Source organism: Sphaeramia orbicularis, chromosome 14 (assembly GCF_902148855.1).
Source record: "Sphaeramia orbicularis chromosome 14, fSphaOr1.1, whole genome shotgun sequence".
Lineage (NCBI taxonomy): Eukaryota > Metazoa > Chordata > Actinopteri > Kurtiformes > Apogonidae > Sphaeramia > Sphaeramia orbicularis.
The window spans coordinates 32,157,450-32,268,411 of NC_043970.1; the positions used below are offsets into that span (position 1 = coordinate 32,157,450).

The 110,962-nt window shown below is 37.1% G+C and overlaps 5 protein-coding genes across 8 annotated transcripts; 2 read left to right on the forward strand and 3 right to left on the reverse strand.

The window, feature by feature from the left end:
- The first annotated feature begins 2,715 nt into the window (after positions 1-2,715).
- Positions 2,716-44,397, forward strand: trpc4a (transient receptor potential cation channel, subfamily C, member 4a). Its single transcript, XM_030154554.1, has 15 exons — positions 2,716-3,371; positions 8,414-8,644; positions 10,866-11,084; positions 18,618-18,758; positions 20,421-20,597; positions 21,572-21,772; positions 37,976-38,321; positions 39,862-40,001; positions 40,091-40,291; positions 40,388-40,509; positions 41,140-41,335; positions 41,459-41,653; positions 41,876-41,917; positions 42,385-42,474; positions 42,838-44,397. Exons 2-15 carry the CDS (start codon positions 8,486-8,488, stop codon positions 43,477-43,479), a joined length of 2,871 nt encoding a protein of 956 aa, XP_030010414.1. The 5' UTR covers positions 2,716-3,371; positions 8,414-8,485; the 3' UTR covers positions 43,480-44,397.
- Positions 44,398-48,281: 3,884 nt separating this feature from the next.
- LOC115433248 (periostin) lies at positions 48,282-70,722 on the forward strand. Of its 2 annotated transcripts, XM_030154555.1 has the most exons (23): positions 48,282-48,567; positions 49,759-49,857; positions 55,466-55,530; positions 55,665-55,822; positions 55,924-56,088; positions 56,176-56,322; positions 56,876-57,017; positions 58,542-58,754; positions 58,854-58,988; positions 59,810-59,958; positions 60,396-60,532; positions 61,915-62,045; positions 62,199-62,329; positions 63,721-63,823; positions 63,914-63,981; positions 64,084-64,129; positions 64,218-64,253; positions 66,610-66,873; positions 66,976-67,011; positions 68,721-68,768; positions 69,941-70,027; positions 70,194-70,229; positions 70,512-70,722. In XM_030154555.1, the coding sequence occupies exons 1-23, from the start codon at positions 48,449-48,451 to the stop codon at positions 70,565-70,567; spliced, it is 2,571 nt and encodes an 856-aa protein (XP_030010415.1). In that variant the 5' UTR covers positions 48,282-48,448; the 3' UTR covers positions 70,568-70,722. The 2 variants fall into 2 exon arrangements, with proteins under 2 accessions (XP_030010415.1, XP_030010416.1); XM_030154556.1 differs by lacking the exon at positions 68,721-68,768 and having other exon boundaries at positions 48,284-48,567.
- Positions 70,723-82,778: 12,056 nt separating this feature from the next.
- On the reverse strand, positions 82,779-85,031 carry LOC115433418 (UDP-glucuronosyltransferase 2C1-like). Its single transcript, XM_030154810.1, has 2 exons — positions 84,410-85,031; positions 82,779-83,378 (listed from the first exon to the last, which is right to left on the reverse strand). The coding sequence occupies exons 1-2, from the start codon at positions 85,016-85,018 to the stop codon at positions 82,794-82,796; spliced, it is 1,194 nt and encodes a 397-aa protein (XP_030010670.1). The 5' UTR covers positions 85,019-85,031; the 3' UTR covers positions 82,779-82,793.
- A 164-nt stretch (positions 85,032-85,195) lies between these two features.
- On the reverse strand, positions 85,196-85,780 carry LOC115432578 (UDP-glucuronosyltransferase 2A1-like). Its single transcript, XM_030153490.1, has 2 exons — positions 85,775-85,780; positions 85,196-85,515 (listed from the first exon to the last, which is right to left on the reverse strand). Exons 1-2 carry the CDS (start codon positions 85,776-85,778, stop codon positions 85,196-85,198), a joined length of 324 nt encoding a protein of 107 aa, XP_030009350.1. The 5' UTR covers positions 85,779-85,780.
- Positions 85,781-88,424: 2,644 nt separating this feature from the next.
- On the reverse strand, positions 88,425-97,879 carry LOC115433417 (UDP-glucuronosyltransferase 2C1-like). 3 transcript variants are annotated; one of them, XM_030154809.1, is made up of 5 exons: positions 97,860-97,879; positions 91,449-91,612; positions 90,961-91,259; positions 90,152-90,865; positions 88,425-89,534 (listed from the first exon to the last, which is right to left on the reverse strand). In XM_030154809.1, the coding sequence occupies exons 2-5, from the start codon at positions 91,450-91,452 to the stop codon at positions 88,950-88,952; spliced, it is 1,602 nt and encodes a 533-aa protein (XP_030010669.1). In that variant the 5' UTR covers positions 91,453-91,612; positions 97,860-97,879; the 3' UTR covers positions 88,425-88,949. The 3 variants fall into 3 exon arrangements, with proteins under 3 accessions (XP_030010669.1, XP_030010667.1, XP_030010668.1); XM_030154807.1 differs by lacking the exon at positions 97,860-97,879 and adding an exon at positions 97,013-97,241; XM_030154808.1 differs by lacking the exon at positions 97,860-97,879 and adding an exon at positions 97,200-97,227.
- Positions 97,880-110,962: the final 13,083 nt, after the last annotated feature.

Consider the following 110,962-nt stretch of genomic DNA (forward strand, 5'->3'; position numbering starts at 1 on the left):
TATGGGCAAGGAACCAAATATTGTAATTTCATTGACCTTGATTTCTTTACATGATTAAAAAAAAAAAAACAAAAGTAATAAAGTCTTGTATGCCCTCCAATAACACACTAAGGTTGAAATTTTGAATATCAGAGTATTTCTATGAGTGCCCTATAAAGGTAAATGAAAGTGACTGATCTACACAATGACATATACAGAGATACATAATTCAGAAAAGTGGTCTTTAGCATAATCATACAGTATATGGTAATTGTTCTGAATGAACTACACAAAAAGAGAGGGGCACAGAGAGTTTCTGTGAAGTAACCCCACCTCCTCATCTGAGGGAGTTTCACTGAGCTTTGTAATCCCTTGAGTGTAGCTACACTAGATTTAATTTGCCTTTCCATACTCTATACAGTACATCAAAGACATGAGGAATAGTATGGATGTAAAGTCTTAAATTATTTGTGCCTCAAGAGATAGTCAAAAGTGCACAGACAGAACAGAGGTACTTTAATTTCTTTAATATGGTGACTAAATTAGCAGGGTATGAGTCCCATACAGTACGTACCAGTCATAGAATAATAAATGGATCACAGTTGATTAAGTGCATAACAGTGAAATTGTGTATGAAACAGCAAGTTCAGCCTCCAAATATTACGTCTGTGTCATTAATGTGAATTAAAAAAGGAAAACCAAAAGGTGAAGATGAAGAATAGGAGCCAATAAACCAGTTCCTCTTCAGTCCAAACCTCACAAACAAACCCTGTACCTACATCCTGAAAGCTTCAAGCAAAGAGTAATCACAGGTCCTCTGCACTCCAGAATCTGTCCCTGGTGACATTTCACTGTGACTGGGCCTGCAGTATGAGTTCTTCCAGCATAAACACACACACACTCACACACACACTGGCAGACACAAGGAATGAGTCTGGTCTGGAGACTCTATAAACATGTCAGAGGATATTCAACAACATTACACACTATTAGGAAGAATTTACAGCATCAACAGGCCTGTAAGTATGCCAAGCAGGAAGCAGAGATAAAGTGAAGCTGGTATTTGTACTTGAAGTATGATGTGTGCACTGATGAGATGAAATATTTAACTTAATGAGTGTGTGGTGCCCCTATAATTATATCTCAAGTGTAGATGAGCAGAAAAATCCTTAAAATATAACTATGTCTTTAAGAAAGGTTTCAAACAAAGTGTGTTTTTCAAGAGATTTATTACACTGTAACAAATTACTGTAGAAAAAAACAGTAAATTTTGTACAGTATCATGCTGTTATTTGTAAATACTGTATAATGCTGTACATAATGAGGTCTTTAAGGAGCAAATTTAAAACCGTAAGCTACTGCAAAATTTTACAGTATTCTACAGTATTTTCTTCAGTTCCTCCACTGCTGTCTGCCCAGAACTGGTCTGAACAAAGTCATCTGGCATCAAGTCCCACCAGCTCATTTGGAAAAGACTCAATCCAACGAATGTGAGCTATAGACTTGCTGCATCAAAGATTAGTGGTTCTTTTTCGAAACAGAAGGAAACAAGAAAAGCACTCAGAGAGCGCCGACCTCCGCCAAGACAGTTTGTTTCCTCACTGTATATCGCACTTTGCAGAAAACAGGGTATAAAAGTATTCAAGCTGTAACCAAATAATTCATTTTGAGAGACTGATTGATTTGAATGTTATTGCAAGAATTTAAGAAAATGTGTCAACCACTGAAAGTATTTGATGTGGTAGTTTCAATTAACGTAATGTAATGTAATGTATGATCTCTTGTTAAAGTTCAAGAAAAAAAGGAGACTGAATTCATGGCACATGCACTAAGCTATGCACTTTGAGCCAATGTTGAGCCAAATTACAGAATGTGATTGACAGTGAATTTAACAAAAGCTCACTGTTATAAGGTCATCTCTTGTTGGAGCTTTTTCTAGCAGTGTTCATGATTTTGTATTTTAAAATGTAATTTGAAATGTTAAAATCTAGCTATTCACTGTGTTATACTGTAAATATTACATTAAATACATTTTACAGTAATATATTGTTTCTTGGAATATAGTAGTTACTGTAAAATGCAGCAACTGTGGCTAACAGTATTTTACTGTAAAAGGCACATTCTATACAGCCCAGTACCGTATTACTTTTTACAGTAAGAAACTGTAGTTGTAGATTACAGTAGAAATACTGTAGAATAACAGTAGCATGCTGGCAACTCTAGCTGCCAGTATTTTACTGTTTTTTAACGGTAAAATTTGTTACAGTGTATGCTGAGTTACTGGACCATGCATGTCAAAATTATTCAAAAGGCATTGAAAAGAAAGTTAAAATATATAAGTCTTTAACAAATGTAAATGTTGAAGAGTTGTTTGTGTTATAAGTGTCCTATTTTTTTTTTTTTTTTTTTGTCATTGACCAATTGATATACAATGACTCCAACATGGGCAGGGTGATCCTTTTGATATAATTCCACCATTTCCAATGCAAATCAATGGGGTTTTAGTAGTGGAATAATCTACATTGGTCATGTCTCATTTCATGAACCAATGCTTGACTATGACAAAAAAAAAACCACAAAAACAAGACAAGTTCCTCTGAATGGGAAACTAGGGATATGGTATTTAGGTGATTAGGAGTTAGTGTGAGATAAAACGCGCCTCTGAGGGTGAATGTCTGGCTGGACTGCTTGTTTAGATATTTTTTCTTCTTGCAGTGCCACTGTGTTCAATGCGTCTCCAAGTGCGCACGACCAATCTGCAGCAGCGCTCCGCAGACCGCCTGCCAGGCATCTGGCAGCTCTGCGTTTATTTCTGGAGGCGCTGCTTTTCGCTCAATCACCCCCAACAGGTGGATAAGTCGAGTGGGCAAGAAAACCAGCAAAAAAAAATAAAAAAAAATACATCCTACGTGCTGAACGAAAATTTGGAGGCTTTGCGGAACCAGGTGTGATCCACCAGCGAAACTTCACTGTCGCTCGTTTTCGTTTCCAGGATTTCTTCTTGCGCCGTGAGCTGAATGCGGTGTGCGCAATTTTGTCGGGTTTTTTTTTCCACCTAAATTAGGACCGGATGGAAGTCGTGATCAAAACTAACCGAACCTGGATGTAGGAGTATTGTCAAGTCTGCAAAAATGAGAGGCGAGAATGCAGACTAGACTAAAAAAACAGAGGAGAAACGGACTGGCATCATAAGGCGCCGACACATTAGGGGTATTCCTGCAGATCCACGCTGCAGCCGACACCATTGGGAGATGCAAAACTCAAGAAGTTGTGGTGAATGATTTTTTTTTTTCTTTAATCACTAAGCATCTGTTTTGTTAGTGCTTGGGAAATTTTCCAGAGGAGGAACATTGATCTCCATGAGCGAAGTTTCAATGCCCAGTGTTCCAAAGGTTGGTTGTTTGCTCAGATATGCTTGAAAATTCACGTTTTTTTTTTTGTTTGTTTTTTTTTTTCCATCAGGGTTTTCCAGACACAGACGCACATTTGATTCACTACACTGCTTTTACTGCTCACACCATTGCTCTTTCACAAACAGAAATAAAAATGACAAAACCTCATCTGAGGACACCCAGGCTCCACGCACCACAAATACCACAGTCTGCCAGTTTACGCAGACCTCTGCTCATTAATAAGGGAACATTTTTACGCTTGTTTTGCTCTAACTCTAAACACACCTAAGGCTTCTCCAAATGTGCGGTAGAATCTGCTGAAAAGCTCATCTTTGGAGTGTGGGGTGTCTAATCAATACAACTTTCAAAGTAAAAGACGTTTTGTTCAACAGATTCTTTGCCACTGCGCTTGTGTGGTGCTGCGCTTTTGGTGTAACTACACAGTTCAGATTTTCTATTTCTAAAGCATGTATTGATTCCAGGAAGCTGTGATTACTAGGACTCTGTGCACAGAACCTGAGTGTGTGTGGATACAATTGAAGGATACAGATATCTACAGACCATTCACACATCATCATCATCATCATCATCATCATCTTGCACTGCTCGGTTAAAGCTGCCATGTTTTGTGCTAATTTCTCCGCAATTGTGCAGTGTTTATGTGACTTATATGCAAGTCATCAGTTTGTGATTCAACCCAGTGTGTCTTCATTGGAAAAGGCCACATGAGCAACATTAATACAGACTGTACCAAAACAATACAGGCTACTCATAGAAGAAGTGGCATCACACAAAACATCCATGGTATCACTTGGCAGTAAAATTTATTACACACATTTCTTACACAAGCAACAATGATGCTTAATTTTTTTCTAGTGTAAAATATTCAGTCCATTACTATTTATGGTAAAGTTAATTTTAGACAACATGCTTCTTAACCCTTAAAGACCCAGTGCTACTTTTGTTGCAGTTCCCAATTGATTTTTTCTTTTCTATGTAACCTTTCTTAAGCGATTTATCATCATTTATTATAAAATTATCCTTTGTATTTTATGTTTTTTCAGTGAAAATCATGTATTTTTCTATATTGAATTCACCAATCATGTAGATTTTAATTAAAAAAAAAAAAAAAAAAACTCAGATCAAAGTTATTATTATTTTATCAGAAACAGAGAAAACTGAAGAAAAAGTGATTTTTACACCAAAGATATCAAAAATTGAATGTAAAAATGAGTGCGTCCCTCCACTGTCATTGATCTAACTCCATGGGTTTTACTGGTGAATCAATGTTGTAGAGGATGATAGTGTTTCCATGGTAACTACGGAGCCCCTGAACGTCCAAATGGGTCATATCTGATGACCATGAAAAGATGATAAACTGTATTTTACACCAGTTATTTACATGTATTGATAGGATTAGTGGTTCAGAAGTTAATAAACGTTTTAGATCAGTAGATGCTTTTGGTCAACAGTGGATGTTTGGGTCTTCATGGGTTAAATAGAACATTTTCTTTAAACTGGATTTATATTGTAATTTTATTATTGCGCGTAACTTAAGTTTTTGCAGGAAAACATACTTTAACCCATAAAGACCCAAACATCCACTGGTGACCACAATCATTCACTGATATAAACTGTTTCATACCTGTTGATCCACTAATCCTATCAACACATGTAAATAATTGGTGTAAAATGCAGTTTGTCATCTTTTCATGGTCATCAGATATGACCCATTTATACGTTCAGAGGCTCCATAGTGAACATGAAAACACCATCATCTTCTACAACATTGATTCACCAGTAAAACCCATGGAGTTGGATCAATGACACTTATTTTATGTTCAGTTAACAATATATTTTGCAGAAAAAAATGATCATTTTCTATAATTTCCTTTGTTTTGGATGCAATAACCCTCAACTTTAATCTGAGCTTTAATGAACGTCAACATGATCAGTACAGGAAATATAGGAAAATACCTGATTTTCACTTAAATATGCAAAATGCTGAGCATAATATTAGAGTAAATGGTGATAAATCACTTAAGAAAGGTTAAAAATAGAGAACAATTCATTTGGCAACTGCCATAAAAGCAGCACTGGGTCTTTAAGGGTTGAAACTGTATTTTTTGGTATTAGTTCCAAAATCTACTTATGTTTTGGCACCAACTTCTACTTTTACTGACTCTCATTCTATTTCATGCCCCTTCTCTGCATATTGCATGATTTTTTCTTTACCCTTGCAAGATTAGTTACCCAGTTGCAGCGAATGAAGGATTCCCAATGTGGCCATTTCAGAGGTTTTTGTGATTCAATGGAAAATTGTTCCACCAAGGGGCAATATCAGACTAATACTTGGAAACCATATGGCCTGCGGGAAAGCTGACACCAAAAAGGCTCTCGAGTAGGAGAAAGTTCTCACTGGAGCAAATCCTTCATTTTATGATAATTTTCAAAGTTATTTTCTCTCGGAGGGAGAATGAAAGGGCACAGGGAACATTTTTATAGCAGTGGAGTGGCACCTTTGACTGCAGAGGCAATGATGGGTGACATAATTTGGATAAAATGTTGCTTAGGAACAGAAGCCAGAGGTAAATTGAATTTTAGTTTCTTTAATCTTCACTGCTGTGACATTATAAGTCTGCATTTCTGACATCTTAACATCCTTCTGCAGCCCATGTGGATATAGGTTACAGGTTGAAAGTCTTAGCTGTAATTTTAAGTCTTTGATGTTATCTGCACTATTCTACATAAAAATAGATCACTTTAACTCATTTAAATGTACAAGTTATGTTAAATAAGATGTTAAACAACTGGAGAGCCACTTCATAGAGCGACAAGCCAACAGACAGGCGTGATTGTATTACCTCCTTGGCAGAAATAATCAGGAGTTGTCCAGAGAGGAAAAGGAAAGCATTAAATCATATAATTTGGCTTGTGTTGTTTTATATTTAGCAGCATCCATCCTTTCCCCCGTCACCTTCACTTCTTGTTTTGTTTGTCACATTTTCACCTCCTGCACCCTCAGTTCTCCTATTATCCCCCCATGGCTTTAAATCCTCTAAAGGGCAATGGAAAAAAAATGTGAAAACTGCTAATCCCCAATGTTTATAATCACTGATTTGCACATGTGTTCTGTGGTGATAGTCGACCTGCTAGCAAGTGACAGATAGCCCAAAACCAATTAAGAATTGATATTTAAATCAATTCATTTTATCTGTGGAATCATCAAATAGGAATATGAACAATATGGACATATATGCTTAGTAATCATATATGTCCATACTGTTCATATTCCTATTTGAAACTTGAAGTAACTTGAAGTAGAGTTCTTATTTTGTACAGACAATGTTAATTTGTGGATTGCATCTAGTGGGACGTCACAATAAAAGTAGGTAATGTGTTAATTTCATAACAGGAGATGTTTATGTTTATGCATTTGGCAGATGCTTTTTTCCAAAGCGACTATGAGATATGTGATGTCACCTAAAATTAGTTTTGGGTAAAACCATCTGTATATATCAGTATTGGTTGATATCGGAATAGGAAATTAAGTGTTTGGACAATATCGACATACCAGATATTGGCAAAAAGTCAGTACCGAACATCCCTATTGATTACATAATTATTCGGTATTTTATGAAAAAGTGTTTAAAGAATAGTTTAGCAAGTTTACACAGTATCCACAAAAAAAGTCAGCTGATATCAATCTATAAGCAAACATCAGCAGGGAAATGAACTGAAGCTTTGAGTAAGTTAAGAAATAACAATCCCCCCACATAATTTAACAGCATCAGTACTAGTTTCACTAAGTTTATCAATAAATTATGGCAATTTTGAAGTCAAGGGTACTGCAAAAAAAAAGGCCTGTACAAAAATAAGAAAATTAAAATCATTATTGTGTTAAAATGTCTTATTTCAGGTGAAGTTAACTGCCTGTGCAGTAAGATAAAATAAGAGCATTATCTGAGGATTATGAATGCTAAAATTCTTATTTTAACCCTTGCATGCATGAATTATAGAAAAAAAGTATCTAGATTTGTTTTAGATTGATGTTAGTACTCAAAATTAGGCTAAAGTTGAAATGCATTTTGAATTTTTTATAATATGGTTTTATGAAGAAGGTATTTAACCTCCTGAGACCCAGGAAAGTACACATTTTGGCTTTTTTAAATTAAATAATTGCTATATTGGAAACATCATGATGCAACTGTTTTATCAAATGCATTTTTTCATACAATGTCCTTTGCAGTGGACAGTTATTTTGTTTGTTTTTTTGTGTGTTTTTTTGTATAAAGCTTTGAAACTCTGGACAGAAAACCCATAGCTGAGTCTGAGGAGGTTAACTTTATGAGATCACATAGCAGTCCACATTCTAAAAATAAGATGATACTTTTTTCATTGTAGTGCTGAGGGTCTATAGAGACTGCCCTCCTGTGGTTTAGAGAATATTGCCTTTATAAACCTTTACAAAGTGAGCTTAAATTATGTGTCCATAAATGTGGAAGGGTTAAGCAGAATATACTTGTTTCAAGTCTTTATAGTAAGATTTTTTTTTATAAATGGTCTTATGGAGATGTAATGATTCAATAGATATATATGTATAGGCAAAACTGCATAAAACAAGTAAAAATTTCTTGAGGTCAGTTAGTGTGTCCGCCATCATCATCCCCCAGCAATGTAACTTTTTTTGTTATAAATATTGCTTAAAATTAGTTGTAATATCTAAGTTGGGTAGCTCAAGATCAAAATTCTTGTAACAAGTCAAACAATCTTAACAAGATTAAGTCTCAATAAGTAAATACATTTAAAAAAAAATATCTTTCAAGATAAATATTCCAAATTCATGTCAATTAGATTTTCCTTTTTGGCAGTGTGGCTGCTTGTGTGCTTGTTTTTGCTCAAAATTCAAGTCATGGAGAGCCACCGTGTGTAGAAGCTTCATCTCTGTCAGCCTCCCTATGAACTCACCTGCGTCCCCTTTATTTCATCGTCTCCTACTAATCTTCTGTCGCCAACAGTCGTTTTGTCTCTGTCTTGTGCAGCGTGAACGCCCCCCAGCCTGGGAGCAGCTGTAGCAGTGTTAGCAGGTTGCTGGTGAGCTGAAGCCCAGGGAGATGTCACAGCTGTACTACCGGCGAACTGACAGCTCCTCGTACCGGGACCGCATCCCACTGAGAATCGTGCGGGCCGAGTCGGAGCTGTCGCCCCTGGAGAAGGCCTACCTCGGAGCTGTGGAGAAGGGGGACTACGCCAGTGTCAAACAGGCTCTGGAGGTGTGTGTGTATAGTGTGCACACACAAATACCTGCATGGTTAGATTGGTTGATTGGAAAATGGAAAAATAAGTCAGAATGATTGATGGATAAATAATGCATATGGAAGGTAAAAGTAATTGAACTGGTGAAAAAAAATTAGAAGATGTATGAGCTAATGTGTGTAACTATGATGATCTTCTACTTATTTTCAACAACATCTGGGGCCCTTATTTACCTTGACAAGTGTCAGAACTTTAAGTAGCTACAAAATATTGAGACTGACTGTGTTGCCTTTCATTACCTATTCATTACCTCAGACTCATTAAAAAAACAACAGCCTATGGTAATGCTGTTTGGATGTTTGGGTCTCAACAGGTCACATTAAATCAGAGAGCATTGTAAAAGCTCTTTGAATCCTTCTCAAATGGTTGGCTGTTGCTTAAATTATCACTTGCACGCTGCAAAAATACACGGACAAATTGTAGCCTCAAGTTTACACATATGAGCAGGTTTTTGGTCCCAGTGCAGCACATGAAGTTTAAATGATAAGATATCCTAGAATGAGTTAAACTGATAGGCTGTTATTATAGTTAATAATATCTTGACATAACATTAAAAAAGTAATTTTAAGCCCAATTAATGCAAAAGAAGAAGTGTTTTTTTTAGCATCAGAATAACACAAATTCTATTACATGCAAAGGATTTGGGCATTTTGGAGAAATACATTGCACATAAAATTATGTGTTTTTGTCCTTTTTGCTTAAAATATGGTGCAAAAGCCTCAGTTCATACTGATGCCTTGATGCCTTTTCACCATTTATTTCTCTCTCTCTTTGAATACTGACATAGAGACTGTTGAAAGACATGGTGAAAACCTGAACAGAAATGCAAAATACAAAATAAGGAATGTATCTTTCAGTCTTTTAAAGTCAACATGCTAGCATAGCACCAGATGGATTCAACAAATGACAGATTAAGTGTCCAAGTAAGCACATAAAGAAATATTAAACACAGTACAAACAATAAACCTCATTTACTGCCTCTTGACCCATGTACAGAATAAATATTTCCTTGGATCTGTTGTGTTTCTGACTGTATCCATTTAACCCATAATGCCTTAGTGGTGCCCAGTATGAGACTGGGTTGTTTATACACATTGTTTAACAGATGTTTTTAACCCATAGAGACCCAAACACCCACTGGCGACACATACAGTCTACAGATATAAACTGTTTAATAGCTGTTGATCCACTAATTTGGATGTTCAAAGGCTCCATAATGAACATGGAAACACCGTCATCTTCTACAACATTGATTCACCAGTAAAACCCATAGAGTCTGATCAATGACAGTGGGTGGACATACTTGTTTTTACATTCAGTTAGCAATTTCTTTGTTGAAAAAGTAACTTTTCCCATAATTTTCCTCTGTTTTGATATAACTAACTTTGAATTTACTTTTCATGTACTCTTCAGTTTTCATGAACATCTACATGATCTGCAAATTAAATATAAGAGAATACATGATTTACACCAAAATATGCAAATACAGAGGATAATATAAAAAAATAATATTGGTGATAAATCAGTTAAGAAAGGTAGAAATACAGAAAAACTCATTTGGGAATAGCCACAAAAGAAGTACTGGGTCTTTATGGGTTAACTCAACCATTACCAATTTTCTTATTTTCATTTTGTTATTTGTGACATTTTTATCCATGTTAAATAACTTTATGGACCCATAAAATAAATTATGAGAAAGACTTGTTCACTAAAAGATTGTTTCTGTGATATTTATATAAGGGTTATGGTAGATAAAAATAATTTATCAACAAGTGAATAATAAAAAAAAAATAAAAATTGCCTTAATGTTATTATCTTAAGCTGGTGGAGTTTCACCCTGAGGATAAAGAATGTTGATCTGTATCTGTATTTGAAACACTAGATAATCTATTTGCACTAAAAACAAGACTAGATTTTCACTCAAATATAACGTTATTCCACTTGGTCAAATGTGCAGTTTTGCAGTGTATATAGCTACTAAATTTCCTGCTATATCAAATGAAAGTAACACTGGCAATGTGCCATGACTTTGTTGGATTTAAATGCTGTTGATATATTAAGTTACTTTTATGAATCAATATGCGTTATTTTTTTGTGTAATCAGTGATATTGTTTGAATGCGATACCCAGGAGAAGCCTCTAAAATCAACACTGACTTTAGCATTCTTGCTTTGTTAGGAAGCAGAGATCTACTTCAAGATCAACATCAACTGCATCGACCCTCTGGGCCGCACAGCACTGCTAATCGCCATAGAGAATGAGAACCTGGAAATAATTGAGCTCTTGCTGAGCTTTAATGTCTACGTTGGTGATGCCCTGCTCCATGCAATACGCAAGGAGGTGGTGGGAGCTGTGGAGCTGCTGCTAAATCATAAAAAGCCAAGCGGTGGCATGCAGGTAAGGAGAGGGGGATTGGAGAGGAGAATGGATAAAAATAAGGTTTATTCAGGCAGCGGTGTCAGTGCATTCTGCAAAGCACTGGGGAAGACACATACAGGGAACTACAAAATAATATGTTAACCCTTTATAGGGCACTCATAGAAATACTCTGGAATTCAAGCCTTAGTGTGTTATTGGAGGACATAACAAGGCTTTATTACTTTTGTGAATTTTTTTATTGTTATGTAGAAAATCAAAGTTAATGAAATTACCATATTTGGTTCTTTACCCATAAGTGGCAAAAAAAAAATCTAACAAGTATACATAAAAAATCCAAGAAAAACACATGTAAGGTGAAAAGAACATCACTTTTAGAACATTAGACCAACATAAGTGCTGATCCAGACCCCTGTCCACATCCACATGATCCCTTTGAACGTCATTCCTTACATTAGTACCATTACTTCATGGTACCTAACAAAGCAGGTAAACTCACTGTTCATGCAGAGGTGGACCTTACAGACCCTGTAGACCACATTGGACCTGAGATTACTGACTCACTGTCCTCACTGTAACTGTTGCATAGGGATGGGAATCGGGGACCAGTTCTTTTTGAGAACTGGTTCCCAGTGGTTCAGTTCCTTGGAATCGTTTGCCTGCCTGCTTAATGATTCTGCTTATCGATTCCCCCTTTGTTTCGCATGTGTGATGACATCGCATGTATGCTGCATTGTTTTGGTTTAGAACGTAGCCAACATGGTGTCTAGGCAGAAACTCTCCAAAGTATGGCTATACAGATGACACCACTTGTAACACTTGCAGAGCTTCCATTTCTTCAAAGGGGGGAAATCCCTTCAATATGCTCAAACATTTGTCCACACAGCATGTGATTGATTTGCAGGAATGTCACATGTTTGATACGCTACTTAGCGACGCTTGTGAATCTAGTGGCAGAACAAACACCACGGCATCATATGGGCCCGGATCGGGGGTGAGGGAGGGGGGCAACAAATGTCCTGCCCCCTCAAATAAAAGTTTTGGAAGGTAGGGGAAAGAAAAATGAGGTGCACAACAGCGGGAGACATTGGGGAACTAGAAGCACTCGGAGAGCGCAGACCTCCGCCAAGGAAGATCAATGGGCCCCCGTGGCCCCCCACCCTTGATTACCACCAAAATGTTATCATTCTTTCCTTGTGCCAGTATCAACATTTCCTGAAATTTCCATCCAAATCTGTCCATAATTTTTTGAGTTATCTTGCACACGGACAGACAAACAGACAGTCAGACAAACCAACACCGGCAAAAACGTAACCTCCTTGGCGGAGGTAATTAGTAAAGTATTGTAAGATTTAGTTTCACTTTCATTTTGTACAGTCGTATGGTGTGGCACCCCTCCCCGAAATGGGCCCGGCATCCTTTGCTATTATTATTTGTACATACTGTATATGTTATATTTTCTGTGCATAGATGGAAATATAAAAGACAGTTAATGCAAACAAACCTGTTTGTACTCTTTTATTCCCTCACCCAATGAGAATCAGTTAGAGAATCAAAAAGGAATCAGATTGATAAGCAAAATCGATAATGGAATTGGAATCGTTAAATTCTCATCAATTCCCATCCCTACTGTTACTGTTGCTGTTTTGTAATGTATCTGGAAATTATCAAAAATAGTCACTTGCCTAATAAAGGGTTAATAAGAGCATATAATTAATATGGAGTTTCAGTGCCAACAATGATGCATGAACCCAATGATAAGATCACACTAACATATGCTGCAACCCTCGGCAGATTGACAGGAGTTGTGGGTCTAACTGAATGACAGAGTGCTGTGTCAGACTGTAAAATACTGGGAGTCACTGTGGAGCTTGTGAGCTTCATGTTGCCTGAAGCTTTTTGTATCATCCAAAATAATGACCCAGTATTACTGGCAACAACAAAAGCTGAGACTTCAAAAAGCTGCCTGCATAAGCTTTTCTACTTTCTTTTGGAAAAGTCTTGCGGGAAAAATTTAATGACCGTATTAACAGTGAGAAAATGCAATGTATATTTTCTCCGAAGTTCCAGAGTATGTTCAGGATTTTTGCTTTTTTTTTTTTTTTTTTCAATTGCGAGGATGCTGATTCATTCAAGAACACCACACTGCCACTCATGAATAAACCCTTTCCTCTAGTGAGAGCTGCCTGTTTAGAAGTTTAATTACTGTAATCAAAAACAAATACAGTCTAATCAGTTTCAGTTTGGTGTCCTTTTGCACTGATTGTTCTCCACTCGAGGAGCATTTGTTCACCAGTTACTTGTGCCTGCTGCATATTACATACAAGACGGGACACAAACAGCCACATGGATGTTTCATTCTGTCAAAACCATCAGCGTTAATGCACTGTAAAACACACAGGACCAGATGTTTTGTCTGTATAGATCAGCTGAATGGTAGATACTGTTGTTCATGTTCATGGCTCTGAAAAACTCATAGTGGAAAACCAAGCAGAGAGCAAAATATAGTTGGGAATACAAAATGGAACAAGAGGAATGTGGAAGTTAAGAATACAACAGAGAGACTGATAAATCTTGTTTACGTGAGGAGAACTAAGATACAGAGGCCTGAAATTTGTCAGTCCAGTCCCCTCAGCTGAGACATTCATCAGCTGCTACGTTTCCTCTTTACGTTACTGTGCCTGTATGATAATGCCTCTGCCCATCACATGAATATACAGTGACAATAGATCACTCTGACTCTTGCAAATATCAAGAGAAGTTCATTTATTATATTAAAAGGCCATCTGAGAAAATTGCATCCTTGTCATTGATATTTATTAACAAGGAGGAGATGGATTTTTTGATTTTTTTATGCTCTTGTATGTATTTTTCTCTGTATTCCGCAGGCTGCCTGAATGATGTATTTATAATAATCTTGCAACTGTTGGGTTGCATTTGTTTTCCACTGTGGAGCACAGCGCTTTAAACGGCTCAATGTATTATCCACTGAGTACAGATAGGCATCTATTGGAGGCACAGACACTTTGGCTGGCAGTGTTGCTCAATTAAAAGTGCTTTTTGGGTTACTGTGCAACCTACATACATAAAGATGGTTATGTAAGGGATTCCCTCTCCTTCAGACCTAAATATAACACGGATCATGAGGTAAACATAATTTATGCTCACACACAATGCTTGCAAATCTCAGCTTATTTTCTGCAATGTCATTCAAAGACAAAACAAACTGCTTAGTGTCTTGTTTTATTTATATGGGTGGAAAACCAACAGGGAAGCTTGAAACGGCAAAGTAAAAGCCCATTTAGAAGTCTGACACTCAGCAGATGTTGATGTTGCATTTATAATTAATATGCTGATGGGAGACAAATTGAAGGAAAAGATGTATTTACACACTATTATTATTACCTGTGGAACTCGCATTTTTAATAATTGTAGATGTCTGTGTTCTTCCTCCAAAGTGAGTCTGTGATGTCCATGTAAAAGATACTCTATTCTTTATCAGCAGTCATAGAGACGCTGTGATAATATAAGCCCTCTGCAAACGAACATCTCTGTAATTTTGGGTGATTTGTAATGTCTTTTGCCACCTCTGTGCATTTATTTTACCTATTTTCTGGACAAGAATTGCAGAAGCTGTGCCAGCACTTGTAAATGAAAGCATTTTTTGGTGTAAATTCAGGAGACTTATGTCGCCAACAGCATGGAGGCACATTCACAGAGACTTAAATCCTTCAGAAGATGAGATGGATGACCCACAAGGCAGTACGAAGAAAGGAATATTCAACAGGTTTCTTTGAGTGACAGCCTTTTAATAAGGAGTCCAGACATCATATAAAACACAGACTTTTCCTATCCAAATGTGCTACAAAGAACATAGACATGGAGGGTTGAATTTTTAAGTCTCTTGAGGGCCCTGGTTATAGGAGTCCTGTCAGACCTAATTTTGTTAATTATACAAGTCTGTGAACTCGACTGGAGGGATGAACGCCATTCTTTTGTGTCGATATTGGTATAGAGGAGCTTAAATCTGTCTAAATGTAACGTGATAAAGTTCATATCTCATGACTGTGAAGACGTGCTATAATTTTTTTTCTTATCAGCCCCTACAGTGAGCACTCATGCCCCGTCATCTCAAAAGGAGACAGACTCATCACATTTTTTTTCCTTTAATTTGTCACTTGTCCTTACATTACTCAGAGTGAGAGGGCTGTAAGGTTTTTTTTCTTTTCCTTGCTATTATCATAACTCTGCATCTAACTGCCTGTGCTCCTCCTGCTCGATGCCTCAGCGAAAGCTAGGGCTGTTTGATGTACATCATTTGATGTCCCTCCTCCTCCCACATAAAGCTTATTAGATCACCCTCCTCTGAAAAAAAATATCAACTCTCAGATGTGGCTCTGTGCCATTCTTTGGTGCTCTTAGGCTAAACTACACAAGGAATTAATGTCCGAAAGATAAAACGACTGTAGGGTGCAATAAGAATGATGAAAATCTTTGAGAAAATGAACCAATCCTATTCTTCATATTTTGTTTTTCAGAGAATAATGGTGACACACTTTCACTGATGCTATTTCTGTAATTCTTCATAACAGACTCCTTCAAACATTTATAACATCCTCATGCAATATACAGATCTGATCACAATAATAGAGTGCATTTTCTGCATCTGTGTGTTGAAACAGAAATGCAAATATACTGAAGCAGGTGTGAGATTTAATTGAATTTAATTCAATTTTATGTAAAGTGTCAGTCATAATACAGGATTTTCTCAGGGTTCATCACAAATTGAGACCAAGGCCTTAAAGGTGGAGTAGGAGATGTTTTCCTGGAGCATTTTTTACTATATTGCTTAAAATCCCCTTCACACCCCAATTGTAACCAATTAATTAAATGCTCTAACACAAAAATAAAAAAAATTTAGCCACTTGTGGAACGGACAGGACTGAAAAAACACCATCCCATCATTTTAACCGACCCATCGAAATGATTGAATGGTGATATGTCTATCAAACTCAACTGCCATTTGTCCCTCCCCCCTCTGCGCGAACCCCTCTTCGTGTGCGAACTGCAGAGGCTTGGAGCACTTGTAGAGCAAAATAAGCCAGAGCCAGAGCTTAGCTAGCTATATTAGCTAGCATACTACATAAATAAAATAACCTTATTACCTCCACCGGAAGGTATCGTGATCACTTTGCTTTGTGTGTTTGTTTGTTTGTTTGTTTGTTTGTTTGTTTGTTAGCAAGATAACTCAAAAAGGTATGGACGGATTTTCATGAAATTTTCAGGAAATGTTGATACTGGCACAAGGAACAAATGATTAAATTTTGGTGGTGATCGGGGGGGGGCAGATCTGTCTTGGCAGAGGTCTGCGCTCTCCCAGTGCTTCTCTAGTTTTAATTTTTAGACACTTGTACATTAGGAGCATTATGACAGAAAAGTTGCCAACAATGGGTCGAAAACGAAAAACTGTATTTGAGAATGCTACTGCCAAGAAAAAGGCTGCTATGTTAATAATGCTGTAGCAATTTTTTACCAGGCTAATGCTGCGTTTTGTAGGGACGCGGATATTTCCTGAAACGACTCCGTGTTTACAGAGCACTTTTTTTGAAAACGACAAAGAAAAAGATCAGATAGGAAAAGCTGCGGTGTCATGTAGACATGGCCTACCTGAGAACAAGGAATTGTGGTAGCTAGATATAAACAAACCAGCACCCTTTAGTGGGCTGCTAACCTGACATCAGTCTTACAGCAATCAGCTGTTCTTACTAGCCCAAGATTACTTAGAGCATGTATCAAAATAACAAGTGAAAAGTCCAACTTCTAATCTAATATGCTGCTAAATAATACTTGAAACAATAATCATATTCGTTGTTTAGGTTCATTATGATGTTGTCAGGTGTTTTCTTAACTGTGAAATAGCCATGAGAAAAAGTCAGCGAAGGTTAACCAATTGATTCTGTGTAGCACTCGAGAACCCTCTCGTGAAGTATTGTGCGTTCTGGCACTCTGGAGGTGTGGCTTTGGGAGGAAGTCTGAAGAAAGGGGTTTGGACTTTTGAATTGTGTATTTTCAAAATGTAGCTTGCTTGAACCATTTTTCCAGGATCTCCTACTGTATCTTTAAAAGAGACTAAATGGAGGAGAAACCCAACAAATCTTCAAGGAACAAGCCCAAGGCAACAGTGAGGTAGAAAATGTCTTTTATAGAAGGAAAAACCTCCGACAGAAGTGGACTCAGAGTAGGCAGCCATCTGCCATCTGCCTGGGTCAGCTGGGGTTAGTGAACAGAGGACAGAGAAAAGAACAGCGTAGAGAGAGAACTAAGCCTAACAAACAACACAGCCTTTACATCAGTAGTTAGAATTTAGCTTTTACATTTTAGTTTTAAGAACAACAAAACTCAGTTGAAAGTGCTAGAAAAAGACAAATACATAAAAAGTGATTTTTATTTTTGATGTATTAAAATATTTATTTTTATAAAGAGTGCTGATAATAGCATTTAAATGTGGCATAAAAGCATAATCTTGAGTTGATGCACATAAAACATGCAAGCCCGAGCATAAAGTTAGGTATTTTTCCACTCACTTCATGGTCTGTCATCTCTTTTCTTCATGGTCTGTCATCATGTTTTATCTTGTCTTGTGTAATGAGCTGTCACTAGAGACTACCCCTGCTGCTTACAGATTGTCTTTTATCAGATAACAACACACAGTTAATTCTGAGAGATCAATGTCAGTATATTGTCCATTTCATCAATGCTTTGCTGTTCCCCTGTGGCCTTTTGGCATGTTAATGTGCACATTAAAAGTAATAGAACCCACTTATTTATTTTCCTCTGTCGTTTGTCTACATCAGGGTGTTAAACAGCTCCTTCCTTACCTATTGTGTGTTTATCCTCTTATTCTCTCTCGGGCTTTTCTCCCTTCTCTCATGCTCCCTCACTGCAGAATCAGATAGTAGACCTTCAATTAAAAGAAGTGAAAAGGGCCAGCTTATTCCTGCATTTCCTGCAGTGCTGTATTCCAGCTGACTGACATGGGAATAGCAAAAGGGCTTAGCTAAAGAGGATGATAAGAGGGATAGGTGGAATGAGTTTCATTCGGCGCATAATGATTCCGTCTGGTTCCTGTGACATGTTGATGCTTTTCACTACACACTGACTCGTTATGAAAGGCATTATGTCTGCAGAATTCACTAAGGAAGCATAATACTGTTTGGTGTTTTTCAGTGCAGCCACCAAAAGCCCCGACGTCTGTTTGCCCGATTCTGTTCGTTCTATTAACTTCATTGTTAAGACCTTTGCTCTGAACTCTGAGGTGAACCGAAGGTCTCTCAGGCTCTGTACTTCAAGCCAATTACTTCCTCTGTACTCTGAACCTGTCTGTTAAACCTGACAGTAGGAAAAAAAAAGACTTTAGAAATTGGCTTTATATTACATAAACCACTCAGGCTTGATAATGACACTAAGGCCATTTAATTGCAGGAAATGTACTGTTCCCAGGGCTTCAGTCATTGGATGTTATCACAGTATTTATTCTCCTCTTTCCCCTCCAAGGTTCCTCCTATCTTATTGGATAAGCAGTTCTCTGACTTCACCCCTGACATCACTCCCATCATCCTCGCTGCACACACCAACAACTATGAAATTATTAAGCTGCTGGTGCAGAAAGGCGTGTCTATGCCACAGCCGCATGAGGTGGGTAAATCCTACTTTCCCTAACATGTGGTGTCAGTAGTATGTCGATTTTTTTCACTGGTACTGAGTGGAGTAAAAATGTCAAGGAACAGAACGAACAAAAACCATGTGTATTCATCTTGTAAAAATGAATCTAAAATTCTTGACCCCAAACAAAAATGTTCTTGTTATGTTTTCATCTTGTACTTTGAGACAGATAGTGATTTTATTAGACATATTATACAGAACAAACAAACCACCCTAACAGTTCTATTGTCGGGGTTGCTAACAAAGTCACCCGTGCTGCCATGTGTTTAACATATCTACTCAAAGTTTTTGCACTTACTTATTTTATATTACTCTCCATACTCTACATTCATTCCTTTCTATATAAACGTGTTATATTGTTTTTATACTGAAAACCAAATCTCATTGCACTGTACTACTTGAGCTTTACAAGGACAATAAACCCTGATTCTGTTCTATTTTATTATACAGAATACACTGTGGCCCATAAAGTTCGAATAATTTTGTTTTCAGACACATTCCTCTTTTTATTTCTATTTACACACATCAGTAATCACCTTTGACAAGGCACATTGATTACTGAGTCCTAGTTACACATTATGTGTCAAGAATAAATCATATTGTCAAAGGCATTTCATGAACAGAGGCAAAAAAAAAAGTATTCCAACTTTATGGACAACAGTGTATTATGGTGTTACCATATTCAGTAGAAGAACATTATTAAAACTGATTAACTCTCAAAGGTTAACTGATCTAAAATGTTTCATAACGTCTGCATCACTCATCATATCAATACAGTGAAATAATCCAAATAAAATCCAGCTTTTCAGCTTTTCAGCAGCATCAGATTTGCAGATTTGATTTCAGCATCACCCTTTTGGACATTCAGAGGCTCCGTTGTGAACATGGAAACACTGTCATCTTCTGCAACATTGATTCACCAATAAATCCCATATATTTTAATATATGACAGTGGTTCTTGACAATTATTGTTATGTTCAGTTGATGATAAACTTGGTTGAAAACATCGCTTCGCTCCAGTTTTTGCTTTGAATTCACTCCAAGTTTTTATGAACATCTACAGTACATGGTCAGTCAATTAAATATAGGAAAGCACTTGCTTTTCACTGAGCAGAAGATAAAGTAATGAATAGTGATCAATCACTCAGGAAAGGTTAGATAAGAAATTCATTTGGAAGACTCCACAAAAAATTGCGCTCCTTTAAGGGTTAAGAAACACACTAAATGTTCATTTTGCTTCTTTTAACACTTTTCAGTTAAAAAGTCATTCACAAATTGATGAAGTAACTCAACAACAAAACAGCAATAAAAAAATCACAACAAAACAGGTATATTATACTCCACACTGAGATAAAAGTGTTAAGAGGGGATTAAAAGCAGTATTAGATATGCACAAATATACGCAGCAGTGTTGATGTTTTTTTAATTTAGCATGTCAAAAATGTAAGAATTTGTGAACTGTTTATTATTATCTAGTCCCAAACCCACTGATTGTATCTGTAACACCTAAAATAACATACCGCAGGTCCGCACTCTTCACATAATCAATTCAGCGCATCGCTAGACTGGAACCTAATCTATTACAAACACAGAAAAGCCTCATTAAAATGTGTCTGATTTTGTTTGATGTTGCAGGTGCGCTGTAACTGTGTTGAGTGTGTGTCTAGTTCAGACGTGGACAGCCTGCGGCATTCGCGCTCACGCCTCAATATCTACAAAGCGCTCTCAAGTCCCTCACTAATTGCGCTTTCCAGTGAGGATCCTTTCCTCACTGCCTTCCGGCTCAGCTGGGAGTTGCAGGAGCTCAGCAAGGTACGGATGACACAGTCAGGAACATTTGGTCACATTTCACTTTAAAGTTGGTGAAGATACCCCCTGCATGATCTTCCATGACTCATTATTTGACATTTAGCATCCTGACAACACAGACATTCATTTAATTTTTTTTTAGTAAATTAAAAACAGTTTTGGAGGAAGTACTGAAGGTTAGCACTCAAGTAAAAGTACAAATATCCTGCAAAATATATACTCAAGTAAAAGTAGAACTACATCATGAATCTTACTTAAGTAAAAGTATTAAGTATTTACTTTTAAATTTACTTCAAAGTATGTTCTGATATCATTGGAGCTAATAGAGCCACCTGATTGGTTGGCAACAGCAAACAACACCACAACTTAATCAGTAGGCTAATGCAAGAAGCAAGATTATGAGATATTTGTGTTCATAAAGTATAACGAGTTATAGCGCAAATTGTAGAAATGTATTGGAGTAGAAAGTACCAATAATTGCTGCAAATGTAATCGAGTAAAATAAAAAAGTATGCATTATTACTTTTACTTAAGTAAAGTACAGATACATAAAATTGCACTTAAGTACAGTAACAAAGTACAAATACTTTGTTACATTCCACCACTGATGAAATAGCATAAAAAAATCACAAAAATGCTTATAAAAGAGTTACCATCTGCTGCCTGTCATGTGTTCAGTTAAGTTTTCTCTTTTGATCTTGTTGCAGTTCAGGAGTTAAACTTTACGAACGCATTTATCATCAAAAACAAACCCTCACATCCTGAATACTGAACTGAGAGAGAACCATTTATTCAATGTCTGTAACAAATTTCAAGCTGATTCTTCACATTGCATATACCCAGAGGCAACTTTGATTTTGAAGCACCATCTTCTACTTGGATACTTGCTTCCTGTAATGTTTGCTTCATTTCAACTGAAGTTTCTTCCCCAACATATCATATTTATCTTTACATGCTGCTCTGTCTGCCTCATCTAGGTGGAAAATGAGTTCAAGTCAGAGTACGAGGAGCTTTCACACCAGTGTAAACAGTTTGCCAAGGACCTCCTGGACCAGACGAGGAGCTCTAGAGAGCTGGAGATGATTCTCAATTACAGGGATGACATCAACCTGTTGGATGAGGAGGGAAACAATGACCTGGCAAGACTAAAACTTGCAATTAAGTACCACCAGAAAGAGGTAAGCAGAATACATAGTGAGTTATTTAAAGTCATTCTGAAAAAAGGCCTCATTTTTACCCGAAGCATGAAATATTCTCCTAAATTAACCCTCAAAGACCTAAACAGTCATTGCCAACTACAAGAATCTACTGATCTAAAAAGTCTAGTAACTTCAGTATCATTAATTCTATCAATACATGGAACCAGTTGCCTTTAGAAGTTACACAGGCTCAGTCTCTGCCTGTATTTAAATCACGCCTAAAAATGCACTTTTTTTCATTTGCTTTTAATCAGTGAGTGAGGTTTTTTTTTTCTAGATTTCCTGTGTTTTTACCAGATTTGAATTTGTCTTAGTTTTTATGATGGGTACATTTTGTTGTACTTAGCCCTCTTTGCAGCTTGTGTTCTCACTGTTTTACTTATTTTTTTTACCCTTGTTTTATGATTTGACGGCACTTTGGCCAACTGAAGTGTTTTCTAAATAGAGTTGGTATGGTATGGTAAGACATGTAAATAATTCAGGTAAAGTGCAGTTTTTTTTTAGCTTTTCATCATCATTAGATATGACCCATTTGGATGTTCAGAGGCTCCATAGTGAACGTAGAAACACTGTCATGTTCTCCGATATTGATTCACCTATTAAACCCATGTTTGACACGTGACAGTGGTTGCAGACACTTGGGTTTATGTTCAGTTAATGACATGCTTTGCTGAAAGGCGAAAGGTCTTTTTACAGTTTTTTTTATTTTGATATAATAACCTTTGAATTTCCTCTGAGCTTTTAAGAACATTTACATAATCAGTGAATTAAATCCATTATTTTCAATGAATAATACAAAATACAGAGGATAGAATTGTATTAAAAGGTGATAATTTAGTCAGGAAAGGGTAAATGTAGAGAAAACCACAATAAGGGTTAGGTTAAACTACACCACTGTAAATATATTAATTATAAACAGAATATAGCATTGGATCGACAGCACAGAAAGTGATGTTGAAGAGGCTGCAGTCACTTCTTACGTAACTTGATGCAGTAATGGGAGGAAGCAGGGGACCTCAATCTCTACATAATAATCAGTCTCATACTGCTCACCATCAGCCAGCCTCCTCCTGCACCTTAGCAGTTCTACAAGAGTCAGATATGACCATTACCACACAGCTAAAATGTGCAAAATTTAGGAAATAACATCCTTTTTTTACTTTCACACATCCCTACATTCTTATCATCTGTACACACTTAGCTCACAGTTTCTTTTTACAGTTTTTTTCTTCTGTCCGACAGTATTTACTATATAATCTTCAGCTTATTGTTAGGTTGTAGTGTGAATGTGCAGTATCCACCATAAGCTGCCTGGGAATGAATGCCAAACCTCAAGTTTTTACCGCTCTGAGCCAGGGCTTTATCTTCTCAGGTGTCGATAGGAGCCGGTGTAATGATGTTAGATTAACATCGGGTTCTTTTTAAACGATGCTGAACTGCAGATTTAGGTTGTATTTGGGCTTTTTCTCACTTTGGCAATTCTCAGAGATGATAGATAGGAGGGGAAAAGCTTGAATTCAATTATCGCAGAAGTAGAGCTGTGAGGCAAATACCTGATTCTATATCGAGATTGTAGCCGGAGCCCAAGATATAGGACATACTCTGCCACTGATATAACTGGTGTTCATATGAGTCCCAGTTTACACATTAGTCTTATTGCATTATTACTCATTCGAAGCAGAAGAAGTATAAAATGTGTTGAATGGTGAACCTGTCCCTGGAGTCACAACATTGACTTGTACACACATATTTCACCATGTTTCACAACGTCTTTTGCAGTAAATATGCAATTCATTTGCTAATAATGGACTGGAAAACCCAACAGCAATTAAGTGTTAATTAATTTTCACACCTCATTTTCATTTTCCTTCAGAGTAAATTAGGTAATTCCATCCTGCACAATAATACGCAGAAGCACCACGATAATATGTCCCTTTATTGTCTGTTGATTTCATTCAGATGTTTGCCAAAAACTATTAATTCCACTTGTCCTTGTAACATGCTTGACATTTTAGAATTTGCAAAAATTAAGAAAAAAGAACTGTGGGGTTGGTGGTTTGATCACATCTATATTAAGGCATTTTCATTACTTTTTGAAGTTGAATAATGAAGCCAGTTTAAGTCATGATGTTTTTGTTAACACATGTCATCCACCCAAACCAAAATGTAATTATAATAATAATAAAAAAAAATAAATAAAATGATAATAATAATGACTTGCCAAGGAGACGGTGAACCACAAGTGTACCTTTCACATTTTTCAGACTTCACTTAACATTTAAAAAGCAGTACTATAACCATTAGTTCCACATCTCTATCAAGTAAAACACAAATTGTCTTCCACCCCTAACCCAAATAGCCACCTCTTAAGAAAGGTGTCATCTGCATTTGCTGTTTTGACTAATTGATTATTCACGCACATCCCTAGTCTATTCATTATACTGAGCAGTGATGCAGAATGCTACAATATTAGTGCAGCCCCTTCAGTAAACCTCAGTAAGGCACAATGGAAAAATATCTATATTTTCAGTAACTACAAAGTAAAGGATTTACTAATCTTATCTAAGCTCTAGTAGCGGCAAACAGCATTGATAACCTTTAAGTTAACCAGTTAACCATGAAGAAATTAATACTTGAGTATAAATGAATCGTAAAACAACTTCAGAAAAGCTTTGTAAAGGTTTGACAGTGATGTAATAGTTAAATATAATATATGAATCTAAATGTGTTTGCTATTGAAATGAATTATATTAACCCATAAAGACCCAAACATCCACTGGCGACTAAAGCCATCTACTGACCTAAAGTGTTTAAAACCAGTTGATCCACTAATCCTATCAATGCATGTAAATAATTGTTGTAAAATACAGTTTGTCATCTTTTCATGGTCATCAGATATGACCCATTTGGATGTTCAGAGGCTCCATAGTGAACGTGGAAACACCATCTTCATCTGCAACATTGATTGTCCGTAAAATCCATGGAGTTTGATAAATGACAGTGGATGGAGACACTTGATTATATATTCAGTTAATGATATCTTTGCAGAAAAAGACACTTTTTCTTCATTTTTCTCCATTTCTGATATAATGACGCTCAACTTTATTCTAAGGATTTATGAGTATCTACATGATCAGTGAATTAAATACAGGAAAATACATTATTTTCACTGAAAAAATGCAAAATAAAGAAGATAATATTACCAGAAATGGTGATAAATCAGGTAAGAAATGTTAAACAGAGAGAAAATTAATTTGGAAATTGTCACAAAAGTAGCGCTGGGACTTTATGGGTTAAAATGATAACGCTTTTAGCAATCATAAACTATAGTCATCCATCCATCCATCCATCACTAGTGGGATCACACCCAGTCATCTATGTCATGCCATGTCCACACGAAACCACATCTTTTCCTATTTGATGTTTTTCTTCGTCATTTTCAAAAAAGTGCTTTGTAGTCGTTTCAGGAAATATCTGCATCCACACGAAACCACTGAAAACGACTGAAAACAATGTAGTACAAATGCCAGGTCTGTATGTGGTGTTGTAATGCTCTCGCAAAAAACGGAGAAGATGTGGAGCATGCGCATAAAGCTTGCTTGGTTCTACGAAGTCTGATTCAATATTTCCTCTCAGTTGAAGAGGATGTAGTGAATATTGTTAGTTATGGTTGTTTGTTGCTCATAATGAAAGAGTAGCTGAAGATTTTGATTCAATATTTCCAATAAGATCAGTAGCTGTTGTAGCACAAGCATTGTTGTTGTTGCTGTGAAGTGGCGTCTTGCTTCCGGGGTGAAAGGTTAGAGAGGTGGGCCTAGAAAGTGATCTAGTGCTTTGGTCGTACAGACGAAGACGTGAAATCGGCATTTTCAAATGTATCCACTCTGGGACCCGCTTTCAAATAGTTGAGGTTTCAGTCACCGACAACGCCAGTTTCATGTGGACAAAAAGTGTATCTGATACAAAACTTTTGTGGATACGACCAAAACCATCTTCGTATGGACAGGGCCTCAGGGCCTCATGTTCAAATCGCCTTACATTGGAGGTGTCCAGTAGGCATCCTCACTAGCAATGTTGGGCAAATTACTTTTAAAAAGTAATTAGTTATAGTTACTAATTACTTTCCCAAAAAAGTAATTGAATTAGTAACAGAATTACTCCTTCATAAATGTAATTAGTTACAAGGGAAAGTAATTACTGCGTTACTTTTTTGAAAAACCTTCAAATATGTAAAAGGAAACTGATTTTTGAGCGTTTTTCACGGGCCAGTTGCATAGAGTAGAACAGCAGACAGGTACTTCATACCATGACTTTGGTGAGGCTGGGGTCCACCAGGGTCCACCAGGGCTCGGCTTTTCCACCACACAAGTGCATATCTGCATTTATAGGAAGAAGATGCTCCTCCAGTTAATCACACATCACCACTTTTTTCAGTTGCTCCTCCCTGATCCAGCGGTAACTGTCTTCAGTCCAGTCAGTCGGACTCACTGATAACTCCTCCCCTAAATTAGCTGCGCACCTAGCTGCGTTCAAGTGAAAGGGGTGTGCTGTGGACAACTCAAACTAGGAGATGTCATTAGTCGTTCAGGTGAAGGCAGCGTGGACAACTCAGACTCATGGACACACAGGTGAAGCATGAAGGCAGTGTGGGTAATTTGAATATAAGAACGGCTCGTAAACGAACAGCTTGCAACGAATCGGTTGTTATTGTTCAGTGAAAAGAGCCGTTCAAAAGAATCGACTCATCCGCGAACGTCACATCTCTCGTGCCTGGCTGAGCGAGCCAGGACAGATAACAGCTGTTAGATATCAGTGCATAGTAACGCACCACATTTCACTGCCGGTAATGGTACCGGTGTTGTAATGTTTCAAATAGTAATTAATTAGATTACCTGTTATTACCCGTTAGTAACGCTATCATTTTTAACGCTGTTATTCCCAACACTGCTGACCAGATACCTGAACTCCTTCAGCTGACTCCTCTCAATGTGGGTGAGCAATGGTTCACCTCTGAGCCCCTCCTGGATGGCTGAACCCCTGGCCACCCTTCAGAGGAAACCCATTTCTGCTGCTCGTATCCATGCTCTCATTTCTTTCAGTCACTATCCCCAGCTCATGACCATAGGTGAGGGTCAGAACATGGATCAATAGTAATGCTAATGCTCATCCACCTGTTATCTAATTACCTCCGCCAAGGAGGTTATGTTTTTGCCAGGGTTTGTTTGTTTGTTTGTCTGTTTGTTTGTCTGTCCGTTAGTGTGCAACATAACTCAAAAAGTTATGGACAGATTTTGATGAAATTTTCAGGGTTTGTTGGAAATGGGATAAGGAAGAAATGATTAAATTTTGGTGGTTTGGGGGTGGGGTGGCCCACGGGGGGGGGCACTGATCAACCTTGGCGGAGGTCTGCACTCTCCGAGTGCCTCTAGTTATAATTAAAACATGAAGTGCTGTAAAAAAAAAAAAAAAAAAAAAAAAAAAATCCCAGATGGAAAACTGGTAAAGCTCATCATTAGATTAGGCAACATGTCTAATGTCTGCTTCACAGTGTGTTATTGCACACAGTGGCTACTATGTGTACTGAAACACTCAGGGGGTTTCAAGAAAACAATACAACATGATAAATGATGCATAAGCTGTAGTTTTCTAGCCTGATTTTTGATGGACTCCCTTGGTTATTGGATGGTTGAAGGTATCCTCCAGCAACAAGCAGGGGGTTAAATAGATATTACACAGCAGAAGTGTTCAGCTGAATATAAAGGTGAGGCAGAGATGATGAGCGCTTTACTCCCAGGAGTGGCTTATAATTCATTCAGCTGTCTTTGGCTGGGAGCTCTGCCTAGTCGTCAGAGCAGATGCACTTTAGGAGGAGTGTCGATTTATGACACTGCCGTTTCCTCCTTCATCCATCCAGTTGTTACACTCAGTGGTGTAAGTTGGAAGATGAGCATGTTGAGTCACAAAAGGACAACTGGGATTAGTATGAGTGCACAGGTGGACGCTATGATGGACAGCCCCCGTCATTTTACCTAATCTGTCCAGCGTTGGCAGTAAATCTGTCATTCAGTACGTTATAAACAAACCTCTCTTTTTGGCCGTGTCTGTCCCTCCACCTTTCCTCAGGAGTGTTTTAATTATCTAGGAGATGTCCCAAAATGCCCTTCTCCGTCACTGGATCTGCAACACCCATCGATTGTTCCGGTACTTTGATGGAGGGCAGTGTTTCTGATGTGGGTAAATGTCCCCCGCAGCTGCCCTTTTCAAATGATAAATGGTACTCACACTTGTTTGCAGATATTTTCAGACCTGTTCACTGTGCAGTGTAGAGGAACGGTGTGTGTTATGAGAAGGTATCGGAAAACTATTCCCATGAAGTTCCCATGTGGTTTGAATACAAGTATTGAAGGTTACTTTCCAAGAAGTTTCTACCAAGTAAATGCAATTAATTTTTTTTTTTTTATTATGAATTTCTTTTTCATCAAAAAGTATGAAAAAAGGTCAACATAGCAAAATTTTTGCAACCTTAATAAATGTATTAATTAGTAAGTTCTGCCAAAAATATGTCATGAACCTAGTGCGGAAAACTGCCTTATTTATTTCATCACCAAATTCTTGATTTTTTTTCTCAGTATCTTTATTGAGTTTTTCATATAACACACACAAAATATAGAAAAAGAATAAATACAAATATGAAGCAAGAGACTGGAGAGACATGAATGGAAGGTTATGCCATATGTACCAAAAAATAAAATAGTTTCTGTTCCTTCACACATACAACATGTCATTATGAACAGCCAAATATACAAACACACAAACCAGCATGGATAAGCTCATGAACAAACAAACAGTGCTGTCTTAGACAAAAACAACCATAACAGCAAAAACAACAGGGGATGGGGTCATATCATGCATAAACAAAACAAGAAAAGCACTCGGAGAGCGCAGACCTCCGCCAAGGCAGATCAGTGGGCCCCCGTGCCCCCCACCCCCCACCCCCTATCACCACCAAAATTTAATCGTTTCTTCCTTGTGCCAGTATCAACATTTCCTGAAAATTTCCTGAAAATCTAGGAGGTAAAAATCATATATAATACATAGAAATGAAAGTAGGGGGAATCCCCCCCAAAGACGTCATCCAGTTTTTTTTTGTTTTTTTTTATTTCACCACAGTAGCATCATTATCATCAAGTGCATAGTAATTCAGGTAACCTGCTATGTGTTGATCCATACTGACTTTCTTGTGGTCCACCAGACCCTTCAACACATTGGTAGTTAGTCTAGTACCAATATAAGACAGGAATGGAGACCAGATTCTATAGAAAACTTTGGACATACGTACATCTAGACCTGTATGTTAAGTATTCCAAGGGTAACATGTCAAAAATAATGTTATGCCATCCAGCTATTGTGGGGGGTTTACAGTCTATCCACTCCAGTAATATGTTCTTCCTTGCACTAAAAGTGAGAACAGAGAAAAGTCTTTTGGAATGTGTACTTTTAAGTTGTGTGTCCACGAGTCCAAACAGTAGACACATTGGGTCTTTTTTAGGTTTAATGTTAAAAATTAAATGTAGTCGATTTTCAACATCTTGCCAGTATTTATCAATATATCTACAAGTCCAGACACAGTGAATAAAATTCCCCACCTCGACATTCCATTTAGTGCACATTTGTGATTTACTGTTATCCAGTCTGTGTCTAAACTGGGGAGTAATCTGTAGAAAAGTCTTGATTTTTAAATTCATTTATCATTCATGCTTAGTCCTCGAGAGGTTCATGAGGATGCCGTTGTTTTCATTCCCGCTACCAATAAGGCAAAGGTGGGGTACACCCTGGGTGTGCTGCCAGTTCGTCACATGGTTGACATACTGTATACAGATAGATGAGCACGCAAACTGGGAAATGAGGACCTTTTTGCTGTGAGGTGACTGTGTTAACCACTCCACCTCCATGCCTCCTGAAATCTTGTTTTTCAAGAAGTGGAAAGGAATAGAAAATTCTTCATATTGTTTCTATAACACTGCAATGTATGAATTTTAAGAACAATTTTTGTGTCAGGATTTAGGTAGACCTAATTAGAGCTGCAGTGCTTAAAAAAAATACATACACGGTTGCCCATAAAGTTGAAATACAATGTTTTTACTTTTTCTCATGAAATGATGGCGACAATGTGATTTATTCTTGACAGATAAAGCATAACTGTGACTCAGTATGTTATCATTACACCGGGTCAAAGGTGATTACTGATGTGTATAAATAGGAATAAAAAGAACAATATGTTCCAACTTTATGGACAACTGTGTGATTATGATTCAGAATATTGTAATTCAAGTGGTTTGAGAAGACACAAGCCTTTATTCTTTACACTTTACTCTTTGTAAGTGTCTTGAATCTACCCTAAAATCTACCCTATGATGAAGATTTTGGCTGATCATAGATGTTTTCAGAAGAGGAGGAGGTAAATACATGATTGACAGTTGTAGGTACCAATCACTGATCAGATTCTAACTGACATGACCTGGATGTTCCTCTTAAGCTTTGAATTGTGAACTTTAGGTCACAGCTCCTGCACTTTTTCGGTGCTTCCAGATGTTTACATAAAGATTTTGTGGAGATTAAGCTTAAAATTAAGATTCTTTGATGAACAACAAACATTATATTTTGTTTTAATTCCTACTGAAATAACAATTTGCAGTGGTCAAAGCCTAACTCAGTGAAGTCACTAGTGCTCTAACATTGATTTGTGCTGCAGTCTTCTGAGGATGGAAAATGAACCTGACAGTGTGACAGCTGAACAATGTAATTGCACACACACACACCTACACACAAATACATTCGGATGGTATTTATAGTGATTGCTTTGTGCATGTGCCAGATGATCTTTAAGCCAGACAGGTCTGCTCCCTGCAAGGCTTATAGGGCTAAGTGGACATTTAGTTGGACTGGAAATGCTTGTTTGTCAGTTTGTGCAAAGAGCTGCTATTATGTTCAGGGCAGTTTTGTGTGTGGTTTGATCACCACTCATGTGTTACAGTGATTTTGCAGACAAACACTCAAGCTTTTATAATTGGTTCGACCCTCAGCGTGAATGTGCGATTGTGTCTTTTTTTTTTTTTTTTTTTTATAGCGCTGGATGTTGGAGTGTCAGGGTGAATCATGAGGAGTTTGCTATTGAACTTTCATCTGAACTAACTGAAGGACAACTTCTCCTCTTAACCCTGTCATACATATGGTCTTAAGTTGTGTGTCTGTGTGTGCATTTATTTATGCTTTTATAACTATCCGTGTGTTTTCTGGCTTTGCTATTGCTGTGTTTGCAGGGTTTAGAAGAGCAATATTGTATATAATGGTCTGAAGAGAAATCTCCACAGGCGTTCATCTAAAGAGCAGAGCTAACAGAGCGGTCTATGCTTTGATGCAGCAGGAGACAACATCACATAAATATGATCCGTAACACACACACATTAAAGTGCTGATTATTCGCTTTAACTCCCTGAGGTTTTCAACAGTGGAATGCTCACTTTTTTGGCGATTCTTTACAGAAATATAGGCGAGTACACTGAGGATGCACAGTGTGAGCACAAACAGATTGGCTCTTTAATATCTGACGTTCTTAAAGGTGTCAGGGGAAACCTATCAGTTTTTAGATACTGTAGTTTGACGTTGCCCTCTTGTGATATGTCATAAAAACTGCAATTGTTTTTATTTCTCTGTTAAATAGAGCTGAAATTACACTAACAAGACTAAGTAACATAGAACCATTAACGCACAACTGCAGTAAATTCCATCTTTTTACTTTTACAAATGTCATAAGTCATTCAGTTGCCTACAGTATGTTCAGTCTCCAAATCCTAGTCCTCTTAAAGTGCTTTATTATAAACATTGAACATAGTAAAGGTGCAGTCAGTGTCATGAGTTGTAGTTATTAAATACATGAAATCTTCCTGGAAATATTGCAAACTGCTGAGAGGTGACTTGAGCAGAATGGCAGTGCTGAGGTTGTGCATGTGTGCATGCAAGTTGTACAGCACATGCCTTCATATGTGAAGGCAGGTGTAGCAGTGTCATGAAAAATCCATTAACAGTGATTGAATGGACCCAGACGATGTTGTAAAATTCAGCTTAGACTGATTTATAATAATGATGGCTTGATGATTTATTACTACACAGGTATATATCTGTAATACAAGAATATTTTGACCACATATGTGAGAGTAGTGGGAGATTGAGCACATAATGACACATACCAGCCCCAGTAATCAATAGGTAAACAGTAATTAATGTTGTGTAAGGGTGTTTTCTGTACTTGTGTTGAGTCATTAATATTAACCTACTAAAGACTTGGATTTTAAAAGCCATGGAAGCAAAAGCCTGTTTGCCAATTTGTTGCTGTTCTCTTTCCATATATCATTTTATAGTTGCCTTGTAGTTCATTCATTCATTCATTCATTCATTCATTCATTCATTCATTTATTTATTTATTTATTTATTTATTATTTATTTATTTAACTGAGACAATGCAGTCAAACATAGGTACAGTCTTGTAGCTGATGCGATGCATATAGAGTTTATAGGTAGTGCTAATTTTCAACTCCTGTCTCTGGTTGGGCTTTTCTATAGCTCTACAGTACATGACAATATATACTAAAAAAAACAAAAAAAAACCACTGTTCAATATAAAAACCCAGTTGAATTGTCCATAATTACTGCAGTGCATTTACGTAATATAAACATTCATTCACTCACTCACCAACACATAACACACACTATTTACAAATGAGTACAGTTTTGTTTTTTTCTTTAGCCAAGATTTAGTTCTGGTGGTGAATATTTTAAACTCGGAAATGGATTTTATCTCAAGTGGCAGTGAGTTGCAGAGATTAAAGCTATTACAGGAGAAAGCTGACTATCTGAGTGTTGTTCTGCAGAATGGGATTTTGCAGTTTTGGTTTGAGGAGCTTCTGGTAGCTCTACTGCTGTTTTGTCTCTCAATAAATTGAGTGGCTCGGGTGCTACGTTGTTCATACACTTAAAAATTAATTTGAGAAAACATAAGCCACTGAAGCTTTCAAAGCTTAGTGGATTGTATTTTTTTCAGGATGTGGCAATGATGATACCGGATTGTTTTTTTATCCATAATTTTTAGGGCTTGATTATACAGTGAACCAATGTGTTTAGTGGCAGTGGAAGCCAGTTTAGCCCATACTGTGGTGCAGTACAAGATGTGTGAAAAAATCATAGCATGCATGTACAGCAGGGCAGCCTGGTTTGGATTTGTATTTATTTATTTAGTCACAAGACAGTGGCCATTGGCATTAGTTGTAAAGTACAAGATGCATGCACCAGATTTAGCAGAGAAGCTAATTTCCATCTGTTGTTCTGGACAAACAACCAACATAATAAAACATCACAGAGATTACACAGTACTCATATAATGGAAGAAAACCATTAAACATGACAGATATAGGAAAGTTTGCTCAGGCTGAACAGTTACAGCCAAATACATAAAAAGGGGCTTACATTCTAAAAGTACAATAACATTTCCTAGAATAACAATAAGATATAAAAGAAAGAAGAAGGAGAGAGAGGAGAAAAAAAAAAAGAAGACAAAATAAATAAATAGGTTAATCATGCAATACCAAACCAGACATGGAAAGAAGTGCAAGAGTAAGAACTATTGAGCTAAAAACTTCTGCAGAATTAACCAAGACAATTTATACAATACATGTTTACAGAGATAAGTATTACTTAGGCATTAGGGTGTAGCAGTTTAAATTGTTTTGTATTGTTTTTGAGATTTTCTTTATATGTTTATCAAATTAAAGTTGGGGATTGAGTACCAAGCCAAGACATTTAAATTCTGTTACAGATTGTATGTTCTCGTCATTTATATGAGTTTTGTTCTAGATTTTTTTTTTTTTTTTTTGATAGAGAAACACATAGACACTGTTTTTGAAAGATTAAGCACCAGCTGATTTTTGATGAGCCACTGCCTGACTTCAACCATAGATGTAGATAGAGCATTAGCACCCTGCTCTGGTGTCTTGGCGGGTGCATAAAGAACTGCATCATCTGCTGGAAACTGGCACTAGCACAGACTGAAGGCAAGTCATTTAGAGACTAAACGGCAAAGGACCGAGTATCGAGCCCTGTGGTATGCCCATTGGATGTCTGTGTATATGTGTGTCTGTAACCTGGTTAATTGTGCTGCTGCCTGTCTTGACCAAGACGCTCTTGTAAAATAGAGCTTTTAATTTCAGAGTCTGTCTGGGTTAAATCAATATTCATTAGGAAGTTAAAAAAAAAAAAAAAAGCAATGTAAACACATGCAACTGAAAGCCTTGGGTCTCTGTGTAAAAGTGTGAGAATAGACCTTCAGCAAAGCAGGGAAACTAGTATTCACAGAGGAGAATGCATTCTCACTTGTCTACTGTCACATCGATAAGCACTTTCCTGGCACTTCTAGACAGTTCACAGTCGAAAGCAGCAAGAAAAGGTTATAGAGACACTTTCCAAACTGGACTAGACCTGGAGGGATTCTATTTGAGTTGTGCTTCTGCGATTGAGCCACCTGAGGCAAATGTGAAACGTTGCTGCTGCTGAGTTTTAATGATTGTGACAGATGAAAGGAGGGTGCCACGACAGAGGGGGTTTTGGACTGTTTTTTTTTTTTTCCTGACAATAAAGGCTACCTGATGAAAATACTGAGGTCTCCTACATAGATTATGCTCACTTATTGAGACTCTTTGTGCTTCTGTAGAAAATTAGCTAAATAAAAACCCCAACCACGCATATGTTCTTTCAAGTAGATAATTTAATTAGCGCGGATATACCTCCCGATTATAAGATGCATTAGCCTCATTTCTGACCTCATTAACATCAGTGAAAGTGTTTAATATTTCATGTTGATTAAGACGTCAAGAACCACAAGTACCTCTTGTTTACTGTCATTAATTTGGGATAACAATCTCCTGAGCAATGAAAAATCCAAGCTACTCTAAAATTAACAATGTTTGGCTACTGTCATCAGATTAAAGATAATTAATGATACCATGTCATAGTTATGAATGGAAGATTGCAATCGACACGATAAAAAAAAAAAGTGTGGTGTCTATTTGGAACAATGTTTTATCATTTTTATCCATCCCTTTAGGTGAACTTAATGTCAAGGTCAAGTTTATTTATATAGCACATTTAAATCAATGCATCTCTTTGTTTTACTCTGATGCAATCACTCTGTCACAGGAGATTAATGTGAACAACTGATGTTGTGCAGGTTTGTTGCTGGTATTATTTGGGTGGTCGTTTATGATATTCTGTTCATGCTTTCTCTTCTTATATTCTTCATTTAATAGGTCTTATTTATTTTAATTTATTCTATTGTAATTTTGTTTGTTTGTTTTTTTCTTTCTCTTCTGCCCAGTTTACTCAGTTCTTGTTCTAATTATTGTTACCATTATAATTATTACTGTGGTTGTTATTGTTTCTATTGTTGATTTTTTTATTTTCTTTTACACCTTCTTCGTCCTTTTTCTTCCTCTTTCACCCCCCTTGTCAAGTCTGGCCTCAAAATGTGATTCAACACAATTCATAATAAAGACAGTAGAATATCAAGGGGAGCTTCGAAGTTTCCCTTGGCAAAGCAAATTTGTTCAGCACCAAAAGGCAGCCAGACTGCCATTCTGCTGTTAAGATGCTGGACAAGACAAGTAAAAAAAAAAAATTAATAAAAATCAGCGCAAAGTGCCATAAAAATCTGCAGAAACAAATGCAAGATATGCTAAAACTAGAAAAAATACCAATAAATACAAGATATACTGAAACTGATAAAAACAGATACACAGCAATAACATAAATAGCATTGAAAACAAAACCAGAAGACAAAACAAATAAAAGTAACACACTCTTATTAAAGACCAGTGCAAATAGGTGCATCTTTAAAGGAGATTTAAAATGCTCCATGGAATGCCCAATGAGGTTAGTGATTTCAACTATAATAAGGTGTGTGTTCAAAGGCGTGTAAAGTTATATTAAAAGAGTAGATCATTAGGGGTTTCTTTCCACCCCATTCTTTCCCCTTGTTTTCCTTTTGTCCAATTATGTTCAAGATGCAGACTGTAGAGTTGCAGCTTAATCATTTTCCGTTCTTATTATCCCAATGTATTTTTTCTTTCTGTCTGCATCTGTTGGAAAAAAAGAGGAATATTCCTTTTCTTCTACTTTCAGTTATACAATCTGTCCTCTCTCATTCCTCTCTTCCCCTCCTGACGGCCTTTCAAGTTTTGCGGTAATATTGTAGTTAAAGTATGGAAATATGAGCAGTTCCACACCAGACAGTGACACAGATAGGGATCTGCGGTTCCCATGGTAACCGGACTGCAGAATTGGTGAATTGGCGCTTACTGGTGCCGGTCAACACTTTGAGTCTTATAGAGTCTCACCGTGATATTTCACAACATTTTTTGTGCTTACGTAAGTGTGTTTGCACATGCATGTTTTTTTCTGTGCTCTGAGACTCATTTTTTCCCCCATATTGATCTGCAGAGATAGCTCTGCTGTACATTGTCGCCAGATGCTGTTGATGTAGCTTCAGTCCATTTGGCTGAAGCAGTTCCTTGACACAGTTGCAGTTGTGATGATGCATGAATATTTTGGCTTCAGTTATTGTTGTCAATTTGTGCTCATTTCCCATGAGGAATATTTTATAAAGGCAAAATGTCCCAAGGGATATTTTTTTCACATTTACTTTCACATATGTTATTAATCCCACAGGAAAAGAACATCTAACAAAGCTCAAAACACTAAAAAACACAAAATATTAACCACATGGAATTTATCTTCCAGGCGTTTTGAATCAATCCAGTCATGGGCAAGAAACAGAAATTGTTATCACTCTCAGATGCAGGTTTAATCATTTTTATACATGTCATAACAAAGTACTGAGCTGTTGTCATACGCATATCTAGCCATTTGTTTGTTTGTTTGTTTGTTTCAAATATAACATTGAAACCAAACCACAAAAAAGATTCATATAAAAAGAAAGTTAAACATTTGAAAAGGAGTGGGATGAAATGTATCTTATACACTGCAAAAATCTAAATTTAATCAAGTATATTTTTCTCATTTCTAGACAAAATATCTTATCACACTTGAAATAAGACATAATCACTTAAAGAGGAACTTTTCAGTGACATATAAGAACTTATTTTTAGGCAATAGATCTTGAAAATCTTATTTCAAGGAATCTTACCAAGATAATTTTCCTTTGTTCCAGTGGCAGATTTTTTTTTGCTGAATTAACAAAAATAAATAAATAAAAAATAAAAATAAAAAAAAGATAGATAGATAGATAGATAGATAGATAGATAGATAGATAGATAGATAGATAGATAGATAGATAGATAGATAGATAGATAGATAGATAGATAGATAGATAGATAGATAGATAGATAGATAGATAGATAGATATTGAAGTAAGCAAAAAAAATCTGCCAAGTAAGTGAAAATTATCTTGGTAAGATTTCTTGAAATAAGATTTTCAAGATCTATTGTCTAAAACTAAGTTCTTATATCTCACTATAAAGTTACTCTTTAGGTGATTATGTCTTGTTTTAAGTACGATGAGATATTTTGACGAGAAATGAGAAAAGTACACCTGGTAAGATTTAGATTTTTGCAGTGTAATCTCATGCCCCCTTACCCCATCCTTCTTCCTACCTTCCTACATTTCTGTGTCAGATCCCATAACTCAAAAACTTTTCAAAAACATTTGTCTAAACATGTACAGCCTCTATCATGGTGAAGAATTGAAGGTTTATGTTTTGCTTTGCATTTAAGAAATTCGAGGTTGCCTCGTTCAGGTTTCTTGTCGCACAGTTTTGATAAAACAACAAATATTCTTACATTTGGGTTTCAGATGAAATGAAACTGGCTACAAATACTGAATCTGATATGTGGTTATTGGGGCTGTGTATTCTGTGAAAAATAACCAAATAGTCTCTGATTTTTTTATTTTTATCTCAGCAGGCTTCATAATGAAGCAGTGCCTTAAATCTGTATATTTATTTGTGAGTCATTTTATCTCTGCGGATCAAAAAGATGCAAATTACAGCTCTTTTATTCTCCGCCTCCTCTCCTCCTTATTCCCCTTTACTTTTTTTTTTTTTTTAAATTTCTTTTTAGTTTGTTGCTCAGCCAAACTGCCAGCAGCTTTTGGCATCCAGGTGGTACGATGAGTTTCCCGGCTGGAGGCGGCGTCACTGGGCAGGGAAGTTCCTCACCTGCGTCTTCATCGGCCTCCTCTACCCCATGTTCGCCTTGTGCTACCTCATCGCCCCTAAGAGTCGCTATGGCCTCTTCATCCGTAAACCGTTCATCAAATTCATCTGCCACACCTCGTCCTACTTGACCTTTCTTTTCCTGCTGCTCCTCGCGTCTCAGCACATTGTGACCACAGAGCAGGACAGACAGGACAGGCAGGGCCCTGCACCGACCACTGTGGAGTGGATGATCCTGCCTTGGGTGGTGGGTGAGTAAAATGTGTGAACATCATGGATCAGTATATGTCCAAATAATATAAAAACACCGTTGGCACTAGGAATGCAAGGTTCAAGGTGACTTTATTAATACCCGTAGGTAGATTTGTTCTGCAGTCTGGAGAGGGCATCTCAAACACAAAATACATTAAAACCACAGGACACATACAGGGAACAGGTTAAAAACAGCACAGACAAAAGACATGGACAGGTACTCCCAGCAGCTCAGTGATCATGGTTAAAACAGACTAGAAATAAATAGATAAAAAAAACAGACTAACAAATAAAAGTCATCAGATATCACGAAAAATGTCAATATAAAACCTGTAAAAAGCATGATAAAAACACAATGATGTAATATAATACAAGGGACATTAGACAGATAAATGATAAATAAGTTAAGACCACGTTAAGATAAGCACTGTGCACTATGAGAGTATGAAACACTGATATGTAAATAAAATTCTGGAGTATAAAGTAACTACATTTTAATTTACTTTAGGCCTCTATTACATGAAGTGCATATTGTCGTCAAAGCTGTTTCTATTTTTGTTTCTGCAATCAAACTGAAATGTCACCCAAGCTGCACTTGTACTTCTTTGGAAAATAAATCACATGCACAGCCCATAGTTTGGTTTATTATGGTGCTAAAAGTGCAAGTATGATTACTAAGGTTAATCACAGCAGGGTGCTTCTATGAAACTGGTCCCTAAAAACAGGACATGGGGGCTAAAAATTCAAACCAGATGTAGAGTAATGTTATGAAGCAAGTTTGGAAGCACTTTGGGTCTATTTTAAAAATGAATATTTACAGAGATAAAAGAGAAACTATTTTTCAGATGAAACACATTTTATTATTATTTTTATACAAAAATCCACATGTAATGGTAAAATGGACATGAAAATTACGTGCTACTATTTTTTCAAATATCTTTTTATTCTTTCACAGGTACATTTTGGGAATCTAATTAATTATACAAGGCAGAGTGTTTCACAAAAATGACTGCTGTTGCAAAATCACTCATGATTTATATGTGTTTAATCGGGCAGGTTCCACATGTAACACGAGTGGACATTATGGGTTACACGTGAAACTTGGAATGAGACTGTCAATTCATGAAAAACCTGCATATCTGGATTAGAAAAACCACTCGGATCCTCAAGTTTAACACAGTGTCTTTATTTAGTGGTATATAAGACCATTTCAAGCCATGTTTTCCAGATCAAATGCACTGACACCTAGGTAGTTTTTCACGTCCCAATTTTGGTCCTATTTTTGGCCCCAATATTTTATTAAAAATTCATTAATTTTGGGATGGCTCAGAGCAAGAGTATAATTTTTTTTGCATTTATCTGAGGTCATCATTTGGTACACCCTGGGGGGAAATATGTCTAAATTTCTCTTTTATTATTGGGTCTAAAAAGCTGGCAAAGTTCTAAGTAAAAATGCTTCCTCCATTCAACTTTATGTTTGCTCTACTCTTTTTTTCATGCAGCCATTTGCAGTGTAATGATCTGTCTCTGTATATGTAGGATTTATCTGGGCAGAGATCAAACAAATGTGGGATGGTGGTTTCCAAGACTACATCCATGACTGGTGGAACCTGATGGACTTTGTCATGAACTCTCTATACTTAGCCACGATATCCCTTAAGATTGTAGCCTACACTAAGGTAAGTCATTATCTATGAAAGGCAGTAAAATAGACAGGTGAAATGTGGCTTTTCCTTTAGTCTCACTTTTCATATCTTTTCCTGTTCAGTATAGTGGCAGCAAACCCAGGAACCAGTGGGAGATGTGGCATCCGACATTAGTAGCGGAGGCAGTTTTTGCTATAGCGAACATTTTCAGCTCTCTGCGCCTCATCTCGCTGTTCACAGCCAACTCTCATCTGGGGCCACTACAGATCTCACTTGGGAGGATGCTTCTGGATATTCTGAAGTTCCTCTTCATCTACTGTCTAGTATGTACTCCAAGATATGCATAACATATTGTCTTTGGCATGTAAATTGTGCGGATTTGCTTGCATGATTGCTCACTGTGTTTTCGCTGTTCCCAGGTCTTACTGGCCTTCGCCAATGGGCTGAATCAGCTGTACTTTTACTATGAGACCAAGGCCTCTGATGAGAAGGGTAAATGCAAAGGGATTCGCTGTGTGGAGCAGAACAATGCCTTCTCCACGTAAGTACCCAATCATCTATACCTGCTTACATGAGAATTTACTGTGTGATGGCATAAAATACTATAGAAGTGCTGTATCATTAGCTCACCGGCCGATAGGCTGTAAGCTATTGTCGTCATGCGGCCTCCGGCGGCGGTGGCAGCGTCTGTCGTCTGTCATCTGTCGTTGTCTGTCGTCGTCTGTCGTCGTCTGTCATCTGTTACAAAACTTTCAATCGTCTTCTTCTCCGAAACTACAATTCCGATTGACTTCAAACTTGGTATACAGCTTCTTTACGATGATGTCAACAAAAGTTAGTGAAATTATTTGGATCCAGATCTGATTCTGGATTTGGTGCGACTTTGAAAAATTTCCCCATTATAAGAGATAGGAAGTGCCGGTAAGCTACAGGCCCATTAGTCCTGTTTTTGCATATTGCTGTCATTTGGTGCAAAAAGTGTGGAAACTCTGTGTTTTACTTATCAACTGAAGTCTAGCTGACATGCATTTTTGAGTTGAATTTATTTGAAAGTCATTTGATAGCACAGAATTAAAAGAATTTTTTATCTCTATAGGGAATGTTTCAACTGATAATGGTAATATATACAGAATTATACCTATCAGAGTACCTTTTGTGTTTCCTCTTGCAGGTTATTTGAAACTCTGCAGTCTCTTTTCTGGTCTATCTTCGGTCTGATCAGCCTATACGTTACAAACGTGGATGCCGACCATCAGTTCACCGAGTTTGTTGGTGCTACCATGTTTGGCACATACAACATCATCTCTCTAGTGGTGCTCCTCAACATGCTCATAGCCATGATGAATAACTCCTACCAGCACATTGCTGTGAGCGCAGATCAAACATTCTACAACCAAAAACCCACATGAGTGTGTGGAATAGATAATGCATTTATGCAAATGTCTGTGTTGGCAGTGCTATGCTATAAAGCGCTCTAATCATGATTTCAGGATCATGCGGACATCGAGTGGAAGTTTGCCAGGACAAAGCTGTGGATGAGTTACTTTGAAGAAGGGGCTACTCTGCCAGCCCCATTCAACATCATTCCCAGCCCCAAATCCTTCTGGTACCTCATGTGCTGGATTAAAAGGCAAATTTGCAAGCGGACACGCTCCAAACGCCCAGAAACCTTTGGAACCCTGGGGGTAAGTCACTGATGCGTGGCAGGTATAATGTCATATTTCTTTAGTTTTTAGTTTACACATATTTACTATTACGAGTCATTACTGTCCACTTGTGTATCTTTTACAACAGAGAAAACAAGTTTGATACAACTGTCTCATACTGTGAAGAAAATCCCCCATATATTTTGTCGTGCTTTAATCTCCCACTCTTTATTTAATGCATCTGCGCGTCTGTTTGTGCAGAGGCGAGCAGCAGAGAACTTGAGGATAAATCATCAGTATCAGGTAAATATAGACTGTTATGTATTAGCTGGGATTGATTACCAGTCTCTGCAGGCGTCTGTCTTTTGTCTGACTTCATCTGAATGTATATGTGTGTGAGTTAGTGACAGATGTCACATTCTGCTTTCTTACTGGCTCTTTGTGCATTAAATGTCTGCCTGTCAATAGAATGCATTTGCCATGAATCACACAATGGGCCTGAAAATTACACTCAGTGGGATATTCATTACCATTCTCTGCTATGAAGAATTTTCTATTTGTCTATATCTGCGGGAGGGTGGCATAGTATTTTTAAAAGGAAATGCAGCTTGAAATGTCTTTTCTTTTGCGAGCATGTCTACAATAGTAGACGTATCCTCTTTTTCCTGGCTGATTGTGAATTTTTCACTGAATAAGATATTTAATATTGGAGGGGTTTCATGTGTTATAAGCCTGTGCTCCTTGTGCTATTTCTGTTGTTATTGTTGTAGGAGGTACTGAGGAATCTCGTGAAACGTTATGTGGCTGCTATGATCAGAGATGCCAAGACAGAAGAAGGTCTGACTGAAGAAAACTTCAAGGTTGGCTCAGTTCATGAAGAACAAATAAGTGTTGAATAGTGTTTGGACAGGCACTGTTTTAGATGATTTCATGAAGATTTAGAAAAAGTGGTAATATGTTAGTGTACACTGGGAATTAAATTTACACAATAATAATAACAATAATAATAATAATAAAAATAATAAAAAAAATTTTGTGTATGCTTTGTAAGAAGGAAAGTGCTCTATCATTATTTTATGAATAGTTCCTTATTTGCTTAGCATTGATTCACTTGGAGCTGAATCAATACTCTGTAAAGTGCTCTGCAAATACTACTGGGACTAATAGTTTAATGAAAATAAAGCTTTTATAATGGGAACTCGCATCTTGCTTTACTTTCGCAGGAGCTGAAACAGGACATCTCCAGTTTCCGTTACGAGGTGATGGGCATGATGAAGACAGGGAAGCCGGGTCTACCAGTGGCGAAGGCTAGCACCAGTTCAGTGGACTCGGGTCTGGCCTACCCCAACTCCTCCCTCAAAGTTTCTTCATGTCCTCCGAGCTCCCAGGTAAAAAGCAAACTCAACAGATTCAAGATTGCCACAACCTTCCTGAAGCAGGGGAGTTCTGCGTCTTCGCCCAGGCCTCCAGAAGCCTCCAACGGACTACCTAACGGACTTTTACCCCTCACCTCTGAGGAGAGCTCCAACGAAAAGTCAAGCCAGAGGAAAAACTTCCCCAAAGATATCAGTGACTTTGGATTGTTTCAGAAACGCCACCGGGGCGGCGGCGAAGCTACAGCAGGTGCAGGGGAGATTTCCAGAGAAATGTACTCTTTGTCTGAAGAAGCAGGGGAGTCTGGGATGGCAGATACAGAGGAGCAGGGTAATGAGCATACAGAAGGAGGTAAAGGCGGGAAAAGACTCTTGGAACAAGAACAGGAGGAAGAGGCTGCAGTGAATGAGGCCACAAATGAGGAAAAGGAGGCTCTGGATAAGAGCTCAGAGGAAAGTGAAGAAAAAGAAAAGAAGGACAAAGAAGCCTAATGTGATGAGGTGCAGTACTGCTGAACTGAGGACAGGCTGACAATCAGGAGTGGAGGAGTGATGAGAGGGGATCTGATTGGGAAATGTTCATGGTAGTTTTGCAAAGAGCCTACGTTTTCCAGTTATCACTAAACTAATGATCAGCTTTGATCTTTGGAGACTCAGGGAGGCCTTTGGTTTGACACGGTCAGACTTGTGTTTGTGTTTTAAATGCCGTTATATTAGCAGTGAAGATGCACCGAAGGGGAACAGAGCTGGCAAAGATATAGATTTTAGGATTAAGTCATTACATCTTATCTCTTCTCTGCTGATGATTGGAAATTAATTCTTTCCTGAGCTGACTTTTCTAACCTCTTCTCCTGCCCAGTGTTTTATCTGATGTGTTTATCATACTTTGTCCTTCATCTGTCTCTTTCTACCTCGTTTTCCATCCTGTTTCTCCCCACACCGCTTTAACTCTCCCCTATCCTTATTTGACTAGAGCAATAGATGTCTTATGTTTTAGACCTCTGCCTTACTCTGTCTGTCTCAGCACTTTACACTGGCAAACAGTTTCTCAAAGATGTATGGAGCTCTGATCATGCAACTAAACCTGTCAATGTTTTTTCTATGCAAAAGCCTGAGATTGTGGTTGTCATTGTTACGAAGACGATGGTGTTTAAAAGCGACGGGTTACGGCCAGCTTCATTGTATGTAAGGTAGAGCATGGCCGACCGGCAATGTGGAATGGGAGATATAAACAAAGCCTATCAACCATTTAAAGGAACATATTATTCATGTTTTATCAATTCTTCAGAGAATAAAAATGTTATTTTGATCAGATTTGCTGTTTTTAATTGGTACATTTAGATGTTATGGTAGTTTGAATGAATAATGTTATAGAAATTAAAGCATAGATCAATAAACCGAAAATACACTCTGTAATGACTTTAGTTTTTTTTTTCTCTTTTCATACAAAAACTCTATCATTCATAGTTATTTAAGTATGTATGTTGTATGGGATGGGAACAGATATGTTTTGAGTGAAACAGCTACAAATCCTGGTAACAGTCTGTCTTTAAAAAAACAGATTCTACAAATACACAGATACACTGAAACAATATGTCAAAATGTGATAACTTTACAGCCTTATACTCACTTATAATTCATTAATATTTTTATCTTATAATTTTGTTAGTAACAGCCTATAGTTATGGTAGATTTTTATAGCCTGTTTTCAGAATTCATTCCAGTTTTATGTTAAGTAATGAAAAATAAAAATGAGGAACTTCATTCTTGTGCAACTAAGTACTTACTTTAACCTCTTACTGCTAACATTTTTTTTAACAATTATATGAAAAAATATATTTGTGTTGTTGCTGTCAGGCAGGTACTAATTTAACCTCCTAAGACCCAGCTACGCGTTTTCTGTCCACATTTGTGAACAAGAGTTTCACAACTTTGTACAAAAAAAAAAGAAAAACTGTCCACCACAAAGGACGTTCCATAAAAATGTAAAAAACTGCATCTGAAAAAACTGTTGCATCATGATGTTTCCAGTATTGGCACTTATTTAATTAAAAAAAAAAAAAAAAAAAAAAAAAAAAAAACTTGTACTTTGCTGACATTTCCTGGGTCTCAGGAGGTTAAATAGAGGTTGTTCATTTAAGTATAACACATGCAGTAGTTATAATACAAATTGGTGACATTAGACAAAATTGGCATAATTGTAATGACACAAATTTTCCAGTCTGAGATAGATTATTTTATTGATGCTGCTATTGATCAGTTCCTTCAGTTAACAACCCAAACAACACAAAAATGATCCAAGTCAGTAGAATGTCATGAAATTGACAAAATGACTGAAACAGGGCTTTGAAATGGAGTCATGACAGCCAGAAATCATGGTTAACCAGGTATCATATTTACATTCAAAAAGAGCACCTCAAAAGTAGTGGAATATTGAGGCAAATTTTGACGATAAAACCTGGAAGCCTTTTTTCCTCTTCTGTTTATTTTAGACTTTGGTAAATAAATGAAAAAAAAAAAAAAATCACACACAAAATTCTGCACAGCTTCAGGTGGTTGGTGAGAAGTGTTTCCAAATTGTTCATAATCACGCTTGAGGTTTGATTTAAAAAAAAAAGAAAAAAAAAATTGTTTTGTTCCTTTTCTTCCCTCCAGCTACATTTAAACTTCAAGAGTTAAAAGACAGATGAGTAATTTAACAACTCAATTGACAGTCAAACATTTCAATGTTAACAAGATTTTAATTCTGAACATTCTGAATAGGTCCTGTCAAAAGACATGACTCCCAGAAGAACTGTAGGTGGATAATGACTGCATTAATGAAGCGAAACCAATAAAAGCATTAGTGGATCCTTTCAGATTCCCTTTTCTTTTCTCTACAGGCAGCCTGTCCATTAACGGTGAAACGCTAACAGTCAAGGGTGATGGTAAGAAACACAGACTGTAGGGACATTGTGAGAGTGTAATTAACTGTATTCTTTACTTTTCTGGTCTATCAACTGAACACTCTGTTCCCCTGCAATAAAGTGGCGGTGGCAGGAAAAGAATATCTGCAAAATGGGATGGAAGATGTGTTTTTAAAGTCTTCACAATCTGTGCTGAATAGTTAAAACTCAGACTGTCTTTTAGTACTGTCACAAAAGCATGTTATATTTAGTGATAATAAGGAAATGGAAAGCAATTCCATAGAAAAATTGTGTCCCTTTCTCACAATGGAGAAATAAATGTATATAAAAGCCGTAAAAAAAAAAAAAAAAAGTCCAAAAATACAGTATAAATCTAAGGCACTGCAAATAGTCAGCAGATGATGCAGAAAAGAAACCATGTGTCTTCTTGCTGGTATATTCTCTGGCCTTTACAATGTACATTTTTAGGTTTACTCTTTTTGTTGTCACTTTGTTTCCTCTCAACAGTCAGCAATTTCTCTCAGTTATCAAGTGACCAAGCGAATGAAAAAGAGATGAAATATTCAAGAGATGATGAAACTGTGCTCTATGTGTGATCAAAAGGCTGTGCTCAAAGCTCATGGGGTGGTGATGGATCTTTTTAACTGCACTGCGCCAGGCTGTCACAGATACAGAAACACACAAATAAAAAGGGAACAAACATTTACGCTCACTAAAACTGATCCTGAACATTATATACATGCTTTTAACACAAGCCTAGACTGTACTCAGCCATGTAAAGACTTTTCATTTGCAAATAAAAAGTCCATACAGTAGTTTTTAGTCATGAATTAAACAAAAAAATAATATTTTTTTTTCATTTATTTTAATTCCATAATTATGTTTATGTGGGCTTGAAAACATGAAGTCTTTTAACGAGTGTAAAACATGACTGCACTGACAAACATCATCCACTAGGGGGAGGTGTCATGATTACAGAAAGTGTTTCCCTTTTCTCCTCATATTGGCAGCTGCTCATGCTTTCTCTCTGTAAATGTATGTGGGTGATGTGAAATGTAGAAAACCACCTGCAACCAAGGCAAGTCTGTCCAAACAACAAAGTCTTATTTCTCTTTTCTGCAGATGTTTCATTATTTTCAACATGAAATCCAAATAAGAACAGAAGAAAATCTGGTGCCTCTGAATTTGATGAATCAACATTGCTCTAGTCTCCAGTTTTTGGAAGCATACCTGTTTATTATTCCAAATCAAGAATATACATGATGACATCCTGAGATTATTTTTTAATAAAGGAGTTTAAGAAGTTTTTTCTTTGAAGCCGTATCAGGTCTGGCTTCAATCTAAGAAACAGAGACAGCTGTAGAGAAAAGTTGAGACTGGGGGGAAGAGTTGAGCTGATGAATGATGAACATGAAAGAGAGGAGGATGAAGGCAAGAGAGCAGCCGAAGCGCAAACAGGAGTTCAGGGGAGGATAGACTGGTGGATATGATGAATCCACATCGTAAAAGTATAACGATGAGAGTCGCGTCTCAGGGGATGCATGATAAAAATACAATCAGGCTTCTGTCAGGCAAAGTGTAAACCTAGAGAGAGCCTAGATTCATTCCTCTGGATTTACAGTCTCATGTTACAACATTTTAGTTTGTTTTACTTACTTATTTACATACACATGACTAGTTTGCCTCAAATAACTCTACTGAAAGCATATTTGTTGGATGATGACTAATGAGACTTTTTTTGGTCTCAGCTTCTACAGTGTGAACATTTACATGTTGTTATCACTGTTATTTGAGTACTGAGTATGGGATTTAACACTGTTTTTTCTGTCATTTAAACAAAAGCAGCAATGCAAAGATAGATTTTTGTATAAAATCATCATTTAACTGAATAACAAAAACTAATTGAAGAAAATAATAGCTGGTTTTAGGCCTGAAAAATCTAGTAAGGAGTGCATGTGTGAATGAAATAGAATAATTTAGATATCCTAAGTGTGTGCGATTATTAAAATATCACCTTAATGTTAAATACATGTGTGAAACCCAGTGCGTTTTGCGGTCAATACACAACAATTTGATGTGATTTTGGAGGACTGTGCACATATGTACAACAGATTGTTATTGTAAAATGGAGTGTGATGCAAACTTTGATTTACAGGGTGTGCTAGGTGCTCTGGGATGAGATGGTGGTAAAGAAATCCGTGTGAAACAACGTGAGGGAGGGGGAAACAATCAGCTCAAGTCAGAGCTGGAGGGAGGATTATGACTAAGGAGATGGGTGTGTAGTGGTAGGGAGCAGGACGTATGGAAAAGACAGCGAGGGAGTGAAACAGAGTGGGTGGGTACGGACGTCTGTGCAAGAGAGAGAGACCTGTTGGTATAAAAGCTGCCTCTCTCTCACGTGCACTGCCACATCTCTTGTGTATTTTTTTTTTTTGTAGGGGGTGTGTGTGCACGGGTGCGTTAGTGTATGTGTGTGTAAAAAAACAAAAAAAAAAACAGACAAGAGGACTGAGTGTTTGTGCCCTTGCAGTACAGAGGACTGGTAACTCCCCAGGATGCATCAGCTGGTAGTTGTGACCTTAGTGCTGGTGGCACTCTGCTCTCTAGAGAGCGTGGATTCTTCAGCTTATGACAAGATAGTCACCCACAGCCGCATACGGGCCAGGAAAGAAGGGTAAGGAGCAATGGACATGAGGGCTGGGGAGGTGGGGGTGGGGGGGTTCAGATCAGCTCATGCAGAGAGGAAAGAAAGTGACAAGAGATGAAATACAAGAGAGAGCAAATGAGGAAAAACAGATCAATATTTGCTTTATTGGTAGTTTTAATTAAGTAATTAACCCTTTAAATAAACCTCAGAATATTTTCACTTGTAAAACATGATGGGCATTGCATGATATGTCACCAAAAAGCTTCATTCTGCTGACATTAAGTGTGTCTGTTTCAAGTCTTAAAGTGGCTTTAAATGACATAGACCGTAATTCACCTGCATATATTTTACTGCATCATGTCATATAAGCATTTAAGCAGCACTTCAGTGTAAATGTCAAATAAATACAGTGTGCACTAATTCTCTCTGAGCTGACAGCATGTAATAGAAATAGTTTAAGTTAAATTAGCAACTCATCTTTGCAACAAAGTTAGTAAAAGTGAGTGTTTAACCTTTTTTGTCAGAAAGAAGAATTGCTAATCTAATGTGAGAAAATGACAAAATGGTAAAATGAACATAAGCAGTCAGTTTAAGTTAAAGTTTGGCAAAATTCTGCTGTAGTACAGTACCTCAACTCCCATGCATTAATAGACTTTTTAAATAACTTCTGTATTTGTGATATTGTCTTACATCTATTTTTCCTCCTCAGTTTCTAAATCACAACTATTTAAACAGAGTCATGTTTTGCAGTATGTGCAGTCAATGAGGATTAATAATATGCATTAACATGATTATTTGAGAAACAGGTCAGACAGATTGATGAAAATATTGATTCAAGCTGTGATGGAAAAGTCAATATTGTCTCTCACTTTCAGTCACACCTCTAAAAAACAGTGTCCAACAGTTACAAATGAATATTGAATTTAAAAAATTTAACTTGTCCAGTTAATTTTAGGACAGTGTTACATTAATTTCCATGTAAACTGTGTTAAAATACTATCCTTTAGGAATAATGTTAATGAATTGTGTCTTCTGTACTTGGATGCACCCCTGCTTCAGTCAACAACCTTCACTTTTTTTCTCTTTTTAACTCATCTTTCCTCCCTCCTTTGTTCCTTATTCACTCCTACTGTAAACCCTGCCCTCCTTTCTTCTCCACCTTACTTCGTCTCACTTTCCCCATCACTCATTGCGTTCTCCTCTCTCCTCCACTTACAGGCCTAATGTGTGCGCGCTGCAGCAGGTCCTGGGGACAAAGAAAAAGTACTTCAGCACATGTAGAAACTGGTACAGAGGCTCCATCTGTGGGAAGAAGGCGTAAGTCCTCATCCAAGTAATGACGACCCAGAATGGGAGAAAACACTAAATGAAAATGTTTGATTTGTTTTTATTTTAGTGGCATTCAACATGACTTTAACCCATAAAGACCCAAACTGGCAAAAAAAATCCTCTGCTAATGTAAACTGTTTAATACCTGTTGATCCACTAATACTATCAATCCATGTAAATAATTGGTGTAAAATGCAGTTTGTCATCTTTTCATGGTCATCACATATGACTCATTTGGACGTTCAGAGGCTCCGTAGTTACCATGAAAACACCGTCATCTTCTACAACGTTGATTCACCAGTAAAACCCATGGAGTTGGATCAATGACAGTGGATGGAGGCACTTGTTTTTATGTTCAGTTAATGATATCTTTGTTGAAAAAGTCACTTTTTCTCCAGTTTTCTCTGTTTCTGATATGATGACCCTCACCTTTAATCTGATCTTTAACCCTTTCATGTATAGTGGTCACTACCATGGACAGTTATTCTCCATCTGTTCTCCTATATATTCATGGGTTTTGTTGTTTTAGTTGCATTTCAGCACACAGTGGATATTTATGCATCATCCCATACACTGCGATTCACACCATTACTGTCTTTTTGCATATTATCTGCATGAAGTTAGTAATAACTAGTATTAGAGTATGTTAAAATGTGAGAAAACATCAAATTAGCTGCATGAAAAATGTTTTTATTTCATAGTTCTCACACAGTATCTCATTTTCTGATGATGAGTTTTAAATACGTTTGTTTTTTCTTCAAAAATGAAATGCTTGGTGTCCAGCTGGGTGGACATTTCGTAACTCCATGAAAAATAAGTTCATAAAAAAATTTCAATCGCATTGTTTTTTTCATGCCTATAAAGGAATAAAAACACTCAAGAAAAAAAAAAAAATCTCGACTATGGTTCTCATAATTCATGCATGAAAGGGTTAATGACCATCTACATGATCAGTAAATTAAACAGAGGAAAATACCAGATTTTCACTGAAAAAATGCAAATTAAAGAGGATAACATTACAATAAATGGTGTTAAATCACTTAAGAAAGATTAAATTCATTTAGGAACTGTCATAAAAGTAGCTCTGGGTCTTTATGGGTTAATAAGTGGAAGTGCTCCCAGGTTGCACCCCCCCACCCCACCCCCACCTCACCCGCTCTCATTACCTTTGGATACTGTACAACTTGTCTTTCTCTTGTGACACCCCTTCCCCTTTTTACAGGTCTGGACAGGCTGTTTAGGCCTCTTAGGTTGGGGGGTTTTCTCTATTATATCACTGTTCGCCTGCTCAACAGTGATTGATGAACAACTTCCCCTCTGACAGATTTCAAGTGCTCAGGAAAAATTCAGCCTGTATGCTTTTAGTGTTTGTGTGCAGATGGGTGAAACCGAGTATATATTACAGTTTCAGAGCCAATGATCCTTTCTCTCCATCTCTTTTTGTGACTGACAGACAGTAGTAGATTATTACTGGATTTGTAGAGCGCTAAAGGGTATTGATGTCCACCTTCAGGCTGGGTGTGTTTTCATATTGATGACAGGAGATGATTGTATGGGAAAGATTTGAGAGCGTATCCTGTTTCAGTAGTTTTTGCTGTTTGAAATGTAAAAAAATGTAAAAGATATGACATGTTACTGAAATTCTAGATCTAAATTCTAGATACAGATGCATTTAGCTGTAGGTAGGTTTTGTATGACCTTTAATGGCAGAAAGCGTAACATTGATGGATTTTAGTCAGTGTGTTGGGTTTTTTTTTCATCTATATGCTTCAGGTGACAGAATGTGTAATTGAGTTGAGTCTGAGGGAGCACAGATATATATATGCTGGTGTGTTGACGGAGTGTAAGGCTCGACTGGAGCTGTTCTATTCTGGTTTTGAAGACGACTCCTGTGAGAGGTTGAACTAAACTGTATTTACTCTGAGTCAAGGAGGCACTCACAGGTACACACATGCATACGACACGATTTTTCTCAGTCACCCTGTCGGGTTTAACATCTTTTGTTTTGGGAGAATGTATTTTATTGAAACAAAGACAGAAAGAATTAATGAGCCTTTTGTGTTCTGTAGGAAGCAGGAGGTTAATGAGGGTTAATAATAACAAGTTGGATCAGTTCAGTCACACTGGTCACTAAGTCCTATGAAATCTTATGAAATCCTTTTGACCTAATATCTGAAATACTCAAAAAAGACTTCAAATGCAGCACATAGAGTAAGAAGTCAATAAAATGTGGCAAAATGGAGTGATTTTGTAGAAAAAGTACAGGGTGTTAGAAAATAGTGGTCAGAAATAAAATGAAGTAACAGGACGACGAATAAAAGAATTTCTTTTTTTTTTTTTTTTTTTTTTTTTTTTTTTTTTAGCATTTACAGTTTATATAGACCACAGGGAAATGTTTTTAAATGCGTAATTCCATTAAAAAAGCAAAATATCACCCCTTTAAAGTCTAACAATTACTAGGCCTGTGTTATATATTGTGTTGACTTATGCATTTATATCCAATGTTTTCGGCAATGTTTGAAATTTTACTCAATGCAACAAACTGTCTCATTTATTATCGTGCTCTCTTCACATAGAAACACAACACCACATTAAAAACCACATTAGCTAATGTTACTTGTTGCTTTTTTACTTGAATAACATGACATAATGTGAATTTACATGTGAATGTGAAAAATATTTTTTACACAAGACTTAATTATTGCCCCATGAGTGAACAATAACAACAACCAAAAAAAAGAATGAAAGAATATCTATATTTTCAACATCATTGACAAAACAAACAGACTTCTGTTCGTATGTGGTTAAAAAGTGTAAGCTATACATCAGTTTATATAATAAATGTCCCACTGTTTGTATTCTAGAATGAGAAAATTTCTGACAATGATCTTCCATAAAATCTAGTTTCTCTCTGGTCACAGTGAGGACATTGTTTCGCAGCAGAGGGGAAATCCAACTGCCCAGCTGCAGTCATGTCTCAGTTGGATTTGGTGTTGATGAGAGATTAGAAGAGGGTGTTTAAGTCTACAGTACAGCTACTTAGACGTTCCACTGTTTGCTTGCTTGAGGGTGGAGCATCTGAAGTCATAACTCTGTGTAATAGAACTATTCTGCACATGTCAATATTCTCTATTCAGTCTCCACCATGTTCTACTAATGATCTAGTTTGGAGATAAATGATACCATGGGGGGATTTTAATGAATAATTTATGACAAGTACTTTTCAAGAGAGCAGTTGGAGGTTCTGGTGGAAGCAATTATCTTCAAAGTGTCACAGTGAAGGTGTCAGACGCAGCAGAAGTGCAGATGCTGAAAATCACAAGCAGCGTTAAGGATAGATACTGTACTGTATCTCTGTTCAGTGTCAGAATACTGAAGAAAAAACATAGAAGTTGTACTTTACTTGAAACTATTCCCATGTGTTAAAAAAAAAAAAAAAGAAAAAAAAAAGCCTACACTAGACGCCATGGGCACTGAAGAAAAAAAAACCCTCTGTTGCTTATTGATTACATAACAGGAAAAAACTGTAATGTTTTTATCCACTGCCAGACGACCCCACCTAGTGTGTGTGTGAGTGTGTGTGTGTGTGTTTGTACCAGCGCTTGCACATCTGCTTCATCTGGAAGCCACATTGGGCTTTCCATGCTGTGACAGTGCCAGAGGCCTGGTTGCAGTGTGCTGGCCAGTTGGGTCTGTGCATCCATTACTCCTGACAGAAGACGGCCTCTGAGCGATGACTTCATACCTTCCCGACAGCCAGCTGTGCACGCATACAGTATTTATGTATATTATAACAATTAATGTCAAAATAAAGATTGACTATTCCGCAGTCTAAATGGTTACATTCACAAGTATAACAAATACTCAGCATTTAGCATCATCACTCACATTCACATAAACACTCAAAGTGGATTAGAGAGGTTTTGTTGAAACATGTGATTTATTTCTAGGGAGTTAACTGAAGGAGTTTCATTCTTTTTTTTTTGTTTTGTTTGTTTTTGCTGGTATGTTTGAAGTGACCCAAGAGGGGAGAGATTTGCCCTTACATAATGCATCATCACTGTTTATTTCTGGAAGGAAAGCAAATAGTTATTGGTTTTGGATGCAAACCCAGTAAATAAAGAAAGCACAAAGTTCATATAGAAACAGTGTTTCCATGGGAAAACAGAAAACAGGAAACCTTAAAACTCTGCAGTGACTGTCTAATGAGCTGTGAGGAAAACCTCTTTAGCAAACACACTAAAGCTCCAACTGGAACCCATGAAGGACTTTGGGTTAAACCTCAATTAAACTTCTTCCAGTGCTCAGAAACTCCATGGCGGGTCGTCTTGTGGATTTCTGGATCTTGGAAGATGAATGTTCATTTTGGGACATGTCCCAAAAAACTGCTTTGATCCATGTCTACGGATCATAATAGGAAGCATCGACTGGAAAGGATAATTTACTGCTCTATTTGCACTAAATCTTTATGAAACACTTGTGTCTTCTCATGCGTCATTCATATCATGGCAATAAAGTGAACTCTGTAGGTCAACTTGTGGTGAGGTTAGTGTTTCTAGTCTTATCAGTCTTATCTGTCAGGATGGGTTTTTTTTAGGTTTATTTACAGTATTTTCATAAGCTGGTCCTTCCATACAAGTCAAATTGATTAAATACACAAAATAAGTCAGCTGTGAAGAAGTTTTCTCATGTCATTTCTTTACTTTGAAGTGTTCTTTTGAAAGTGCAGGGGGCAGCAGACAACATGTTTCTTATCGTTATAATGTACAGTTCTGCAGGATCTTAAACATGAACTATGTAAAGCAAGAATTCTTTCAGGAATGCGGTGGTGAATCAATCTGAGGCTGTGTTACTGAAAAGTGCTTAAGTAACAATAATTTTAGAATAACATATTTAATCTCCTGGCCTTGCTTTTTGACGTTCTCCGTCATGTCTACTGGTACATACGAAGCATCACTACTCCAGATTTTTACAAAAACACTTTTTTCTCTGTAACAAATGGATTCCATCCATTAGCTCTGCATCTGTACATATCTACAGCTGTGTCTCGTGCTTCTTTTTTTTTCTGTGTACAGTCCAGTTATTCCTCTTTGATTCTCCCACTGGGACTCTAGTGCGTTCTCTGCCAGTTTTCTTGTGGAAGTGTTTAATGAAGTTCTTTTATGGTAATAGTGTTTTTCATGCCTTAACATCCTTGCTTTTTTTTTTTTTTTTTTTTTTGAGAGAGTTCTTTTCACACCCTCACTTTTTTCTGGTTTTACCTCTACTGTGGTTGCCCTATTATGGTTTTGTTATTCAGTGAGTATGTTGCGCTCTTTGCACTACTGGTCCCAAATGACTTCTCAATATTTGATCCAATCTTTCATCATTCTCTCCCATCACAGCTCCAGAGGTTGTGTTTTTTTCTTTCTCTCAGCTGTCATTTTTGATTAGTTGATACAGCCACCCTCTGTGTTATCTCAACATACATTGCATTCACATTACTTTTTTGCTCCTGCAAAGGCAACAAATTCTTATACGTCACTGCTTCTTTGCTGTATAGCCTTAAGCAAAGTACACCCCTTACAAGTCTTTCATGTGCATGTTTTTTCTGCAGAGCGGTTGTGTATGAGTGCTGTCCTGGGTACATGAAGCTGGAGGGTATGAAAGGATGCCCTGCAGGTAAGACACTGGACTGATAATGCACTCTACGTCTCTCTAGCAACCACCCGCAGCTTAAACTAAATACATTTTTATTAACTGATATTATTGAAAAAAAAAAAGTACATATATGACCAGTTCTGCTTTCACTTCAGTGGCTCCTATTGACCATGTCTACGGTACTCTGGGGCTTGTAAAAGCCACAACAACACAACAGTACTCTGACATGTCCAAGCTGAGAGAAGAAATCGAAGGCAAAGGCTCTTACACAATGTTTGCCCCCAGCAATGATGCCTGGGAGGAGTTGGAACCTGTGAGTAAACTGAAAGCAGACTGAAGAACAAGAACAATCACTAAAGAGGTTAATTTTTTATTTATTTTTTTATTTTTTTATAAATGTTGTGATTTCTCTAGAACGTACGGTCTGCCCTGGAGAGCAATGTGAACATTGAGTTGTACAACGCTCTGCACTTCCACATGGTGAACCACCGTCTTCTGACCAAGGACATGAAGGACGGCATGACGGTCACCTCCATGTACAACGACCTGGGGCTTTACATCAACCACTACTCAAATGGGGTCAGTTCACATGCACTGAGAGTTCACAGGACTGTATTCATACACGACTCAGTTAGACTTTAATGTAAATCTCTCATCTGTGTGAAGATTGTAACGGTGAACTGCGCCAGGATCATCCATGGTAACCAGGTGGCCACAAATGGTGTGGTCCATGTCATTGATCGGGTCATCAGTGCGGTGGGCAACACTATCAAAAATGTCCTGGATGTCACAGATGAGCTGTCCTCCTTCAACGTATGTAAAAAAAAAAACACACTTCTTAACTAGAAAGAACATCAAAAAAACATAACTTAGTAGAAGATAGAGCAGTAATATCATAGATTTTTGGCACCTTATTTCTCCTTTTTCCTTATTCTTTCTCTTTAGGCAGAATCAAAGGCCTTGAGGGTTGCACTGAGAAATATAAGATTGTTGTTTTTAGTTTACATATGATTTCTTATTTTTGCTGTTTTCTCTCACTTTTAGAGATGCTTTTGTCGAATTTAGTGGAAATTGTAAAGGGAATTGGGTAAATTAAAACCAAGCCTTCTTATTGTTATGATACCTTGTTTAACTTGATGTTTGTTCAAAACTAAAGAGTGCAATTAAATCATTAAATCAGAAAGATATTGCATAACTAATATGCAGGTTCTATGTTATCACACATTTCAAATATTCCTCATATTTTATTTTTGCATGTGACATTGACTACTGTTGACTGTCTGATGGATCTGGATTAACCTACTGTATATTATATGTGTCTATAACAGTATGTCACATGACTGACTTCTCTTGTTTTGTTTCCAAGGCTGCTGCAATTGCTTCTGGTGTGATGGACAAGCTGGACAAACCCGGCCACTTCACTCTGTTTGCTCCCACTAATGAAGCCTTTGACAAACTGGGCCCAGGCTACCTGGAACGTATCATGGGAGATAAGGCCATTATTGAAGGTAAGAGCTGTGGTAAAGTAATGATTCAGAGCAATTAACAACTCCTTTATCTGAAATACACTCAAAATCACTTACAGAAATGAATGAATTCTGTAGACTGTTGTCCATAAAATTGGAATAATTTTACTTTCAGACATTCCTCTTTGTATTCTTATTTATACACATCAGCAATCACCTTTGACCAGGCCCAGTTACACTTTATCTATCAAGAATAAATAATATTGTCCCAATCATTTCATGAGAATAGATATAAATATTTTATTCCAACTTCATGGGCAACAGTGTAGTTACACTTTAAAGTTTTAAAGGGGTCATATTTTGCTTTTTTTAAATGGAATTATGCATTTTAAAACATTTACCTGTGGTCTACATAAACCGTGAATGCTATGCTTGGGTTTGAATTCTTCATTAATTCAACTCCACAGGTCCATCTTCAACCCTATTTCTGAGTAATGACACCAGAAAGGTCATTTTGAGCACTGGCCCTTTAAATGCAAATGAGTCACTTCATGCTCCACCCCCTCCAGGTTGTTGACCGTGCTGCTCTGTCCCGTTTCTCCATACTCAGAGAAATATTCGTTGGAAGTCTTGACCTTATATGTGCAAATGTTGTGACGTAACTACTTATAGATGTAACAAATTAAGCAGGAATTAAAACGGGTTGTAGAAATCCACTTGATTTTTGCCAAAATAAATATAAAGATAGGTTTGCTGCACCTGGAGGGTTCAAATTCAAACTTTTTGAACTATTAGGGTCCAAATACACAAATAAATGTATCAAAGACTAATAAAAGTGGGTTTAGCAAAATATGACCCCTTTAAATTGCCTACTTGGACTATAGAGGAGTGCATCAGTAAAGAAGCACATAATAAAATTGTTTTACCATGTTGCTTCTGTGCTTATTTTCTCATAAAAATCAAGTATATGTAAATGACCTGAAACCACACAAAAGAAAACGGAAACTGTCTCTGCAGTGGTAGCTTATCTGTTTATTCACTTACTCACTGGCCTGCAATGAATGTCGGTTAGCATGAATCCAGTTTACAGTGTCCTTAGTGGTTTCCTCTGGGAAAACAATAAAGCCTCAGATAAATTCTCAGACTCTTGGCAAACAGACTTTGCTGACCAACCAAGTCAGAACAGTGTCCAAAGTAAAGCTGTTCTTCCTTATTTGTACAAGGGGGTGTTTGGACCATCGCGTAATTTGGCAAGCGCTACGCCTCCGACTGCAACTGAATTTTTGTGGTTTTTCGTGCAATAAATTAAAGCTGTAATGTGTTGCTTTTACAGGCCAGATTTTATTTCTTAGTTGAACAGTTTGATTTAGTCTGAGGTGTAATCCCATCTAAATGTTGACAGAAGTGCCCAAATATTTCTTGTGAGCTGAAAGAACATGTGTGCTCATAGCATCACTAAAAAATGACTGCAAAAGTGTTTAAAATGTGGTCTCTCTTGTAATTTCTTGTATTTGTGCTTCTCTCTCACACTCATGTTCATTGAATACTGCTGTTTTTTCCCATCAGCCCTTGTGAAGTACCACCTGTTGAACAGTGTCCAGTGCTCTGAGGCCATCATGGCAGGATCAGTGTTTGAGACCGCTGAGGGCAGCACCATTGAGATCGGCTGCGATGGAGACAGTCTGACTGTCAACGGCATCAAGATGGTGCTCAAGAAGGACATTGTCACAACCAACGGCGTCATCCACCTGATTGATCAGGTTCTCGTCCCAAATTCGGGTAACTTCCAATTTTAGCCAAGTTCTCTTTTAAAGAATGAGTTTAAACCGCTGATAGTTTCTATAATTCCTAACATGTTAGTGTGATTCTCCTCACCAGCTAAAGATGTCATGGAGTTACTGGGAGAATCCCAGAGCACATTCAGCGACATGGTGTCTGAACTGGGTTTGGCTGCTGCCTTGGGTCCAAAAACAGAGTTCACACTTCTGGCTCCCCTTAACACTGCTTTTACTAGTAAGTTAACCCTTTATAGAGCAATCATTGAAATACTCTGAAATTCAAAATTTCAACCTTAGTGTGTTATTGGACATTATCTACCTCCTCATTGGTTGCCATGACAACAGTCTCCCTCCTCTTGCCATAAAACATCTGAGCAGCACTTGCTAAAAAGTAAACACATGCAATGAAATAACTGGTCATAAACTGACAAAAATCATGCATATTCACTATTTACAGCGTCAACATATCTATAAAATCTCTGAATCACTGTATAGTGTGATAAGATAAGATAAGATAAGATAAGATAAGATAAGATAAGATAAGATAAGATAAGATAAGATAAGACTTTTTTGATCCCACCATGGGGAAATTTCACAGCTGACAGAGGCAACATACAACACACCAGTCTAAGAGAAAGACTGGGAGAAACAAAACACAAGATAGAATGAAATATAAGGAAAATAAGAAATTTGGTATTTATATAAATATTTATATAAATAGAGAATTAGAATGATGAAATTCATGATGAAATTCAATTCATATTATGAAAACCAACATGCTGCTGGACCTCACTGAGGCACGGGATTGGCCCATATTTGATGTTTGACAAAACTGCCAAATATAGTCACTTGCCCAACAATGGGGTTAAACTCCCAGTTTGTTTTTTAATTACTTTTGTGCTTATCATTATCACCAGTGTAGTGATCACAAGCAAGACATTTAATTAACTTGCAGGATATACCAGATATTTTCATGTATTTTTCAGACAGTGCATGATAATTTACTATAGCAGTCATCTATCTACAGTCATCATCTTCTGCATGTGTGCTTGTCAGATGAAGTGATGTCAATAGACCAGACCGTGCTGAGAGAAATTTTGGAGAACCACATCTTAAAGCTGAAGGTTACGCTGAGTGAGCTCTACAATGGACAGCTGCTGGAAACGCTGGCTGGCAAATTGATCAGAGTCTTCATTTACCGCACTGTAAGTGTGTCTGTGCAATGTGGATGTGTTTGTGTTTGTGTGTATGGACAGAGTCAGACAGCAACACTAAACCAGTGGTTAAAAAAAAGATATAAATAAGAATTGATGTGAAGACAACGGAGCGTTTCAGCTTCCATACAAAAAATCTGAAAGCCATTACAGGGCCCCTTACCAAGTGTTAACATGGTTTAGCTGCCTTTCAAGTGTAAACAAATGCAATAAAACAACTAATTAGTCCGGCTTGGCAGATAATGTATGTTTCTACCCCGGTGGTTTTCATATATTAAAATCAGCTTGGTTTCAGTTCCCCACAGAATTTCGCATTGTTTTATTTGATTGATTGCAATCAAAGAGGACAACGCAACAGCCCTCCTCCTCTAAGCTAAATTGTTACCAGATTTGTTCAGTGACTGTGGATTCTGTTTGTCTGTCGTTAGGCTGTCTGCATAGAAAATGCATGTATGGTGCGCGGCAGTAAAGAGGGAAGCAATGGAGCGCTCCATCTTCTGAGATCCATCATCAAACCAGCCGAGAAAACAATCTACGAGATTCTGATCGCAGATGGACGATTCAAGTAATAACTCCTGAACCTTTTTTACCTTTGACGCTGATTTACGGAACTTTTGTACAAGTATTATTTGGGCTTTTTTTTTTAGGTTGCACATGTTAAAATAGAGAAACTGGGAAATAATACAAAAAACAGCAATATGAATTTGATTGAATTTGTCACTGTGGTTTTTAATCCTACAAATGGGCTAAAGTGACCCTGTGTTAACCTGACAGGTGGTTTAATGAAAGACATAACCCTCTATGTGATGAAGTCATCTAATTGAAAAAACACTGTTACCACACTTGCCACATTTCCAGACTCAGTGGCAAATACTGGCACCACAAGAAGCAGCTGAAGAATAACTGAGGCAGCAGCTCTGTAAATCAATTGGACCACACAAATACGAGTCTCACACACCCATCTATCCATCATAAATCACATACCACAACCATCATCCTTTACTGTGTCTAAACACATAACTGTGACAGTTTTCTCACCCAAAACCTGCTGTAAAATCTGGCCTGTAACCATAAAAATTGCACCATCAGTGCTTTGTTCTCATGGGGAAAACAGTACTGATGGAAGTTTCAGTCTGACATGCAACACTATACTGTAAGCCAGTGTTTTCCAACCTTGGGGTTGCGACTCCACGAGGGGTCGCATGAAATTCAAATGAGGTCACCTGAAAATTCTAGTAATTGATAAAAAAATATATATATATAAAAATATTTGTTAATGATTCAATATATATTTCATTATAATTAAAACATCAAACACTTTTCCTAATAAAAATCAAGTTCAAATAAAATGCAGGATATAATATCTGAGGGGGCATATCTTGATTGACCCAATCATGTGACCGTATGCATTACTATGCTTCAACCTGCCTGAAAACCAGACCAAACAGAGAATGGAAATATTTCTTGAACCGCCTGGCCCCATTAAGACATCTCCAAGAGAAACTGAGAAGCAGACACCAAAAAGATGCATTATATACATTACATAGCCTAAATGTCATCTAAAATTAATGTTTATTTGCAAAATAGTATAGTAAACTGTTACATGATCTAAAACAAATACATTTTAACAAAAAAAAAAAAAAAGTGTCCGTTTTGAATGTCTGGGGTAGCCAGAAATTTTCGATGTTAAAATGGGGTCACGAGCCAAAAAAAGTTGGGAACCACTGCTGTAAAATCTGAAAGTGAACAAAATGACAATATCTATCCTAATGCATCATAGTATTATTAGGGAGTTCTTTCATAATTACATATAGAAAAACTTAAAGGTATTATTTTTCAGTCAAAAGGTCCAAAGTAGATCAAAATTCAACCTTTGACTCTTTCATTTAAGCGTCACTAATCTGCACTCTGATGATTTTCTTCCCTTCACTGCATATTATTCTTTAGGATTTTCCTGAATCTGATGGAGACTGCAGGTCTGACTGATCTGCTGAAGCAGGAGGGCTCCTACACCATCTTTGCACCAACAGACGACGCATTTGATGGCCTTACTCAGGAGGATATGCTTCTGCTCCGAAGTCAGTAAACACATCATAGATAAAAAATGTAGCCAGTTCATTTCATATATTATCTTACGAGTAGATTTTATCTGAACATTAAGGGATGTACTTAAGGTAAAGGAGGTAAAGTTAAGATGGTAAGTTGAGTTTTCTCTGTGTTGTCATTGTCAGGTGATGTGAATGCCTTAAGGACCATCCTGCTGTACCACTTCAGTAACGGCGTCTTCATTAACGGCGGATTGGAGGGAGGAGTCACCAATTTACTCAAATCACTGCAAGGCAACAACCTGCAAGTTATAGCTGTATGTACGCTAAAAAAATATACTAGGTTTCAGAAATACACTGTAGGAAGACTGTTTTTTTAATAACATAATTGTTCACAGGTCATGTAAACCCGATGCACCCACACTTTATTATAAGCAGCATGCTTTCTGGGAAATGTAGAGCAACTGAAAATAAATTCAAGGAGGCATTAATGAAGTAGAAAAAAATGTTAATATTTCAACCCCACATGTTCACATTTTTCTTTCATTTTTACATCCTTTTAGATATTCCATTGTATGACTTTAACCCAGTCTTTTCCCATTTTTTTCATTTTAATAATAATAGCATCAAAGAGCAACTATTAATCTGTTCCTTCAAAGCTGCTTATCTCTGGAGAAATGCCAGAAGTAATAAAGCCTGGCTTCCTGTCATTTCTATCAACGCCCTGTCTTGGTATTCACCCACCGCCGTGCTCACCCCGTCTAACCTTCCCTATGACTCCACCGGACATGTCTGATTGTCTGTCCTACTTTTATTTATCATTTTTCCGGTCTGTATTTGTACAAAAAGAGTGTAAAAAGATTTCACCCCGTTTTTGTTTTTGTTTTGTCATTCTCTCTCAAAACATGTTATGAGGTTATCCCATATCAGGACTTTGGCAAAAAGACTTGTTTGATTTATGTCATAGGCCATAAAGACATAAATATAGAGAGGATGATTTTTTCTTTGTGATCAAATTTTTATTTTTTTTTTCCAAGCTTTGAAAAAGGTAGTACATATTAATAACAAATACAAAACATAATGACAGACATAAAAATGAGAGAATGAGAAATAAGAGAGACCACAATAGTAAACAAACAAACAACACCCCAAAGTAAACCCCCCTTCCCTCCCACCACCCCTGGGCCCCTCAGAACTGCAAGCTACAGGCAAATTAGGTTCTTAGATCCCTGACACCAATCACATGAGCAGTGGACAACTGTAGGTAAATAAAGTTAAGAAATGTGAGGATCCAATTGTTCATTGACAGCTTATCGGGTGTTTCTGTCTCATGGCTAGAGGACGATGTTTAACTTCTTTAAACTTTTGACAAAAAGTCTGAAGATAAGATGTACTGTAACTTTTTCCCTACTCAATTTTAAACGTCCGTCTTTTGGCTTCCATGGAAAATAGGAGTAAATAATTCATAAAATAGATGGAGTTCATTTCCAAGCACACAGGATGAAATTCCAACTGACTCCTTTAAGTCAACATTCATGTCAAACAATCTGAAAAAAGTGTGAATTCAGATGTTGTAGGGAGTATAAGCATGGGAATATCTGCCTCTGTGCTGCAGGGTTTTTGGCACCAACTGACATAATACATGCTTCAACAAGTTCAATGAAAATATGCTTGAAAAATATACATATTGTTTTCCTGTTGTTTCCAGGTAAACAATTCTATCAACGTAAACTCAGTGGATGTACCAGACAGCGATCTGATGGCTACAAATGGTGTGGTCCATGTGGTGAGGAATGTTCTCTATCCTGGGGGTGAGTATAGTTTACATTACCATGTGTTCATACCAGCTCTACTGGAGTTCATTCTGTTATGTCTTTTGATGATTCACTTATTACTTGCAGACCTTCCCGTGGGCCGAGAGGACCTCCTGGTCCTCCTGAAGAAGCTGATCAAGTACATCCAGATAAAGGTACAAAACCACTTTGTATGAATGTGTGAATGTGAGCAGTATATGCTTGTTTGTTTTTTTATCATTGTTCTTTAAATTCTGTTCTTTTTCTCCATTTCTTAGTTTGTCTCTGGATTTTCTTATGCTGAGATTCCACTCACCTTCATTAGTAAGTTTATTTGCTGTCACTTCATTGCATTTCCAATCATTCCATCAAGAAAACGGTACTTTCAACAGTTACCTGTGTTGCTCCACAGAGAGGACCATCACAACCACCCATTATATCGAGACAGGTAAGACCAATATTATTAAGGTCAAGATTAAAAGACAAACTTTACAGATGTTTTGATCATGGACAGAATTTTTCACCAGTTGATAAAACTACTTCATGTGCCATACAGTATGGTCTTTATTTAAGAGTAAGGTGCTCTCCTTTCAGCAAATTCCAACTTGCAGCTAAATGCATGTTACATGCTTATCCTCTTTCCATTCCTCTTCTAGGTCCCTCCTTCTTCTTTGTTCCTTTGATTATCCACTTTCAGCATTACTCAAGTCCACTCAGGCTTTTTGGCATTTTAATCAATTCCTTTAGGGATGAGGTAATTAGGCTGTCAAAAGCAAACCATGGTCACAGACCACAGCGGACTCTTGGATGTTCATGCATTTGGGCCCAGTCCAGTGCATTTCTACAGAGATGAGCATACCTTTGTGTATTAGGTGACATGGAAGAGATGAAGCTCAATAGTTACAGGTCGCATTAAGTAGATTATAGAGCTGAGAGACGAGGACGTTTCAGCACAACATCTGATCTCTGCTACTTTTCTGTACATAGCTTTCAGTCTTTTTTTGTTTTTAATTAAAAGGTATCAAAAGGAAACCAGACCCAGAAGTTCATCAGTGTTTCCACTGTCTAAAAGCACTTTATTGGTTTCGTTGATTTGAAAGTTGTGATTCTGAGGAATTAACTATTTTGATGAACAAATACATGCACAGCCTGGCCAATAAAAGTCCTTAGACTAAATGGTTTTTTTTGGACTGCATTTAGCTTTGATTACAGGCAATAATTATGCAATGTCATACCATTTTTTTTTAGTTGTGTTAACCCATAAAGAACCAGAGCTACTTTTGTGGCAGTTCCTAAGTGAATTTTTCTCTTTATTTAACCTTTCTTAAGTGATTGATCACAATTTATGATCATATTATCCTATGTATTTTCCAATTTTTTAGTAAAAATCAGGTATACTGACTTTTCCAGCAAAAATATCATTTACTGAACATAAACCCAGTGTCTCCATCTACTGTCACTGATCCAACTCCATGGGTTTTACTGGTGAATCAGTGTTGTAGAAGATGATGGTGTGTCCATGTTCACTATGGAGCCTCTGAACGTCTAAATGGGTCATATCTGATGACCATGAAAAGATGACAAACTGCATTTGATACCAATTATTACATGTATTGAAAGAATGAGTCTGTCAACAGGTATTACACATTTTAGATCAGTACATGCTTTTGGTCGCCAGTGGCTGTTTGGGTCTTTATGGGTTAATTTTGACAAAAATTTCATACTGATGACCGAGAGTCAAACCGCTGTGTTAAGTATTTCCATCACATCTGGTCATCAGATCTGGACTCTATGGTGGCCAATCCATGTGTGGAAATGGCATCTCATGCTCCTTGAACCGCTCCCTTACAATCTCAGCCTGATGATTCTGAGTATTGTCCAGTTCTTATGCTCTCTATCAAACTGATGGTTGTTTAAGAATTGAGAAGCTACTCACTGCATCAGTTAAAGGGTTAAAAAACCTGTCACAGCTGAAACATATTAATCACTGCAGCAAATATCCACTGGAAGGAATTTATCTTTCTGCTTAGTTAAATCCAGGTGGGGACTTTTTTTTTTGGCCAGGCTTTGTATATAGAATTATGCATATGTAATTGACCAACAATTATGGTAATTTCATTTAAAGTGCTTTAAAAAACAAAACCAGGAACTTAATCCTAAACTGCATGTACAGAGCAGAATACAAAGTCTGCATTTTAATGCCCAAGTGCACAAACATACAATAAATTAAGTCTAAATTACTGGACCAACATCTGTCAGGTGCTTTGTTGGCCTTGAGAGCCAGGTCTGAGTCTGGCTCTAATTACTGGACAAGGTTGCGTATCAATAAAACTAAAACCATAGATTAGACACAGTCTGATTCAAGCACACATATGTCAGCTATCATCCTTTTATGGCTCTCATAAATTTAAGAGAAATCAGCACTCTGGAGCAGAAAGCAGATTTTGGCAAAGGTTTTTGTTGAAGCTATGGGGTTTATTAATCCTACTGAAAGTGTAAATTTAAAGATTGTGTGATGGTGTTGTGCAGCTTTTGCAGCACTTTCTAGCAAAGAAAAGAGATGGCAGTTCAAAAGGATATGGACTATAACACAAGTCTTCAGTAAACGTTCTTTTTCTATTATGCTTTTTACTAACCAGTATATGGTAAAACAGCCTTTTTTGCTCTGTTTGAGTTTACATGCTGTTCCTCTGACTTCCTTTTCAGCTCATAATTCAGTTGAAAGAATCTAAGATTCTTTTTGCCCATATTCCTCTGAAGAGATGCTCATGTTTCCCATCTTCATCTTCTCATCTTCTCTCCAGTTCCTGAATTCACAAAGGTGGTAAGAGTAATTGAAGGAGAACCATCGGTTACCAAGGTTACTAGGGTCATTGAAGGGGAGCCATCTGTTACCACAGTAACCAGGGTCATTGAAGGGCAGCCTACCATTACCAAGGTAACCCGTGTCATTGAAACAGAGCCTACCGTTACTAAGGTGGTTGTCGAGGGAGAGCCGGTGATCACCAAAGTAACCAGGGTCATCGACGGCCAACCAACCATCACCAAGGTGACTAGAGTTATTGAAGGTAAATCTATAGGTCATTTTAAATCATTTAAAATTTGCTATTTGTAGGAATTTAACTCAAGTGGTATGGATTTGATTACATGACATGTTTCACTCACTCCAGGTGGAGAGTTTGATGCCGATGGAAAGATGATTGCAGGTCAGTTTCAACGTCCATTTGTCTTTTAACATATTATTTACCGTCTCCATCTACTGGCCTGTTTACCAAACAAATCTGCATCATCATCATCATCATCGTTATCATTTCGTCTGTGTGAAAATTACTGCACATTGTGTTTTCTTTGGTTCATTAAGTCATCAGACATATAGTTCTCATGGTCCGCACCATGTATGGCTAACTTTCATTTAGACACATAAATAGCTATAAATTGGCTGATTTTGACTTGCCACTGTTATTTTTGGATAAATAATAGATCTAGAAGCAGTTTATCATCTCTGTTTTGGCTGGTCGGTTCCCTGCCAGAGCTTCTGCTTCTGTGTGAAAGTGTTGTTTATGAGTTTCTGAACTTCTGATTAAGTACTTTCTGGTTCTTATAAAAACACAGATGAATCGGCAGATTAAATCATTAAGTAAAACACATTTTATTACCTCCACTGAGGTGGTAATCTAATTGCCCACATCTGTTAGATTTTTTGTTGGTTTGTTTGTGGGGTTACGTAAAAATGGATGCAACGCAAACGCACATCTGCAAAGGCCTCACAGTTCTGTAATTCAATCAAACGCTTTCTTGCACAGTTTTAGAAGACACACAATTACATTCACTGCTTCTTTTTATGGTTTTGTGCCAAAGTTTAATGGATTCATCTTGGTCCTACATTTCAACCAAGTTCCATGAAAATCAGTGTGGTAGTTTTTGCATGTTAGTGCTGACACACAAACAAACCAACCAACAAAACCTCACAGAGGACTGTGGAGCTTTGGCAGATGTTTGTACTCTGCCCAGCGAGCCTCTATTTTTCCCTGTGTTTTCATCCCTGTTGGGTAAGCAAATTAGACCAGCAAGAACAAAACAGCTCAATGAATGTTTAATAGCTGGGGTGGTTGTGTTGCTTCCCTGCTATGGTGTTTCGGGAGAGTCACAAATCATTTGAAACATGCTGTAATAATGGAGAGCTGCATGTGTTTTGCACAGGGGACACAGTTTAACAGTCTGTTTCTGTGGATCTACATTATACTAAGACGTGTTTTGGCAAAAGTCCACTAAAAATACCCCATGGTCATTCAGGTTTATGGTGTTTGTATAAGCTCTGTAACACTGTTGCAGAGGTATTAGGTTGATAAAACTAAGCTTAAGCCTTTTTTTTTAACTGGTTATGGTGCACCATAATCTGTATGTCTGCCCATTTCACAGTTTATTCATCTAACGTCATCTCTTCTGTTTCCGCCAAGAACCATCCTAATACCCACGTGTAGATTAGCTGTTATATGTGTGTGTTACCAGTGTACAAATTATAACATGCCACTTTGGGGAGCCCAACTCAGACCATAAGTTTGTCGCCTCTTGTGTGCAAAGGGGCAGGTGAGCTATAAATCAAACTGTTTCCACCTACTGCTTCACTGGGGTTTTGGAGCTTGTGGGCTAAGATTTAGAATTTGCTCTGATTCTCTGAGCTGAGCACCCCCTGCAACCCTATACTTCACACCTTGTGCATTTGTGAGCAAATGTGTGTGTGTAAATGTGTGTCCATCAACACTCTACATCATCTGCGCTTGACTTTTGTTGGCGGTGGCGGAGGAGGTGTTTACGGGGTGTATGTACCTGTCAGTCTGTCCGTCTGTCAGTCAGTACAGTTGCTAAGTCGTTAAAAAGACTTTCAACACCCTTCTCCGCTGCCCGTCTGAGCCAGGTGGATCCAGATCACACACCACGGTGAACGAGCCTCATGTCATTGAGGGTAGGGTTGTCTTACATAAACTATTTTTTTGTTTTTTACCAAACAGGTTTTGTTGCACAGATATGCAATATGGTGGTTACCTCAGGCTGGAGAGGAGAATATGATTTTGAAGCTAATATAACTGTGCATCATTTCGGTAACACTTTACTTGAAGGTCTAGTTTATAATGCATTAAGCGCACATTCATAAGACATTATAATACATTTATAATGCATTATAAAAGTCATTACAAAAGTTTATGATCATGTACAACAACTTATACCAAGGTTAATAAAGTATTATAAGTGTAGGCATAATATATTATGAATTCAGCTTTCATAATGTTTTATACATCCATACTAAAGTGACAACAGTGTTTGTAGGAAGAATCTCAAGTCTTTGGTTATGTAACACATGATAACCATCATAACTCTAGCCACTTATAAAGACACAGAGAACTGCTCTGACATGTAGTTTCTGAAACTGAATAATGCCTTATAAACATCAATAATAAGTTACAGGATGACTTTAAGAGCTTTTAGTAAAGTGACAACACTGTATAAGGTTATATTAGCAATTGTAGGATATTATAACACAAGTATGATGACGTATGAGCAGTATCTGCTGGATCTAAGTAAAGGGTAAGTCAAAAATTATTCATCAGAGTGATCTTAATAACTCTATTTTGCAAAAACAAAACATTAAAAGAACAGAGACAGTAAATAGAAGTGTTACATGTTGCTTTATACATAAATAAAAAATAATGTGGCAGCTCTAAATCTTTGTTAATTCAAACACATACTTTTTTTTTTTTTTTTTTTTGATAAATATGAAATCCCTAAAATAGATGGGTATAGGGACCAGTGACAAAACCTAACAAAAGTTCCCCACCTAAAAAATAATTTCCTTCACACTGCTTTGGTATGGATGTATAAAACATAATGAAAGCTGAATTTATAATATATTATGCTTACACTTATAATACTTTATTAACCTTGGTATAAGTTGTTGTACATGATCATAAACTGTTGTAATGACTTTTATAATGCATTATAAATGCATTATAATGTCTTATGAATGTGTGCTTAATGCATTATAAACTAGACCTTCAAGTAAAGTGTTACCATCATTTCATATGTAAAAGACAAAGTTTTCTGCTTTTTGAATCTAATAGTAATATGTTTAATTTTCAGGACCAGACTTCTCTAAGATCACCACTATCCATGGTAACCCCAATCTGATTGAGGAGGAATCAGAAAGGATTACCAAAATCATTAAAGGTGAGCGCTATGAGAAGCTTTGTGCAGTGTATGTATATGTGTGTATGTGTGTGTGTGTGTGTGTGTGTGTGTGTGTGTGTGTGTGTGTGTGTGTGTGTGTGTGTGTGTGTGTGTGTGCAGTCAATTAAATGACATGGATGACTGACGGTGTTATTTAACTTTACAGAAGGAGGGAAGTTTGCAGCTGCCAAGAGAGCTCCAGGTATGAGCACAGGCAGATGATGTGTTCATCAACACCAATTATGGGCTGTACTAAAAGGCGTTTGCCAAAAACCACATCATCACTGCCGCTGGAAAATATGTGGAACAAAAGTCATCTAACTGCAAATTGTCATTGTTGTATTTTCCTTTCACTCCTTCTTTCCATTATCTACCTTTAAGCTCTTCCACCTATTCTTCATACTTCCTTCCTGACATGTTTCCTTGCTTTTAGATGCATTTGTTCCTCTAATTTCCCTCATTAACTCTGTCTTCTCTTTCATAGTTGGGGCAAGGAGGAGAGCAAGACTGGTCAGGCGTCACCACAAGCCAAGGGAGTGAATCCAAAACAGACAAAACAACACCTTCTGGCTCACCGCAGAGACTGAATGAATCTCTGGTGCTCCTGGTCGAGTGCCAGAGGATTAAAAAAAAAAAAAAAAACCCAAAAAACTGTAGACAGACACAAAGAGAGCAGTTCAGTTTAGCTTTCTGTTTCTTCAAACCAACAATAAACACAACTGTTTACTATTACATCTGGACCTTATTGTATGTGATGGGCATGGGGTGTAATAGCAAAGCAATGATATTAGATTATCCTTCATGTAAGTAATGCAAGACTGCAAGGGAAATATGAACTTTTTCTAGGGGTCAACGGGGGTGAAAGGTGAAATATATTCTACCACTGAGAGATATTTTTTAACGGATTCCTTTTTGTTTTTTTCAGTGTCTTTTTAAACAGAGGACTTGGGAAATGTTTTGTATACTTTTCAATGGTGCTCGCATTCTGTGCAGCAGATGCATTTTAATGAATATGAAAAACTAAACAGTGTTTTTCAACTTTTACAAACTGTGCTGTGTTTTTCCATAAATTATCAAATGGTAATTAAACAATTCAATAAAATCTGCTCCATTTTTTCAGTAATTATTCAATGCTTCCTTGTGCTTTTACTCTACAAAGTGTTGTCATTCTGTTGAATGTAGGTTTTAATTATGTATGACCTTGTACGACCTAGCTTTATGCTAATGTTTTGTTTTTGTTTAGTTTTTTTTTTTACCTCAAAAACAAGCGGGCAATAAATGCATAAATGGAATGTGCAAAGTACTTGGAGACTAAGTGTTTTACTTGATTTACTTTGCATGTCCTAATATTTTATCACATCCTGGCATGTTTTCTGAACATACAACAATATGTCAAATATACACAGACACCTGTTAAAAAAAGGCTATTAAATGTACTCAAAATACACATTTCAAGGACATTTCTATAGATGTCTCTGAACTTAATTTCATTTGTGACACAAAAACAATTAAGTCCTTGAAATTTAAGTTAATCATTGCATATACTCTATGCATGGTTCAGTTTTTAATGTTGGCAAAACAGTCAAAGCACTACAATACGTTGTCTGCTTGACTCAGACTTGCTTTAGGGTCTTTTTTTCTCATTACATCTTTTCCAGCGCTGTTTTGTTATGTTTGTCATGCGGATCCACCAAGGAATTGTCTTGAAAATGGTTTTGCAATTGGAAAGGTGGACAATGACACAAAATAAACAAATCAATAGTTCCTCTCAAGTGGATAAAACTAAAGTAATATGGCTGTTTTGGCCTTAAAAATAAGAAGTTGTTTAAAAAAAAAAAAAAAAAAAAAATGGTAAAGTACAGCGACAGTACCTGAAAACTGATGACAGAGACTCCTTCTATTAAACATCAAAATTTGACCCTGGATTTATAATGTTGTGTTTCCTCCTCCAAAGAAGAGCAGCTTTCTCAACCCTTATCACCTGAAGACTTCTCATCAGGCAGCTACTTATGCAGAAAATGTGGCCTGTCTCATTTTTGAGCCTTTGCATCTTTCCTCTTTGTTTTATTTTGTATCAGTGTGCTCAAATTGAGTTTGAGCACATTTATTATTTGCTTGCATGACATAATATTTTCCTCCCAATCTGACATGTGACAGTAGGATACAAATTACCAGACCCCTGTAGTGTGTTGTTGCTCTGTTGCAGCATCGTTGAAATGATCTGTGGCAGCTTGTGCAGGCCAGCAGCAGCAGAGGGGAGGTGAGTTTGTGCAATGATTGTTGGCTAGGGTAGACAGATAACAGGGCAATGAAAAAGGCCACGATTGTAAATATTAAATTACAAGGTGTGCACAGGGGTTCTGCTCTTATGAAAAAAAAAAAAAAAAAAAAAAAACAGACCAGTGGCGGCTGGTCCATAGGAGGCACAGGGGTGCTGTCCCTTTAATTTATGTGTGAATATCTTCAGTTCTTGGACGGGTTAGGGTTAGCCATACAGATGAGTGTATACTGTATATGGGTCTGAAAACCTCCGGAGAACGTATAATATGAGACTGTACTCTCATTGGAGGACTGAAAGACTATGACCTTGAATCGTAGTTTTGGCGCCCACAGCCAATTACAATAGTTTTATAGTATTGTCCTTGGATTTAATTCAATCATTTTCATTGGGTTTCCGGGTAACCTTAAGTGAGATGCAGACTTTTCAGGTTTCCAGATTTAACACAAAGCAGACGATTAAAAAATGTCACGGGTAACAATTATTTTTACCTTTTCAGCACATTACACTTCTGTTTAGTTGCTTCCAACTCTGAATTTTACACAAGGATTTAAGATTACTACAGTTGAGGCCAAATACCACCTGACTATTCTCTCACATAGGTAATAGAGGACAGTGAAGTAGTCAAGGAGCAGTTATGAGTTTGTAAAGTTGGATATGTGGGTAAAAAAAACAACCTCTAAACTCTAAAATCCATTAAAATCACAAGTATAGCATGAGTGTTATCAGCTGTCTTACACTGCACACAAATGTATAACTGCTGTGTATGGCCTATCTTTGGTCAATAAATTTTACACTGAAACTTCTTTAAATATCTCTGATAGGTACAAAAACAAGTCTGTCCCATTCTTCCCTGAACTCAATCTGTCTTGCCATCGCAACAGAGATAAGAGGTTAAAGTTGTATATAAAGTTAACTAAGGTCATGCGACTCCATTCTATCATTTTTATGGGTTCCTCATAACAGTTTTTACACTGACTTCAACATGTGTTATATTTAACCAGGGACATTTTATACTTGCTGTCACTTCTGCTGAACAAACATGCATGAGCTGTAGTAAAACCAGCCTGAAGTATCTGATAAACTACACTTTTGTCAATGTAGAAAATACATTACAAGGCTTCATATTGTTAAAGTGATGTTAAAATACTAACATATGTGTCTAAATGAGTTTATTCTTTATTGTTTAATGTTGTAAATGAGTCCTGAGTTATGCTGTTTGAGTTTTATGGTGTTTTATTATAATATTATTCAAATCTTAACTTGTTCTTACTAAATTACATTTACTTTATTGAATGTTCTTTGTGTTCTTACTCTTTAATTGCTGTTGTGTTGTAAAGTACTTTGATCAGAAGTGCTATATAAATACATTTGTTATTATTATTATTATTATTATTATTATTATTATTATTATTATTAGTTGTATAGTAGTAGTAGTAGTAGTCGATTGTAAAAATGTTTGCAGAAAATATATTGGTAGAAAATTGTTAATATTCATTAAAACAGATGCTTGAAGGCTCTACACTAACACACAAAGTATTTCTGTAGCACTGCCTCATACCATCCACTGTGGACATTTACTTCACAGGCACCAAGTTATGATAAGTGAGTTATGATAAAACTATAGAAAGGCACCTTAGTCCGATAAAGTGGGGATATGTTCCAATGAGTCAACAAAGCCAAAATCAACACGAAACATGAAGTCCAACTTATTTCCCACTTATTTAATGGAATTAGAATGTAAGATAATACCAAGATAAGACGCTCCATAAGCAGATGACTATAATGAAAATGACTGTGCATATGCCGAAGCCAGGGGACATTTTTATTTCTTTATTCAACAAGGATAGTGTGGAAAAAGAGTAGAGCTATGCCATGCAGAAAAAGGTCCAACGAGCCAAGAACTGAACCATGGACTCATTGATCAGGTCAGCCCACATGAACAGTAACTTATCCATTCCCTCACTGCAGAAGCTTTAAATGATGAAATCGATGGTTTTATGAATCCAGGATTAACAGAATGGCTCCATTGTCTCATTCTGAAATGAGCACCAGATAACTGACAAAAAAAAAAAAAAAAAATCTCTACTGGATGAATCTTGAACAGAAACATTAAAATGAAGACCATGGAAATATGTCATCCATTTCAAAATCTGCCTTTGGCCAAATATGAACTCACATCCCTCTTCAGAATTGTACAATCGTAAAGGAATAAACTTGACAAACATAAAATGAATAAAAAAAACAGAGCAGAACATGTACGTGGTTGTCAGAGAGTACCTGTTTCTTTGTTTGTTTGTGGTTGACTAGGCATTAACATTTCATCATAATCAAACCCATTTAACTTATAAATAACAGGTTTACCCGTGAGATCCATGTTGCTTACATTATCCTTTACCTTCCCTAGGGAAATTCACTCTGCGCATTTAACCCTCGAGTTTGTAGCAGTGCAGCCAATCTGCAGTGCCTAGGGACCCAATCCAGATAGAAGCCAGGAATGTGGTCAAGGGTGCATGTTTCTGATGGTGGATAAAGTGAGTGCACCCAGAGGAAACTCCTCACACAGAGGGACGTTCTTACTGTGAGCAACATGTTCTATGAATATGTCATAAATCTGTGAATGGACTTTGCAAAAGTTTCAGCATGCGTGGTAGGTAATAGCAATAGGCTGCAAGAATGAGTCCAGTTAACCGGATGGAAACAGAGCAAATGCTTGTGAAATGAAAATGAGTGCACATCAAGGGAAACACAATACAACAGTAAATGCATATGAACAAATACTTATTCGGTCATTTTATTTATTTATTTATTTATTTATTTAGAATATGCAAAGAAAATAAAACAGAACAAAGCAAATTAAGACAAAAACAAAATAACATTTAAATGGACAGAATCTATCTTCAAGCACATACAAGTCTGAATATTGCACGGTCAAAAAGGAGTAGGAAGAAGTATGAACTTATTTAATCCTACCCCTCAGTGCTTTTACACCTTTATCATTAACTTAATACAACAATCGAACAATACTATTTCCCTAATATTAGCATTGAACCACAACAATCCATAATGCAGTAACTGAATTATTCACAACAAAATGTTCATGTCAGTGCAGTCATACAGACTCAACAATTCAACCACTTTCTTCAATAATTGCAGCAGATTTATCAATACAACATCATCCATAAACAAACAGCCCCCATTGTCATTGTTAAATACTGTACCTCTCAAGAATCAGTTCTTTTATCTTTTGTTAAACTGAACTATGTTTGATATTTGTTTTATCTCCACACATTGAGTAGATGACGTTTTTTTCTGATTGAAAATAGGAGTCGTATGTTGTGGGAAACAAAGAGCATAGAGTTTAGTCCCAGGTGAAAATGGTCACTGGTCTCTAATTTACTGTGTCTAATAACAATCTTTACTTCTCCTCAGGTACTGTCTAGTACCTGCAGATAGAAAGAAAGGAAAAAACATTTAGATGCAACAGCCTTTGAGCTTGTGTTAGCACTAACATTTGATAAAAATCTTCATATATAAAAAAAAATCTGACTAATACAATACACAATGGGCTTTTATTCTTACTGGCCTGTTGCCATATAACACTGTATTTAGACAGAAGTAATCGTATATCTTTGTACATCTCTGCACCAATGAACACACATTTTGGACCATCTCCGAGTACTGAAACTGCACTGAGTCTTCTCCCAGGGTTTGACCCACACTTAGCACACAGTCACCATTTAAGCTCAGTGCCAGACAGTTTGGTTGTATGTCCTCCAACTCTGAATGGAAACCAGCTGACTCAAAAAATACATGTGCAATTTATGGGTTTGATTTTAGTTTCAGGAAAGGCAAGAGTGAATTCCTTTATGATAGATGTACTGTGACAAAAAGCACTTCCTCAGCTCACAAAGTGTACCACCACTGGTCTGTACAATGAAAAGTTACCGTAGACAGTACATAGCTCAAGTTCCATTTGACTTCATTTAATGGATCATAAATCTCCAGTAAAGCCAGCATGTCACCTTAATTCTTAAATGCTGTTGTTGTTGTCACTTTAACTTTTTCAACAGTGCTACATCACAGAAGATGGATGAGATGAGGGAAAACAAAGGCAGAAGTGTATTCTACGTACTTATAAATGAGTCCATGATAATATAAATCTGCCATAAATTCTCGAGGTACATTTAACCTAATGTCGATTTGTGAAGAAATATCAGTCTGACTTAGTTTGACTTGAGCTTTTCAAAGTGTATTTTCAATATTTAAAACAAACATTTGGCCATAATCACACAAAAACACAGTGAGAAAGACAGATGTAAGCCTGAATGTGAATGCTCGGCCATATGACTGTCAAACAGGCGAACTGAAAATCGGAGGAGGGGTGATGGTCTGTCTGGGAGAATTACACATTACACAAGTATGACTGTGATTTCATTTCTTTTTTTCTTTTTTTTTTTCAACTCAACAGACAGCAACACGTGCAAATGTCCAACCACAACAGAGCAGGATATGCTGCGCTGATCAGTGGCTCCTATTTGTGCTTCTGGCCGGTAGTTCCTCTATAGAGAGAGCAATTAATATGATCTGTGTGTCTGTGGAGAGAATGATGTCACACCCTTTGGGAACAGAGCAATGAGAAAGGGGTAATGTACATAATTCTGCAAGGGCTTGTTGCCTGAAGAGAGTTTAACTTGGAGCAATTGGACAATTAATATTATATTTTTCTGTCACTAAGCTACCACACACACACAATTCTTCAATCCTTGAGCAAAAAACACTTAGGAGATTTTGTCAGATTTTAGTGAAACTTTAGAGTTTGGCAATTTAAAATAAAAAAAACAAGTTTTGCCTTTTGTTTCCATCTTATGTCTTTTGGAGAGTGATTTGCAAAAACAGTTTCTACATTTGTTTTAGCACAGGTGGCCAAATCAAATGCAGAGGTTTCAAGGATCTCATGACAGTAAGATTAATAAACAAAGCAGTCAGTTTCTGAGTGTTGTAAAGCAAAATCTAAGATCTGATAAAGCACAGATCCAGAGCTAATGGATTAGCCAAGTAAAATATTGTTAGTTAATCTTTGATGATAGTGTTCAGAGGCTAGTCTTCAGGTTTTTTTTTTTTTTTTTTGCTTTAAAGCAGGGGTGTCAAACTCCTTTTAGTTCAGGGGCCACATTCAGCCCAATATGATATAAAGTGGGCCGGACCAATAAAATAATATAATAGGATAAGAACTTTTGAGTGTAAAAAGTAAATTCTGTGATGGAAATGTTTACATCTATGAATTTTACTTGAACATAACATGAACAAATATGAACAACCTGAAAATTCTCTAATAATAATAATAATAATACATTTTATTTATAGGTGCCTTTCAGGACACTCAAGGTCACCGTACAAAGTTGTTAAAAATAAATAAAACACAATTAAAATTCCATATATACATATATAAAACACATAGGTACATAAAATGGCAATAGATAAAAGTGAAATTATGGAATTGAGTAGGCCTGTCTGAATAAATAAGTCTTAAGCTGGGATTTGAAGGTGGTAATAGAATCACAGTTTTTTATGTGTTCTGGGAGGGCATTCCAGAGGCGGGGGGCTGAGCGGCTGAAAGCTCTGGACCCCATGGTAGTCAAGTGGGCAGGTGGGAGGGTGAGTTGGACAGATGAAGTAAAATAAGTGCAATGCAAACAATATTACGTCTTGGTTTATCATTTATACATGTGAATCACAACTTAGAGACACACACAGTGGATCTACAAAAACACTAAACATTAAATAACAGGGGGAATATCATTAAAATTCCACATACTTCTCTTAAGACATTTCAGATATTCATATTTTTTGTAAAAGACTAGTCTGTAAATGTAAACATTTTTGTGTAATCTTACTTTTTTACACTAAAACAAAGAGACAAATTTACAGTTTTCATTATTTATAGGTTATGATGATAGTATTTTACTGGTCTGATCCACTTTAGACTGAAATGACCTAAAATGATTTTAACATCATTGATTATAAATATCTTCAGTAATTTTTGCATTTCACAAATTTATCCCAGGGGCCAGATTGAACCCTTTGGTGGGCCGGTTGTAGCCCCTGGGCCGCATGTTTGATACCTGTGCTTTAAAGTATTTGTCTTTTATAGTTAAAGGTATTTTTTGTTTGTGTTTATGCCAGATGGTTGTGTTTTTATTCAGCATGTCCTCAAAATGGGGTATTAATCATGTGAAGGGGTTTGCTTACCCTTTATCCACAGCCTTGACTGATGTCTAACACAGAACATGCACGGTGACATCATGCTAGCCGTGATCACACAGAAGATTTTCCAAGGAAACGTGGGCTGCAAATTGACAAGAAGAGGCCTGAGAGAAAATGTTGGGAAAAGTGTCAGGGCTGGAACCAGACTGAAGGAGGGACGTGAGGATACAAGAAGTTGGAAGGTGATATGTTCACTGTCACATTAAGTGATACCAGTGACAGGACAAAGACATGCACAGCACCTGTTTTTATGTGCTCATGTGAGCTGATCCTCTGGCAGATGTTCCAGAGTCTGACCTTGATGTCGAGGCGTCTCTCAGGGTATAAATGATGTGGTTAACTACACTCAAAGGTCATGAAGTCAACAGGAACTGAAGGAAGAGCATGAAGGAATGACATGCATTTGCACCAAAGGAGGATTGTTGTTTCCTTCTATTTTTTCAGAAGGTGATCTAATAATGAACTCTTTCCTCATTCCTCTATTTGAAACAAACGCCATACCATGTGATTCTGGTAAAACCTTGTACTGACTTTAACAGGAAAAAAAAAACACGCTGTATGTTAATGTGTTGGCATGGGTTGATAATTATAATGGCAAGTTATGTTTAAACAAGAGTCACATTTTTATTTAGTTAGGTCCAAGTTATTAAAGTGTGATTTACTCATCATTTTTTCCACTTTATTCCTTAATTGAGATTATTATAACACATTCACCCTTAGTTATAGCAGTGTTTTTGGCATGCTTGACACTTTCCATTAATGTAATGCAATGCACCAAACACTCTTTGAACACTGTGTAAAAGTTGTTGTAAAAATTGGGAACATTTCAGTGGTGGAGAAAAGCATTAGCATTCAGCAAAGTGGACAAGAGTTCCTGTACACTACTGACATTTACAAAGGATAGACAGTTGTCAAAACACTTCTACATCATTTTACATAAAAATCTGTTTACTCATACATGGTCTTTAAATGCCATTTTGTCAAACCCTCAACTTGATTTTCAGAAATATAGTCCTACAATGTCAAGATTATAGGCTATATTTCTGTAAATCACAAATTTACAACATTTCTTAATCAAAACTATCACAGTACTTGGTTGCCATTTTGGGAATGATATAAGGATCTAATTTAATAATAATTAAAAAAAAAAAAAACTCAGCAAAAATGTAGATAGAAAATAGTTTTTAATATGTAAACAATTCAATTTCAAATACATTTTTAAGAATTTAAATGCAAAAAAAGTATTTCTCTCACTTCTCCCTCAATCTGTTTTATCTCATTCCAGGTCTTATAAATCACCTCACTGCCTTCGTACCCTGGAATATTTTTCACAGATTTGCTTTCCTCATCAGTTAGTCTCAAACAGTGTATCACCAAATGATAAGTGAAATGTAATTTAGCTTGTAGTTGGATTTACCAAGACAATTTCACTCATCTTATAAATCAAAACCACATGAGTTTAGGCTTTCAAAGAGAGCTTTCCTTTCCAGCCCCTGATTATTTCAAGGCATCTGTTTTAAGACTGTTTAGGAAATGGTTTTAATACAGTCTATTTTCTAAAATTATAGGATTTTCCATAGTCATTCTGAGGGTTGCCTTCTCACTGGCATTGATTTTAGTTTAGAAGATGATGTCATTCACACGGATCAATATGAATACAAAGAATAACAAGCAGAACCGGACTGATCTCCAAGTTTTCCACACAAAATGATTCCCTGTGGCATCTTGGTATTGATGCATGCATGTGTTTTTGATATTGTGATTAGCTTGCTGTTACTTTATAGTATCAGGGCATCTCAAAGCGAATGCTGCATTGTCAATGGTAACACATAACAGATTGTTTTATCTAGCTATATCTGTTGCTGAGGTTTTTCCATCTATTCAAAAAGCACTTAAATTTCTTGAACTCCACCAATAGATGATGAAATTTGTTTACCTTCCAGCACAGTGGAAATCTGGACTCATGTTGAAAAGTGCCAGTTATGATATTAAGCTTCCACCAAATCTAGATTGGACACTTACGGATTTGTAGATATAGGAATTAATCAGCATAAGAATCTATGAAGTGATGGGTGAACGTGTATGAATGTATTTCTCAAGAAAGTAACTGTAACTGCAAGAATTTTCTGAAAAAGGTTCAGTGCATGAAAAAAAAGTATTTTCAACTAGAAGCACTCGGAGAGCGCAGACCTCCGCCAAGGCTGATCAGTGGCCCCCCCCCGTGGGCCCCCCCACGCCAAGGAGGTTATGTGTTTGCCAGGGTTTGTTTGTTTGTCAGTCTGTCTGTTTGTCTGTCCGTTAGTGTGCAACATAACTCAAAAAGTTATGGACAGATTTTGATGAAATTTTCAGGGTTTGTTGGAAATGGGCCCCCCCGTGGGCCCCCCCCACCCCACCCCCAATCACCACCAAAATTTAATCATTTCTTCTTTATCCCATTTCCAACAAACTCTGAAAATTTCATCAAAATCTGTCCATAACTTTTTGAGTTATGTTGCACACTAACGGACAGACAAACAGACAGACAGACAGACAAACAAACAAACAAACCCTGGCAAAAACATAACCTCCTTGGCGGAGGTAAAAATAAAAGCTTCAAGGTGCAACCAACAGCCTGACATGGTCTCTGTAAGTGTGCAACAGGACTTCAATGCCCAGTGCAATGAATAGAATAGAATAGAATAGAATAGAATAGAATAGAATAGAATAGAATAGAATAGAATAGAATAGAATAGAATAGAATAGAATAGAAAAATAACAAACTAGAAAACCACTTGGAGAGCACAGACCTCCACCAAGGCAGATTACCCCACCACCACCACCAAAATTTTATAATTTGTTCCTTGTGTCAGTATCAGCATTTCCTGAAAATGTCATCCAAATCTGTCCATAACTTTTTGAGTTATCTAGCTAGCAGACAAACAAACAGACGGACAGACAAACCCCGATTAAAACATAACCTCTGCCGTTACACTTGGCGGAGGTAATAAAAAGGAAACAAAATGGCTACAGGCAGGCCTAAGGGCTACTTTGTGCCCAAGTCACTCAGTTCCAGCTCACCTTCCTTGGTTTCTGTAGCCAGCAGCCACACCCATGGTAACACTGAGACAACTAGAAAAGCACTCGAAGAGCGCAGACCTCCGCCAAGCGCAAAAATTCCCCACATAATTGGTGATACAAATCCTAGATTTATTTTTTAAAATAAAATCCGCCTTCTGGATCAGATCCGGATCAGCCTTTGAAATGTGATAGAGGACCCCATTGTCAATTCCTGAGTTAAATTTCATGAGTTTTGGTCAATAATTAAGCGAGATATTGGGAAACGAAAATTTTGGCCCCATTTACCACAATGTTAACGAAAATTTCAAAGTGATCCAGAATCCAGGATTTCTTCCGGATCACCCCCAAAGTTAATCATTTCTTCCTTATCCCATTTCCAACAAATCCTGAAAATTTCATCAAAATCTGTCCATAACTTTTTGAGTTATGTTGCACACTAACGGACAGACAAACAAACAGACAGACAAACAAACCCTGGCAAAAACAAAACCTCCTTGGCGGAGGTAATAATCTTAACATTTTATCTATGAAACCATAATTCAGTAACACAGATTATAAATATGTTAACAGTTTCCACATACAAATCAATATACAAGTATCCCCATGCTGCCAACCCAAAAGGGTACGTTCTGAGCATCCCTGGTCATGAAAACAGTCAGGCTGTACCATTTCCTCTTTCAACAGATATAACTGCTGCTGATAAGTGTATGGAATGGAGTATGGGTTAAGTCTAAACTATTGAATAAAATGAATCAATGGACTGGCTGGTACAATATTATTTGTAAGCACTTTTGTGTGGGACTGTGTAGTTATGGTCAAGATAAATCATATATGGAGAGAAATCTCTCAAGATAAACCCCATGTCATGCTAGTTAGCATACACATGACCTAGCATTCTAATCCATAGATGTACAAGAGGCAAGTTGAACAAGCAGAACAAACACTGGGCTTTTTAGTAAAGTATAGTGAATTGTAGAGGTTATTCAGAGTTGAGGCCACTAAAACTCAAGGTGTGCCTAAGATGACCTTTCTATTTTTCTGTTCTGTCAAAAATATCAAAAATTGTGTCCAAAATATTAAGAGGCTATGCTGCCCATGTGTTCAAAATAGCTGACTTTAGTCTTATTTCCAAGAACGACATGAAGGTATCTACTTGCTCGCTTATTGTTTTTTAACTTTTATATATTTTTTACCTCTGCAGCACAAAAATCTGAAGATAGTCCCAATAGTGATGAATATTACAGTCACAGCAGTCAGTAGTACCAACAACACATCTAAAGAGTAGTAAGAGTACCACGGCATTTTATAGGCCTCTGTGCGAAGGTGAGGAGCCCCTCTGTGGCGAATCACATATTCAACCCAAAAGATGGCCTGATCCATTGGTGCCATTGGCTGATCCCTGTGCAAACGTGACAGTCTTTGCATGTTCTGTCTGTAACTGTCTTGATAGAGTACTTCATTAAGACCCTGTTCAAAACTGCTAACATTCAGATTATGGAGCTGAATGATCTTTCCAGCTCCTCTCTCCTGCAAGCGAAGAAGGTTGTCATACTGGTCAAAGAACAATGGGATGCCAAGCACAGGTACACCATAGTAAATGGCCTCCTGGACTCCATTAGTTCCTCCATGAGTCACAAAAACTTTGGTCTGTATGTGTCCCAGGAGGTCCTTCTGGGGCATCCAGTCCACCAGCAGGGTGTTGTTTCCTAAAGTAGTGGGACGTCCACCGATGTGCCTCCATATCACCTAGTAATAAGACAAAAGAAGACGTTATAGTACATATAAATGTAATTCAGTTGTATCATTATGACCACCGACAGTCAAAGTGGTATTATCTGATTACAATGGGACCTGTCAGCTGAAGAGATGTATTAGGTAGGAAGTGAACATTTAGTCCACAAAACTGGAAACCGCAAAATGGGCAAGAGAAGGGAACCTAGCAACTTTGACAAGGGAGAAATTGTGACAGCCAAATCATTGGGTCAGATCATCTCTAGATGGTGTTGTTCATTCCCATTGTAAAGTGGTTAGTACCTACCAAAAGTGGTCTAAAGAACAACAACCCAATCTCGACCACTCAAGCATCTATGGGAGCAGCATATTATTAAGACTTGTCTAATATTGTGTAGGTTCCCCTTTTTCCACAAAAACAGCTCTGACTTGAGGCCTGGACTCCACCAGACCTTTGAAAGTGTGCTGCGGTATCTGGACCAAGATGTTAGCAGCAGATCCCTGAGGTCCTACAAGTAAAGAGGTGGGGCCTCCATGGATCAGATTTATTTGTTCAAATGCCTCCAACAGATGATCAGTCATCTTGAGACTGGGATGATCTTCCTTAGTCCATTTTTGGTCGGTACTAACTCAATGCAGTCCAGGAACAGCAAGAACAACAACAAGGCCTCCAGTTGTGGAGATGCTCTGACCCAGTCATCAGCGTTACAATATGGCCCTTGGCAAAGTCACTCTGCTCATTATGTTGCTCATTTCACTGTGTCCAACATATCAGTTTCAAGGACTACATTCACTTGCTGCCTGTTTTATCCAACCCAGTGAAAGGTACCATTTTAATGAAATATTATTATTACCACTTCTCCTGTCAGTGGTCAGAATACTATGGCTGATTTGTGTATGCACATGTGCAGACAATACTTTAATATTATATACTGATGCTATTATCTCAGTTTCATCACTAACATATATTTTATACTGACATTTGCTTGTTTATCATTAATGTTGCATTTAACCTTATAATACATTACAGATCACTGAACATTTACCTTTTGAGGCAACTTTGCAAAAACACTGGCAATTTCATCTGCAACATCAGTGGGCAAAATGTTGACTAAAGTTCCCAGAGTCATAACAATGACCCCATGTTCCCCAGCACTCTGAACAAAGTCCTCCAGCTCTGGAGGCAGAGGGCTGGCCGGTTTGCACTGAAACCCTCCGATGTAGACGACATTTGGCATTGTGGGCCGAGGAAACTCAAACACATAATCGGACCGAAACAGCCAAATGTCGGCCTCCTGAAGAAGTGAGACCACATCACATCCACTTTCAATGTATGTATCACAGACTGCCTGGTACCTTGGTTCCACTACAAATTTCTGCTGAAAGAGTACTATGCTGTAGAAAAGCATGTTCTTAACCCTCTGGAGGAAATTCATTTTGTCTGTTAGGCCGGATCCTGGCACTGGAATATAAGAGAGTGGTGATGGGGCCAACACAAAGTGACCTTCTCCACTTGTAATCCACCGAACATTAAGCACCAGGGGCAGTTTGAGATATTTGGCTAATATCACTCCTGGAGCAATAGCTGGGTCAGTGAGTACCAAATCATACTTGGCATCCACCAGCATTTTGATCATTTTGTCATCATCAAACATTTGACCCAGAACCTTACACCAGAAAGAATGGACCTTGTCAATCAAAGAAAGGAAATTCTTGGTGAGTTTGAGTAAAGTGAGTCCTGAAGTCCCCTTTCTCTGCGCCTAGACATGTATAGAAAAACATGTAAGGGTTATCTTTGTAATATTTACTTCAGATATCCAAATGAGATCCTCTTATACACATTCACAGTTGCATACCTTCAGTTGCTCTTGCAGAAATATATAAAAAGCATTTCCTTGACCTTCCATTTGGATGGTAATGGATGTGTAGAGAGGAGATTTCTCTGGTATGTACCAGCTAGTGGATGCTCTTATCACAGTGAGGTTGTGTCCTCTGGCATGAAGCTCCTCTAGCAGGATCTTCGTATTGATCCAGTGGCTGCCATCTACAGGGAACACCAGAATGTTCCCTCCATCACAAGGTGGTGTGAAGGAAATCAGGCTGACAGTGAGGAACACAAATGCACCACACACATGATGCCACCACATTTTCCCTAAAATATAACACAGAATATAAATATGTTATATTTCCTCAGCTTCAGCGTATTGCAGATAATGGATCTCATCTCGACATGTTTAAAGACTAACACTGGGTGAAAATAAAAATGTCCAAGCTAGCATGTCCCCTATGCACACTACACGTACTGTATTTTACATTCTGATCGCTGGCAATCAGCTAAACAGATATGCCAGAAATGATCATTAAATTTCATACACTACTAAAAAACATAAATAATTCACAGATTCACTCACCCATGGTGAAGGTTGCAGACTCTTATTCCACTTTTACACAGAGTGATCGTTCTACAGTATCCTTCACACTCTGTCCCAGACTTCTTTGATCCTTTCACAGGTTAATAAGTTACATCCAGGGTATGTCACATGAAGCTACTATGCTTTCATCTTTGTTCTGCAAATCATAAAAATATGAACTAAGCAAACAATTTCATTTTTGTCCGCTATAGCTTTATTATGTCCTATAATTCAGTCTGACTGCAGGTCTTGTACTGTCTGTTTAGAGTTTTTTGTTGTTGTTTTTTTTTTTTGATGCAAAAGCAAGGTTTGCATTATACCAACCCATGACCTATTTCCTTATTTGAGTGGTTGTGCAAGTTTAACTACTATAATTTTAACAGTTCCTGTGTTTAGAGGGCAACCTTGAAGAAATTAAAGACACATTTGGTGTATTATGTCATCTTGAACTTTGAAGAAGAGATTATGAATGCAGTTTTCCCAAGTTTTTGTCCTCCAGGTTTGATAACTTTAGATCACTGTTTTTGCCAATTTATTGGTTCCAAATACGTTTTTTGGGTCCCTTACACTTTTATTGGACTTCTCTGTAAAAATCAGTCAGTCAGTCAGTTTTTTTTCTAGGAGTCATTCCAGTCTAATTCATTTTCTTTAGAACCTTAAATATGTGATCTGGTGGTCCATCTTTAAATTATTGCTCCATTTAATGGCATCTCTGGTCCAATAGAAGGCCTTGATGTCTGCCATGTTGTGCTGGGATTAACAAGTGAGTGCTACAGCTGATCTTCTTGTCAAGTCAGACTTTTGAAGTTTCAGTTTATGTAATAAATCATATTTTTTACAGACAGCTGAATTGTAGTTGTGGTTAACAGGTTCTATTATTAAGACTGTAAAACGTCTTTGTTACACATTGCTTAGTGACGTTAGCCTTTTTGTCGAGTCAGTAAATTAACACTTAGCATTAGTTGACCTCTAATCTTTTGGGCTTCCATGGATTTTCCCTGTTTGTCCAAATGTAGTTACATCCAGCTCCAAAAATCCAACATGACAACAGCCAAATTAAAGACTCCTGTCTTCAAAATGGCGCCTCAAAAAGCAACAGGTGGCACCATGGTTCCATCCACTCATATAAAGCAGGGGTGTCAAACTCATTTTAGTTCAGGGGCCACATTCAGCTTAATTTGATCTGCAGTGGGCAGGACCAGTAAAATAATAACATAATAATATATAAATAATGTCAATTCCAAACTTTTCTCTATATTTTACAGTGAAAAACGTAAAATTAAACAATGAAAATGTTTACATCTACAAACTGTCCTTTCAAACAATGTGAATAACATGAACAAACTGAAAGAATAACCGTAATTTTAACAATATCCTGCCTCAGTTTATCATTTCCACATGTTCATTATAACGTACAGATCACAGTGGATCTACAAATACACAAAACATTTAGTAACAGGCAGAATATTGTAAAAAAAAAAATGCACTTATGTTTCTTAAGACATTTCAGGTTGTTCATATTTGTTCAGATTATTCACATTTTTTGTGAAATTATACTTTGTTTTAGTGTAAATACATGAAAATATTTACATTTACAAAGAGAAAAATGTGGAGTTGTGAGTATTTATAGATTATTATGATAGAATTTTACTGGTCTGACCCACTGGAGATTTGGATTGGTCTGAATGTGGAACCTGAACTAAAATGATTGTTAATTTCTTAATATCTATTTTTGCATTTCATAAATTCATCCCAAGGGCCAGACTGGACCCTATGGTGGGCCAGATTTGGCCCCCGGGCCGCATGTTTGACACCTGTGATATAGAGTCTGTGGTTAACCCCCATAGACCCACCTGGTAAAATGCCAAGTTTTACAATAGGAATAAACATATTTTCAGGTTAAACAAAAATGTTTTTGGCCACAATAGTTAATTTCCCTGTTAATGACAACTGCACTGGGGAGTTGGCTCTTTTACAACTTACCTGTTTAGATCATTCTAACGTTTGAAATTATGCAGAATTGAAGGTGTGGGCACTTTCACTGATTGTGTGAGTCATCTGATCGGATTTTGACTGATAGCTCACTGCACCCTGAGTCACACTGTCTGAGATTCTGTTTATTAAATAATACATTTTCCGCCTAACAAACCTCTGTGCTGTAGTTGCGATTAAGAATTTAGACTAACAAAGCTGCCAAGGGTTTTTATCAAGCAAACATGCCATGAAATTTACCGGTCCTTAAATTCAACACCAGCCTGAGTGTTTAAGTCAGACAGTATTAGCATTAATTCAATGTTGGATTTGATGGTCAGTGACTAAGGCTGCTAATTAGAGTTTCAGTTAACAAATTTGAAATATAAAAATATCACTTAAAAAAAAAAAAAAAAAATAGAATTAAAAAAGAATACAAAAAAAGTTTAAATGACCATTAACTGTATACCTTCACTTTTATCAAACTGAATTCCCTTTGTGGCATTTGTAATACTATTGTTAGTTTACAGTGTAGTCTGTGTTTTCAGTGAGATACTTGTAGTTTCTGGTTAGTTCTTTCCCAGTCCACCCTTTTGTGCAAACATGGTCACATCTCATCAAATATAAATAAAGAAATGAAACAAAATAGATATTGCCAAACACCAGAACTGAGGATTCCGTATGACAGTTCACAATCTTATGGATGACATCACAATGGCTTTGTCCACTTCTTTTATGCTTCTAGTGAGTTTCTCAAGTGAGTGACTGCAGTTAAAAAGATTGTCAAGTAAATTCAGTGGTGGGAAACAAAAGTATGTTCCTTTAAATAGAAATTTATTGCACTTTACTTACATCAACATTGAAAGTCGTGCAAAATTCAAATTAAAAACACAATCACCTGTAACCATATTGAAATGTGGGATTTGATTTTTTGCGCTCAACACAAAAATATTTCTCTGGATGTATGACTGTTGTAGTAACTAGTACAAGTCACTTTGGTTAATGGTGTTTTATGACAAAATTCTAAATATCTTGCACAGTTCATCTTGTTCTGGATTTCCTTCTTTGTGTTTCTATGAATTTGGCTAAATAAACTGATTGTTACATTTTAAATACCTATCAGAGCTACATTTAAAAATATGCTATTTCCTAAATACGGTTCGTTATAGGTAATGGTATAAAATTTGTAAATACATGACTTTTATCATTGTTGCTTAGCTTTGGTCTTCCTTCTACTTCTACAGCACAAAAATCTGAAGACAGTCACAATAGTGATGAATATTACAGTCAGGGCAGTCAGTAGTACCAACAACACATCTAAAGAGTAGTAAGAGTACCACGGCATTTTATAGGCCTCTGTGCGCAGGTGAGGAGCCCCTCTGTTGCGAATCACATATTCAACCCAAAAAATGGCCTGATCCATTGGTGCCACTGGCTGATCCCTGTGCAAACGTGACAGTCTTTGCATGTTCTGTCTGTAACTGTCTTGATAGAGTACTTCATTAAGACCCCGTTCAAAACTGCCACCATTCAGATTATGGAGCTGAATGATCTTTCCAGCTCCTCTCTCCTGCAAGCGAAGAAGGTTGTCATACTGGTCAAAGAACAACGGGATGCCAAGCACAGGTACACCATAGTAAATGGCCTCCTGGACTCCATTAGTTCCTCCATGAGCCACAAAAACTTTGATTTGTGGGTGTCCCAGAAGGTCCTTCTGGGGCATCCAGTCCACAATCAGGGTGTTGTTTCCTAAAGTAGTGGGACGTCCACCGATGTGCCTCCATATCACCTAGTAATAAAACAAAACAAGACATTACAATCTATATATGCACATCTGCAAATAATACATTGATATCATATATTGATGCTACAGTTGTGGAAAAAATTGTTAGACCATCAAAAGTCATCAAAAACAATGGTTATGCAACAAGTACTAACTCCTGTGTATAATGTGACTAAAACAGACAGAGAAGAAAACATGGAATGCCTAAAAGCACTGTTTTTGTCAGTACAATGCCATAGATATTGATGTAAGAACTGAAGTGATTCTGGTTATTATCAAGAAAACACGGAAAATGTTTAGGTATCCGCTCTTAAATTAAACTCTTATGAGATATTTTTGTTGTTATCATTATATTTGTCCAAACAAATGTACCTTTAGTTGTACCAGGCATTAAAATTAACAAGAAATTGAAGAAAACAAGGATGGTCTAATAATTTTTTCCATGGCTGTATTATCTCAATTTCATCGCTACCATGCATATATTTTATATTCTTGATTGCTTGTTTATCATTAATGTTGTATTTAACTTTAGAATAGATTACAGATTGCATTAACTATTTATATTACACATTTTTACATCTTCATAACATGTGATTGAAAAAAGTCAGTTACTGAATATTTACCTTTTGAGGCAACTTTGCAAAAACACTGGCAATTTCATCTGCAACATCAGTGGGCAAAGCGTTAACCAAAGTTCCCAGAGTCATAACAATGACCCCATGTTCCCCAGCACTCTGAACAAAGTCCTCCAGCTCTGGAGGCAGAGGGCTGGCCGGTTTGCACTGAAACCCTCCGATGTAGACGACATTTGGCATTGTGGGCCGAGGAAACTCGAACACATAATCGGACCGAAACAGCCAAATGTCGGCCTCCTGAAGAAGTGAGACCACATCACATCCACCTTCAATGTATTTATCACAGACTGCATCATAGCTTGGTCCCACTAGGAATTTCTGTTGAAAGAGTATTATGCTGTAGAAAAGCATGTTCTTAACCCTCTGGAGGAAATTCATTTTGTCTGTTAGGCCGGATCCTGGTACTGGAATATAAGAGAGTGGTGATGGGGCCAACACAAAGTGACCTTCTCCACTTGTAATCCACCGAACATTAAGCACCAGGGGCAGTTTGAGATATTTGGCCAATATCACTCCTGGAGCTATAGCTGGGTCAGTGAGTACCAAATCATACTTGGCATCCACCAGCATTTTGAGCATTTTGTCATCATCAAACATTTGACCCAGGGCCTCACACCACAAAGAATGGGCCTCAGAAATCATGGAAAGGAAATCCTTGGTGAGTTTGAGGAAAGTGAGTCCTGAAGCCCCCTCTCTCTGCGCCTAAACATAAACACACAGAAAAAGGTTTGACAATTATCACCATAATACTTTAAAGTGTAAATTAGACCCTTATGCACATATATAAAATTACGTACCTTCATTTGTTCTTGTAGATAAACTTCAAAAAAGTCCTCCATACCTACTTCCATTTGGATGGTAATGGATGTGTAGAGAGGAGATTTCTCTGGTATGTACCAGCTGGTGGCTGCTCTTATCACAGTGAGGTTGTGTCCTCTGGCATGAAGCTCCTCTAGCAGGATCTTCATATTGATCCAGTGGCTGCCATCTACAGGGAACACCAGAATGTTCCCTCCATCACAAGGTGGTGTGAAGGAAATCAGGCTGACAGTGAGGAGCAGAAATGCACCACACACATGATGCCACCACATTTTCCCTAAAATTATAGAAGAAACGATAACTTGTTAAATCTCCTCAACTTCAATGTATTGCAGATCTGTTTGACAGATTTTAGATAGGAATGTTACTTTGCAAATCTATGACAACAGATTTACTTTCAAGAAGCATGGATTAAATTTCATACACCAATAAGAAAACATTAATAATCTACACAGGATTTACTTACCCATTCTGAAGGCTGTTACTTCACTTTCCCACAGACTGACTTCGTGTACAGGAATCTTTACATCTGAGTTCAAGTTCCAGACTCACAGATGTTCGGTCCTTTTACAGGTTAATGAGTTACATGCAGCACGTGTCACGTGAAGTGGTCATGCTTTCATGTTGTTTCTAAAAATAACAAAAATATTAATTAGATTGACTAATTTCCTTTTTTAAAATTCAGGTCATATACTGTCTACATGTGTAAATAATTGTTTTTTTTCTACCACCCAAGAACCAGACTTGCATCATATGAACCTGTGACTACTTTCATAATCTTATTAGAGTGGTTATGCAATGTTGACTCCAGTAGGTTTAATGCAGACTATGTTGAAAGGGCAACCCAGGTTTGTTGTATAAGTACACCATAATGTGGTTTCCTCAAGTTTTTGCCCTGGGGTATTGGTGACTTTCACTCAGGACTTTTACTAATGACAGTTGCCAGACAGGAGCAAGTTACTGGTCTGAGAATTAGCTCAACTCTGCAGGTTAAAGCTTTTCTTCATCTGTCACACTTGGGATAACTTTGAAACAAGGAATTAATTGTTTAATTTACTGAATAATAAAGCAATAATATAATTATTTTGAAGGCATAACATGCAGGGCCTTCTGGTTAATGTTTATGACATGAATCCCTGAGGGGGAGAGCAATGTTAAGCCAAAGAGTGAATGAACAATGAAGACCCTCTAATAAGTGCACTGGTGGTCCATGGTCAAAGAAGTGTGCGGGGAAAATCCTCGACTTGAGACTCCTGAGTATGAAGAACCTTACATGTACCATTACTTGACCTTTGGATCACACATAAATATGTTATCATAGTAGTCTTTGTTCTGCATGATTTCTCTTCTGTCTTATGGCTTGTCTCTAGTAGCTGATGGGAGGCTTCTCTCCACTGTTAGGAGTGGCTGTTTATTCACATACTTAAAAGGCGCTGAACTCCTTGTTCTCCTTGTTAGTCTAATCCAGAACTCTTTGTGACCCGTTAGGCAAAAGCTTTAATAAAACAACAGAAGTGGCCTCTGGGTTTGGCATCCTTTATTCAGATTTCCAACACATAAAGTGTGCAACTTTTCCCTAAAAAGCACTAATAATCCTATCACCTCTGACCTTCTGTCTGTGTGTGGTGGTGTATTTACCTTTGCAGACCTTGACCTCTGCTTGTATTTCCTATTGTTTTCTTGTTTTGCAGTATTCAAGGTGACTCTGTGGGCCAACCTTTAAATTATTCCTCCATTAATAAGGTTTCAGGATGGATGCAGGGTGTTGATGTCTGCAGTGTCAAGCTTTGATGACTCAAAGGTGATCAAAATATTATAAGCGTCTCACCACTGACCATCATTGATATATTTTTCAAAGTTAAGTCCTATGGTGCATAGTGGAAGGGGCAGGACTTGGCCACTGTGGTTTTTCTGTTTTCAATGGAGCCTTCCCTAAAATGGCTACTAACAAATCTGACTTTAGTAGCTACTACAAAGCAGTGGAGGTCAAGCTCTCAGATTATTTAACCCTAAAACTACTAGTGTTTGGAATTTACAGAGGAATTTGTCGCTAAGTAACCTTTGCCATGTGATTAATCACCATTTACTCTAAGATTATTCTCTGCATTTTGCATTTTTCAGTGAAAGTCGGGTAAATCTGGTTGCTCTGAAGCAGAGGTGTCAAATATGGCCCACACGCCAAAATCACTTGGGTTCAGCATCAAGTGGATAGGACTGCTAAAATACTATTGTACTAACCTATACATAATGTAATGATTAAACTTTTTCTTTTTGATTTTAGGCAAGGTAAGGCAAGTTTATTTGTATAGCACATTTCAGCAACAAGGCAATTCAAGGTGCTTCACACAGGACATTGAAATAAAAGAAACAAAAAGAAACACATTTAAAACATTATAAAAGAAACATAAAAGGTGATTAAAAACAGCGAGTAAGAAAACAACACATAAAATCAAAATAAAATAAAATAAAAATAAAAACACACATGTATTAAAGTAAAAGTTGCAGTGCAGAGTTTCAAAGAGAATATAAAATTTAAAAAGTCAAAAGCCTTTTAGTCAAAGGCAGCAGTGAACAGGTGAGTCTTTAACCTGGACTTAAAAGAACTCAGACTCTCAGCAGACCTGATATTTTCTGGTAGTTTGTTCCAGATATACGGAGCATAGAAACTGAACGCTGATTCTCCATGTTTAGTTCTGACTTTGGGAACACAGAGCAGACCTGCACCAGATGACCTGAGTGGTCTGGATGGTTCATACTGGACTAGAAGGTCTCTAATGTATTTTGGGCCTAAACCATTCTGTGCTTTATATGCTAGTAAGAGAATTTTGAAGTCTATTCTCTGAGAGACAGGGAGCCAGTGTAGAGACCCCAGAACTGGGCTGATGTGGTCCACTCTCTTGGTCTTAGTGAGGACTCGAGCAGCAGCATTCTGGATCAGTTGCAGTCGTCGAATAGACTTTTTAGGCAGACCAGAGAAGATACTGTTACAGTAGTCAACTCGACTAAAGATGAAGGCATGGACAAGTTTTTCAAGGTCTTGCTGCGACATCAGTCCTTTAATCCTAGAAATGTTCTTGAGGTGATAGTAAGCTGACTTTGTAATTGTTTGTATGTGGTTTTTAAAATTCAGGTCTGAATCCATGACAACACCCAAATTCCTGGCCTGGTCTGAAGTTTTTAACTGAAGTGACTGGAGCTGCATGCTGATTTTAAGACGCTCCTCCTTGGGTCCAAAAATGACTACCTCAGTTTTTTCTCTGTTTAACTGAAGAAAGTTATGGCCCATCCATTCAGATATTTGCTCCATGCATTTACCCAGTGCTTGTATGGGGCTATGGTCACCTGGGGACATTGAAATGTAGAGCTGTGTGTCATCTGCATGGTTATGGTAATCTATTTTGTTTTTTTCTATGATCTGAGCCAGTGGAAGCATGTAGATGTTGAACAGAAGGGGCCCCAGGATGGAGCCTTGGGGGACTCCACATGTAATTTTGGTCTGCTCAGATTTAAAGTTACCTATTGACACAAAATAATCCCTGCCCTTTAAGTAGGATGCAAACCAATCAAGAACTGTGCCAGATAGTCCCACCCAATTTTCCAGTCGATCAAGTAATATATCATGGTCGACTGTGTCGAATGCAGCACTAAGGTCCAGTAACACTAAAACTGAAGATCTGCCATGATCTGTGTTTAAGTGAATGTCATTAAATACTTTGAGCAGAGCTGTCTCAGTGCTGTGATGTGGTCTAAAACCTGACCTAAAGACTTTAAAGCAGCTGTTGACTGTTAAGAAGTAATTTAGCTGTTGGGACACAGCCTTTTCAATGATTTTACCTAAAAAAAGGAAGATTTGATATCGGCCTGTAGTTGTTCATTGAGGTCTTTTCTAGAGTGTTCTTTTTTAGGAGCGGCTTAATAACAGCTGTTTTCAGGGTCTGTGGGAAGACTCCTGAGCTTAGAGACACGTTTACAATCTCTAACAGGTCAGATGCCATGACATGTGAAACTTTTTTGAAAAAATCTGTGGGTAAAACATCTAGACAGCAGTAGGAAGAGCTCAGCTGGTGTAGAATGTCCTCCAGATTTTTGTCATTGATTGGATTAAAGTGTGTAAGGGTGTTTAAATGGTTTTCAGACAGCACAGGTCCTGAACCTGGTGTTGAGGAATTCACGGCCTGTCTAATATGCTGAATTTTTTCTGTAAAGAACAAAGCAAAGTCATTGCAGGCCCTGGCAGAGTGAAGTTCAGGTGCTATTAACACAGGGGGGTTTGTTAGTCTGTCAACAGTAGAAAACAGTGTTCGAGCATTATTTTTGTTTCTGGTGATAATGTTTGAGAAGAAAGACTGCCTTGCATTCCTCAGCTGTAGATTATAAGTGTGAAGTTTCTCTTTGTAGATGTCAAAATGAATCTGGAGATTTGATTTTCGCCACCTGCGTTCAGCTTTCCGACACTCTCTTTTTTCATTTTTCACTGCCATGGCATTTCTCCATGGAGATCTTTTCTTGCTAGACACAACCTTCAACTTAATGGGAGCAATGGCGTCTATCACATTTAACATTTTAGAATTAAAGTTATTCACTAGCTCATTGACTGAACCACAAGGCAGGGTTGCTGTAGAAGAAAAAAGTACATTAAACATTTCACTGGTGTTTTCAGTAATGCATCGCTTCTCGATAACTTCTCTCTGATTACTTGTGTGCACAGAGATAGAGCTCTCAAAGAAAACACAACAGTGATCAGACAGGGCCACATCGCTCACAACAACCTTGTGTATGTTTAAACACTATATTTTAGTGTAAGAAAGTTAAATTACATTAAAATGTTTACATTTACAAACTATCCAGTAACAAAAATTGTGACTATTCTGAACAAATATGAATAACCTGAAATGGTTTAAGAGAAGTCAGTGCAATTTTAAAAATATTATGACTGTCACTAAATGTTTTGCACATTTGTAAATCCACTGTAATCTTGAAGCTGTAATGCACATGTGTAAATAATAAGCTGAGGCATAACATCGTTAAAACTGCATTTATTTTTCTTAAGAAATGTCAGGTTGTTTGTGTTTGTTCGTGTTATTCACATTTTTAAAGGATAGTTTGTAGATGTAAGCATTTTCATATTGTAATTTTCCTTTTTTCATGCTAAAACATATAGAAAAGTTTGGAGTTGACATTATTTTTAGGTTATTACTGGTAAGGTCGACTTGACATCATAATGGGCTGTATGTGGCCCCCGAACTAAAATATGTTTGACACCCCTGCACAAACGTAAGAGACTAGCTAAAAGTTAGTAAGATAAGGACAGAGTTTTTAGCTACTAAAAAAAAGGAAAATTTGCGGAGGGGAAAAAAAAGAAAAGACTCAGCGGCCTTTTTTGGTAGCTATTCAATGCTAACTCTAGCTACTGTTAGTTAGCATGTTGCCATAGTGTTTGTTGAGCAAGTTAATACTACACTGTAGGGACAGCCCCTATGCTATTTCAGAACTGTTATCACAGAAATATACAACTGAAGACCCTGATTCTAAAAGTACTGAAGTCACATTTTTGGAATTCAAGCTGAGCATATAAACATGTTGTATTTGTTTAGTTAAGTCCACCCTATAAATATATTTAACAGACTTTTTTGTGACTTCAGTACTTTTAGCACCAGGCTCTTCCGTTTCTTCCACTGAAACCTTCCTCTGATAACTGAAAACACTATAATGACATGCTGAAGTGGAAGAGCTTGACAAGTGATGCAACAGAAACTAAGGTTGACAGGACTTTGCTTAGGGTCAATTCCATTATAATTGCATATTTTGATTATAAAATGAATGGAGCTCCTGCAAACTCTGCCTGTGTTAATCCAATTCTCACTTTTGTACGTGATTGTGTGTTGGACTATGAACATTATTCAAATACTTCTGCACAGCTGTACTATCACTACATTTAGTTTTCTACACAGTGTATTGTTTCTGAAAATTAAAAAGCAGTTATATTCATTTACTTGCCATTTGCAGAAATGTTAAATGTTAGTTTCTTACCTGACTGTCCATGAATTAGCCATTGGAAAGAGTAAGTTTTCAGAATGCCATTACAATGGCTGGTCCTTAGTAGCACTGAAGTACATTTTATGACTATTATATCAAATAAAACAGCATCAGCTTTCTAAGTCAAACTGTCATTTGCAACACTTCACTGGGCTTCTGGTCAACTAATATGTGTATACACTGTTCTATTATATGTTACAGAGGTACAATACACCTTCGGAGTCTCTCAAGTTTCACTGGTTTCACATGCTCAGGAGAAAAACACTCACCTTCACAAACAGCGGAGTCGAAAACAATGCACAGTTTCACAGTTTTCTGGGTCCTATTGCCAGCCTTATTCAGGTAAATACACTCATACAGTCATCAGAGGATATTTAACATAGGGTTAAGGTTAGGTGTTAGGGTATTCAGGCATTTTTTCCTGTATTTTCTGATTATTTTAGGAGCCTTTACACAGTAATGGTTGTGTGTTCCATCTAAATACAGATATAATGATTTCTCACAGTTGTTAGAGAGTTACCACCGCAAACATCAACATTTGTTACAGGAAGTCATCATGAAGGTTGTCTTTACCACCTGTATAACAGAACACCACATACCAATAAACACATACTACACAGTAAAACATCTTAAGTACATCCACCTAACATGTTGCGTTGTATCATTCAGTGACAGGAAGACTGATTGTACTCCTGTAATCTATTTCCCACACCCTGTCCACAGATATAAACAAATAGTTTGTTGTAGCTACATCACCTTTTTGAGAAGTCAGTTTCCTTTTATCTGTTAATAAAAAAAAGGTTTTCTGCACATGTGATGTGAAAAATTGCTCGCAACTCACCCAAAGGAGGATGAAACCCCATGACGGTTTGTTTCATGATGAATTTCCTTCAGCAAGTGGTTTGTTGATAGAGGAAACACTGTCTCAGGCAGTTTTCCAGGATCCAACAACAAGAGGACATGTGTGTTCAAAAAGTTAGGAAAAGGATTTAAATCATATTATTTGTTTTGATTAATTTATTTGATTCCAATGCCAAAATCACAAATGGGGCTTGTGATTTTATAGCATATAAAACCTCTTGTAAACATGCGTCCTATAGGCAGAGCTGATATTTGACATGTTCCAACAATGCTTTAAGTACACTGGATTAAAATGGTAGATCAGAATGACTTTGGCTCGGTAGTGTTTAACTTACCCCTGGGGGTGTTGAGCAGACAGTAACTATAACAGGAAACTACATTCCGTCAGCTTTATAGGTTGTGTTTCTTATTTTTCCAGGTGTTTCCTTTATTTTGGTCGTTCATTCTAGTCCAAGCTACACAAAAGAACATACTACCTATTATATCAGAATTTCTTACTTTTAATAATTATTATTGCTAATGGTCACTAACCGAGATGAAAATACTACTCAAGAATAATAAAATAAATAACCACAGCAGAATGTAAACAGTCAAAACAGCATTAAAACATAAAACTCTTCAGACGCTCTAACAAAGGTCTGTTGTGTCACATCTACTGCAATAACTTAAGTCTGAATAAATAAAAGTTGCCATTACCGTATCAAAAGGGTTATTTTTGTTACAGTCTGCTCAAGCCATTTTCATTTTTCAGCATGGCTCTGGACAACATAATGACCATGTGGAAACCCGGGATCTGTGACTCATGCATCAGTGAGGGGTCTGTGTAGCACAGCACATGACAAATGAGAAAACCACAGCATGCAGAATATATGAGAAAATGGACAAATAACTGACACGTTTCTCACTTGCAGTTTGCTTATTTGAGTTACTCAGTTACATCCACTTCCAGTCTGAAATTATTTTGGAGGTTAGGTTTTGTTTTCCATCTTGGGCAGAGTTGGCTGACGACCCTGCTACTATAAAATAAACACAGTGAGTCAGTTGAGTCTTTTTTAAGTTAGTGCTGTGGGTAAATATTAACATTTGGCAAACTATGACACATTAATGCACACAAATGGTAATTAATGTGCACTGTCCAAAATAAAATCTGAAAAAATGAAGATAAGTGAACTGAATTCATGAATATAAAATATTTAGAAGAAAATGAACACTAAATCTGAATACCAATACTCTGCTAATTTTACATTTTATATCATTGGACACACACCCAGAACACATCACATTGGCCGTTGCCATGACATTGCAAACAATTTCAAGCCTTTGCCATGAAACAGGAAGTGGTTATATTTTCAGTGTACTTTATCCAATATGCCCCACATTTCGCATCAATGAAATACATGAATGAATTACATGGATTATACACTGAACAAAAATATAAACGCACAACTTTTGTTCTTGCTCCCATTTGTCATGAGCTGAACGCAAAGATCTAAAACTTTTTCTATGTACACAAAAGGCCTATTTCTCTCAAATATTGTTCATAAATTTGTCTAAATCTGTGTTAGTGAGCACTTCTCCTTTGTCCTTTGCTGAGATAATCCATCCACCTCACAGGTGTGGCATATCAAAATGCTGATTAGACAGCAGGATTATTGCACAGGTGTGACTTAGGCTGGCCACAATAAAAGGCCACTCTAAAATGTGCACTTTTACTGTATTGGGTGGTCCAGGGGGGTCAGAAAACCAGTCAGTATTTGGTGTGACCACCATTTTCCTCGCACAGTCTTCTTCATGAATTCTCTGAAACAGCTTTGGAGATGGCTTATGGTAGAGAAATGAACATTCAGTTCACAGGCAAAAGCTCTGGTGGAGATTCCTGAAGTCAGCATGCCAATTGCATATTCCCTCAAAACTTGTGACATCTGTGGTATTGTGCTGTGTGATAAAACTGCACATTTTAGAGTGGCCTTTTATTGTGGCCAGCCTAAGGCACACCTGTGCAAAAATCATGCTGTCTAATCAGCATCTTGATATGCCACACCTGTGAGGTGGATGGATTATCTCAGCAAAGAAGAAGTGTTCACTAACACAAATTTAGACAGATTTGTGAACAATATTTGAGAGAAATAAACCTTGTGAGTACACAGAAAAAGTTTTAGATCTTTGAGTTCAGCTCATGAAAAATGGGAGCAAAAACAAAAGTCGTGCATTTATATTTTTGTTCAGTATATGTAATGAATTATATGTAATGAATGAATGAACTACATGGATTATATGTAATGAATTATATGTAATGAATGAATGAATTACATGGAATATATGTAATGAATGAATGAATTACATTACATGTATTACAGACCCAGCCTAAACACAACTAATGTTATGGTGCAACCATGGAAAAAGTCATTATCACTCTTGTACTTTAATTGATCTTCCCCTAATTTTTTAGTTTTCATTAGTTAGAGACACAACCTGCACACATCTGCATGCTGGCTTCCACTCCCGCCACCACAGAGTGGGGGGCTGTGGCCCAATTATTACCCCACTCCCTAAAGGGGAGGCAAGGGGTATTGTTTTTGGTTCGTTTTGTTTGTTTCTTTGTTTGTTAACACTCTAGCAGCAAAACTATTGGTTGAATTCATACCAAATTGGGTTTATAGATTGCGAGTGACACAGGTTACATTTTGGGAAAAGTAGGTCAGAGTTCAAATTTTTAATGAATTTTTTAAAATATTTTTCTTCTCCCATTTCCTTATAATGGGCGAAATTTCAAATGTCTATAAAAACATCAATTTTGTCTTAATTCACTTCAACCTTGGCACATATATAGAGACAATTGATATGTTGACATCAGCACATGCATAGACATGATGACATCAGCTGGATCGATGCCAAAATAAGATACAATACATGCGAGAGGCGGGGTTTGTTGTGCCTGGCACCACATGTTGCTGCTTGCAGCTTTAATTGTATGTACTATATCCTGCTGTTTGTGTGTAACAGGTTTAGTTGCGTAAAAATCTGTTGATGTTTTGTGTAGTTTGTTCATATTTTGCTTCACAAATTATGTTTCTAAACAAGTTAAGTCTAGCAAAATATAATAGCTTTTTCATCTACATACAAATTCTAGGAATGCAACAATAATGGAATCCAACCATTAAAAACTACTGCAATAACAATTACAATGCTGCAGTTGCAACACTACATTACATCACTTTTAAAATATTGTTAATAAGAATAAATTATGCTTAAACCAAAATTTCAATTTAATTATGTAAGCTGAAAAAGTGAGCAGGTCCATTCCTGACTGAGTTATGGAGGGAGGAAGCCCGCTGGCAACAACAAATGGAAAAGATGTGCAGCCTCAACAAATGTTGAGCTGTAATTTTTACAAACAATTAATGCTGCACATTTGTCACACCCCACTGCTGAAGGCAAACGCTAATGCCAACACACAGGATATTCATAGCTTGCCAAAAGAATGTCAAATGTGCATTATGACTGAATCTGATTGATCATTTTTTAAGGTCTTTAAGATAATAATTTGAAAAATAATGAAGCTGAACAAATTAAGCTTTAAAAATATGTTGAAAAGATCTTCATTTCTGAAAAGTGAAAGTCTTATTTTTCGACTAAACAAAGGACGAAATATTCTGAAAATCACAAAATTGACTAACCAAAGTATGCTTTTTATCTGCAGCAACTGAACTGGACTATCAGGCACAGCAAAGAAAAAAAAAAACAAAAAAAATCTTAGTTCCTCAGTTTAAAGTCCTTTAAATGGACACACATCAATCTGGTCTGATGGTTGGACCCTTGGTCAATGTCACCTTGTGTTGAACATGCGTTTCACATTCCTCTGTTTACTTTTTCCATTGCCAGATTGAGAGAGAGCAGGTATACACTTGCCAAATGACTCTCTCATTATGGTGACATTGTGAGTTTGTGTTTCTGTGTTGGAATAGAAATAGAGGTTTCCTCAGGGTGGAGATGATGATGATCTCAGTGTGTTAGCAGGAACATGCAGCTGACAGATGAAGACCTTAAAAACAAACACATACAGTATGTGCAAGATACAGCCTGGTGGAGTTTCTCTGTCGTGTGCTAACCTGCTTGAGCAAAGACACGCTGCACATGCATTCTCGCTATCTTAGCAAATGTGAGCCTTTCTTTTAGAGAATACATGGTCTTCATAGTGCAGACCATGCATTCTGTCCTGTTTCATTTGTTACATACTGTGTGGATACGAGCAATCAAACTGACCTCTAATTTTTTAGAGCTTCCATACACAGTCTAAATTAAAGGACGAATTACCTCTGAGAGACAGAATGCAACGCTAATTAAAGACTCTATCTGAGTCTATGTCTTTGATTTGTCTTCATTTTGTTGTAAGTTGTTTTTCACTCATGCCTTGGAAACTAATTTAAATTGACTTGTTTTGTTGTGGAGTCACACGGGATCACAGCAGCTTTTCAGACACTGTCATATGTTCCACAGACAAATATCCCATTAATGTTGACCAGTATTTGCAAATACAGTGCATAGTAAATAGATGGAATTATTTCATTTTTCAATTAATAATTTACTATTTCATAACTTTCTTTTTTTTTTTTTAATCACTTGACAAATTCGAGAAGATGAAATTAAGTGGCGTAGTGGTTTTTTTTACAAGTCCTGGCCAGAGATTTCAAGGATGTTTGATGTGTACATCAATGATTTTGATGAAGCTCTTTGAGGAAGCCCAGAATGTAAACAATAAGACAACATATAAATTATACAGTTAAGGTCAGATGAAGGGTACCCCTGTTGTGACTGCAATTATGCAGGAAAAGAGGTCAACTTGGGATGGCAATTTTCTTCTTACATGTTGTGTTGATTATTGCTTCGGTTCATATGAAGTTCCTGTTTCTTCTGAACCAGATTTATGTCATAGCAGAAGCTACACTGTAGTGGTCATCTTCAGTTTCTGACATTGTCAGAAATTTTAGCTCAGCTGTCTTGCAGGACTGGGACAATCTGAGTTTTGCTCCTTGTGAGGCTGAACTGTTTTTAAGTCTAACCACAGATATCATGTGTTTTCTCATCTTTCATCCTTTTCGGGACAGCCCAAAATCATACATTTTATACTCAACTTTGGGCTCTGAAACTCTGATTCAAGAAAAAAAGAAACTAAAGATAAACTTTGTTAAATTTCTGATCTTTCCGGTCATTCCTAGGTCAGCAGAAAAAAATGAATGCACTGTAGTTGATCTCATTGCACATTTTTATTCACAAATGTTTACTTTCAAAGCTTTGATGATCTTGCCTCTTATTTTAAATCTCAGCACCTTCTCCAAAGATCATGTGAATCAACAACTATTGTTCTTACATATGGAATTTGGTATCCAATAGAGATAGCTTGATTAGAAGGAATGGGTTTTTTTAAAGAGAACAAAGGAAATTGCATGAGTTTCCCACCATCCCCACCCCTCACCGCTGTTGTAACAAACAGATGCAGCCAAATAACCTCTTTAAGTCTGTCCATTTACCTGTCCACTGCTTCTCCTGTCTCACGAACACAGAGTACTTGCAGGATTTCAAAATTGCTCCCATTTTCAACACAGAAATTGTCTTAACATGTAAATAAAGATTAACTGGAGAGGAGTACAAAGCAAAGGTTCTCAGAGCGCCTGAAAAAGTCAACAAAATATTGTGCAATTCATCATAAAGTCATTCACATAAACACATGCAAACAGATGCTTATTTAGACCCCACACAGTAATGGAGTCACTTACACTCTATAGTGTGGAACCTATTAACACCAACTAGTGTGTTGTTAACCACAAACGCACAACACCACAGCACATTCAACAAATAATTTTATAGTGGCTTTTGTGCAGTTTTAACCTCCAGTTTTCTCTCCACACAATGAAGGCGGTTCAAGAATCTGGTAGAGATCAAAAAGTCCTCAAAGTTTATGACTTCATTCTATTTCGCCATTTCCATCATTGAACAGGACTCAGTGCAGACCCCCCGACTGACCCCTGCACGTGTGCACACAAGAACAAAGTCGCCAAAGCCACACGCACGTGTGAACACATTTGTTATTTTTCCGTCCTTAATGCTCAATCATTCTTCTTTTGTGGACATGGAGAGTATCACTGAAGCACTGACAGCTCTCTGGAGAAGACATTCAAATGCACACGTGTATGTTTTACAAATACACACATTCATTACCGCTAAATGCACACAGCAATGATGACTGGATTGAGTGGGATGATTAATTGATGATAGGCTCCTCTTCCCGATATTTGATTCTTGTAATTAGAATCTTTATTTTTCTGAGACTGTAAGTTGGACAGGAGTTGGAGAATGCTCGGGTCATTTACTTGGCGCTTGGAAATCCTGAAGCTTTTAGCAACTGTGAAGAACAGTATTCACGTGTCACTTAAACTTACTATAGGCTATAACAATGATTTGTGTTTTGCACCTCTGTTGTAGAATAAGACTATGTAATTACTGAATATTTTGACTGGTTTGGGGCTGTCTTTAATTAGAAGACTGACATTGCAACATGTCGATCACATGACAATGAGACAATGGGATATATTACACACTAATTGTATATTAATGAGGTGTTTACTGCGGATAAAACAAGGTCTTAATGGAATCCTTGTGGGCTTGTGTGTGTGTTTGTTTGGGAAAACAACATTTAATGCGTTGTATTTTGCTGCTTTGTCATCTCTAACACATTTGTTAGATCCAGTCCAAAAAGCGTGTCTACTTCTATTCATTCACAGTCTGTGAAATCTATGTTACATCTCACACAGCCGGTTTTAATTTCTATTTTGTCTTCATTTTTGGCACATGGTTTATATTTAGCAACCCACTACACATTTAAAGAAACAGAATACAGCCTGCTTATATAAGGAAACCACAGTTATGACCATATTCCTTGATGTTATGTATATATGCATGTACATGTGTGTGTTGTAATAAAATACCAATAGCACTGGATGGTTGTAGTTTTGGGGATAAAGCGCAAACTGACACTCATTTTATAATCGTTGTGGGATGTTATGTGAGTGTGTTTTGTATTTTTTTAACACATTTGTCAGAGAAAGTATGCTATAAGACCATAAAAACCAGAGAATCGGTCAGACGAACAAAACTCACAAGATAATTCAAAGAAGTGAGTCCATGCAAGATGTTATGTTGCGCCATAATCTCCACAGACAACACTGAACTTTGTGTCCAACACTAACAAAGAACATACACGGGAAGAGGAAAGGGCATGTCTGCTGTGTGTCACCTCCCCTGGGAATAACCTCTGCTGTTACTGGTAAAATTCCACTTTGTTGAAACACTTTAATCATTTAACGGTATCGTTTTAGAAAAATAAATGCAAAATTCGAAACTGTGCAACGCTCCAACTGTCAAATCTGATCAAACTGTATTTTGTATTATGCAATGCACACAATAGTAAGCTTTGAGACTCGTTGCATATTCTTCTACAGATGGCCGTTTGAAGATGAGGAGTCCTTGTGAAGTAGCTTTTACCTCTCCTATGCACCATGAGCCTGTTGCATAAGTTGCCTGAATGAGTTTGCTGCAACACAACAGACTTTGAACTGTTACAACCCAGAGTAAGTGAGAGGGCATGTACTTTAACAGAGACAGACACATGACACTATTTCCGATGCCTGAGGCTTAGAGAAAGGCTGTGTTTTATTTACTGCAAAGGACTGTGATATACACTCATAGGTTGATTTATAGTCCTATAAACAGCAAAACTAAACATGGCTTGTAAGACTTTGCATTATAAAACACTTTAGAACGGAACACAGGCTAAACATCATGTATGTGGTGTATTGGTGTTTGTTTAGGTGACAGAGGGTTGGGTCAGTTTACATAAACTAAAGTTCTAGTCAGAGGGTTTTTTCATGAATTGAGCTTATGTTGAGGCACGGTGACCTGGTGCAGAACTCAGAATAGGTCAGTAACACCTAGGTCAAAGATCACTGCAGCACTGGAAAAAACTCAAAATCTTACCAAGTGTATTTTTTCTCATTTCCGGTCAAAATATCTCATCACACTTAATATAAGACAAAATCACCTAAAGAGCAACTTTTCAGTGGGAAATAAGAACTTATTTTTTAGACAATAGATTTTATTTCAAGAAATCTTACCAAGATAACGTTCACTTGTTCCATTGGCAGATTTTTTTGCTTGAATTAAGCAAAACTGAATTGAATTAAGAAAAAAAATCTGCCAATGGAACAAGTGAAAATTATCTTGGTTAGATTTCTTGAAATGAGATTTTCAAGATCTGTTGTCTGAAAATAAGTTCTTATATCTCACTGAAAAGTTACTCTTTAGGTGATTGTGTCTTATTTTAAGATGAGATATTGATAGTGATGAAATATTTTGAAATGAGAAAAATACATTTGGTAAGATTTTTCTTTTTTCCAGTGAGGTCTCTGAGGCTCAGCGTTTACTCTGGAGTACCTTTTGCAAATGTCCATAAACACTGAAGAAGTGAAAGCCAAAGCATAATGTAAGCAGTGGAGAAATTAACTCACATTGCCACCACACACACACACACACGCACACACACTCATCAAATGCACGATTTAATAAAACAAAACAGATCTGAAAGGAATTAATAAGAAAAACGTGATGGTGATGACAAATTTTTCCAAATTTCAAATAGTTTTCATTAAACATGACTGCATTGCATGGCTTTTGTAGAAAAAACACAAAACTGAGATATGTGTATTTTAAAAACTGTAAAAGCCAAAGTAACACAAACACACTAATAGATAATTATGCAAGTATTCTAATTTAGCAAAGACAAAATTAAGCCAATGTGGAAGTGTCTTAAAGTTGCAATACATTATATCAGTTTTTTTATGAGTCATTCAGGTCCATTTTATTTGGAACTTCTTATAAATATTGGCCCATCTTTAATTTTTGCCTCCGTCAGTGACATCTCAGATCAACTAGCTTAGCATTAGCTCACCTCTGACTAATCAAACTGTTATAATTCCGCCCCCTTTGTCAAAATACGGTCAAATCTGTTTCCTTTTTTGTTTTGTTTTTTATATTTTAATAGACTTTGATTTAATTGAAGATTATTATTATTATTAAGTATTACAAAACACACAAATATACCCATCTATACTTAATAACCGTGTACATATTTCCACACCCATATATACACCCACTCATAAATATATACAAATATCCATGTTCACAGTAGTGAATAAAAATAAAATACCTGTATATACACTCACACATATAAAGATACACCAACACATAAGTTTACAATAACAAATGCATATGCGTTTACACTGATACGCATGCATGTCTACACACACACATACATACACACACACACACACGCACACACACACATGTATATATATACATATGCAAACATACACACCACATACATACACTTTTTTTTTCCTCCCCTCTTTTTTTAATGAGATAAAGACTTTGAAGTCTATAATATTCCATGGGAGTGTCTGTAATCTGTCCAATGTTCTTCTTCTACGTAGTTCGGTCAGAATGTGTTCTGTAATGTGCTCTGTCTGTAAGATTCTGTTTAATGATCATTACATTTCTTGCTTTCCAAAGTTTGACTGAAACAATGCAAATTATAAACTGGAAGAGTCTTTGTTGATTTTATGGCATTTTTTCTTCTAGAAGCCCATACATATATTATACACCTCTGTTTCCAAAAATCCATGGTGCTGACCAAATCAAAAAAGTACCAGTTTCAAAGCAGTAGTCTAGAAAACAATGGGTGACATCAGTGTTCCTCCATCCATTAATCATATATAGTCTATACAAAACATACACCACAAGCAGCAATTTACATTTGTGTTAAACTACATGTACTTCGTTTCTTCAAATGCATCTGCTCCTGAGAACCACAGCTTAATATTTCATCTAGATATAGCTGAAACAACATAAAAGCACATTCTGTAACAAAAACTGATAAAATGTCTTTAACAGCTAGACTGCGGTGTTAAATCAGCATATCATCTTGTCATTTAAGGAGGACTTTAAGTCTAAAAGCATCTGTCTGCTTGACCAAAAGGCGTCCTCGAGCACTCTGCGGAGGTGCTAACCCAGAGCCAGCAAGAGAAACCTGAGCTGTAGTACTTCTGCTTTATTGTCACCCACTCCAAAATCCCACTCTGGCAAAGTTCAAGCCCTAATTACATCCCCAGGCTCCAGACCCAGACCTGTACCTCCCACCTGCTCTGTCATTCGCTCTGTGTCATGATCTGGATACTGTTAAAATGCTTTAATCTTTCCAACCTCAAGCAGAAGCCAAATATCTGTCTCCCACTAAGAAGGAGTCTTAACTCCCTCCTCAGAGCATTAAACCGCCCTATAATCACAGACTTCATACGTCACAAGGAATTTACAAAAAAGATATGAGTGTATTTATTCTTAAATAATTTAATAGACCCATTAAACTCCACACAACACACACTGAATGATGTCGAGTTAGAATTGAATAAGTCTTAATATTGCATTTAATCACTATAGTTTCAAATTAAAGCTATTAAATGATTTTAATTTGGCTTCATCTGTACAAATATTAGATTTAAAACAGCAATACAGGTCAAGAATGATACCTATGATTGTTCTGCATTGTCCTTATTTTTTATTTTACATTATAAAGGCCGGAGCTGATGCTAATCTGTATCTCTCAAATCTAAAGCCAAAGGTATCAAGTCCTTTATTTTTACAGGTGGAAAACAGTGGGAAACCCCCTCCTTTGTCTCTTTCCTTGTTCCATATACAGTAAGTGTTAGTTATGATAAAATCTTTTTTTATTAGTGGAAATGAACAGTTGGAAGACCTTGTGAAAATCATTGCATGCTTCAGTGTGTTTTATGTTTATATTTGCAGCCACTGCTCCATCCATTACTTCTTTTTTAGCCTCAACTGCTCATGACCCGGTGTGCGACCAGTATATTGAAGTCCATAACAGTGGAATGTGCCTGTTAAAAGAAATATGGTCTTGTCCAAATTCATGTCAACTTCTATTTGTCCGTGGTCTATGAAATCTGTTCATACAGTTGGTTTTAATTTCTTTTTTTTTGGCACATTTAAGCCACACATTTAAAGAACGAATATTCTGTTGCTTAAAGAGACTCGCTATTATGTATGTCTGCACATGCATTCTGAAATGTAACACCAAGAACACTGTATAGAGTAATTTTGAGAAGGTCAGACAATTATAAATACAGTCCTGCAAACAAATGTAACTGAAAGAAAAACAGTGTGCTAAAACTCTGTTTCCATGCAGGACGTGTTGGAACAGGGGCAGCGATTGACATCTTGGATTTTCCTTTGACACAGACCAGAGTGAGGAAGTACCACCTTATCTTATCCTCAGTGAGTTCAATGCTCTTAGCCAACTCGATACTGCTTGCACTAACATAACTAATGAGAGAGCAGAGTTTTTCCTATCCTCACAGCTGCTGTTTTTTTTGTTACCGAAATAAATAAAACCACCACTGGAACTATACTCGAAAATTAGATAGCAGCGATCCACGAAATTTTTGTAATGGAAAAACTCACATTTTCTTTATGACTTGAACAAGAGAAATTTAAAGATTGTTGGGGTTTTTTTCTTCTGTGCTACTCTTGTGTTCATGGTTGCCTTTTGTGCTTGAATATCCAAATACTAAATGTACATGTGCACTGTTAAGCTCTTATTATTTTTTTTTTTCTTTTTCTTTCTTTGTATCATGGTATTATGATTATGAATGCTACTTTGTGTGTATACATATATATGTATTTATGTATAATTCTTTTTTTTTGTCTTATTTCCTAGAAGTGTGGTTGGCTACGTGTACAGGCTTGTTAATATCATTATTATTATCAATTTTTTTACATACTTATTTAATTTACTTATATTACCCCTTTTTTCCTTTCAGTGTGCATTATTGATACCCTTTTTTTCTTCTCAAAAAAAAAAAGAGAACAGTGTACTTTGTATTATTGATGTCCTGTATAATATCTTATGAGTCTGTTCTGAATAAACATTTGAAAAAAAAAAAAAAAAAAAAACACCAGTGGATGATGTATCGTTCACTCTCTCTCAGACTAACAGCTCTGATAAACTATATTAACCCTCATCTGTCTCCAAATAATCATTGTTTATCTTTTCTTTTCCCTTTTCCAGAATAGAAAACCCGAGCAGCCCTCCATATACTCAGTAGTCTAGTAATCTCCACCATTGCATTATTGAGGTTTCTGCTCATTTATCAAATTACAGGGACTGTTTTACGTGGTTATTCAGTCTGGATTTATAACCAACAAACCAAGAAACCCATGAAATCTCCCCTGATCTCCTGTTTCTGGAATAACACAGTGTCTGCAGACAGAACAGTCGACATCGACTCTTTATTCAAACAGACATGGCTGGTGACGTAATCTCACAGATGCACACGACTCACATGATAATGTACAACCCTCTTCTTGTTCTGTCATTTGTGACCTGTCCTCAGTTTTTCCAGCATCCCATATACTTGACAGTTCTGTTGAGAGGTTTTACGGTCTGGAATTTGCGATTAATCCCCCCCCACCTCCTTAGTATTGTGCAATAAAAGCCACTGATTGACACTTCTTGAGGTTCCTCCAAAGTGTTGGTTTGAAATGTATGACATATGTTGAGCATCCAAACGTGGCACTCAAAATGCGGAAAGCAGTATCAGCTTACGCCAACATGCACACACAGTGACCTGTGACGGGCAACAATAGCATGTGTCTATTTGCCATTTTCCATCCTTATCGCACACTGGGCAATTTGAAATCTGGTAGACAGCGCTGCACACAGAAAGAATAACAACTGATTTAATATCATTTCAGACAGAACTTGGCTTAAATCAAGTTCTTATGCCAGTGATGTCATTTTTCCACAATCAAAACTATCTGAACTAACAAAATATTTCACCCTGATTCATGTCCTGTTCAGACTTACGTGGATATTTTTCTAAACAGATATTTTTTCCTCCTTTTCAAAAAAAAATTATCGATATGACCTTCATTTTACTAAATATTTCTGTCCAAACA

What these genes read in the sequence shown, in the direction of transcription:
- trpc4a (XM_030154554.1), top strand. Translation starts at nt 8,486, where the DNA reads ATGTCACAGCTGTACTACCGGCGAACTGACAGCTCCTCGTACCGGGAC. An exon ending in GTGTCAAACAGGCTCTGGAG is followed by an intron (nt 8,645 to 10,865) that starts GTGTGTGTGTAT and finishes TTGCTTTGTTAG; the next exon opens with GAAGCAGAGATCTACTTCAA. An exon ending in GATCCTGCCTTGGGTGGTGG is followed by an intron (nt 38,322 to 39,861) that starts GTGAGTAAAATG and finishes CTGTATATGTAG; the next exon opens with GATTTATCTGGGCAGAGATC.
- LOC115433248 (XM_030154555.1), top strand. Translation starts at nt 48,449, where the DNA reads ATGCATCAGCTGGTAGTTGTGACCTTAGTGCTGGTGGCACTCTGCTCT. An exon ending in TATGAAAGGATGCCCTGCAG is followed by an intron (nt 55,531 to 55,664) that starts GTAAGACACTGG and finishes CTTTCACTTCAG; the next exon opens with TGGCTCCTATTGACCATGTC. An exon ending in GAATGTTCTCTATCCTGGGG is followed by an intron (nt 63,824 to 63,913) that starts GTGAGTATAGTT and finishes TATTACTTGCAG; the next exon opens with ACCTTCCCGTGGGCCGAGAG.
- LOC115433418 (XM_030154810.1), bottom strand. Translation starts at nt 85,018, where the DNA reads ATGTTTGATGATGACAAAATGATCAAAATGCTGGTGGATGCCAAGTAT. An exon ending in TTGCAAAGTTGCCTCAAAAG is followed by an intron (nt 83,379 to 84,409) that starts GTAAATGTTCAG and finishes TCTTATTACTAG; the next exon opens with GTGATATGGAGGCACATCGG.
- LOC115433417 (XM_030154809.1), bottom strand. An exon ending in ATCTACAAGAACAAATGAAG is followed by an intron (nt 90,866 to 90,960) that starts GTACGTAATTTT and finishes GTTTATGTTTAG; the next exon opens with GCGCAGAGAGAGGGGGCTTC. An exon ending in TTGCAAAGTTGCCTCAAAAG is followed by an intron (nt 89,535 to 90,151) that starts GTAAATATTCAG and finishes TTTTATTACTAG; the next exon opens with GTGATATGGAGGCACATCGG.